Consider the following 134891-nt stretch of genomic DNA (forward strand, 5'->3'; position numbering starts at 1 on the left):
ATCAATCCTTTGCCGCCCGTACAATAAACAGAAATGTATTATTCTTGTCAAGTACAAAGGAGCCCATATTTCCCTGCAGCTGAGGAGCTGAACCAGCAAATCTTTTGGATTCAGCTCCATGGCGGGTACAGCTGCGACTGAAGTTGTTCCAGTTCAGTTCCCGTTCAGGCCAGTAATGGTTCATTAACCATTTGTTAACCCTGAACTCATTCCAGCTAGTTTAAGCTGGAAAACACAGCCTGTGGAAGTCACCGTGTGATTAGGACTGAGCTGTTTTCAGCCCATCACTTGTTTCCACAGCCTCTGTTCCCATCCCGGTTGGACACCAGAGCTTCTTGCCACCTCGGCAGAGCTGACACACAGGGCCAAAGGGCAGAAAAGCTAAATATTGCCCTGGGAGCACGTAGGAAACCTGCACCATGAGGGATGAGCAGTGGCATGGGGGGAACTGAGCCTCCTGGGCTATTCCTCCCTGAAACCAGCACCTGCACATGTGCTGTTCGAGACAGCGGCTCCTAAACCACCAGTAGCACCGGAGGATCATGTGTTCCCGTCCTCACTCTCAGAAATTAAAATGGTCCATACATTAAACAACCTTTAATGGCCCAAACCCCTGAATCTGGGGACAGCCAGGGCACATTTAGCAAGAAATCTCCTACAACAACAGGCTGAGGCCCCAGGAGGACATGAGGTCCTGTGTCAGCAGCTGCTCCTCAGCCATGTAGCAGCACATTGAGCTGCCATTTCTCCCTGCAGAAAAGCACGTGTAGGGTAGGGGTGTGAAAGGACCGGCCGTCCTGCTGCCCCCCCAGCACACGGCTATTCCCAGAGAGCACCTGGCACGTCTTTGTCCATGACAGCAGCTCCGAAAATAATGCCCCCGGACCTGCAGCAAGGCGAGTGGGGTGTTGGATCTCGGCAGCCGGTGCGCTGCCGGTTCGCATCCAGCTCGCTGCACGCTAGGACCGTTAGAAAACGAGATCTCGGTTATATTTATCATTGGCGGTACCGGTCCCCGCTATTTTTAGAGCAGCGTTGCAGCTGTGGCTCACTGAGGAACGAGGTGAGTTGGCCGGGGTCTGGTCTTTACTGAGCTTCACCCAAAATTGCTGAAGGCAAGGTGTCTCTTCCCCGACCCAAGCTGCCCATGGTCAGGCTGGTGAGCCCCAGGCTGCTGCCCCGTGGGGCAGTGGGTCCTGCCAGGGTCCCCGCCGGTGGGTGACAGAGACCCAGAGCCCCAGGGCCGCCTGGTGCTTCAGTATTTCTGAGCAGCCGTTTCCCAGGGGCTGCTGCTCCCACCGGTCCAAAACCCACAGCCAGTTCCCAGCCCAGCTGCGTGGGTGGCTGGCAGGCTGGGCCCGTGGGGCACCCCCACTCGGGACATCTCTGTCTCCGTGAGGCGGGGGACACGCTGGGGCTCCCGCCTGGGAGAGGGAGGCCATGTCCGTGGGGCCGGGGGGGAGAGGGGGGGCGCTTGTCTGTGGGGCTGGGACATGCCACGTCCGTGGGGTTGGGGTGGTGGTGGGGGAAGGGTGCCCGTGGGGCGGGGACATACCATGCCCGTGGGTGTGGCCGTGGGGTGGGACACGCCGCGCCCGTGGGGTCGGGGGGGGGCTGCGCCCGTGGGGCTGAGACACGCTGTGCCCATGGGGTGGGTGTGGCCGCCTCTGTGGGGCCGGGACACGTCGCGGCCGTGGGGCCGGGCCCAGGCCCGGTGCCCTGCTGGCGGGCCGGGGTCAGGTCAGAGGTTAAAGGTCAGCCTGGCAGAGGCGAAGGGTCGGGGCGGTGGCAGCCCCCCACCCCAGCCCTGAGCCAGGCCCCGCCCCCGCCGGCGGCGGCCAATGAAGAGCCGCTTCGCCTGGGCCCGCCCCTTCCCTGCTGTCATCACACACCCGCACGTGGAGGGGGCGGGGAGAGGGCGGGATCTCAGTCCGGGGCGTCACCACCTCTCCGCCCGCCCATTGGCCGCAAAGCCGCACCGCTCGCCTCGCCCCGCGCCCTGCCCCGCCCAGCGCACCAATCAGCGCCGGGGAGGCGGGCCCAGGGGGCGTGTCCCCGGCCGGCACCCGGAAGGAGCGGACGGAGCCGCGCAGCAGTCGGGGCTGCCGTGGTGGTGGTGGTGGTGTCGGCGGCGGAGGGGGCGCTGCTGGGTCCGGCGGGGCCGCGGTGGGTGAGGCCGGGCCGGGCCGGGGGGGACACGGGAGCAGAACCGGGCACCGGGGAGGGGGGGACACGGGACGGGGACGGGTCGGCTGTCCGGCGTCGGAGAGGTTAATGCACCCGGTCCCCGTCGCCCCCGTCTCACCCCCACCCGGTTCCAGAAGGTTCGGGAGGGGGCGCTGGGACTGGGGGCCTTGATCGGGGGGGGAGGAGGGCGGGGGGGGGGGCGACGGGGGACGAGCCAGAGCTGGGACGGGGGACCGGGGAAGAGGGGCCGCGGCCGGGGTGGGGGGAGCGGCGGCCGTGATCGGGTAGTACCGGGGTGGGGGGCTGCGAGCGGGATGGGGGGGCTGTGAGCCGGGGAGGGGCTGGAGCGGGGAGTGCTGGCACCGGCCGCGGGGGGGAGGCTGGGACCGGGGGGAGCTGCGGCGGGAGGTGCCGGGGCGGGGGTCAGCCTGCGGCAGGCGGCGGTGTGACCGTAGAGCGGCTTTGATGGGGAGGGGAGGTTGTGCAGGGACACTGTGCCCCCCCCCCCCCCCCACTCTTGCCGGGGGGTCGGTGCCCGGGGGTGTGTGTGGCCTCGGGGAGGGGGGGCTGCGGTGGGAAGGTCTGGCAGAGGCAGATCTGGACGGGGGCTGGGCGGTTGGCGGGGGGGGGGCACAGCGGGGCTGTGAGCAGGGCTGCTGCCCAGGAGGAGTGGGGCTGGGGCTGGGGCGGCGCAGGCTGCGCCTCGGGGGTGTCCATCCGTCCATCCCGACACCCCCCCCCCCCATCCCTGCGGGCAGCCCCCCGCCACGGCCCCCGGCAGCTCGGAGAGGCTGTGCTGCCCCTGGTCTCGCCCACCAAGGCCACGTCCTCTCCGCCATGACATGGCCAGGGACAGCCTGTCCACAGCTCTGCCGACAGGATGAGGCCTCCTCCTCCTCCTCCTCTTCCTCCTCCTCCTCCTCCTCCTCCCGGGCATCAGCTCAAACCCAGCCCCGGCCGGGACTCGGTGGCCGGTTCTCGTCCCCCCGGGGATAGCCCCCCTGTTCGAGGGGACCGGCGGTGGTGGGAGCGTGCCGGAGACCCGGAGCTGCCACCCCGCGTCGCGGCCACTCAACCCGCCGAGGTGGGGAGCGGGGGACGCGGCTCATCCAGCGCCCGCTTGGCCGGCACCTGCCCCGTGGGGCTGCGAAAACGGCGTGGGAGCGGGTGCGAACCCTCCGCGGCGAGAGGGCTGCTGCCCTCTGGTGACAGCCGCCACGGGTGGAAGGACCCGTCACGGGGTGGGGTGGGGGGGTGGGGTGGGGGAGACACGTTTACCGGCCCCAAATCAGCAGCTACAGAGCCGGTGGGGTTTTCAAGCGTTTTGCTGCGGCCGAGGCACCCCGCTTCTCCAGGAATCACGCAGGCGGTGCGCGGCGTACTCTTGGCAGTCCCGAGAAAGCTGCTGTGCGTCAGGGAAGGCGGAGGGGATGGCTGCGCCGTGGGAGCTGGGGCGGTGGGCTTGCTCGCAACCCGGCTGTGAACACGATCCATCGGGTGACGTGTAGCAGGGGCATAGACTTATCTCCGGGGTTTCCAGGCTCCTTTTAATTTTTAAGGAAGGAGCGTGGAGTTTGCGGCTGGTATGGTAGAGGAATGCTGTGCTGTGTCTTAGGGCATTTTAAAAGTCACTTCTACTCAGTGCCTTTTTAAAAAGCGTCACGCAAGCTGAGATCTGCTTACGGACCTGAATTGTGTCTGCTAGCCTTTAGCGAAGAGGGGCAGTTGGGACCTTGTGGAGAGTGGAGCAGGACTGAACCCTGCCGCAAACGAAAGTCTCGGCAAACTTGCTAACACATGCAGAAGGTGAACAAGGTCTGGCAGGTGAAACAGGAGAAAACTCCCAATGTGATAGTACTAGGGTTACTTTCGGCTGGTCTCTGTTTTAGAAGGGGGTTGAGGACTGGGAGAATTAAGTCATCCTGTAAAGCATCCTCACCGCCTTGTTTCGCAGCAGCAATTGGTATCGTGTGGGTCTTGGCGTGAGTGAGTGGCGGGGCCCTGGTAGGGACTACATGTCCCAGCATGCAGCTCCCTCCACGCAGCCCAGCCGCCCGTTTGGGCATCGCGGCAGGCTGGCATCTGCAGCCTCCTGGGCAGCCCTGCCTATGCTGAGAGCAGGGCGGCAGCGGTGGGAGCTGGGTGGGCAGGGAGGTTTGTACGGGGTTTGGGTCAGAGTGGGACTCTGCTGCCACGGTGTCTCTCGCAGGGGAGACAGCACCTGCCTTTGTCTCATCCGCAGCAGCTGCTCCCACAGCGTTTTGCTGGGTTCCTGCTAATTTTCGTGGGGCCCAAATGCATCCCTTCCTATGGACCCTGGGGTGGCCAGAGTGTGTGGGGACAGCGGAGCCCTCCTGTCACCCCAGCTGTAGAGCTGCGGTCCTTGGGGAGCTGGGCTTGTGGACCGAGGTTTGGCCCGCAGGTGGGGCAGCACTGGGGCCGTTTTACCTCTGCCACTCACCCGCCTTGTTTCTGCTCCCTGTGTGAGAGTTTCTTACCCACCGCCAGAAGGAAAGCTGGCGGGGCCACCCTGCACTAACTTTGGGAACCCTGCTATTCGAGGCACAGCTCGCTGAGAGGCTCCCCTGCTCCCTTGCCTTTGCAGCAAGCTGGGTAGAGCAGCTCTTGATGCTCTGTTCTTCACATCTGCCCTCTCCAGAAATGGACTTTAGGGAATAACAGATCATTTTATTTTTACTGATAGGGTTGCTGTTTCACTCCTGATGGCTTCCTCCGAGGCAGATGAAGCCTTCCAGCCAAACACTCTCCCTCTGCTGTCGTGCTGAGCTTTCCCAGCCCGTTCCCTTGGCAGTTTCAGGTCTTCTGAGCATGCGGAGCGGTAGGAGGAAAGGAAGTTCCCTCCCTGTGTTTGAGGGACCTCTGAGGGCAGGGAGGCATATCTGCATCCCTGGTCTTCCTCCCTGCTGTCTGCTGCCAGCTGCTTGCCCTGGCCCATTTCTGCATGGCCACCCTGAGTAGCAGAGGGCAGAGACGCCCCAACCTTCCCCGCTGCTTCTGGGTCTGAGGGTGGTTTGAGGGGATACTTACTGATCTGACTCTTGACAGTCAATGACTCTTGAATCTTCCTGAGGCCTTTACCTGCCGTTACTGCTCTGGGCCTGCCCATGCTTGTCCCCTTCTACATTCTGTAGGCAGCATCGTGTGGTGTGTGGAAAGGCACAATGCCTGGGGGACAGGACGCTTCCTGGATGCAGAATAAGAAAACGTGTCGTTTGTAGGTATGCAACCACAGATGTGAAAGAAAAAGTGAAGCCGTAGTGGTTAGAAAAGTGGTGTCCTCAGCACACTGTCAATGGAGCTGTAATCAAATTATCGGAGGCTTCCATGGCTGGAGGAATTAATGAGTCGGGTTTGAAGCAGGACAGGTGTGAAGGGCAATACGGGAGAGAAATCCCGAAAGGAGACATTTGTAAGTGAACAGATGGCTTCTGGAGGGTGTTGTTTCAGGTTATTTGGCAGTGAGAATCTTCCGTGGGAGGGTTTTGCCTGATGCTTCTCCACCTCTCATCAGTCCCAGGGACCCCCTTCCTCCATCAGGTTGTGTGGGCCCCTGTGTCCTGGTAACCCCACTGCGTGTTTCTGATGCTTCCTTCTGTCTGCAGTGCCTGGCAGCTCCGCTCCCTGGAGCCTGTTTTCTGACCAGCTCTCTTCCTTTGTTTTTCCATTTTGCTTCTGCTCGTGAGTAAGTGAGCCAGGTGAATGTAAGCTCTAGAGAACCTGATCCCACAAAGTTTGAGGTTTGCTTTAAAATTTATATTCTTTGACTGGGAGGTGTCTTTGCAAATCTTCATCCTCCCTTTGCTAGTCTCTATCACAGTCTCCCTTGCTTGGCCTCGTGAACGCACAGCTGCCAATTAACATGTTTTTCCCCTGTTTCTGTCAGTGTCTTCAGCTTGAATGAAGAGCAGCTGAGCTCACATGCTCTGCATTTCAGAGAGCTTTTTCAGGACTGACTGGTGGTTTGCAGTCATACTCGCCTATGTTGTGGCCTGACGACCCCCCAGCTAAGCAGCGAGAGGGTAGAACAATACTTGGATGCGAAGCCTCCAAAGGAGTCCTGTGTGCTGCAAAAAGTGCAGTTAGTGATTCAGCTGGAAGTGGTTTTTAGTAACGAATCCATGTCCTGGGCCAGGGCCGATGTCAACCCTGTGATTCTTGTTGGAAGAGAACAAAGATGCAAAGTCCTTTATGCAAGAGCTGAGGTGATAATCCAGATCTCCTGGCCTCAGTCCATTTGGGGTAATTGCATTCTTCCTGGGGAGAGTTTTCAACCCATCCCTGTCAGATACACTGCCATCGCTTCCTGTGCTGCAGCAGTATGTGGGTGGCAGTACTTCAGCCATGTCCAAAGCAATTCTTGTCACTGCTCAGGCTTAGAGCCTTTCAAGCTTTCTCTGAAAGGTAGTGTGGTAGAGCAGGGAATTGGTGGAGGGTTTTAAGTATGTGTGTATTTACATATACACATGCTACATTTACTGGCGCTTGTTCTGCTTGTATGAAAAATATACCAAAACCATAGCCCTGGTGACTAGCTGGTACAGCTTCCAGCTGGGACTTCTCCTGGGACGCTGGTGCAGGTTGAACTGCTAGCTCTGTAGGTGCAGGTGACATTAAGCACAAACTTTCTGGGTGCCTTCCCGACTTTTTCAAGGGCCGGTGCACCAGTGAGCTAACATGGGGGTGCCTTCCCACATCACTGTGTAAAGGCTGTGCTTCTGGGGGACTGGCAGTGTGGCTGCCTGCAGTACTCTGCTCGCTGGTGCTGCAGCTCTGGTGGGAGCTGGGTTGTGCTGTGGGTTGGTACTGTAGGGTGATCACCCCTGTAGGAGGGCAGGCTGGGGAGTGGGGACTGCCCCTAAGCAGCTTTTGTTTGTTGTGCCTGTGGCCAGGGGAGTGTCAGACCTGGTTTTGGGGAGCCTGATGTTGTCCTGGTTTTCAGGACCTGCTGGGCACAAGCACCTAGTCCCCACACAGCATGATCCCCAGTAGTCTGTGATTACAGCAGTGGGAGCCCGGGGAGGAGTCTTAAACAACGTCTTTGTGACGGTGTTGGCAGGCCTCTCGGAGATTTCTATTAAGTTGTCGTTTTCCCCCTTCACTGTAGCCTGGGAAACGCTGCGGCTGTGGATTTGGCTTGGTCTCTTTGGGTTGTTGGGAGCAGTGTCTCTCCAGCAGTGGAGTTTCGCCCTCCCTGCCCTGGCTCTGTGTCCCCATGGGGTGGTTTAGCGGGTGGCCTGTGGGGACCACAGCCAGAGTCTGTTCTTGCAGATAAACCATATGCCAGCGCACCCACTCGAGTACTGGCAAAGCCTGTGTGGTGGAGCAACGTACAGCTGCCCAGGTGGAGAAGAACAAAGCCAAGGGGACAGAAAGGACTTTACTTCCCACTGATAATCTGGGGAAGGGGGACAGTGGCAGTGACCTTAGCAGCCCTCTCTGGGGAACCAACAAAACACCCACCCAGAGTGATGTAGGGAACTGGGGTAACAACTGGAACCCTGGGAGTGAGTCAGGGCTGCAGCTGGAGGGGCAGCCTCGGCACTGGTAAAAGATACGGTGGGATCTTCAAGGTGCTGGGGTGCTCGGGGTCTCTCGCTTCTGTGCACAGGCCACTAACGTGTTTGGCTTCAATGAGCAATTACTGCCTGCCCAGCGTTGGGAAGGTCTTCTTGCATGGGTAGGGTATTTCCCAGCTGACCTGAACGTGTGTCTGTGCGCTTGTCTTTCCAGGTGACACAAGACAGCCGGACCAACCAAGAAACCACAAGACCACACCACAAGACCTGACTGCTAAGAACTCCCTTTCCTGTCTGCTTCAGCCCTACACCAAGGTTAGCACCTGTTCAATCATCACCAGTTTCTTTTCCTTCACCAGGGTTGTGTGAAGAAGCAGGGGAACCCCACGCTCTCCTCCCCTTGGCCTGTAGGGACAGCTCTGTAGAGTAGGTGTCACCCAGGTGAGGTGCTCCCATCACCAGTCTTGCTGGGTGCTCCTGCCTCCCACCTGGCTGACAGTGTGGTGAGGGGAGCCTGGATGTGTGTGACTGGTGCTGTTAAGACGGTTGAACCCTGCACACAGTTGTCAGGAGCTCAAGGGCACTGTGTTTTAAACCCTTGGGAACTTGCAGTCTGTGCTGCTTTCTGCACTCGTCCTTCTATGTAGCAGCAATATTGAACGGGAGCATTTCCCAGCTGCTGGTCTCCACTGCTTGCTGTCCTTCACCTCGACAAACAGAGCTGAGACTTCACCCAGAGCTCGTGGCAGATGTGATCCTGCTTTCTATCAGAACCAGTTGAGCTCTGCCTGCATTTTCCCAGGATTTTGTAGCTCGAAGAGTCCCTTGGCCATGGTGTATGAGGCTTAGGGTGACAGTGAGGTGTTTCAGGAGGACTGGTAGTCTTTATATTGCCACTGTCAAGAAATATGAAGGTCAGGCCTTTGCTGCTCAGAGGTAGCCAGGCCGGAGCAGGCTGAGACTGCTGTGGGCTTCCCGCCCTGTCCCTGTGGCTGGATGCTTGTGTGCCTGCCTGGGATCCAGCAGTGCCTGCCCCACCTGCACAGTGTGCTCTCACTGGGAAGGGAGCCCTCGTCGGCACTGTGCCTCCAGGCGGGTAGGCTGAGCACTCCTCTCACCCCAGAGCTCAGGTACGATTTGGCCAGGAGACATTATGTGGGGAAGCTGCTGTTTAGGACACATGGCTGCTCAGGCTGTGTGGCTCTTCTCTGAAGTGCCTGTGTGCTCAGTTTGGCTGGGATAGAGTTAATTTTCTTCACAGTAGCTAGTACAGGGCTATGTTTTGGATTTGTGCTGGGAACAGTGTTGATAATGATGAGATGTTTTCATTACTGCTTAGCAGTGCTTATCTAGCCTCAAGGCCTTCTCTGCTTCTCACACCACCCCACCAGCAAGTAGGCTTTCCTTCCCCCTTGTTTGCTGCCAAATAGCTTGATACCTCCAGGGACAGCAAATCTCCCGTATATGTGTAATGCAGCACCTTCTCCCATTACTTGGTCACAGCATGAACCTCTTCTCTCTGGTTTGCACATTGCCTAACCCAGGTGGTATCAGTGAACTTATATTCGGGCTGAATTAACCACATTAGTTCAGTTTAGTGCAGCTGGCAGTAACCTGGAAGCTGGTACAGCTTGCAGACCCTTGGACAGACTTGCAGTGCCTCTGTTGGGAATGGGATGGAATGCTTTGCTGGCAAACTCAAAGACTGGCAACAGTGGAGGTTATATCTTCAACAGAAAGTGGTTAGCCTAACATCCTTCAGCCCACTCTTAGCATGTGTGGGCTGCCATTGCCCCTTGGTCTGACCAGCTGATCTAGGAGTAGGTCTTCCTTCCACTGGAAACCCCAAGAAAATGCTGCCTCTCCTTCAGAGATGGGGCCCTGGGTTTCTCGTCAGTATTGGCACTGGAGTTATGCAAGGAATCCCCTTTTTGCCCTACCATCTCTGTTGCAAGTAGGTCGAGCATTCAAAGATCCTGTTCATGGGAGTGTTGGGACAGCTGGATCCTTGTTCGGTTCTCGCTGCTCCCAAGAATGGAGCAGAGGATCATCTGCTGAGGCTAATTTTAGGTCTCTGAACGTTGCTGATGTCCCTCTGAGCTCCTGTTTGTGTGCGATCCTGCGGCTCCCTGCTAAGAGCTATGTGGGAGTCCTGTATCCTCATGTGCGAAGGTTTTGCTGGGGCATAGCGTCCCAGGGATTAGGAAGAACTTTGAATTCCTCACTTACCTAAAGTGTCTAAGCCATATCAGATGTATACGTGACCCCCTTTTTTAGCCCTAGTACCAAGCACCCTTTGGACCTTGCTTTGTGGGTGCCCACGCATTGTGTGGTGGGAAGCAGGCTGCAGCTTTCCAGCCTCTTCCTGCCAAAAATGCAGCATCCTTCCTGTTCACAGCAGTCCATTCCTGTTGTCTCGGATGGGCACATGCAGTGCAGAAAACAGTCTTCCGTGAAACCTCTGGGTGTGGGAATACTCAAAAGTCCTCAGCCAAGTGAGATGGGAGCGCAGCTCTGGCCCTCTCTGTACGGCTGGATGGCTGCTTGGCATCTGCCACCACCATCCTCCAGCCAAGCGCAGCACAGGGTGAGGCCTCCTGGCCTCTCCCTTGTTTGTACAACCAAGACTTTTGGCTTCTCTGCACTTTTTGGTTTCCACCTGCTCAGGTGATTTTTCAGCAGCGCTGAGCTTAGCGCTGAGCTTTGCTAAGTTTCATGTTGAGGCAAGACGTGGCTCTGCAGTTTTGGCCCATCTTTATTTTTAGCCTAAGACATGGTTGATGGTATCAGAAGGAAGCTGCGTGGTCTCCTGAGCTCCCTGACTCATCCTGGATCAGGACTGAGGCTTTGCTAGCTTCTGCTATAACCCTCAAGTGATGTAACCAGTTGTGGTGGGCCGTACTAGATCTGGGGAAGGGCAGAATGTGGAGGGAAGCGGAGCTTTTAGAAGTTCTTTTTTATCCATTCTGTTAAGTCATTAAATTCATTGATTGAAAGATATTGGTAGGTATCATACCTGAGTGTGGTTCAGCAGGGTCCTTTGTCTTCCCCTTGCATCTTGTGCCCATGTGGGAAAGGTGAAAGGGAGAGGAGCTGTACTTACACACTGGGTTGGGTAACTATTTAGCAGCACATAGCAACAGTAGACAACAGTTTTTAGGACAGGAAGCAAAGCAGGATCCTGTCTCCAGCTCAAGCCACAGTGAGGTTTGGTGAAGCAGAACAGACTTGCCTGAAGTGGAAATGGGCTAGGACTGAAGAACAGAGACTTAGGAGATGCCTGCCTGCCAGCCTGCAGCAAGAAGAGTCTGGGACCTCCATTTCCATCAAACCTGGTGCTGCCAGAAGGCAGAAAGAGCTCATAGGGCTTTCTGACCTGTAGGCAGCTGTGTTGTGGTGGTCTGGTCTGGGCAGGGGCTGTGTGTCACAGCCACGGAGCAGGCAGCGATGTTGAAGCATCCCTGCCTGCCACAGCTCGACAGGGAGTGCAGCTAGAGGGGCCTCTACACCCCAAGTCTGGCTGCCCAGCTCTCCTGTGTCGCATCTCGGGACTGGGTACAGTGGGGTGTGATGCCCCCGGGTCCAGAGTAGGCACCTTGCCCGTGAAGCAGGTGGGGATGATGGCTTGTGGGGGTGGGTTTCCACCTCTGCCCCCTTTCCTTCCTTGGGGTGATGAACAGCCTTTTAGGAGCATGTGGAGGCTCTTGGGTGTTGTGCAGCAGGTTTTATGTGTGGGGCAGCGGGGAGGGGATGCAAGGCTTGGGGGAGCAGAGACAAAGGAGGGAGGCAGGAGGGCATGCTTGGGGGGATTGCTATGGCAACTCACCGCTGGCAGCATCGCTGCATCGCTCTTTCTGCAGCGCGTGACAGAGGAGCAGCCGGGGCAAATGCGCAACCTGCCACAGCCCTCGATGCAGCCCCGTCCCAGCCGTGCCATGGGCTCAGCACCGCTGGGCTCCTGTGTGACAATCTGGCATCTGGAGCCATTGTCCCCAGGCAGCAGCCTCAGGGTGGGTGGCCAGGGGTGTTTTGTCCTTCTCCTCTCTTTCACCCCTTGCTGGGGAATGGGCAGGCAGCTCCTGTTTGCAGACTTGTTCTATTTGAAGCCTTGAGTTGCAGAGCAGGCCCAGCCAGAAAGAAACCAGTCTCCTGAGCCCTCTCACTGTACCACGGAGGAAAGCAAGTCATTCTGCTGCCCTTGCTTATCCTCAGTTAATCAATGCAAGTGGCTCCAGTCATGCCTGCATCTTCCCAGGATGCCTGGCCCTGTACCGTGCTGTCCACCTCGCACAGCCAGTTTGTCTTGCTCCGGGGTATCTGTACTCTGATGGAGAGCAGATGCTTTAGTGACCCTTCTGATACGGTCTGAGACCATCCCCTGGACAGGTAAAGGAGAGGTTAAACATTTCTGAAGCTGCCTTTGGGCAGACCCCTTGCCAGATGCTGGTGGAGAGCTGGCTCCTGTTGCTGAAGGAAGCAGGGAACATGGTGCCGCTCGCTGTGCAGAGAGAACAGGTCAGGAAGCCGGCTCCAGCCTGGCCATAATGTGAGCATGACTGAGACCTGACCTGTCATCCACGATGTGCCTAAAGCCATGGATGCGAGCCAGGGGGGAAGGGACCAGCTGGCAGCAAGCACAGTTTGCCCGTCTCAACATGGATGGCTGTGTGAGCTGTAAACCTCTCTCATTACACCTCTCAAAGGTCAGTGCTCGCAGTGAGCTACAATGCCCTGCCCACAGCTCCGTGCCCAGCCCAGAACAAGAGGGGAAGGAACCTGTGCCACCTACAGAGGATGCTCTGAAGCCAGACGTGTGGAGTTGCCATTGGGTGGCACACACTGCTGTAGTGCCTGTGGCCAGAGTTTGTCTGGGACTAGGATGCTCACGCAAAAGTGGAGGGGAAAGGATGCCTGTCTGTGAGCTGCCCAATTGGTCCTGCGCTTGCAAATGTCATGATCCTTGCCTGAGCTGTGACCCCTCCATCCAGCTCTGAACCAGGGTACAAAGCCTCAGAAATTCCTCTGAAAACCGTTTCACCATTTCTGATCTGCCATAGCATCCATCTCTGATTTAGGGTGATTATAAGATCTGTATAGACTGTCCAGTGCTACAGTTCCAGTCACCTTAAAAATCCCAAATAGGCTACACTTTTTTTGTAAAATGTTCCCTGGACTCCAGACTCTACTGTTCCCGAGGGAGAGCAAACAAGGAGGTGGAAGCTGGAACATGGAGCCTCTGGAAAAGCCACCTGCAGCAGACAGCAGTGTGCTTCCTCCCTCCTGCTTCCCGACAGGTTCCTTCCCTTTTCAGAAGGTAACAGCTTACTCTGCACTCGCAGCTGGAGCTGCCTTTCCCTGGAGGAAGCTGGGACACTGGTACTTGACACTGAAGGCAATTTCACATCAGTAGCTCGAGCACTGCTCTTCATGTATGTGACCTTCAGCACTTGGTATGAGAATTGGTGTTACAGTATGTTATGGGTACAGATGATGGCGGAGCATGGTCAGGATCCCTTGAGCCAAACCATAGTTCCCTTTGACCCCACTTTCACAGCCTCTTATTTCTCATCTTTCCTCTGGACTGAGGCCCCAAGATGTGCTATGAAATATGATGGAGTGGATGCAGAGCCTAGCCGTTAAGGCTATGGGTTATGTGTGTGTGTTGGGGTATGAATTGCTGGTTTCTAGGGCAGAGGGTGTTTTCTATTTTGCCGTTTGTACAGCACCTCGCATGCTGAGATCCTTGCCCAAGACTCAAGCTCCTGGGCGCTGTGATCTGCTGAGTTATAACTGTCATCTTTGAAGTGCTGCTCCCTCTTTTTCTGTCTTGCCTGTTCACACTACACATTTTTAAGCACAACACAAAGGATCGGAAAAGCCCAAAGGCTGTGGGGTCACATACTCTGCTCCCGATTTGGGGAGGAGTTAACACAGGCAGTGCTGGAATAAGCATTTAGAGAGAGGCAGCCAAGAGAGATTTCCTCCTGGCTGAGCTGCGGCGCTGAAGTTTGGAAAGTACTGTGTGGGTTACGTGCTGCTGCACTTTGCTGCTGCCATCGCCTTAGGCAAGTCTGGGACATGCATACCTGCTAGTAGTCAGATGGAGGCACCATCCTAAGCAGTGTCACTCTGAAAAAATGGCCAGTGTCCTTTTGGACACCAGAAGAAACCTTAACGCTGCTGTGGCCGAAAAAGCGCTGGGGATTTCAGCAGAGAGATTATGGATCATTGGGACCAAGAAGAAGCTTTGACTCGGTGGGTGCTTCTACCTGCATTCCCTAAATTGTGCGAAAATAGTTGAGCCGAGCAGTGCTGTATAGATTGCCCTGTCTGGAAGATGCATAAAGAATAGCTTGCAAGAGCCAACTCTTTGCTAAACTCAGACCGGGGGGAAAATGCCTGGACTCTGTGCACTGGGGCTTTCTCACTGCCAGTCAGCAGTGCTGTAGCTGTGTAGAGAGAGTATAGTGCAGACAGGTTAGCACAGTCACTCGAGTCCTTTCTGTACCAGTGTTTGTGTTACTGATGAGATTAGCATAGCTGGGCCAGTGGTGGACAAAGAGGGTAATTCTCAAGGTCCTCTCTGCTGTGGCTGCCAGCAAAATAAAGCAGTTATGGCATCAAGAAGCAGGTCTGAGCTTTGCTTTCAATTCATCTTCTAGGAGCAGCAACAGATGAAAATATGAGCAGGTTTTGAGGAACTAGAATATTCTCAGGCTTTTTTTCTGGGTGTGGTCTGCTGACCCCTCTCCTGGGCTCACAGTCTGGGATCTTGAGGTATTTGCAATGATTTGCCCTGGCCATGTGACAAATCTGGATAGACAGAACACAAAAATCGGTGGCATCAATCTGCCACCCTTAAAGTGCTCCTCTTGCTGCTGTGCCTGTTCCCTGTAACCAAAAGGCTGTTTCATGGCTTAGGTTTGTTGAGGAAACAGACTTGGAGCTCCTCTCTTTCTCCTGTGGAGCTATCTCCCTGGCAGCTCAGTAGGAATGATTTATTATAGATTACAGCTCTGTTTAATTCTGTTTCCCTACAATATCATACTGTTAGAGTAACTGAGCAAAACGCAGTGGTGTTTCCGGAGGAAGGCTGCTATCGGAGGCCACCCCTGTAGCAGAGGCTGGAAGCAAGGAGCAACAGTTTACCAGGAAATGCCTGTGTTCATGTGCTGGTTGCTTTTGAGAAGGGAAAGGCATCTCGCCCTTGAAAGCCTCCTCACTACATGGCTCCAAACGTTGCTGATGGAGCTGCACCAGTGTGAGCCGTAGCAAGAATGCTACCCTCCAGAACCTGGGAAAGGTCTAATCAAAGTGGTGGTCTGGAAAGAAAAGTCAAGTTCCGTCCTTAAGGGAACCTCCAAGTAGGTTTTTTGGAGTGTTTCTTGGTTTGGGGGTTTTTTTTGTTGGTGATGTCAGTTTGGTTTGAGCTTTTTTTTGCTACTGAAAAGGTATTGCTTGTGCAAATCCTTGTAAGGAAAGAGCAGGGATTTTCCTTTGGAGTGAGCCTGCCTGAAACTCGATATGTCTCAGATGTGTGTTAACAGAGAATTGAAAAGATTGTGCCATAAAGTGATAGGAGATAATGAGTTTAATCTACTGTTATACTGTCCTGGGAGATAGAGTGGGGGCAAGGGTATTGGCAATAATGTTGTATTTTGCATGACAACAACAGCAAATACCACCTGAACAGGCTTACTGAGGAGGGATGAAAGGGTCTGTTTTCAAAGAGTCCCTAGGAAGGTGGAGTGAGGCAACCAAGAGACAGGAGCCTAGGGAAAGATGCCAGGAGATTTGCAGATGAGCAGTGCATAGCAGCTGTGCATTTTCCCCAGCTTGAGCTCTGCTTTCCCATTCGGTGGCCCAGCTGAACTGGACAACGCAGGGCTCTTAACCTCATTGTGACCATGAGAAAAGCAGTAAAGAAACCATAACTTTAATAACATTAGTGAGACGTCTGACCTGAAGCCTGAGTGAACAAATCTTTAGCTTTAGCTTCTCTGCCTGCAAGGTGGATAGATGGGTGGTGATTTGCCATCACACCGGATACAGGGATTTTAAAAGATGCTGGTGTGGGTGAACACTGTTATGGGCCTGGTCCTGGGAAGTTTAACTAGTAAGGAGGCCCTCAAAAGGGTTTTTGGAGGTGTGTGGTAAAAACAGAGAGGCTGAGGTCAGTAACTGGAATCTTATCAGCTCCTAGAGCTGGACCAGAAAATCCAAGTCTTTACTTAGACACAAATCTTTTAAAGAATGCAACGACCTGCTCTCAAGGAAGCATCCAGTCCCCTACCAGCCATTTGGATGCCAGGCCACTCTTCTGTTTTATAATGCTCTATCTGGGTCTTTAATTAATTTTTTTTATTTTTTTTTATTCCTATGTGGCACTACCTTTCTTTTCTGGGTCATGCTAAGTTACATGTATCTGGTGCAGAGCCCTGCATGTCCCTGCCCGCTCTGGTGCCAGAGAGCGCGTGGGTCATTCCACAGGGCCAGATGTAACCTAGCAGAGCTGGGTACAGTCTATATGGCCAGCAGCAAAGTGGGGCCAACTTCTGCTTCGAAAAAAGTAGGAACGGAGGAGGCTCGTAATTCAGATAGCTGCTTAGTATAGGACATGTGGGTATCTTTATCTCTCCCCATCGCTGAGGTTTTCGGAGGCATCACTACCACCCTTGCCCTACTTCCCATGCTGTGCCCAGTGCTGCGGTCTGCCCACCCACTCTCCCTCCGCAGGGTAGGGACAGCACGCCGTGACTCAGTTTCCCAGTGGCCTGGGGAGCAGGGAAGGGTGGAGTGGGTCCGGAAAGGGGCAGAGGGGAAGTTACAGCAGCTGGTAGGAAATGGCGTGTTGGGGTGCTGCAAGGTGGCCCTACCCCATCCTGTCTGCAGAGGTGGTGTTTTGGGGTGCAGCGGTGCAAGCCTGCTCTGTCTGCTGTGGAGCTGGTGTTTCAGGGTGCTGCAGGGAAGCTCTGTTCCATCCCAGCTGCAGAGCCGGCATTTTTAGGTGCCGCAAAGCAGCCCTTGCTCCATACTGCCTTCTCCTGTGCCAGGGATCATGCTAGGGCAGGGGGGGCTGGCTGCACCTTCCATCCCCTCTTCATTACCATGTGCAGGGCAGGGCATATGATTATGGACAATCCCGTGGCACTGCCTCCTACAACGTGTGATTTATGAGCTGCTGCTCAGGATATGGGTCTGAGCTTATCTCAGATAAGGCAAGAGTCGGGAGTGCTGTCACTGCGCTCTTGCCTACGTGCAGGCTGCAGAGGTAACGACGTGGCGTCCCTCGCTGTGCACCTGGGCATGGAGCAATGGCTGTACCTGGGGGCAGGAGCAGAGGAGTCCTTGCAGGAGTGACAAGAGGAGTGCCCGGTCCCACCTGCTTCCTTCCTCACCCCTATTCCTTCCTTGCGGCCCTACATCTGCCTGCATGCAGCGTGTTTTGTAATAAACCTGCTGAACTGAGGGCAGGCAGAGCACAACCAGGAGACTATAAAGTCCAGCCTATGTCCCGTGTCGCTGCAGCAGTGTGGGGTGCAGGGTCCCCACGTGCACGTCTTGGTAGTAGATTGTACTGATGAGGAGGATGCATCAGATACATCTCCCCCCTCCTGCCCCATTGTGTGTATCTGATGCGTCCTGCAAGCCACCAGCAGGTTGTCAGCACAGCTCTTTTGTAGGTGGAGGGTAGGTCCAGCTTCCCATGGAAGCTGCAACCTGCCTTGCTTCTGTGAAGCACTCTTTATTTGAGGTAGTGCCCTAAGGGTTAAGCCACGGTTGTGGGATAGGGTTTGTAGCAGGAACAAAGAGGGCTTTTAAGGTCTGTGTTGGGCTAGGAATAGAGGGAATGGATTGAGCCTTTCCCAGTGTGTTGAATTACAAAGGTCATGGAGACCCTTTTGCTGGGAGGCAGCAGCGGTTGAGGTCCCTGCTGGAAGTGGGGCAGAGAGAAAAGAAATTGTGAAAGTCAGTGAGAGCAACTTCATGGGGAGCTTTAAGACCAGAGTGAAAACTGGAGCTGTATACTGAGATGAATGAGTGTTGAACACAAGGCTGGGAGCCAGGAGGCCAGGACTGTAGGCTTTGTGCAGGCCTTCTGCCCTGGGATTTTTGGGTGGTTTGGTTTTGTTTCAACGCCCCACCCCGCATGGCATTTGCATCCCCCCCCCATCCCCCCAGCACCTAAATTTGCAATGTCACTGGTGTAGCTAGCACTTGGGCCTCTCCAACCTGCTGTGAGTCTGTGAAGGCTGCAGAGGGTAAAAGGCAGTGCCTGCAAGGGAGAGTCTCTCCAAAATGCAGAAGAGGAGACAGTCCCGGGCGCCTGCAGGCATATTTTGCCTTGACAGAAGAGGGAAGTTGGCTTTTCAGTGCCTGCCCAAGCTAAAACTGGATTTTTCATGTGTAGATAAGCAGGAAGGCCCTAATCTAGCTGCTTTCTTAGCCCCTCTGCTTAACGTCATCTGCTCAGGGTGCCCTGTGGAGTACAGCACCAGAGGGTCCAGCAAAAGAAGCTAGGGAAGGGACGGATGGCAGAAACCTCTGTTTCCCTTCCCACAGCAAGGTGGAAACAGGACACAGCTAGTTTCCATCTTGAGCTTTGGATGGTGTGAGCCAACTGGCCAGCCCACCCAGGACGTGTATGGAGGGCTGCAGGATGTGCTGAGTCAACAAGAGCATCCCCTTGGTGAGGGCGGGGGGCTGATCAGGGCTGCTGAGACAATAGGGGTTTGCAGCTTGCAGGAAGGGTGAGCGCCAGCTGGGAACCACACGGTGGGCTTTCCAATTTTAGCAAACTTGGATTTGTGTTACTGACCAGAAAAGGCGGTCCTTCAAACTTTCAGGCTGGGTTAGCAGGCACTTGGCTGTTCAGCTTCATCCCCTGGCACAGGCGTGCTCCCCCATCTAAGCTTTCACTTAAAGAAATTCCACATCTGGTCTTTATGTTCAATGAGATGACCTTGGATGTGATTTTTGGAACAAAAGGCTGATGCTTCATTGGGCTCAGTCTAGGAGATGAAAGCTAGTCCCAGGGAATACTCCATGAGGGTCACTGCAGCCACCACTTAAGTTAGGGAGGCTGCTCTACTTTTATCAAGCACCATGAAGGGAGAACTGTACGGAATAGAATGCTGCTGTCAGAAGAGGAACCCAGAAATAGAATGTTTGGTTCGGGGCTCTCGGAAACCATAATGACTTCTGTTCACCTTGGTAGCTGCCCTGTTCTGAGTCATGCTCTGTGTGTCTGTCCCTGTAACCAGGAACCATTTCAGCAAAAGCGTCAACTTTGTATACATCTTGCTGCTTAGAGTGGACATTGAGAAAGCCTGAACTTCTCCATCTGTTGTTGCCCCAAATCTTCTCTTCTCATCCTGTCCTCTGGCATCACCTGTGCTGTAGAAGTATGCTACTACCATAAAGGTAGGTGAATAAAGTGGCTCCTCTCTGTTGACAGTTCCTAATTTGCTGACCTGAAATGTGCTATTTGAAGGCAGCAAGGTCTTGTCACTGTACTCTGGAGGGATGCTCTGCTACTCTTCTTAGCCACCTGGGCTGCAGAAGGGGAACACAAGGCAGTTGCAAGGGATCCCCTTGCTGTGGAAGAGACGTCAGAAGCAAGAGCAGCTTAGCTGTCTCTCCTCTGCTCTTCCCCTCAGCCTGGCTGGAGGGTGTGTGTTGCAGATGGGGTATTACTGCTCCATTAGTCACAAATGGGGGGCTGCCAGGAAATTGTCATGGTCTGGCTCAAATTGGAGCAATCCCTGGCTGCCCTAACTGGGTGTAGGGCACATCCCTCAGCTTCCCCTTTGCGCAGGGGCCAGCCTTGTCTAGGAGCTCACATAGGTTATTGGTGCTCTCTCAGGGGCTCCCAGATCTTGTAGGGAAGCCCATCCTTTCAGTGGTGACAGGCTGATTTAAGCATATGCGTTTAAATTGCTGGGTCTGTCCTACTGATAGCTGCTGCGTTTCATTCAGGTGCTTGTCCAGTGTTGTGATCTTGGTGACACCATGACCATGGTGTTGGCCCTGCCTTTGGCCTTGCTGATGACACACAGTGAGCACTATGGATCTCCACCCCTCCCACCCTAGAAGGGACCCCAGGGACAGGAGCATCCTGATGAGAGGTGGGGTGGTGTACAGGGGAAGCTGCTGGAGCCTGTGGGACCCCGTGTGACAAAAACTTGGTTTCTTTGCCCTGAGAAGGGCTCTGTGCATACATGGTGAGGATCAAGAATGCAAAAATCTGTGGAGAACCAGCAGTTCTGACATACAGTGCTGAGCTTTGACAGAAAATTATTCTTTGTCCCTGTTAATACGTGACATCCCAGCCCAAAACATTGTCCCTCCTTCCCTGGCCAAAGGATGGTTTAGTTTGTCCTTAATTCCTGGGTGTCAGGGCTTCCAGACGTGGTTGGGGCTGTGTGACCCTGCTGGAGTGATACTTGACTAACTTGTCCTATTGCAGCACCAGCAAGGCTTGTCCTGAGTAACCTGTGTATGGCTGTAGGCAAAATGTTGCAGCTGGCCAAGCACTCCTGGGTGGAAGGGACCAGAGCCCCTTGTCAGCGTGACTCTGACCCATGGAATGTGGAGAAGAAAGGGCAAGAGAATAGCCTGTGTCTGGTCCCAGTAATTTTCTCCTGTACTCAATGGGAAATGGATCCTCCAGCTACGACAGGCAGAGGCGCAGGTCTGTGACCGGGTGTGCTGCACAGACCGGCATCCTCCGCACGCGCCGGCGCTCTTGTGTGCTCTTTGACACAGATGGATGTGCTCTGGTACACAGAGCTGCTTGCCAGCTGGGACGTGTGTGCTGCAGCTCTCGCTGGGCTCCAGCACAGCTGCGTTGTTGCGGTCTTCCTCTTGTCACCTCTGTCTGCTCTGGTCCTCTCCGAGAAGGAGGCCGAGGTCAGCTGGAGAGCCCTTGGAAGGGGTGATGCTAGGGGAAGGGTGAAGGGAAAGGATGTGGGGCAAAGCCTGGTTTAGCTTCAGCCCCTAGCATTAGGGGAATTGCTAGTCGGAGAAGCAGCCTGCAGAGGACATGTATATGTAGCATCATGCGTGTGGCTTGTACTGTCCAGATTCAGGAACTGGCCAAGCCTGTGGGCCCTGATGCTGAGTGACCGTAGCCGTGCTTAGAAGAAGTCCCTTCCCGGCTCCCAGGAAGCTCTCCACCCCAGAGAGTCAAACTGGGAAGAGGCACAGCCTTGGGGGGGTATGTTTGGCTGTACCCAAAAGCAGGTTAGTTGGCAGGCGGCTCGCCTGTGGATCTGAGCTGCTGCAGCGCCGGCTAACCCTCCCACAGCCAGCTGTGGGGGTCAGGCTGCTGGAGGGCTGATAAAGTGAACATATTTGTCTGGAAGGTAGCCTTGGAGCCTGGAGGAGGCCTTCCCCCAGCATCGCTCCTTATCTCGGCCGTGCTGGCACACAGCAACACTCCCTGTCTGCCTTTCTGCCTCATCTCCCCACCATGGACTTGAGCCAGCGGTGTCATTCTGCCCCTCCTGGCGCTGGGTGCTGTGGGAGGCGAGGGCTCTAGCAAAGCCCGGCCAGGCTCCCTGCCTGGTTTGCTGCCTTGCAGAGTTTGTGGCATTGCCCTGACGGCTGTGGCCGGGTTGCACACACACCCCCTCGCGCGCACACGCGCGTGCGTGCACGCGACTGTGGCAGAAATGGGTGAGTCAGGCAGGAGGAGGGGGTGAATCACAGGGGAATGAGTCAGCGGGAAGCAGAGGGCAGGTGCTCACTGAGGTCTGAGCTTTGAGGCAACCCAAGGGCCTGGCAGCCCATGCCGGGTCCCCTGGGCGATGGGCTGAGGGTGCCGGAGGAGAGCTGGGAAAGCCACGGGGCTTAGCAGGTGGAGGCGGTGCCTGTGGCTTGGGAATGGGCCGGGATCCAGCTCGGCCACATGCTGAACCCATTCTCTGCCCACATCTCCTCCAGCCGTGGCTGTGTTGCTCTCCCGGGGCAGCCTGGGGCATCATTGGTGCTGAGGCTTTCCCAGGAGGGACCAAAGATGAGCACTGCAAGGCAGCAGTGCGGTGGCCAGGTATCCCAGCCTCCAGTGCGTGGGGTGGACCTTTGTCCCCTGCAGGCAGTGGGGTGTCCAGGTGGCTCTGGGCAAGCTGAGCAGGTCTCTGTCCTGGTTGGATCCTGCCCAGTAACCTTCCCATCCACTCAGAGAGCAGGGAGAGGATGGAAGAATGAATGATCCCTGCTGGAGCAGAGAGTGATAAACAGATAGCTCTGGACTGAGTGAACACAGCGTAGGGAGAGAGCTGGGATTAGGACTGCAGATCTAGGGGGAGGGTTGGTCATTGGCTCCAAAATACCTTACATGACCTGGGCTCTGCTGCAGACTCTGGGAGGGTGTTTGAGGGGTTGTGGATGGCTGCTTCCCTCATCCAGAGTTTGACTCGTGATGGTCCTGCTCATCACTCCTGAGAACAGGTCCCTCATGGGGATGATGGAGGTAGGCTTGCTAACGGTGGCACAGCGGTGAAGCCAAAGCTCTCTGTATTTAGGGCCAAACTTCTCAGAGCAGGTACTTGGGATAACCTAGGTGTGTTGCAGCAGGCACTGGTATTGCTGCTAACCAGAGCACTGATCAAATACTTGAACAAAACCAGCCCCCACTGGTCTCAGTGTTGAGGTGAGTCTCTTTTTTTTTTTTTTTCAGCACCCCCAAGGTGTGCAGGTGTCTGCTACTCAGTGCTGGCTGCAGGTGCCTCCTGTCCTCCCCTTGGCTGGGCAGGATGGAGACTAACAGGCTCCAGCAGTCTCTAGGGATGCGCTGGAGCTCTGGCCCTGCTGTGGGACTTCTGGTGTGCTGCAGCAGGCAGAGGCTGAGAACGGTGGGTTTGTGCAGCCTGGGAAAGGGAAAGGCAGTGAAGGGGGCTCTCACCACTGCCGGCAGCTGTGCATTTGGAGAGAAACCGGAGCTGAGCTCTCCTGGGAAGTGCCCAGGGGCAGGGTGAGAGTCAATAGCACACAAGGGAGATTCCAATTAGATATTAGGAAAAATATTTCCCCACAAGGGCAGTTAGACTCTGGAGCAGGGCCCAGAGAAGGGAGGCAGTCTTTACATTTGGAGACTTTCAGCCCTCAGCAGGGGCAGTAAGCAACCTGCTTGAGCTTGGCCCTGCTGTCAGCAGGATTGGACCAAAACCCCCTGAGGTCCCTTCCCACCATTGTTGTTCCCCAGTTCTGCAGTTCTTGGCGCGCTTGGCAATGTAGTGTCTCATGGCCTGTTGGACTGACTGGCTTGGAGGCAAATGGAGGGCTCAGGGGGTGGTTCTGTCCATCCCCTTCTCCTGGCTTGGTTCGTCTCATCCATATGGTATTAGCAGTGTCAGGGGATGGAGGCACTGTCTTAGCAGCATTGCCCAGCTCATTGCTTTGCCCCACCTATCTTAGCCATTTCTCCAGAGGTTCGCGCTATTCCCTCCCTGCATGAGCACAAAAAGCCAGTTGGCAGTAAAGCACGGAGCGATAAACCATCCACCCTGCTCTGCTGGCAGTGCAGAGCTGTGATCTGTAAGGGGGTGCTGGCATTGCTGGGAGACTGGGGAGGATGCTGGCCCCCAAACCTCTGGCTGGAAGGGCTCCCAGGTTTATCTTATCCGTGGTGCCTGTCCCAGAGACAGTGGCGATTGTGGGGGAAGTCACCAGTAGCCTTTTTAAAGGCTCCAGCTGCCTGACCATCCTGAGCAGATAGGGAGCAGATGGAGGCTGAGATGAGCCCAAAGGACTGTCTGGAAAGAATTACTTGCTCCCAGTATTTTCTGTTTCTTTGCCAGCCTTTTATTCTCATGGCTGCTCTTTTCCTGAGCCTGTCCTTCTGCAAGGCTGGCTGCTGGCAGCCTTATCAGCCTTGTCTTCAGAAACAACTTCGCTCTGCGATTTATTGTGTCTCCGAGCTTTGACCCTGGTGCCTGATGCTGCAGAAGCCTGTGTCTGGTATGTAAGTGCTCGAAGGATGTTTAGGGTTTGCCCTATCCCATCTGCAAGAATGGTGAACCAGAGCAAAGGGGACTGCATGTAGCCATGGTGCCTGGGCAGAGCTGACTCATCTGGCAGAGGCTGGAAGGATGTCCAGGCTCCCCAAATGCTTCTGTGTGGGTTTTCAAGGTCTAGGACACTCCCATGAGCGGTCTAGCACATTCCCATTAGTTAGTCCCCAGATCCCTTCTCAAGTTGCTCCTCTCAGCCTTTCTCTTGGGCTCGTTGATGCTGTGCTGCCATCTCACTCAGAGCCCTGTGTGCTTTCCCTTCCCTGGTAGTCAATTCATTACTCAGTACTGCTCTAGGCACTCTTGCATTACTTGGATATCCCTGTTACAACACCTGCGTGCATCAAGAGCAGCAGGGTCCGGTGGTCTGAACCAAGAGGGCCCTGGAGTCCATTTCCAGCTACACAGGTAAATCACTGCATGGCCAGGGACGAGCTGGTTCCTGCTAGTCTGTGGAGAGCTCTTGGGTCTCTTGTGGGCTCTGTCTCCATAGGAGGGTCAGGTCTGGGGAGACATCTGTGTTCCCAGCAGCACGGCTGCCACCAAGGTTGAAGGTGTTTTGGACCCAGTTGCTGGTTTCTGGGGTCTCTGAGCTTTGTGTGTTCCTACAGAAGCAATGCAGCAAAACGCGGCTGCAACAGTGGCAGCAAGGCAGAGTTTGCATGGGGGCCTTCACATCTTTTAGGGGCTGATGTTGGGGCTCGTGTCCTGTGCAGGTGGGTTGTCTGGGGATGCAGCTGTGTCCTGAGCCCGACCCTGTTCACTATCGTGTCTATGAAGACGGGGGATGCCGATATGCCGGTGCCCCAGTGCCATGTAGTCCCTGCAGGCTGAACCTGCCAGATAGCCCTGAGAGCAAGTCCTGTCTGGCCTTCGCCTGACATGAAGCACCAGCTGAGCCTTGGCTTCCTCCATGCAACATGCAGGTGCCAGGTGGATTCCCCCTTTCATCCCAAGGGCTTCCCTGGCCACATACATTGCTCAGAGCCCTGGCAGCCCTGCAGAAGCCGGGGCCCCATGGAGGGTGTGGTGGATGCACCAGGCAGAGGGCTCTGCTGTTGGTGGGACCCCACAAGTGGTTCACGGTGTGTGGACCAGGTGGTTTGCCAGTTTCATGGGGTAAATAAGAGCTAGACTGTGTCTCACACTGCCCTGCATAGGATATGCCTGCAGTCAGACATGCCAGTCCCTCCTACCCTCTCATTTCCCTTCAAAGAGGCTTGTGCACTTGTGTGTTTGCTTCCATTACAGGCAATAGTGTGTTTAGGTGACAGCTGTGACACCCTTTTCCTAGTGCCAGCAGGGTGTTTCTCTTTCACCTTCAGTCCCACAGGAAGGAGACACTTTCCTTTTCTGTGACAAGGCACGGGGCGTTGACTTCATGCTGGAAATCCTCCTTCCCTGCAGTAGCCCTGGATGTGTCCAGCTCTTTACAATCAAAGGTGGACAAAGCCCTCACCCTTATGGCCCAAATTCCCACCCAGCCTGTGTCACTGCTCTGGCCTGTGCTGGACTTGACACTTTCTAAATCGCTGCTGGAAAAGGGTGAGTTGGGTGGGTATGCACAGCTGTGTGTGTGGTATCTCCTCCCCTCGTGCCATGTTAGCACAAGGAGTGGAAAAGATGCTGAATGTCCCCACAGCTGCTGCAGCCTTATCTGCAGGCTGCAGCTTGGTAACGCCGAGCTGGAGACCCGAGTGCCTGTGCCCAAGCACCTCCCTTGAAGGGCTCTTACGGTAAAAGGAAGTGTATCACAAAAGGGGTTGCAGTGGGGACAGGCAGTTCCCACAGGGTAAACGCTGCCTACACAATCCTTGCTGCCCTCCCCACCGCAGGCTCTTCACCTGCTCCCGCTACCACGCATCGCTTTGATGCCTGTGTAGTGAGCTGCTCGGGGTAATACATCACCCCTGGGACCTTCTCTGCTGCTCTGCAGTGGCCTGGTGACCATTCGGGGAGGTAGGAAAAGGTGATGTTGCTGTGGCTCTCCCAGATGGGTGTTGGGGACTCGTCAGTGGGCTATGTGCAAGGAGGCTCAGGCTGGCAGGGCTGTAGATGTGTGGCAGCTGGGGATGGGGCGAGACTGGGGTAAGTTATGGTACGAGCTGCAGATATCATGAGGCAACAGAGCACAGCTAAAGAGCTGGGGACATTGGGGATATTCAGGGGTGTGCATGTAAACAGGGCAGCATCTGATGGTGAAGGAGGATGGGACTGGGGTGGGAGTGAAGAGGAGCGCACTTATGGGGATGCAGGGCTTTGGCTGCTATGTGAAGGGTGTGGGGAAGGCGAAGAATTGTGCATCCAGGATCAGGAAGTGTGGATGGCTACAGGGCATCAGGGTGCAGAAGGAGCTGGCTTGGTAAGGAGGGAAGGTGGGGCTGTGGATGGCTGTGGCTGTATGCGGGAGTGGCTGGAGGGAGAAGAGAGGAGACAGCAGAGGTGGGAGCAAAAGGGGTCTAGTCACTCACTGATTGCCGTGCTGCCTTATCCCAGCTCACAAGGCATCACCCCGCCGGGGCTCCCTGTCAGGAGCCCATGTTTCTGTACCCTGCTTGTAGTGATGGAGAGCAGGTTGGGCTGTTTACACCACACGGTTAGATCACGCTTCCCAAGGCACGTGGCCTGGGACAGGGAGCTGACGGGATGGGAGTCACCAGTAGGTGATTGTCTTTCCATTGGGGTTGAGTTAAATGGGTCAGGATAGGGTTCCCAGGGCTTCTGATGCAGACACCAACCCTACGGCATCATTCTTCCTCTTGGGACATCAGATAAAAAGCATCGTTAATGCTAACATTTGAGCATCACTTAGAATGGTGAGGGTCTAGTCCTGCTTGGACCTGGGGGATGCCTTACTTGGACAAATGTCCTTATTGAACTTGAAACATGGCAGTGCATCAGCACCCTGGTCATGTCCAGAGACCCCAGAAGTCCTGCAAGCGCAGAGCAGAAGTGGTCCCTGCCTTCTCTTTGCCTATTTGCCTTCTCGTGGCCATGCTGTGACCAGCTGCACATGCACCTGACTTTGTAATCACCAACGGTGGAAAATTTTCCATTGGTTGCAGTTGGCACTGAGGTCTGGAGTGGAGCAGCCAGTCTACATGGTCATCCAGTGGCCAAGGTCCCTGTCCATCGGGCCACCGCCCCTGGAGAGGGACGGGAGGACTGGAAGGGAGCTGGCTGACATGTGTCCATGCCTGGGTGGCCAGGGGCTTGCTTTCGCCGTGGGCACTTTCTTTGTTGCCCCGGGGTGACTGCCAAGGCCACTGTGTCGCTGCAAGGCCAACGCTGCTGGGCTCTGCAGATTGCCCTGGCAGCAAAGCTTGCAGGCGCAGTGCCGGCTGTGCCTTCCCCCCGGGAGCGGTGGTGTGCGGCAGCTACCCCGAGGTGGAAAGACGCAGCTTTTTATGAAGCAGAGCCAGCCCAGAGGAATTTTCCTCTTGTGGCCAGCTGTTGTCCTGGGCCTGGCTTGTGTCCTCCAGCACTTCCCAGCCGGCACTGCCTTGGGGAAGGGAGCGGGAGCTGGCCCACCCTCCGGACTCCCTGTGCTGGGCAACCGGGTGCCACCTCGGGCTTGTGGGGGTGAGTAGCCGCGGTGGAGCCCAGCAGCATCCTGCTGCCTCTGCAGGGATCCTCTTGGGCAGCGGAGAGTTTTCCCCACCCCCAGCTCTGCCGCTGCCTCTTTGTTTTCTGGCAGAAGCCTCCGTGCCTTTTCATTGCCGTTGAGGCGCTGAGCAGGAGCCTACATGTGCCGTGTGTGCGTCTCGCCGGGAACGTGATGTGGGCTGGCAAGCCTGCCGGGCCGGGCGTCTCCCTCGCCGGGCTGCGGAGGCCAGCGGGCAGCTTCGGGGGTCTCCTTTCCGTGGGCCGTTCCTCCGGTCGAGCAAGGCTTCGAGGCCGCTGGTTTCCTCCGCGAAACCCTCTTTTGTGTTGGCAGCGTTTCTGCACCTTGCCACAAGTGGAGTAAGTTGGATGGGAATGGGCCGGTCCTCAGCTCGGCTCCGCTGGGGCCTCGGTCTCTCCGCTGCGGTCCTCCCTCGCCCTCGCTCCCGCTGAGAAGGCACCTGAGATTAGAGCAGCGCCAGGGTCTGCGGAGCCGGATACAGCGGTGGCTGAGGATTGCTTGTGCTGCGCCTGCCTCTCCGTGTATTTGATCTCTCGACTTCCAGCGGGGACTGAATTCCTGTGCTGGATTCTGGGCTCGGCTCTTGTGAAAGGATCCAATTATTTCAGAGCTTTGAGCATCTCCATTTGCTGCCCATATTTGCGGCACCCGGGTCTGCGCTGGCTGGAATTCCAAGTGATTAACGTGGCTGTGACATCCCTCCTAGGGGTGTTATCTTTGCTTGCTGTCCCCCACCGCCCCCCTCTTCCTCCTCCGGCAGCGAGCAAGACAGGCAGGCAGAGACAAAGGTCTGTCCTCAACCTGGGCTGTCCTCCCCGTGAGCGGCTGCTGCATGGGATTTCCCTGCCCTGCCTGCTGCAGGTTTCCTGGGCTCCCGGTCGAGCGCTGGAGCTGGGTGGCCGTGGGCTGTATCACTGAGGTTTGAGCCTGCTGGTGCTGGGTGGGCAGGGGGTGCTGCCGGCTTTGGAGAGCTGCCCGATTGTCCTGCTGGATTTTAAGCTGCTTTTCATTCTTTGACTGTGCTTTCCTGGGAAGAGGGGCAGCCGTGCATGGAGGGGAGGCTGGCGGGGAGGAGGGGGGGTGGGTTGGACGTGGGGGAAAGCCGTACACAGGTGGCTGTTGCATAGTAGGATCTGCCTGCAGACCCTGCAAGCCCCCCTTCCCAGCTGCAGGCTATTGTCAGCATCGCTGCCTGCACGCAAAGCAGCCGGGCAAGGTGTGCGGAGGTGATCCATGCCAAGACACGAGGCGTCAGAGGGAGCAGGGGTAAGCCCCCGGGGCCCGGAGCTCTGCTCCAGCTCCCGGAGCTGCCGGGAGAGGTTTCATTGTGTTATCCTGGGTTGGCCAAGCGGAAAGGCTTGGTCCCTCTGGCACCTGTGCGAGGGGTCTGGGGAGGCAGCGCTCATTGCTGGGCAGACCTCAGCCCCTCAGGAGCCTGCTGCAGCCTGGAGCCCCAGCAAGGCACCCTGCAGAGAGGGCTGCTCTGCCCCCAGGGGCTTCTGTACCCTGTCAGTGTCCCCTCCCGCGGAATGGGAGGAAGGGCAGCAGCAGCACCTCACGAACACTGGTGCTGCGGGGCAGAGGGAGGTGTCGGAGCTGTCTCTGGTGGTTTCTAGGAGCTCGCACTCCTAACGTGGGTACTGCCCCTTTCCCCATGCTTCCCCTCCGGGCTCGGGCTTCCTCCCCGTTATCAGCATAGGGGCCAGCACTGAGTGAGGCTCTGCAGCTGCATAAATCTGGCACAGCAGGAGGCCTCCTGAGGACCCCCAAAAGCAGCACTTGCCCCTGCAGTGGGGCAAGGATGCTCCCTCCCTCTGCATCCTCCCTCCCACCTTCTCCCTTGTTTCCATCAAGCGTAAGCTCCTTCCTCCCCAACTTGAACCCCAGAGGAGTGCCAGAGCCACGTCCACGCTGTTCGTCTTTTGCCCTTCGTGCACACTTTGTTCCTCTAGCATCCCTCTAACCAGCTTCTCTCCAGGATTGCCACCTCTCCTATGGACGGTGCTGGAGGTGGTCCCCAGCCTCGTGTCTGTCTCTCTCCTGACGGTGATATGCATGATCTGTCAGGCTGTGGAGAAACCCTTCTCTCGTGGCAGCATTGCTGCTAGTGCTGCCGTCCTTCGGGGTTGTGATGGAAACTTTCTGCCTGCTAGCGCTTTTTAAGCTCTACTCTTAGCCTGTGCCAGGGAGCTTCTGGGTTTGTACTTGCACTGGTTAGATTTCCTTCCTTCTCCTTGGGTTCAGATAGGACTGATGGAGCTGCTACCTTTTCTCCAGGCAGTCTGTTTCCAGTAGTTTCTGTTGCCTCTTGTGCTCTGCTCCTACTGAGGATGATTATTTGCCCACTTGTAACGACAGCCCCTCTCCTTTCTGGCTGTGTGGTTCCTGCTTCACCCCCAGTGAGGCTGCGAAGGTCTCCTTAGCCCTTCCCAGGAGAGGAAGCGGGGGGGGGGGGGGGGGGGGGGAGGGGGGAAGGCAGGAAAAGCTACTTTGTGGTTGGTTTGGGTTTTTTTTTGTGGTCTAAATGGTGCAAGGACCTGTCTCAGCCCTGCCAGTCCCCGGCCATGGTGCTCTGCCCCAGGCAGTGCTCAGACCAAAGCTGCTTGTGCACCAGCCATGTGCCCCCTTGACTGGCTGGCAGTGCTGCTCTGGGAAGCTGCGTGGATGCCCACTGGGTGAGCGTGGCCCCTTTGGGCACAGCTCTTGCTCTCTTCATTGCACTAGTGCTGTGCTGCCAATATTACCTTTCCAAGGGCTCTGTCGGTCCTGCCCCATGGCAAATGCCCCCCTGGCTGGCAGAGCTATCCCCACACCCATCCATCATGCTTTCTGGCTGGTATAGTACGGTTAAAACAGCAACAAATCCTTTTGCAAGCTGCAGCCCAGCATGTGGTACAGCTGCTGCATCACCTAGCTAGGGACCCTTCCTCACCTGCCATCCTGCTCTGTTGCTACCAGACTGACACCATGGCCTGCTAATCCTGGGTCCTCCCTGGTTGTGCTAATAGCAATGAAACTAGCAGGTAAGCCAAGTCCCCAACCCGCCCCCCCCAGGCCTGGCTGTGTCATCCTGCATCAGGGTCTAGTGGCTCGGTGTCCTCGGGGAATATAGTGACTCTGCCCCAGCACCTGGGATGCACTCCCTCCCTGCAGGTCCTTTGGCACTGGGTATTTCTTGGCTGTTGAAGCGTAGCGCCCTTCCCCAGGCCTCGCCAGGCTGGAGGAAGAGAGGAAAGCTGTGCCTGGCATAGCTCCAGACACAGGTGCTGGGAGACCTGGCAAAAACACAGGGCTCCTCCTGTCCTCTGAGCGTTGAGGGGACCTGGGAGCTTGGAAGGAGCAGGGCAGAGAGCAGGAGGAGCTCTGGCTGGGCTTCCCCCAACAGGCAAAGCCCTTTAAGTCCTGTCTTGGAGTTGGAGCACCAGCACAGGCTGAAACACTGGCAAAATCACCATCACTTGGGTTTAGGAAGGGCGGAACCCTTGGCTTGGGCACATGGAGCCCCATGTGCTGCATTGAGGGGGTGATACCTGTGCTGCTTAGCTGAGCTGGTGAGGACCTGGACCTGACTCTGTCCCATCTGGGTAGCCAGAAGTAGGGCTCTGGAGATGCCTGGCTCAAGGGGAGGAGAAGGGATAGGTGACCAGGTGCTGTGTCCCCATCCCTGCTTAAGGTGCAGGAGTCCCTGGTTCCTGTGTTGCTCTCTTGCTCTGTACGGGGGTGGTGGGCTCCTGCTGGGTGCTGTAAGAGGCTGAGATCTGCTGCGAGCTGTCTGGGTTCTGAGTTGGGAGGAGCTGCCCTGGGAGCAGCCAAGGGAAACCCCAAGGCTAGGTGAAGGGGGGTAGGAATCTCCCCTGGACACAGTGCCTTGTATCTCGAGGAGAGTGAGGAGCAGTGCTGTGCTCCATCTGGTCCCCATCCCAGGCTGATGGGCAGTCCTCCAGGGGAATGTACAAGGAGATCCCGAGGTGTACTTGGAGACACTTTTGGCGTGGGCTAGGGAATCCTGGCATTTCCCAGCATGATGCTTCAAGTGACAGTATCTGGACCAGCAAGACATGGTGCAGCCCCTTGTGCTAGGTGCGTGTGCTACTAGCTAGTGCTGGAATCAACTGGTTACTGGTGTTGAGGTCATGGCCAGGATGGATTTGTGGTGTCAGCATGTCAACCTCTCCTGATGGACCCATTCTCCTGAAAGGCAGCTGCTGTGGGGGAGCAAAGGGCTGTGAGGGACATGGGAAGGAGAAAGAAAGGATGCAGGTGAAACTGTGTATTTGTCCCAGCATGGACACGCGCAGGAAGGATGTGGCTTTCTCCCTGCTGCACCATGCTCACTCTTGCTGCTGGTTGCTGATTTTGCTTCCCAGTGGTTGACTGTCCCACGCAAGTCATGGTACAAATATCCCCTGGGGATGGAGGAGAGAAGCAGCAACCTTCCAGGCAGGCAGGGCACACCATGTTACTACCACCACCTCAGCATACACCCACAGCTGTGGGCATTAACTTGCTTTTCTACCTGGCTTGGTGCAGGCCCCGTGTGGGGTGCCAGGAGGAGCTGAACTTTACAAAGAGCTTTTGCTGAAGTTTTGGACCAGAGGTTTGTTATGCTATGGTGTTGATTTGCTCTGCAGCAAGTGCTCCTCGGCAGCTGGTGTTCTGGCTGGTCACTGGAGGTGCCATTCCCCAGCACTGCTGACAGTGGCTTTTGGACTGGCCATGACTGCCTGCTAATTACAAATCCTATTGGAAATGTAATGAATGAATGAATGCCCGTTTGCTGGGGCAGGCAAAGTCAGGCAGTGAGCACAGCGAATGACCTGCTGAAGCTGCCTTTCCACCTGCAAGGTGATGGGATGCAGAACTTGCCAGACCGGGGTGCCAGAAAGGGAGCGCACTTGGGTGTTCGGTGCCTCTGAGCATCTCTTCGGCAATTTTGTTCATCTGCCTGGCCCTGCTCTTTCCAGATTCAGAACAGTGCTTGTGGGTGGGATGCCCAGTGGGACAGACGGCAGTTTCCCTGCAGACTGCTGCTGCAGTAAGCCCCCAGCCGAGCGCTGCATGGGGAGGACATGAGGCCAGCAGCTAGCTGGAGGGCCAGAGGTTGCTGCTGATCAGCAGTGTCTTGAAAAGCAAGGCATGAAATGGTTGCCAGAAAGAAATAGGGATCTGTTCATATGCACAGGGTTTCATATAGGAAGGCATGCAAAAGGGATGTAAAATACCAGCCAGGTATGAGAGTTCACAGCTTAGCTTAAAGTACTTGTGGTTTAAATGCAAATCAAGGTGGTAGCACTGCCTGAGGTGGCCAAGATGTATGTGATGACTGGGTTTGGGAGGTGTCCTGGTTTCTGCTAGGATAGAGTTAATTTCCTTCCTAGTAGCTGGTACAGTGCTGTGTTTTGGATTTAGGATGAGAATGATGTTGAGAACACACTGATGTTTTAGATGTTGCTAAGTAGTGTTTATCCTAAGTTAAGGATTTTTCAGTTTCCCATGCTCTGCCAGCAAGCCGGTGTACAAGAAGCTGGGAGGGAGCATGGCCAGGACTGCTAACCCAGACTAGCCAAAGGTGTATTACATACCATAGAATGTCATGCTTGCTATATAAACTGGGGGGAGTTGACCAAGAGGGGTAGATCGCTGCTCGGGCATCAGTCAGCGGGTGGTGAGCAATTGCACGGTGCATCACTTGTCTTTTCTTGGGTTTAATTTCTCTCTCTTTTTGTTGTATTCCTTTTCATTAGTATTATTATAGTTTTTATTGTTTTTTTAAAATTATACTTTTATTTTAGTTATTAAACTGTTCTTATCTCAACCCACGAGTTTTACTTCTTCCCCAATTCTTGTCCCCATCCCACTGGGAGTGGGGAAGAGTAAGCAAGCGGCTGCGTGGTGCTTAGTTGCTGGCTGGGGTTAAACCATGACAGGAGGTTGGGAGAGATTGAGCCTCAATGCTGCCTTCTCTGCCTGTATGACCCCACAGGCAGGCAGTACCTTCCTGCTGTTCTCCTGAAAAGCATCTGAATCACTCCAGCCCTGCATCTCCCGCTTTCCTTCCCCCTCAGAGCTACTGTGGAAACTGAAGAACTGGAGAGAATGGTGCAGAGGTTCAGAGGCACACTGTGATGGTGGGACCCATTCCACGGCAGCCACGTCGCTTCTAGGGGATGCCTGGCTGGGAGGTGTTTTCAGCTATTTTTGCCGACGACTGCACGCTGCAGGACAGGGAAGTTAATCTGGAGCAAAGCAAAGTTCTGCTGCAGAGTGGTGAGTGTGGGGAGCAGCCAGGACAGGCTGCAGCATGGCGTGTTACACGGAGGGGTTGAGGTTGGCAGGGACATCTGGAGGTCATCTGGTTCAGCCCCTCTGCTCAAGCAGGGCTACCTTGAGCCATTGCCCAGGACCATGTCCAGACAGCTTTTGAATATCTCCAAGGATGGACACTCCACAACTTCCCTGGGCAATGTGTGCCAGTGCTTAGTCACCCTCACAGTAAAACAAGTATTTCCTGGTGTTCAGAGGGAACCTCCTGTGTTCCAGTTTGTGCCCATTGCCTCTTGTCCTGTCACTGGAAAGAGCCTGGCTCCATCTTCTTTACATCCTCCCTTAAGGTATTTATATACATCAATAAGATGGCCCTGAGCCTTCTCAAGGCTGAACAGTCCCAGCTTTCCCAGCCTGTTCTCTCATAGGGGAGATGCTCAGGTCCCTTAATTGTTAGTGGCCCCTTGCTGTACTCGGGTGCGGCCTCACCAGCGCTGAGAGAGGAAAGAAACCTCCCTCAACCTGCTGGCTATACTGTGCCTAATGCAGCCCAGGATACCTTTGTGGCAAGGGCCCATTGCTGGTTCATGTTCAACTTGGGTGTCCACCAGGATCCCAGTGTCTTTTCTGCCAAGCTGCTTTCCAGCTGGTCAAACCCCAGCATGTGCTGGTGCATGATTATACCTTTCATCACTCCTTTTAAACAAAATCCCTGGGCTTAACCACCCTGGCCTGCTGCTTTCCCATCCCTATCAAGGCAGGGTCAAAATACCACATGCAGCCTGATTCTCCAGATAGCCTTGACCCGCATGGAGAACCAATTCCCCTATTCCTCACCTGCCTCTAAGCCTTTGTTCCACAGGAGCCTGCAGAGCTGCGGGGACAGGCAAAAGGCAGAGCTGCCAGGCACAGGCAGTTTTTCAGGCTCTGAAGCTCCTCAGCCTGCAGGTGACTTTTCCTGCATCTCTTCAGCTCTTGCAGCCATTTCAGTATTTATCATGCCAGAAAAACTCATGGCCAGGATTCTCACAGGTCTCAAATTGGGCTGAAAATCCAAAGTGAGGCACCATGCAGAATGGAGGAGGTCAGGCCCTCAGGGCAGGCAGGAGTAGGTAGATGGTGCAGGAGCCTGTGGTGGGCTCTGCAGCCCGTGGTACCACCCAGCTGATAACTGAGGTGGTGGAGGTCCCCTGTCCAAGCTGGCAGAGATAACTGTGATGTCGGGGACAGGAACCTGACCTAACGTGGGGCTGGCAGCGTAGAGCACCAGCCTTGCCTTGTTCAGTGCATGTCGCTGGGCCAGGTCTACTTGGTGAGCACTGGGAGATCTTGTTGCTGTTGCCCAAAGGGGTGATTACAGGCCTGAGCCCCTGGGACTGGTCTGACCTGCCTGACTCCTGAACTCCAGAACAGCACAAGCATGTCAAGTCCCTGGCAGAGGGTAGGCCCCCTTCTCCCCACTTGTCCAGACTTGTCCCCAGTAGTCTCCAGCCTGGCTGGAGACTCCTCTCTGTGCCCAGGCCAGGAAGGAAGTGCTGATCCTGCAGGTGGGTGATGCCGGAGGGTTCCCTGGAGAGCTACACCAGTCTGGTTCCTCTTCCCATCCCTGAAGAGTGAGGTCCAAGTGGGGCTGTACGAGGAGCTGCCTGCGTCCCAGCAGGTCCCCTGCGACCAAAATCCCGGACGAGGACAGGGATACCGGGCTGATCTCCATCCTCCTGCTCTCTTTCCAGATGCTGTGCTGCAGTGCACCCTGTAGTAGAGGGCTCACCCAAACGTCCTGAACAAGGCAGGAGACCAGCTCCCACCCCCTGTTCTTGCACCCTGACCTGTGGCACTTTACAGCCCCCCTCCTGCTGCAGCTGCATGGGCTGTTCTGACTCCGGCTCTGCTCGGAGTCCAGGCAAATAAGGCTTCATGCGGCACATCCACACAGAGACGTCCCTGCCCCCGGAGCACAGCACGGACCCCAGCCTGTCCCGGCCCAGTGGAGAGGCACCCTTGGAGCCTTCCTCGCAGTGCTGCACCCACCGCAGCATCCTCATGGGCTACAATGAGACAGAGATCACGCGCCAGAAGGTTTACCAGGTCTCCATCTTCTCCCATCTCTCCAGCTCCTCTGAGAACATGGAGCAGCAGGCAGGCAGCCGGCCAGCTGTCAAGAGGGCTTACCCTGAGCAGCGAACTCCAGAAGCAGGGCGAGATCCCAAACGAACTCACTGGGGTAGTGGGGTGGTGGATGGCAAGCACGATGGGAGCCCTGGGCAGGCTTCCTTGGATGATGATGATGACACCTTTGAGGATGGTCTGCTGGTGGAGGAGCTATCCCTGAGCGGCTCTGCCCAGCACTTCTCCCACAGTGGGCTGCGGGTGGTGGAACACCGGTGTGAGGGCAGCCCTAGACAGACCCCCAAGGCCAGCAAAGAAGACAAGGTGCAGGATGTCTCCTCCTCCTCCCGGCCCCAGCACATTGCTTGCAGTACTTTGCACATGAGAGATAGTTGCTCTGTCTCATCGGGGGATCAGCCCATACACTATGGGGAGCAGGCAAGTGGCTACAACTTACTACCCTTTGATTTGCACAATATTGCACAAACAGCCCAGCTGGGCTCTGGTGGGAAGAGAGAGAAGCCAGGAAGCAGCCCAGCTCATAGCAGCTGGTCTAGCAGAGAAGAGGAATGGCCAGTGGTGGCCAACAGGTGCAAGAATTCCCCAACTCTGCAGACAGCGCTCAGCTCTGCGCCCAGCAACCTGAGCTTACCAGGAAAGACGCCCTGCAGGAGCAGCCAGCTCAGCAGCAGCAGCTGCACAGCCAAAAAGAAGCTGCTGTCCACTGGCGAGGTTGTGGCTGCCTCCTGCTCTGAGGATAAGAGTCTGTCCCCACTGGCAAAGAAGAAGAGGGTCCTGCCTTGCCATCCAGTGCCCACGACCTGCCGCAGCACTGATGCCAAAGGGGCCCCTTTCTGGAATCACCTGCTTCCTGCAGCCAAGGTGAGCATCGCTGGTGGGGGGAGGCAGGGAAGGGCCTGGGGACACCCAGAGCTTAGGGCTGTCCCTGTGGGCAATGTGGTCCACTGTGGCAGCATGCCCTGTCCTGTCCCAGGGCCACAGCACTGGTGTGAGCAGGGCAGCAGCTGACAGCCAGCCCTGGGGGACATGGTCTGTAGGTTGTCACCAGCTCTTGACACCTTGTAGTCACTGGATCCTCTGCTTGCAACCATCTCTTTAGCCTGGAGAGCCTTGCTGGGACAGGACATGACCTCCCCATGACAGCAAGAGTTGGACAAACGGTGTGGGGCCACACTCGGTGTCTGACAGCTTCATGTTAAGCTAGACTTACCAGCAGGCTTGGGAAGAGCAGCTGGCCTCTGCCTGCCAGACAAGGAGGAAGGCAGAGTTGTGGGATGTCTCGGGTCCCTGGCCGTGAGAGCCATCAGGGCAAGGGTTCGGTGGCAGGGAGCAGGACTGGACGTGCTCTGGCCAAGGAGCGGGAGCGCCAGTGCTGTGTGCAGAGATGCCACTGGCTTTTCTGCAGTTCTGGGGTGCCCGTGGCATATCCCCCAGGGTGCGACAAGCTCTCAGAAGTGGGATAGACTCTGGAGGTTTGCAACCACCCTGGCAGCTCAGGAGCTGCCTGCATTTCCTCCTTCCCTCCTGACCAGCTCCCTGCCTTCACCGTGTCCTGCTAGCTAAGGCTGCAGCAGGCTCATGCCAGAGCTGGCACGCTCCTCTCTCCCTCGGGCATCGCATAGTGCAGGGACCAACGGCAGAGCTACTCCAGCTTCTTGCTGCTTGGAGCCAGGACACACCGTCCATGGGGCACAGCTCCATCCCTGCCTGCATGCCTTTTTTTGGTGACTGTCCCCTGGCCCGGCTGCCCCCAGCACTGCCCTTGCAGAGTGAAGCCCTCCAGCAGCTTCCCTGGGTTTTCCTGCCTGGTCATGCCAGCCAGCTCCATCATCCCTTTGTGTTGTGCTGCCCTTTGTGTGGCTTCCAGAAGGGAAAACCCCTGAAAAGGGGACATCTTTTAAAGGAGGCTGCAGTGTGGCTCTGGCTTTAACCTCCTACCCTACAGCTGTAGGAGCCTGGCTGTGGGCAGGGGTGGGCAGCACACCCCTCTGCCTGGCAGCACTACTGAAAACTTTGCATGAATCGCCAGGGGACGGGACTTTTCCCAGCCTGGTCAGGGAGCTTCATTGTATGTGTTACCATTCCCTGGAAGGTGCAATGGGGTGTTGGTGCATGGCTCTCTCTGGGGGTGTCTTGTCACTGGGGGTGGTCCTAAGACCTGCTTTGCAAGGTGGGAGTCGTGTGCTGCACCTCAGCTTGGGTAGCAACAGCTTCATCCCCAGCAGGGCCATTTTGGGGTTTGGGCAGCCCCACGTCCCCACCAGACACCCCAGCCCTCGTACTGCTCAGCTGGCTGCCCCTGCAGAGGCTACCTACAGCTCCCAATGGATGGGAGCCTGTCCAGTCTGCTGGGACTCTCGTAGGGCTGTGGGGCAGGGCAAGGGGCGATGGCACCTCCCAGGGGTGTGCAGTCCCCGGTTGCTGTCCTAACATGGTTCTTGATTTCATGTCCCCTCCAGAGCTCTGTGGATTGTGGTGCGATCAGGAAGAGGCTGAAGAGCGGGCTGTGCCTCACATTGTGAGTGTTCTGGCAGCCGTGTAGGATGGACATGGGGGCTTAGGGTCCCCAGCCACTCCAGCACCCTGCTGGGTTGGGTCTAATCCTATTCCCTGCCCTGCCCCAGACATCTCCCTTCCACAAGACCCCAGGCTGCAGGGTGGTGGGGGGTTTCTTCTGCCCCTAGAGGGTAGGAAAGTGGGTTTAACCTCCACCAAAGAAAGGGTTGGGGCGACCTGGAGAGGGATCCACATTCCCAGGGACACAGGCAGCCCGGGGCTGGATGCTCTCCAGTCCGACACCAATCTTGTCTCCTCTCTCAAAGGGAACACCTCCGCAACAGCCTCCAGAGGGGCACCAGGTTGTCTGCAGCACCCTGGACCACCACTGTCAGCCATGCTTTGCTGGGCAACTTTGAGGTAACACCGACCATCTGCCAGGGAGGGAGGTGGGTCCCAGGGGCTCCAGGCTGGGCTGGTGAGAGGTGTGAGAGGCTGAACCTGATGGAAGCCCTGGTGTGTGGCTGGGCTGATTGTCCTGAAGGGCCTGGTGTACAGTAGCCATGTGGCACAGCCACCATCCACTGGCAGGATGGCTCAGCCAGCAGATCCTTGGGTGATGCACCAGGACCCTGGACCCTGCTGAGCTGGCTGCTGTGGAGCTGAGCTGAGGAGCTCTCACTGCTTCTGTGTTAGATGGCTTGTTTTAGCCCACCAGTTCAGGATGGGTCTGTCTCAGAGCGAGCAGCCAGGGCTCCTCATGGATGGTCTCCGGACAAGCAGACATGTGGTTGCAGTGGAGATGGGGGTGATGTCACCTGCAGCTTCGAGGCAAGGGACTGGGCTGGCGTTTGAAGGTCCCTAACGCTTCCCTCCTCTCTCAGGAATCCATCCTGAAAGGCCGCTTTGCACCATCGGGGAGGATTGAGGGGTTCACGGCAGAGATCGGTGCCAGTGGCTCCTACTGCCCCCAGCACGCCACCCTGCCTGTTGACGTCACCTACTTTGACATCTCCGAACATAGCGCACCCTCGCCTTTCCTGGTGCGTGGACAAGGGAGGGCTGGGACTGTGGGGGAGGTGAGTGGGGGCTGTACCCAGGTGCCCCTCTCTGGAGAGCGTGGCTCAAGCAACCACCTACCTGAGCAGACCACTAGCTGTGCCAGGAACAGTATTTAACCCAAAAAGCAAAGAGGGAGAGAAGAGGAAACCCTTGCAGGCATATAAACAGGCAGGCTGCTGCCCAGCCGTCTCATGGCTGTTGCTTTGCCATCACGTCTGTGTTGCTGCTTGTTCTTCCCCTGGTCTGGAGAAGGACTGAGCTGGGCGTCTTCTTGCCGCCTTGTGCCAGGCGTTCCTGGCGAGGAGGGCTCTCAGCCCCATGCTGGGTCACAGCTGGGCTCTCCGTGGGCTTTCTCCCTCTCACGTGCTGTTTCTTTTGCCCCAGGGAGTGATTGACTTGGAGGCCTTGGGAAAGAAGGGTTATAATGTCCCCAAAGCTGGAACCATCCAAGTGGTGAGTCATTCCCTGGCCTCCAGTAGCACCATGGGGAGGGGGCCAGGTGGGCTCCAGTTGCCCCCCAGGGTGGATACGCTCCATTATGTTGTTTGGCAGGGTAGCAGCCAGAAAGCTTGTGCAGAGGGGGTACATGGCCACCAAGACAGCACAGCGGAGGGTGGCACAGGGTCCGCAGGGTGCTAGCAGGGAGACAAGGTGGTGGGAGATGCAGGGAAGGAAGAGATTGGTGAGGAGAGATGGGGTCTCGGCAGGAGAGCATGTATTGCACATGGGGCAATGCGATGGGATCACAGGATTGGAGGTGAGTGGAAAGGACTGGCCTGTGGGCCTCAAGCTAAGCCGTCTGGGGCTGGTGTGGGGCTTTCTGGACCCTTGGCCCTGCTGGCGCTGCCCCCAGATGCCCAAGCCATGCCCTACAGATCCATTCCTGTGCTTTTCCCAATCTCACCCCCTACTCCTCTGCCCCCAGACCTTATTTAACCCCAACAAGACTGTGGTGAAGATGTTCTTGGTGACATACGACTTCCAGGACATGCCAGCCAACCACATGACCTTCTTACGCCATCGTATCTTTCTGGTGCCTGTGGGGGAGGAGAAATGGGCAACCATGGCCCCCAGCAACCCACCAGGCACTGGCCGACCCCGCAGGGTCCTCTGCTACCTGATGCACCTAAGGTAGGTCATGCTGGGAGGGATGGACACCTGCCCCAGGGTCACCCCTGGGCTCCTCTCCCATGTGTCCCTGCCATTGCCAAGCCTGCAGGCCAGAGTGAGGAGTGATAGCAGCCTGACCCCCTCACCCTGGGGAGGAGTGGGGACCAGGTGCTTCTTTGGGGAGGTCAGAGCTCCCACCCTGCCCAAGGGCAGCGTTCTCTGTCTCTCTGAAGGCAACTGGAGCGTGGCCACCTTGACCAGGGGCTAAAATAGGGGAGGGGTTTGTGCGCTCCCCCCCCCCCCCCCCCCCCCCCCCCGCCAAGGCTGTCCTGCCCACACCTGGGAGCCTGAGGTCCCTCTGCCCTGCTCTTGTCTCCACTCAGGTTTCACAGCTCCAAGTCAGGGAAGATCTACCTTCACAATGACATCCGGCTGCTTTTCTCTCGCAAGTCAATTGAGGTTGACTCGGGGATCCCCTATGAACTGAAATCCTTCACAGAGATGCCAAGAAACCCCCGTTACTCGCCCTGGGCCTGACCACCTCCATCCCCCAGGGCCACCGTGCAGCCTCCAGCCCAGCACATTGTGGAGAGATGAGTAAAGGGCCAGCAAGCAAGTACCACATTTAAGTATTGTCCTCCCCACGTGCCCCTGCCCTCCTGAACAGCACCATTACCGTCCCTGTGCCCTGCAGCAGGGCTGGGGTCGCCAAGGGGGCTTCACCAGGAGGGGAAGGGCCTGGGGATGAGCCCTAGCCCTCCAGGGACATGTCCAAGCGTTCTGCCATTGCTGCTTGCAGCTTGGAGACTTGGCTGTTGCTGGTGGGGGAGGGGCAAGAGTTGGGCCTGGGGCTCCCGGTGAGGCTGCCCATTGCTGATCCCAGGGTTGGGAGCAGAAAGTGCAGAAGAATTTGTATTTATTCGTATTTATTGTTGCTGGGAGCACAGAGGAGCGGAGGTGCTGTGCTGTTTTTTCCCCCATGCTGCCGGTTCCAGATGAGGCCCGGGGCTGTGCGGGGCTGCCCGCATTGGGGCAAGGCTGTGGGGACCACAAGGGTAACTGGGGCTGGGGCCGCCTTAGCCTCGGGAGAGAGGGTGGCCTACATGTGATCCAGTGTGGTCTGGTGCTGGTGGATGGGCAGGAGCCCTAGTTTTGTCCCTGGGAAATGGAGAAGCAGCAGAGGATGTGGAATGGGAGCGGGGCTGGACCTTCATGAGTGGGCTCGAGGGTGATCTGGAGGAGTGCCTATCCCTGCTGTAGCCTTGAGAGCTACGGGCCAAGGCCAGGGTGGGTCAGAGAGGTGAGGGGCAGGAGGCAAGGGAAAAATGAGCTTGCTTGACCCTTGTCTGCATCACCCCTATGATCTGGAGTCTCCGCTAGGCTCCTAGTGCCAGGTTGAGCTCTGGGAAGCTCCAGCCCCTCTGCTGAAAGTGGAGGAAGAGAGGGACGGGTCTCCACAAGGCCATACACCAGCCTACATGGGACAGTGAGCCCGGGGGGGCCAGGGTGCCCTCGGGGCTGGCTGTGACTTGGACCGAAGCCCACCCCGTTGTTCACGTTGTTGCTCTCTGCCCGGTGGCAGACCCGGGGTGCAGGGATCGTCGCGACTGGCCTCTGGGCACAGCGGGCGAGGGGACCGAGGTTCTGCTCTCCCCTGTCCGGGGGCTGCCGAGAGGCTCCGGCCCTGCTGGCCTGGCGGAGGCGGGGGACGGGACGGACACAGGGCATAACTCACTCCCACCGGCCCTGAGCCTACTTCACCCCACCGGGTCCCTGAGGTTGGCCACAGGTCCCGCACGTCGTGGCCCTGCGGGGACGGGGAGGTTGTATCGGTACTTTTCTTGCTTGTTTCTAATTTAATAAACGCCTCTTTGGAGCTTCACACCAGACCGTGCCGCTTCCCGGGGGAGGGGGGTGGGGGTGGGGGCGGAACCAGGGGCAGCGGCTGTCGCGGCGGGACGGACCGCTCCGGGCGGGACACCCGGAAGGGGCGGGGCACCCGGAAGGGGCAAGGTCTTCCGGGAGGCTTTCCGGGGCGGCGGGGAAGCGGTGGAGCGATGCTGGCGCGGGCGGGGCTGCGGGCCGGGCCCGGCCTCGGCCTGCTGCAGGTGGGACCGGGGGAGGTCTCGGAGGGCCGGCGGGGTGGTGAGGGGGCCTCGGGGTTCCGGGGTAGGGGGTTGCTGAGGAAGGCGGGGGAGGGGGATCTGGGCTGGGGGAGCCCGGTGCGGGAGGGGTCCGGGCTGAGGGGAGCGGGGCTGAGGGTGCTGGTGTTGGGGCTCTGGGGAACTGCTGGGGTTGTGGGGGCTCGGCTGGGCGGAACTGGGCAGGGATAAGGGGGTAGCGAGGCGCGGGGGGGAGGGGGGCGGTTCAGAGGGGGACTAGGGGTGAATGGGCATGGGGGGGACTGAGGGGAGGTTAGTGGGGGAGTGGTGTTGGGGGACCGGGGGAAACCGGGTGTCGGGAGCGGTGAGGTGAGCTGGTGGGGCTGGGGGGGGAAGGGTTGTGAGAGAAATGGACGTGGGGGGCTGTGGAGGCCTGAGGGGTGGGTTGTGTCGCGCGGCGGGGGGGAGGGGGGGGGTCAGTGAGGAGGCTGGTCGAGCTGAGCATGGGAGGTGGTGAGGAGAGCTGTGGGAGTCAGGGGCCTGTGGGGGAGAAGGGTGAGAGAGTGCCCGGGGGAAACAGGTCCTTGGGGGGGGGGGCTCAGGAGGTGGCCTTAGCTGGGGAGGGACAGGCTGCTGAAGGGGGGGGGTGTGGGACTGAGGTGAGGGAGAGGGGTGGGAGGAAGGAGTTTCAGCCAGGTTACAGGGGGCTGAGTGCGGCAGAAGAGACCCCCCCACACCTTCCTTTCCCTGATGGTGTCAGGCAGGCTTTATTCCTCCCCCACAGTGGAGACATGAGGGAATGAGAGACATGGAGAAAGCTGCAGCATGGGGGTGAGCCCCCCTACGCCTGCGGGGAAGGCCCTGACACTCATGCTGATCCTGGGGCCCAGGACTCATCCCTGTGGGGACAGCCTGTGTTCCCTCACAGCCTGGGCTTGTTTGGGGCCTCAGAGCTGTTTCTTGCCCTGGTCTATAGGGGCTGTGAGCAGCAATCCCAGATGGGAGAGCAGGGGTGGTGCTGGGTTCCCAGGTGCCGGCAGCTGGTCTCCTTCCTGTTCCTTTTCTTTTCTCCAGCGCTCCCAGCAGCTGAAGCATGCAGCGTGTGTGGCCCAGCCGCCGCGCCGCTTGACCTCTGGCCTGCCTGTGAATATCGGGGTGCTCTTTGTGCCGCAGCAGGAGGCTTGGGTGGTGGAGAGGATGGGCAAGTTCCACCGAATCCTTGAACCTGTAAGGAGCTGCTTTTCTCCCCTTCTGGATTCAGCAGGTTCCTAAAGCTGTAGTGAAGCACATCCTTTGCGTGAGGATTTGGGGGTGGGGTGGGGTGGGGTGTGCTTATTCTTCCAGGTTGAAATCCTTTAGACGGCCTGTAGACTAATTTCCCTTGGTGGATTGCTAAAAGCACTGAGAAACCTAAATTCTCCCCATGTGTAAAGCCTGTTTGCTCTGCCTGCAGCATCTGCAGCATGCAGCATACTTGGGCTTTGTTTGCACAGCTCTCGCTAGTCTGACTGAGCTCTCTGGGGGGAAAACTTCAGATTAGAGGGCTCAGCCATCTAATCCAGCCCTTTTCCCAGGGTTTGAACTTCCTCATCCCTCTGCTGGATCGGATTCGTTATGTGCAGAGTCTCAAAGAAATTGTCATTAATGTCCCAGAGCAGTCAGCTGTCACCCTCGGTAAGGAATAGCTTCCATGTCCTGTCCCGTTTCTTCTGCTGCGTCTGGGGTGAGCAAGGGAGAGCACGGGGAGGAGTGGACATGTCCCAGGCTCCTGTGCTCAGCCCTGGTCCTGGGGACATGGGCTTGGCCATAGTCCTGGTGCTGTGCACAGGGGCACCCCAAGATGTCCTGTCTGCCCTCGGGGATGCGGCTGCACCTTCTTGCTGGGTTGAATGCACCTGGGCAGGAATCCCTTATTCAGATGTTTTCCTGTGTTGAACCACAAATAATCTCTGTGTTTCTGTAAAAAAGACTTCAGATCAGGTTAGCGGACAGCTCGGTTACAATTCTGGCGTTAAGCTTTTTGGTTTTGTTTTCCCCCACCCTCGAATCTTTGTTTATGAAGATAACTACAGCATGAAATGTCTTTATCTGGAAACCTGAGGCTTCTTATGTATTAAAACATTAAAATGTAGTGTTTTCTAGGGAATGTCAAGGTCCTTTTTACAAAGCCTTTTAGATAAGGAGATCTGTTTCAGTCAGTCCCTCTTCCGTGCCATGCTGCTGACACCAGAAAGGAAAGGGATGACCTTGCCCAGTTCTGCTAGTTCTGTCGGGGGAGAGGGCGTTGCCATATTTTGTCTTTGCTGCTTCAGTAAACAGGACATGTTGTTTTCTCCTGGCAGATAATGTCACCCTTCAGATTGATGGTGTGCTCTATCTGCGGGTTATGGATCCCTACAAGGTACCGTCCCTGCTGCACCAACACTTGGCCTGAGTCAAACCTTCAGACTCCAGCATGGTCTGTGTCTGCTGTGCTGCTCAGCTGGCCACCTTGGCACCCCCTCGGGCACCGCTCCTCTGGTTCTACTGGCTCCCTTCTCCCCACAGTGTGTGCTTCAGCCCCTCCCCAGCTTGCTGCGCCCTGTGAGGCGGGTGGGCTGAGCACCCCGATCCCTCCTGAGGCTCTGGGATTCCTGCTTTTCTTTGGCAGGGGTGTCTGTGCAGGTTTCTCATCTTAGTGCCTGTTTGCCTGTCCTGCCTCATTGAGGGTCCCTCTCGGTACTGCCACCGACTCTGTTGTTTTGCTTCTGCTCTCCAGGCCAGCTACGGGGTAGAAGATCCTGAGTATGCAGTGACCCAGCTGGCCCAGACCACCATGAGATCTGAACTTGGCAAACTCTCCCTCGACAGAGTCTTCCGGGTGAGCTGGGGAGGTGGATGATGGAGCTGCCAGTGTCGCTCGAAATGCCAAGGCAGTCTGCACAGCCAGGCTGATAACGCTTAACAGCAAAACACCCTTTGCTCTGAGGGCTTCTGGCTTCTGTTTCAGTTGACCTATCAGTGAAACCTTGGAGATGGGTCTTGTTTTGGTGTTGGTTTCTTTTTTAATGGGAGCTATTTTTTTACCCTGCCCTGGGTTAGCTGGAAAGGGTGATGGGTGGCATGTGCCCAGACCCAGCTGGTCCAGCTGCATTTCTGTTGAGTAGGTGACTCTTTGCTCAGGCCCACCGATGAATGTCCTGGCTAACTTGGTTTGTGGGGGGGCTGTAACCCTCATGCTGGGTTTGCTGGGCAGAAACAGGAACTGTTGGCATTCCTGGATGATCTTTGTATCCAGATGTACACCAGATGTTTGTATCCCAGCAGTTTCAGTTTGGGGCACTGCCTTCCCTAGGAGACGGTGACCCCTTCAAGAGATATGGGTAGCACTTGATCCTGCCTTACGCCTGTGGAAATGGATTTTCCTGGCTGACGTGGCCCATGAGGGGGAGTGTTTGTTTCCCTCCTGACCCCTGTCTCATGCTAAGTGCCTCTTCTTTTCTCTCTGCCATTTTTTTTGTGCCTCCCAGGAGCGGGAGTCCCTCAACGCCAGCATTGTGGATGCCATCAACCAGGCTTCAGACTGCTGGGGCATCCGATGCCTGCGCTATGAGATTAAGGACATCCACGTTCCCCCACGTGTGAAGGAATCCATGCAGATGCAGGTTTGGTTCTCTGGGAGGGTGGTCAGGGACAAGAGGGAAGTCTCCCATGCCACACCATTGTTATCTGTCCAGAGCTGGCAGCACTGGCCCCTCCTGTGGTGAGGGAAGCCCGTTGGTACTTGGTCTGCAAACGTACAACTATTGAATAAATAACTCCCGTCCTTATTTTGGTGGTGGTGGCCGCTGCCTGGTACGCAGAAGCCCAGCCAGCTCCCTTTAAAATCCCTATGGGGCTCTGTAGGAAGCAAATCCTGGAGCTGAAGGTCTCCCCTTGAGAAAAGCTGGGTGCCAGGTCTCCAGGCTGGAAGGGAAGGAGGGTGAAACGGCTGCCTAGTTAGGTGTGGGCTGGGCTACAGAGGCTGTGCAGCATGAGGAGCAGAACCAACCCTCACCGGGGATCATGCGATGTTTTATAGCTGTGTGCTCATACTTTGCTAAGCCACTCTTGCCCAAGCGGGACTTAGGAGTGTGTCCTCACTACGCTTGCCCCTCAGATGGGATTCCCCAGTGTGCCCGTGGCAGGCTGGCGTCTGACCTGTGTTTGCAGGTGGAGGCAGAGCGACGGAAGCGGGCGACGGTGCTGGAGTCGGAGGGGACGCGGGAATCGGCTATCAATGTGGCTGAGGGACAGAAGCAGGCCCAGATCCTGGCATCAGAAGCTGAGAAGGCTGAACAAATCAACAAAGCTGCTGGTAGTGCCTTGGGCTAGAACATGTGGGGCCTGGGAGCGATGCTCCCAGGGAGCAGACTGCATCATTGTCTGTGGGCCAGGCTTCCTCAGCCACGCTGATCCTTCCCTGCCAGGGCCCTCGGGCTGAGCACCAGCTCATGTTGCTGCCCCGCAGCCCAGAGCAGCAGGAGGTGTGTGGCAGGAGTATTGTTGTGCTGCTGTTGGGGAAGAGGGGGTTTGCATGCATGAAATCATCTTGATTCTCTCCTTGCAAGCACTTTGTTGCAGTTCTGACGTGCATTCTGCTGTGGTTCATTGCAGGAGAAGCCAATGCCATGCTGGTCAAGGCCAGGGCCAAGGCGGAGGCTATTCAGCTCCTGGCAGCTGCTCTGGCACAGCAGGTGAGAGATGGCTCCTCGGGGCAGCCACAGCTTTGGTGCTGGCACTGGGGGAGGCAAAATCAGGGCCAGGATGGCACCCGTCTTTCTTGTGGATACTCCCTGGCATCTTCAGCAGCAGCGAGCGAGGAGTTCTGCTGTTTTGGGGGCCTCTACCAGCCGGGGCGGGCTGGGGACAGGGGCACGGATGAAGCTCTTGGTGGTACGCTGAGCATCGTCTGTCTCTTCCCCAGCACGGCAGCGCCGCTGCCTCTCTCTCTGTGGCAGAGCAGTACGTGAGCGCCTTCTCCAAGCTTGCGAAAGAGTCCAACACCCTCCTGCTGCCCGCCAACACCGGCGACATCACCAACATGGTCGCGCAGGTCAGTGTGGTCAGCGGGACCCCGTCTCTTGCCCTGGGGGAGGTGAAGGTGGCAGCCTGGCGGGGCCCTGGCCCTCTTCCCTCCTCCTTCTCCTCCTCCCCCCATTGCTCTCTCATTCCCTCCAGGCTCTGGGCATCTACACCACGCTGACCAAGCCGCAAGCCACAAAGACCGAGGACGACATGCCCCCAGCCCATGAAGACCCCCAGCTGCCCATCGCGGAGGTGCTTAAGGCAGAACAGGCCAGCTCCAGCTAGCGGGGACGGGAGGATCCCGCACACTCACCTGGGGTCTGCCGGGCTGTCAGCAGTCCTGTCCTGCTACCCTCCCTGGTCAGACGCTCTTCTTCCCTTGGTCCTTATTTTGTATTTGGATTTAAATCATGTAATAAATGGTACTGGTGCTGCTGGAGCATGTCCCCCGGTGCTCAGGAGCCTGACCCATGACCCCACCGCCTGCCACCAAAGGCAGACCATCCCTCCTAAGCAGGCTTCTGCCAGGAGCTCCCACAGACGTGCAGTGATCCCCAAGAGGGGCTGATGGGGGGGGACCCCTCTCTTTGGGGGGGCGGAGTACCCCTCTCTGGGACGTGAGCTCCCGTCGTCGTCCCCTCGCTCTCCCGGTAGCTGCCCCTGTGGTGTGCGGTTGTGCCTTCTCTATAGCGCGCACGGCAGGGAGGGAACGTCTCTGGCGATTAATTCATTGCGGGGGGGAGGTGGTGGTTGGGTGGGTGGGCGGCGGTGCTCGGGGGTCCCCCCACGCCGAGGCAAGTGAGGACCCCCCGGGCAGCTCCCGGCCGCTAGGGGGCGGTGCCGCCGCCAGCCGTTGGCCGTGACGCCGCTCTCGGGCCGTCGATGCCACGCGAGGCTCTTCCGGGCGGGGGACGGGAGGGCGGCGGTGGGCGCCGGGCCGCGGTGGCCGCAGGTACGATGGGGGGGGAAGGAATGTGGGGGGGCCGTCGGGGGGACTGGGGGTGTCAGGGGGGACCGAGAGGGGCTGGGGGAGGGCGTGAGAAGGTCGGGTGGCGGCTGGGGGGGGGGGGGTGTGGCCGCTGGGTGGGGGGTGGCCGCTGGGAGTGAGGGCCTGTGAGGGAAGCCGAGGGGCTGGCGGGGGGGGATGACAGGTCGTGTCTGGGGAGTGCGAGTTGGGGGGGGGGGGTGTTCGGGTGTCAGGTGGCGGCCCGGGGGTCGGGGTGCTGCCTGGTTTTGGGGGGGGGAGGGGATGCCAGGGAGAGGCCTGGAAGTCGAGGCGGGGGGGCGTGCCGCAGGGCGGTGGGGTACAGGGAGGTGCGGGGCGGTTAGGGCGCAGGGGCTGGGACCGGTGGGTGTGAGGGGTGTCGGGGCGCAGGGTAGCGGCCAGGGGTGGGTGCTGGCCCGGGTAGAGCTGCAGGGGGCTGAGCTTGCTTGTCCTTACCCCTAGGATGCAGCGGTGGCCAGTGCTGCTCTTCCTGGCCTGGGTCTGCTTTCTCTTTTTTGCTGGTATCGGCCTTTTCATGAGCGGCTTCCTGCTCACCCGGATCGAGCTCGCCAGCAGCAGTTCCTGCTCAGACCCGCTCGTGCCACCACCCTGGGAGAGGCAGAGCCTCCCACCAGGCTCCTGTTGGGCACCCCAGCGCTTTGCCAAGGCTGTGCTTGTCATCATTGATGCTCTCAGTTTTGAGTTTGCCCGCTTTAACCCAGCCAAGGCCAGCCCGCTGCCCTATGAGAACAAGCTGAGTTTCCTGCATCGTCTCGCAACCTCCCAACCCCGCCATGCCCGCCTCTACCGCTTCCGAGCCGATCCCCCCACAGCCACCATGCAGCGCATCAAGGGCCTCACCACCGGCTCGCTGCCCACTTTCATCGACGTGGGCAGCAACTTCGCCACCTATGCGATCCAAGAGGACAACCTGCTGGCACAGCTGGTGCAGAATGGTAGGTGGGCAGTGGCGGTGTCCTGCTGGGACAGGGCACATGCAAGCCTGTGGTCAGCGCTCACGTGGGACCTTTATTCCCCTCTCCCTGGGAAGGTAACTGCTTACAACACCTCCGCCCCGTCAGCTAATTCTTTTGCCCTACTCAAATGACAGTTGTCTCAGACAGAGCTGTCAGGCAGGCAGGGTTTCCCCATTATGTACTAGGAGTAAGAAGTAGCTGGGACCATGGCTTCATCTTCATCATCACCTTCAAAGACGATGAGAAAGTAGGTGAAAAGTGGCTGTACTGACGGTGAATGTCACAAGGTCACTGCCAGGAACGGCGCTACAAAGCCAAGGGCAGTCAGTCGTGTCGTGTTGTGTTTGCGTTCAGCTGAGACGCGTGACGAGGGAGGAGCTGGTGCCAGGTGTGCTGTGGGGTGTCACTCAGGCAGCAAGCGTGCCTGGCTAGCTGCCTGCTGCTATTTGGCAGTCACCCCGTCACATTTTCTGTGTAGCTTGGTGCCGCCGTGGCGTGCTTAGTGCAGCTGTAAAGGGCCTGTAACGGTGGGATGATGGAATAGAGAGAAAGGGACAGGACTCAGTCTTCTGTTACCTAGAGAGATTTCCTTCCAAGGCTCAGAATGGCACAAATACCAGTGTCTGGAATGAGGTGATGCTCCCCTGTGTGCAAGTAAGGTGGGCAAACACAGTAAATCGTCCAAGGTGAAAAACAGTGGCGACTCCACGCCAGAGGAAATGGTTCCTGCTCCCAGGCTGGAGAGGCTTTGTGGAAACACGGAGGGTGTGCTGGTGGCAGGCAGGACAAGCAGAGTGAGGGCAGCAGGAAACATCAGTGCTTTTGCCTTCTCTTTTCTGCCTATGAAACCCACCACCGATGTGTTTCAAGTCAGAGCCCAGAGCCCAGGACCCACAGCTTCTACTCAGCCCTTGTCAGCAGCCATCTACTGCCTTGTGTTTTACAGTGGGGTCATGGGCGTTGGGTGAGGGTTTGTCTGCTTTGCACTGCACCTTTTTAAGTGCTGCTGTAGTATGGATGGGTACCTGCATGCTTCCTGGCCCTTTCAACCCATGGGTCTTTCTGCAGCAGTGACGTGTCAGAGGTCAACGATGAGTTGCAGGTGGGTTTGGTGTGGGGGGCACTTGTAGCCTTAGAAACAGGGCTGGTCACTCCCTGTATTCAAACTCATTTCCAGCCAGATAGTAATTTTAATTTTAGGTAGGTTTTGAGTGTGGTTTGGAGAGGACCCAGTGCTCCAGACCCTGACCTGGATCTGCCCAGGCTCTTTGAGCTAGTGAGGGTAACAGCATGACTTGCGTGGGCTCCCTGCTCTCATTAATTCCTTTCTTGCTGCCTCAGGAAGGAGAGTGGTCTTCATGGGTGATGACACTTGGGAAGGACTCTTCCCAAAGAAGTTTTTCCGCTCGTATTTCTTCCCTTCTTTTAACGTGAAGGACCTTCACACTGTGGATGATGGGATCCTGCAGCATCTCTATCCGACTGGTAAGCAGCTCTTCCCCCAGGGCCTGGGTAACCCTTTACTCATGCGGGGGTCCTGCTGCAAGTTTGGGGTAGGACTGAAGAGTTTTTTCTGTTACTGAGTGGCACTGGACAGTCACACACTGCGGCCCAGGGATTACAGTGGATTTTTGTAGCTGGATTTCCACAGATAAGCCATTTTTGGGGCCCGTAAAATGTTTCTGTAAGTACCTTTCCTCCATTTGGGAGAGAGTGCAGCTTGATGGGATGAGGCTAGACTTCTACATCTGTCCTAGAAATACACTGCCAGGAAGGAGCAGCTTAACATTGACACATAGCTGCCCGGGCAGGCACACAGTGCTCTGGGAAAAACACAACAGTGCAGCTACCTGCCGGGAGGCTGGGGCACAGCACTGCTCTCAGCAGAGCATCGGTGGCTTCTAGTCTTGGGAAGAAGGTGAAGTGTGAGATTGGTTTGTGAATTTTAGGTGATTTCAGACTCTTCCCTGAGGTCCTGGGACTGAGGAAAATGCTGTTGGCTTTATCTGTGTATGAATCTAAGTGAATCAAGGGTGCAGTGGCCTTTCATGGGGAAGTCCTTGTGCCTTGTGGGAGAGCTGCAGTTCATCATTTAACTCCAAATATGTTGGTTGTCATGTGTCAAGCCGAGGGGAGAGGCCAGGATAACTTTCTAGCAAGGCACAGCGTCAGTGTGCCAGGCCTGTGTCTTGAGAGGGATGCAGAGGGTCACGTTGATGAGTCTGACGTGAAATACCTCCAGGGAGGGACTGGAGTTCTGGATTCTCCTTTTCTTAAGCATCTCCTTGGTTTAGCTCAGTTTGCGGCAGTTTGAGTTAAGGGTATTTCACAGTGGTGTGGGTGACACTGGGCCATTCCTCTCCTGAGGGGTGGTGAACAAAACCTATGGGTACTGGGCTGCTTCCCAGGTGTGAAGCTCCCCGTGGCATTGCACCCAGACACCCGCAAACAAAGAGTGTGCCTCTGTTAAAAACTGCATCTATCTACTTGAGAGCTGGGAGTGACAATGGAAGGAGGGGAAGAAACAGCAGTTTCCATAGGCAACCAGAAGGCTCTGGCAGGAGGATCCAGCCATAGAGCCCATGCCTGAATCCCAGGCTAGTGTATGGTAAGGCTGCTCTTGTTCTGCAGTGGACAGTGGTGAATGGGACGTGCTGATTGCTCACTTCCTCGGCGTGGACCACTGTGGGCACAAACATGGACCTGACCACCCTGAAATGGCTAAGAAGCTCACCCAGATGAATGAGATGCTCAGGTGATTAGTGTGGCGGTGGGGGGTTGCCAGCTGGCCTCTTCCTTCAGCCAGGCTTGGTGGGGCCTTCCCAGGGAGTTTGCAGATGCGGAGGGCAACAGGGGATGCTTACTGTGCCTGTTAACATGGAGAGCAGCTTTGGCTAGCAGCAGCTGAAACCCCCGCTGTGGGGCAGTATCGGTTGCATAGACACATGTTCATGAGAGGTTTGGTTTCAGAGGTAAGGCTGTCTTCAGTTCTTGAAGCCTTGGTTCTCAACCAAACCATCAGGTGGTGGTATAGCTGAGCCTCACTCTTTCCATCTTTAAAATGGAGACTATCACACTGAGGTTTGGCTATTGTTTGAGAAGCACTGGGAAGACCCTGGCTAGGGAATGCTGCGTTTACTGCACAGGCCTGTGAGTTGCACCTTTGTGTCAGAGGGCAGAATGGGATCCAGGAATCCTGATCACACAGCCCTGCATCAGCCCAAAATGCTGCGGCTTTTGATTCTTAGGACTGCTTTAAATTTTGCTGCTAGAAGGAGTGGGTAACTTGTCCTGCTGCATCTGAGAGTGCACTATATATTGTGTCATCCCTACTGCCTCTTTTTTCCTTAAAAGTAGGAGATTGCTTGCACAACATAATGCAATTTACAATACTCAAATAGAAGCAGCCTAAAATTTGTTCCTCTTGGGAAACTTTCTTCTGAATTGCATTTTGTCAAGATGCCTGAAGGCACTGAGGAGCCAGCCACCGTTCACTGGGGACCTAAGCAAGCTCAGTCCACTCTCTCTCAGGGCTCTGAATTTTCTTTGGTGTTAAAGAATCCATTGCCCTGGTACCTGGCTCAGTTGTTACAGCTCTGCGTCAGCATGTAGTTTTGCTCATATCCTTTTGTGGGCTTTACCTCTGTGGTGCAGTCAAGCTTGGTGGGGACAGGTACACTCCCACCTGGGCTATTTGAGCCCCTGCCCAGATAGGATTTGACCCTCCTTATCCTGGTGACAGGTCCTTGGTGGATCACCTGGGGAATGACACCCTCCTTCTGGTGGCTGGGGACCACGGCATGACAGAGACTGGAGACCATGGCGGCGACAGCGAGAAGGAAGTGAATGCGGCACTGTTTGTGTACAGCAAAACACCCCTGTTTGGCACTAGCCCTCCAGAGGTGAGAAGAAGCTGATCCTTAGCTGTCACTACCTGAGGTGGCATCTGGGTTGAAAACTGCATCCTGGCATTACAGAGAGCAACGGTTCGATTGGGATTGTTTAGATTGAGAGGGGTAGGGAGTCTCATCTTTCCCGAGAGAACAGTGGAAAGGCTGACACAGGATGCAGGTGACTGAAGTGTTTGGGACCCATGTTCAGGCCCCTCCAGCTGTGAGGGGTGTTTGCATGGGGCCAAGTGAGCTGTTAGACAGCTGGGGCCATACCCAAGGACCTGCAGGTCCCAGCAGGCATCCTCCCCTCCACAGGGTACTTAGGGAGGGCAGAGCTGTGCCTCTGCCTTCCCCTGTGTTTTCCCACACCTGGCTTCCCCCGGTTCCCCTCTGAATAGGGATGTCTTCCCCATCGTCCTCTAACCCGAGTAAAAAGCTGTGTTGCTGTGTTCTTTCCAAATTTCTGATTCCTCCCTTGCCTCTTCAGGAGCCTGAGGCTGTTCCCCAGGTGAACCTGGTACCCACTGTGGCCCTGCTGCTGGGTGTGCCCATCCCCTACAGTAACATCGGGGAGGTGATGGCTGAGCTGTTCTCCGGGGATGGCGACGCTGTGTCTACAGCCTTGCAGCAGCTTTCAGTCTATCACATCAATGCCAAACAGGTACGGCCCACAGTGGGCCTCCCCATTGAACTAGAGAAGAGAAGGAATGTCTTTCTAAGCACAGACCTCTTTTGTTTGGTGGAGGTGGGGTGGGGACATGACATTATCTTCGTGGGGAGCTTACATTGAAGAGTTACCTCCTTGCAGTGTTTGCTCCAGTAAAGGGTGGCACCATTTTTCCCAAAAGAGAAAAGAGAGATACCTGTTTAGTGCTTGGTGGTGAGTGCTGTGGTGTGGAAAATACTGGCTGGTAAGGTGGCATTTGCTTCAGGGTGAGGGTTGGTCCCAGATGGTTAGAGGTGGATTTGGTAACTGGGGAGGCTGGTTCCTCAAGGCTGAAGACGACTAGGGGCAAGTCTCATTAATGGAGATTCAGGAGTACAAATGGATGTTTTGATGCTGCTTCAGTTCTGGAGGAGAAACAGCCTTAGCTAAAAAAGCTATTCTAGATCAGTGGCAGAAGGAAAACAGTAATGAAGGACTAAATAAAAGAAATGCCATCTAACAGGTGACAGTAAAGTGGGATAGAGAAGGAAGAGTTTACACCAAGGGCAACAAAATACAGAACCCCAAGAGCTGAATGGCAAAACTTGAATGAGAGTGACTATACCAGGTATAAAAGAAGCCCAGGCAATGGAATGGGCCATGTGCCAGGGCAAGCCAGAGCCTCTATGGAGGACATGAGAGCCGTCTGTTGTGGCTCTGGGCATGCTACAGAGCCAGATTTGCCACACACGCTGCCAGGCACGTGTCTGAGCTGCGTGTCAGCCTGCCTTTGAGGGACCTCTGGACTGCTAGGAGCGCAAGAATATCTCTTCCAGCCCCCAGCCAGCAACTCTTTGTGCCAGGTGGACACCACTGGTGCAAGTCAATGAGGAGCTGGAGAGGATATGATTGCTGATGGGAAGACAGAAATGTTCAGCCTCTCTGCTGTGTATTTATAGAGCAGCACAGTGCTTTGTCATTTAAAGGTGATAATGTACGTTACTGTCCATTAGTCACTGAAGATATCGATCATCATCTATTAAGAATTAGCGTTATCCACTCCTGCCTGTTTAAATATTTGCACTCCTTTGTCTGAGGGGGTTGCTGTCTTGATCACATTGGTGTTGAAGAAGCTTTTGCATACCGGGGAGGTCACGCAGGCCTGTGAGAGAGCTGCTGCATCTGTTTGTCATTCATGGGCAGTGGCAGACTGATTCTGCCTGTGCTCTGAGGCAACTGGAAGGCATGTGAAGATACTCATGTGTTTCAGGGCTTGAGCAGATCTACACTGCTGAGCAACTGGATGTTTGTACAGGTGCCCTGCCCTGGTAATGCCCTTGTAAGACTTTTTTTATGACTTTGGGATCATAGCTGCCTCTGTGTCTGTCCTCTTGAAGTAGGAAGCAGAATGAGCTCTCCTTAGCCCATGGTACAGTGTGTTAACATGCCTGTATTGAAGAAGAGGGAGCAGTTTGATTTGACCCACTATAAGCTCTTTAATTTGATGTCTATTCTCAGACAAACAACGTAGAAGTCGACGTTGGGTGCAGATTAATAGCTAGTAGTGACTCGAACTTCTGGGGGATGTTTGCCTTATTGTTACCAAAGGCTCTGTATAAAAGCCCTTAGTGGTGGACAGCATTACCAGAGGTGCACCTGCAGGTGAAGAACTGAGAGGAGTCAGAGTGGCTGTGGGGATGTATACATCACTTGAGAGGGATGTCACTTTGGTAGAGGGATTGTGCTTCCTGCTGTTCACATCCTGGATTTGGCTGACTAGCCCTGGGCGATGTGACTGGGGACAGGTCTGTCCTGGCAGGGGTTGGCAGATTGGGGCTGTTTCCGTTCTGAAGGGGCTGTGTGAGGCACTGAAACCTGGTCCTAGTGGTCCCAGTGCCACTGTCTAACCCTGTGTCCCTTCTGTAGGTGGACCGGTTCCTGCACTCCTACTCGCTGGTGGCTCAGGACCTGCCAGCAGAGCAGCTCCAGCGCCTACAGGAGCTCGTCTCCGGTGCCATGGAGGAGCACACTCAGCTCTTGGCCCAGGTGCAGGGGGAGACGCTGGTGCCTCCAGAGCTGGAGTCCAGGCTCGGAAGCCTCATCAGTCGCTTCCAGCTCTACCTGCGAGAGGCACGGGCTGTGTGCACCCAGTCCTGGGCACGCTTCAATCCCCTGCGTATGGTGGGGGGCTGCACCCTTATTGCTGTTTCCTGCTTGCTCTGCTATGTGGCCTCAGAGCTGGCCGCATCATCAGGCTCTTTCTATCGTAGCTGCCTCCTGTACCCGCTGCTATGGGGCCTCGTGGTGGCTGTTCTGCTTGGACTGGCCCATGCATTCACCCAGGAGGGGCTGGATCTCCTCCTGGTGTTGTCATGGGCAGCTGCTGCTTCTCAGCTGGGTTTTTTCTGGCACTGGTGGGGCCAGTATCCCAAGCGAGCCCATTTGGTGGGCAGTCAGCCACCCTTGGCCACCATTAGCCTGAGGCAGAGGCTGCGAGCGTGGCTGAGGCTGGCATTCCCCATGGGCATCCTGCTCTTCCGCTGCGGAGCTATGTTCTCTGATAGCTTTGTGGTGGCTGAGGCCCGGGTAGCCCCATTCCTGCTGGCCTCACTGGTGATGTTGCTAGTAGGGAAGCTCCACTGGGATGGTCGTCTGACTGTGCCAGAAGGCCCCAAGCAGCAGCTCCTTGGCTTTTCTTCTTATCGGAGAGAGATCTGGTACTTGCTGTGTCTCGTGGCCATGCTCCTGGTCTGCGTGCGCCTCTCCGGTTTCTTCCATCAGTGCCGCGAAGAAATCCCTCAGTGCCGGCCCTCTCTTTTCCTCTCCCCCCTTGCCAGCCTGAGAAACACACGGGCCAAGAACCTCTTCTACCTCCTGTGCGTGGCCTTGCTGGCTGGTCTGGTCTATGCAGTGCGGAGCTGGCTGCGACACTACGGCAACCTGAACAGCTCGGATCCCCTCGTGCTCTTTGTGCGCTGGTGTTTCCCACTGGTGGTCCTCTGCATTGCCTGCTACTGGGCTGTTGCCTCCAGTGCTGACGACTCTCTTGGCAAGCTGCAGGAGCTGGTGCAGGTGGCAGTTGTTGCCTTTCCATGGGCTGTCTATGGACTAGCATCTGTGGGGCTGCTGCTCCTGCTGTGCAATCCCATGACAGTGTTTGCAAAGGACACACGGGAGTCAGCAGGATCCATCGTCACTCCTTACCTGGGGGTTCCCAGCTCTGAAGTCGACTTCCTCCACGTCATCCCTCAGATCTACAAGAGGATGCAGGAGTCTCAGAAGAGCCGCCTGGAGCGGGGCAGCTGCAAGGCCATTGTCGCAGCGTATGGGCTGGGCAGCGTGTACTCAGCAGCTCTGGTCATAGCACTCACCCTGCTGGGCTTCCTCTTGATGCTTCTGCACAGTGAGCGGTTGAGTCTTGCCTTCCTTCTCCTCTTCCTGGAGGCCTTTGTGCTGCTGCACATCCACACCCGTGCCAAAGGCCTTGCTGGAGATGCTGGTGAGTCAGGCTCAGTAGAACATCCTCTGGATGTGCAACCTGGGCCTTACGTGCAGTGACCTTGTCTTATTTCCAGTGGGAGAGGCAGGGTCCAGTCTCTGCTCTTGGGGAATGGCAGTGCACTGATCCTCAGGGGATCCGCCTAGCTTTTTTAGAGCTGCTTAAATCCTCTAGTAGAAGAGAGATGTGTGCAGCAGGGACATAACATGGGAGGAGGCGGAGTCCCTTGTGTCAGGGGAGGGGGCTCTACACCCATCCCTTCTTCCCAGGGTGCAAGCAGCCACCAAACCCCATTGCTGCTGACAGAGTCCAGTAGCAGGACAAGCAGCAGAGGGAATGCTTGGCCCCTCGCTGTATCTGTGGTGGGAGCCTGCCTGGCTAGTGTCTCTCAAAAGAGAGAGCATGGAAAGAGAACCTGGAAGAAAAGTCAGTAGGGTTTTTTTTGCCGACGAACTGTCTTGTTCCTTGATGCTGATCTCTCTCTCTCTCTCTTTTTAAATATTTTTTTATCTCTCAGAGCCTTTTTCGGTGCCCTGGTATGCAGTCATCTCCTGGCTCCTTGCTGCTTCCCAGTTCTTCTATTCCACAGGCCACCAGCCCATTTTCCCAGCCATCCACTGGAATGCAGCCTTTGTGGGCTTCCACCTCGACCACAGCACAAACCTCCTGCCTGCTGTCCTGGTGGGCGCCAACACGTTTGCCTCCCATATCCTTTTTGCAGGTAATTTCAGTTTCTTCTTGGGCTGTTGAGCCTGAGCAGGCACGGCTCACCGCTTTGCCTTGTCTGGAGGTTTGCAGGCTGAGCACGAGGTGTTGAAGGCTCCAGCACCAGCTGAACAGCAACATCCTTGCTGTCCCCTTCTGGGGCCACAGAGCTGCCCGTGGCCTGCAGCCTCCATGCAGTTGCGCCTGAACAGCAAACTGGAACTGGGGTATATGCTGCCTGCACGTCCAGGGCATGATGGTGGAGCCTAGACTGCTCCTCACCTCCTGGGCTCCAGTAACTTCATGTGCCTTTGTCCTTGAGGTAGTCGGCTGCCCTCTGCTCCTGCTTTGGCCCTTTGTGTGTGAGATGCCCAGCTCGCAGAGGAAGAAGCCCAAGAAGGAGCCCCAGGAGGAGCTGCAGGAGGTGGAGGAGCACATGATGGAGATGAGACTGCGGGAGTCCCCAGAGAAGTTCTCCACTGCTCTGCTGCAGCTGGGGCTGAAGTACCTCTTTGTCCTTGGGACACAGGTATGGACAGAGGCAGGATGGCTGTGAGGAAGGCTGTCTAAGAGGAAATTGGTGTGTTGTGCAAACCGTGGGGCACGGCAATGAGAGAAAGTGGACAGACAGGCCCAGGGGTGCTATGTCTGGTTGCAGGTGGAAGATCAGCTGCACAGGTCCTGTTCTCAGCTGTGCCTTTTGCTCTGTGCTTTGGGATGGGCTCCAGCACGGAAGCCACGGTATGGATTAGGCTGCTTTTTGTACCCATCTGCCCAGAGTGGGAGTGTCTGTTCAGAAACTGCAGGGTTGTAATCCTGCTCCCCTTCTTCCCAACAATGCCTATCTATTTTGCACCAGCTCTGTTTTTTATCTGATCCTGTGCTGTGGTGATACAGGGAGCTAAACACCAGAAATTTAATCCCACGAATGAAGTTAATAGCTTTCTGGGGTTTAGCCCTGCAAATCATTCTCCTGTGTGGTCAGACCAGAGACAGTGCAAGGCAGGGGGCACACCCTGCAGCAGGAGAGCAGGAGTGCCCCTTTCAGTGAAATATTAGGTCAGGTTAGCCACAGTGTGAGTCCTCCTCTGTGCTGTCCCAGTCTGGCCCCAGGAGGGCCTGCGTGCACCCCAAGCTGCTTGTGTTTCCTGACTTGAGGACACAATGGAAGGGAGTCCTTTTTTGGGATGCTTGCTTTTTCCTGTTGTGCGCTGTACCAACCTCTCAGATGTGTGCAGTTTAGTACCAACTTCAGAGGTGAACCTAGTGCCCAGGAGGTCTCTCCAGAGTCACTTGTAACTTGTTTTTCCTGATCTCCCCCACAGCTTCTGGCCTGTGTTTGTGCAGCTATGATCCTCAGGAGGCACCTCATGGTCTGGAAGGTCTTTGCCCCAAAGTAAGTCCCAGAAGTTGCTCTGATGCTGGGTTAGGGCTCATCCCTGACATCTTAACTTGAGTTCATAGGCAGTAATGCTGGAAGAGACCCTGTGATCGATCTTCTGGCTTCTTACCTAGCAGAGGCTGTAGGACTGTCCTTAACTAATTCCTGCTTCAAGTTCAGAAGCTGGACTTGAGCTAGAACCTAGAAATTTGTCCTTATCTTGATTTCTAAGGACACACAGAGTCCACCTGCAAGCTAAGGATATTCAGGGCAGAGAGCCAAAGGTAAGGATACCAGACCAGAAGTGGTAAACCCAGAAATGCTAAACTAGCAAACCTTTGGGCTAGTAGGAGTGTGATGTGGCCTTGGCCTCTGAAAGATTCAAAATCCAACCTGGGTGTTGTCCTGAGCAGCCTCTAAACCAGAGGTGTGCTTGGCTTCCAGGTTGCAGGCAGCAACTGCTGGGGAGTGCATGTAATTCAGGTTTTAGGATCTGGGGTGCTACCAGCCTCTCACTGTCAGGAAAATCAGTCTGCTGGGAGTGAGAGTAGCAGCCTGTCTTTGCAGGCATGCTGGCTGTGATATCCTTACCATGTCTGTTGTGCCCGCAGGTTCCTCTTTGAGTCACTGGGCTTCATGGTGAGCAGCATCTGCCTGCTGCTGGGGATCTCCCTGGTGATGCGTGTGGACTGTGCCGTCAGCACCTGGTTCAGCCAGCTTCAGCTCAGGTAGCACTGGAGATGTGGGGAACCCGACCTGCTCATCGGCCGAGGCTGTGGTTGTCTCCTTGCCTCCCTCGGGCCAGGAAGGGTACATGAGCCACCAGCAACGAGTGCCTGCTGACAGCAGTCAGGGATTATCCCCAGCTCCTTGCCTCAGCGCTGCACAAAAGTACTGGAGCGAACTGTTCTCCACCATAGTGGTGGTGTTTCTCAGCAGTGGAGGTCAGAGCTCTCTCTGGGCATTTGTTGGCAGCAGGAGGACTCTGCTGCAGGAGCCCAAGAAGCAAGAGTCCTGAAGTGCACCTCTGGAGAAACACCAACCGGGGGTCTTGCTGCTACTTTCCTGACAACTGTCCCCATTGTGCAGCTGGTCAGCTTCAGTGGCCAGCAAGGTGTCACCTTGCTTGTGCAGAGACAGTGACTCACAGGGAGGAACCTGCTGAGGAGGGGAGAGGAGGCTGCGAGGAGAGGGAAAGTCCTGCAGCCACCACTTCTCTTTGCATGCTCAGTTTTCACGCCGGAATCAAAGTGCACATGGTTACACATGCAGATGGTTCCTGGGGTCTTGGTGGCAGCTGCTCCTCTGTAAAGTGAGTTGGTTGCTCTGTAGTGAGGCCTCTCCTGCCCTACACTCACTCCCATTTTTCTGGTCTTCCTTAGCCCCACAAAGGGCAGTGGGGAGCACTCTGGGCTGCCTCGTACAGCCTGAGCAAGCTTGGCTTGTTGCGGGGATGGCAGCAGGGAGAATTCTGTCCATGACCAAGAAACTCTCCACTCGTGCTCTTGGCCTGTCAGTATACCTGTGGGCTGGGCTGTAGCAGCTGGGGCTCTCAATCTCTTCCTAAGCGTGTGGTGCTGGATGCCAGCTATTGATTGTGAACAGTTGAGATGCAGCAGGATGCAGTGACAGAACATTGGTTCACCCCCATATTGGGTCTGGTCAAGAGGAAAGGGGAATCTGGAGTAGCTGTCCCAACTGTAAGAGTGGCCTTGGTGTGAGGTCCAGTGCCTAGGAACAGCTGTTTGAAAGCCCTGAGCGGGTGACAACTCTTCTGGGAGGTGGCTTAACTCACTGATCTCTGGGTATGTGCTGGGGGTTATGTCACCCTGAAGGGATCCGATGCACTGCAGCCAATGGCATCTGTGATGGCATATTTGGTGCTTAACTCCTTCTTGACCTTGGTGTTCTGTGTGGGACTTTATGCTACAAGTGAGCTACCCCAAACCCACCCTTGACTGCTCACAGTCAAGAGACATATTTCTTTACGGGTAGAGGAAGAAGACAGTGACTATGGTGCCTGGCCACATCCCAGCTAAGTTCCCCCTGCAGTTTCGATGGGAGCTGGGATTCCTTACTGCCTTGAACCACTGTGGTATTACTTGGTGCTATGAAACCTTTTGTCTCTTTCCCCTCTGGAAAGCGCTGAGGACAGCTTGCCTGGGATTCCTGTACTGATTTTTGATCTGATACCATTTTTTTTTTTAACTCATGCACCATGACTGCCCCTATTAAGAATTCCTCACTGCAGACTGCTAGTGTAACTCCAGGCTCTTCCTATCCTCTGCCCTGGAGAGTCCCAGGGAAAGCATCTCATCACCTCTCTCATGTTTTCAATTCTTGCTGTTATGCCCAAGTGCTCAGTCACTGTGGAAAACGGCTCTTGAGGGCAGGATTAGTTCTATATTTTACCCCTGCAAAATGCTTGCTCAGGTGTTAGAGTGCAATTCCAGGAAAGCTTAAACTGCTCTAATTTTGGATTTCCATTGTCTGGCCTCTTTCTGACCTGCTGGCTGTGCTCTCCCACCTTGGCCTCTCATCTCTCCTGCCCTATGGGCCTATCCTGCTTATTTTCGCCCAACACAACCAGAGACTGGTTTGTAGCTGGCATGACTCCTGGGCTGCCTCGCCACCTGGATGTATGCACACCAGTGCTAGTGCAAGGTAAGGGGTAGCAGCATGCAGCAGGGGAAGCTGGAGTGGGCAGGAATGTGTCATCCCACAATTTGATGGGCTTATGCAGTCCCACCCTTAAAAATAGGTTATTTGCTCTATACCATGACTCCTTGGTGGCCATGTTGTTGTCCCACAGATGGGGTTCATTTACCTGGTGTGCAAGCCAGTAACACAGAGTCAAGGTATTTTCAAATTAATTTCATTGATGCGTATGAATGGTTGTCTGTCTCAAGACAGCACACCCTTGTCTCAAAAATTCTGACATTTATACACTTAACTACAGATTCATTGCTATTTTCCTTCAGGCTTGGTTCTTTCTTCTTTGCCCCTTGCAAATTAGTGCACAGACTGTCTTTTTTCTTCATTGTCTTCTTTTGAGTAGGTGGTAATTATTTGAGTAAGTGGTCAGTGAGTTGGTGGTCACGATCTCTCCATGTAGGAATTACCTTTTACCTACTTCTTCTGTAATCTTTGCAGTTCCAAGTGGTTCTTCAAGGTTTAGTGACCAGACCACAATCTGTAACCTTTTTGGACATAAACATAAAACCCCATTATCTAGTAGGTAGTTCTTAAGCCCTAAATCATGTCTAGTTATTGTTTCCCTATTTTAAATATTAACAGATGGGGGCTGTACACAGGACTTCAGCATTTCCCTGGTTATTTAAATCATATCATACATATTAATGGATAACAATGTGGTTCTTGGTGCTGAGGGGGCCATGCTGATGGGTGAGGGGTGCACCAGTGTGGATAGGAGGAAGGGAATGGAAGTAGCAGCTACCCAGTGAATTTTCATTTAATGTGTGGTTAGTCAAGATAATATATGTTGCTAAACCCCAAGGCTGGAGCCCAAATAGGTCTTGTTGTAACCTTGTAACCTGGTTGGGAGCTTGCTGCCTGCATGTATTTGTGCTGGCAGAAATCCTTATGGTCACTAATGCTGTAGAACTGGCCCTTGACGTCCCCGCAGCTGCCACCCAGGCCCCTGGGCTTCCTTCTCTCCCATCTCTGGTACTAGTTCCTCTTTCAGTACTCACGACAATGCTGCTGAGCCTGTCCAGCCCATTGTTTGTGGTCGGACCGCTCAGCCGGCACTTGGGCATTCTCTCCTCATCCCTCCGTATCACCCCTCTGCCTTCCTGCTGGGGCTGTGGGCTCACGGCCCCTGGAGGCCAGGGCAGAGCAGCAGAGCTGCAGCGCCATGAAAACATGCACACTTACCTCACCGGAGACCAAACAAAACCTTGCGGTAACAAAGCTGCAAGTACATTCTTGTGACTGCGGAGATGCCAAGGAGTGCTAGCTGCTTAGCCAAGGCAGACTGGCCGCTGCACCAAAGAATTCAGATTCAAGAAGATGAGTTTTCCAAGGGATGAAGATGCTCTTGCTTTCTTTGATTGACTTTTTTAGTCTTTGCTGGCCTTCCCCAGCTGCCCTCAAGCTGATTGTTTGGCTGCTATTCTCCTGAGTGTGCCAGGGATGACGGAGTTAACGTTGGTCCAAGGCCTGGCCGACCTTGGAAGCAGGACGTGCTGCTGATGCCAGAGAAGACATGGCTGCGTTTGCTGATCAGTCATCCTCAGCCTGCTCAGCAGAGCGGTTTCCATCCCGCACTCCAGAAAGCTGCTGCGCTTTGGGCTTTTGCAAGTGTTGTGTGTGCGCTCCTTGGCAGGGCTCCTGCCCAGCGCCCTGTCCCTCTGGGCAGGGGAGAGCTCCACTGGGAAACTTCCCTGGCTCAGGCTGGAGGCAGGATGATGTGTCACCTGGAAAAGGGCAGCCGCCACCACTGTGAAAGGTTGTGGCTGTTGGGAGCGTCTCCCCGCTCTGATCTGTGGCGCTGGCCCCGCTCTGATCCAAGGGCTGCGGGGAGGTCAGGGCTCGATGTATCTCCGTTCCCACGCCTGTTTCTCCATCCTGTCTCTCTCTTTTCCCCTCAACGCTTCAGGCCGCTTATTTACGCCAAGGCATGGTCACGTTCTCGGCGTGTGTGTCTCCCCTTCCCCTCGGGGAAACAGGGCTGGGGAGCGCTGCCTTCTCCCCCAAGCTCTGACCTTACCCACCACATGGCTTGGAGCAAGATTGTTGTTTTATTTTTCATTGTTAACCTCTCTGTGCCTCAGTACCCCATTCGGGATAAAAAAAGGGGATGGACTCAGTTCTGGAAAGCAGTTTGGAAGCTTTGCATGCAGCATGGTGCTCCACTTCCCTGGGTATCTCTACATATCTGGCTGTTAATGCTTTTGTTCCCATTCAGCAGCTACACCAGGACGGTGGAAGTGATGCTTGAGGCTCTGCTAGGAACTAGAACCCTTTTTTCCTTCAGAAAAAAACCCACCAAAACCCAGATGCGTCGGCAGCACCCGTTCCTCCGACAGCTTCGCCTCCGGCCTGCCGCCGTCCTCGGCGCCGGTGCCCCTCGCCGCTGACCTGCCTCGCCGAGGGCTGCACCGCGCGGGAGGCAGCCGGAGAGGGGTCGCTTCGTTATTAAATGACTAATTAAGTAATTAATTGGGGGGGCGGGGGGTGGGGAGGGATTTGCTGTCCGAGGGTGGCGCGGGGCTCCACGCGGCTGTGAAACAGATGTCTGCAAATAAAAGGGTGCGATCCAAGGCGGGCGGTGGTCGTCTCCTCCTTCGCACCCCCCCCCCAGGCCAGCCCCGGCTCTCCCCGTCCCCATCCACACCCCAGCGGGGTTTTGTCCTAGCGCCGAGGTTTGGTCCTCGTCGGCCACCACCTTTCTGGCGGGACGGAGGCTGGCTCCGCCCCTTCTCTCCCGCCCGGTCGTTGCCTTGGCGACCGCGGCTTCCGCTCCATCCCGCCCGGCAGTCGGCGGGAAGAGAGCGGCGGCGGCCGCGGCCATGAAGCGGCGGCGCAGGGAGGCCGCGGAGCCGGGCTGCCTGCAGGCCTGGGCCGCCGAGAGCCAGACCCTGGCCAGGCGCTGGCGGGTGAGACGGATCCCCTCTGCCGTTCCCTGAGCCCCGGGGTTGGCCTTTCCGCCAGCGGTCCGTCTCCGGTGCCGGTTACCGTGAAGAACGCCGCCGCCCGGGGCTAGGCCGCAGCCTGCCCGTCGGCCGCGGGGCGGGAGGCGGACGGGGGGCGTGGGGGTGCCGCGTCCCGGGCCGGTGCCGTCGTGTCTCCTTCAGTGTCCCCCTTGCAGGCGGCCCGGTGCTCGGGCCCGGGGCCCGGCGGAGCGGCAGAGCGGGAGGTGCGACAGCAGCGAGACGGCTTCAGGGAGCTGCTGCGAAGGATATGGGGTGAGTAGCGGTCCGGCTAGCTGGGGCCGGCCTGCCCCGCGCCTTGCCTTCACTGTCCCTCCTGCTGCCGTCCCGGACCCGAGGCGTGTGGTCCTGGAAGCACCGGTCCCCGGGGAACTAGTGTTTACTGGGCTACCGCTCCAGTATCCCGGTGCTGGAAACAAACTTCTGAAGGTTGGGGGCGGGGAACGTCCTCCCCTGCCCGAAGCTGAACTGGACCTGCAAAGGAATTAAGACCCAGCTCCAACCTCTACCTAAATCTGCTGGGGCATGTGGGCAGAGTTTGGGGGTTTCTCGAAAAAACGAGGCAGCTTTTGTCCTGGGAAGCTGGGGAAGGGTCTCCCTGCCACAACCCCGGTGCAGAGGAAGACTGATGCGAGGCAGAGAAAGACAGCGTGGGAAACCTGTGCAAAAGGGTGGGTGTGTATTGGAAGAAGGTAGGCTATTGATGCTCTTTTGGGAGAGCTGAAAGGTCTCAGTCCTGGAGGACTGCAGCAGCTGGATAGCTAGGCAGTGGATGTCTAAAGCAGTGTCGGCACCTGGACAGATGACACCTACTGTCTCTCTAGGTACTGCAGTTCCCAAGCTGTTAAATCTCACCGCAACAAAAAAAAAAAAAAATACTTGCTGGGTCGCTTCTGTTGTCAAAAGCCAGGTGATGACACATTAGCGTGGATGGTTGTTGGGTTTTTCCTAGCCAGCTCAATTTCTTGTTGGGTTGGCTGTGGTCACAGGGCTGCCGGCTGCCCTCCCCACCCTTCCTCTGGAGCTTACCGTCCTCTACAACTCCTTGCTTTTTACTGTGGGAGCATCTGACTCTGTCATTGAAGGAGAAGCAGAAGGAATACGCCAGGGGCTCCTCAGGGGTAAGGAGATTTGTTCTCTGTATGGGGTCTCCTCGGAGCAAGGTGAGCGTTCTCTGTGCTTTGGAGATGTGCGGTGACTGGCCGGAGGTGTGGGGGGCCTGCGAACAGGGAAACCTAGCTCTGCTGGGAAGGGCAGGAGGTGGGGCAGCTTGCGGCCAGGGATGATGTGCAGCTGCCAGTCTGCCTGCTGCTGCCTGCAGGGATGGGCCAGAGGTTTTAGGGGAAATGAGGGTTTTCAAGGCATAAGGTGCCAAGTCTCTAGCAAAGTTTTAGTGACAGTAGAAAATGAGCGTTTTCTTTAATTAGGGTGTGCTGTCTTCAAAGAAAACTCACTGAAATAGGCTGTAGGTCAGAGGGGGATCAGCAGTGTTGGCACATGCTTGCCTGGGGGCAAATGACCTCAGGAGGACTCACAGAGCTGGAATTGTAGCTCTGAACCGTGTGTGGTCTCCTGAGTGTGCTGCTGTTAACTCCACTGTCCGAGAGCTTGGTTTCCATGCCGCCGAGGCTGGGCCAGCCCTGTAACCCCATTCCTTCCCCCACTATGAGGAGCCAGTGCTCGCTTGAGGCTTCCTCTCCCTCTTGGGAGGGTGTCTGTTACAGGGTACCAACTGTTGTCTCATGGCTGGAGTTTTTTCCTTTGTTTTTCTCAGTTCTGGAGGCCTGTGGGGCCGATGGGCAGGATCTTAGCACCGAGGAGCTGTGGCAGAAGGTCCTGCAGGAGGTAACTGCAGGAAAGCTGCAGGCACCTTTGCACCGACTGGGGGCCCTGCAAGCAGCGTGGTGGCTGGCAGCCAGCCGCCTGGGAAGCACCGCTGGCCTCTTCAGGCTCCTGAGCCATGCTGAGGTAACTGAATACAGGCAGATGCTATGCAGCTTCCAGTTACCTGCCTTGGAGTATCTGTGCAGATATAAATACCCATGGGTTTGCTAAAAGAAGTAGAGCCGGCATAAATGCCGTGCTTGTCATAAACCCCACTCCTTCAGATGCCGCAGCAACAGTTTGCAACCTGAACCCATCAGCACTGCCCAGTCAGCGTGAGTAATCCTCTCCCTGGTGTCCTAGCGTAGCCTAATGGCCCTGAGTGGGTTAACGAGTCCCAGAATGTCTCCTGCCTGTCGGGGCCCTGGCCCCCAAGGTGTGAGACAGGAGACTTGGGCAGGCTGGAAGGGGGCTGCAGGTGGACTTGCAGCCTCTGTAGGGAACAAGCTGCAAGCAGTGGGATGCGGAGGAACCTTCCCTGCTGATTGTAAGGCTGCTGAGTGGTTCCACCTTTTCAAATGCTCTCCAACAGCACTTGGATCTGCCTTGCCAGGAACCCCTTGAGGTGCACCTCACTCAGGTGGGGAGGTGCTGCCCTGGGCCAGGCAGGAATCACTGCAGAGAGGGAGCGGTAGGATATTGCTCCTCAGCACAGAGAGCACTGTCAAAGGGTTTGGTGGGACCTCTGTTTCCCTGTGGCCTGGGATCAGTCCCTCCTGCTTCCCTTCAGCATTCCCTGCCCTCTCTTCTCTGTGTTTCATAGGACTCAGGACGAGCTTGCTGCAGAGAGGGGGAGAACGAACTCCTCTCCCTGCTCAAGGCATGGCAAGTACCTGCTGAGGAGGCCTCCCTGCCCCTTGTACAGAGCACTGAGGACTTGAAAGAGATCCTCTGCACTGCAGCAGCCTTCCTGCAAGGTTTGTGTGGAGGAGGTACTCGTGCCAGCACAGCCTTCACTGCTCTCCTGTCCCAGGACCCCCTCTCCCTGCCATTATCCTGGTTTCTGCTCCCAAGCAAACCGGCCCTTGGGGTTTTCTGGGCTGTTCCTTTGGAAGAGGGCCTGGGCTGACGCTCTGGGTCTCAACTTTGCTGTTCAGTATCCAAAGAGCTTCTCTGCTTTTTCCCCAGCTAAGCCTTTCTCTGCACTGTCACAGGGTTCCTCTGCCTGTCCGTGGCTTTAGGTAGGCGTCTGGGTCCCGCAGTGATCTTGTATAAAGCGGAAGACTGGCAGGGGGATTATGAGGATTTTCCTTTCTTCTGTCTGTCTTCTGGCACTTGTCTTGTTGCAAGCACATTGTTCCCATTGGATTACAGTGCTGTGGGAGCCACGCAAAGCTGTTGTGCAGCTTTGTAGCCTGGTGTCACAGCAGGTGATTGATCTCATCTGACTGCTGTGTTCTGTCCCGCTCATGGTTTTTCCTCGCTCACTGTCTTGACAACCCCAGCAGCTCTGGGGGAAGCCAGCACTGCCTTGCTCAGCTCAGGCTGACACGGGGCCCTTCTGCAGGGAGGGAGGGCAGGAGCTCCTGCCCACAGACCTGTCAAAAGCCTCTAGGGTGACAATAGCACTTCCAGCAGGGAGGTGACAGATGAGAATATGATGTAGGCACGTGAGAGCAGCCTCAGAGGAAAACTTGAAATGGGGATTGAAGGAAAACCAAATACCATTCGTATACCAAACCAAATATTAATGAATCAATATCCCAAAACATCCTGCTGGGAACTGGCCCAAATGTGCTGGAAAAAGTCTTTCTGAGATTCTGTGTGTGCTTCCCCATCTGTACTGCTGTTGCTGTGGATGAATGTGCAGGTGGGCCTGCCCAGCACTTACCTCTACTCTTGTCCTCAGCCAAGGCAGGCGTCTTGGTATCTGGGCTTGGAAGCTGCTATTATTTCTGCTAGATGTTTCCATTGCGTGGCTTGTTCTCTTGCAACACCATCAGACCAAAGATGGCAGCTTGGCACCATGCTGCTGTGCATTGCTGGGTGTGGAGGAGATCTGGCAGGTCCCTGTGGCACCGGGAATAAAAGGGCATGTGCACTTGTTTGGCGACCAGGTGGGGCAGGAAGGGGAACTGCAGAGCTGAGGTGTTTGGTCTATCCTAGGGCTGCAGGAACTGGAGGCTGGGAACTTTGCTACTGCCCACTCCCTCTTTCAGGAGGCTGCGGGAGGATTCTGCTCCAAGAGGGTCCTGGCCCAGCTCTACACCTGCCTTGGCTGCTGTGCTCAGCAAATGGTAATGTTCGGGCCTCTCCCCTGTCAGCCGGGAGAGGGGAAATGCAGCCTAGAGTGGAGTGGGGAGGCTGAGGCTGATGTCCACACTGCCTCCGTGTGGTCCTGGGCTGCTACAGGAAGGTGAGGCCTTGGGGCCACAAGGGCAACTTCTGCTCATCCTCCTTGGACAGCTGCAAATCCAGGCAGAGATTTTGGCTGAGCGCAAAGGGTTGCTGCAGAGACAGAAGCTCAAAAACCAGCCAGAGGAGAGCTGCCTTTGGCTAAAGCACTGCCCTTGCTTAGTGGAGATTGCTGGGGAAGCAGAGCTGGGATCTGGATCCCACTGAGCAGTAAAGATGTCAGCAAGATGTCCTTGCAACATACACTTCTCCCCATCTAACTAGGGCAAGCCTCAGACAGCCCTTCAGCACCTGAAGCGGGCCCTCCAGGTAGACTTCCAGTGCCTTCCTGCCCTGTCCCATGCAGCAGCAGTGTACCGTGAGCTGGGGGAGACCAACGCGGAGCTGGAGGCTCTGGCTCTGCTCTACGAGGTTTGTCTGCTTCCTGTAGTTCTGGGTTGATTGTTGCCCAGCAGAGCCTGCACAGAGCTTCAGGCAGGCTCCTGCCTTCTGGGGGGCTGTTTGACCCTGGAGGGGTCCCCAAAGTAGACCACAGCCATCCAGCCACAGTGCTGCCTTCAGCAGTGGGCAGGAAGGAGCCTAGTGAGATCTGAAATTCCTGCTCAGGACCTGGAAGTTGGAGGTGGCAAGACCTTTGCGTCCCAGTTCATCTTCTTAGTGGCTTGGGAGAAGAGGTTACACTCCCGTCTCAGTATCAGTCTCTTAATGAAGTATGTAATAGTGAAGAGGCCTTTAAAAGGCAGATTGTGGCTGTAAGGGGATGTGCGTTAGTTGTAGCAACCTTGGTCTGCCTGGGAGGAGCAGGTCACAGCAGTAGACATGGAGTTAGCCCTTCAGCTGTTTGAAATCCAAACCACAGCTGTGGAGAGGGATCGCTCATTATGAATGGCCCAAGATCTGGTTTACCTAGGTCTGCAGCTGCAATGGGAGATGGTGTTCCAGGCAGCTCAGAGCACCTTGAACTAAAAACCTGAGGTGATCTGGGTGATCTTGCAAATCTCCTGATGCCGTGTGGAGATCAGAAGTCTGCCTGTCCCTGTGTGATCCTGGTTGCTCTTCCTGGAAGCGGCTATGCCGTAGCAAGAGAGAACCGTAGCTGTGCTTATGAAGTGCAGTGCTTCTGCTCATCTGGGTGCATCTCCAGATGCCAGAAGTGCCAAGTGATTGCAGCTGCTTGGGACGTAACCAGTGTTGTGTTGACCATGTTTTCTGTTCCTGTTTCACAGGCTCTGGGAAAAAAACTTCCGGCAGCTGCTTCCTCTAGTCCATATTTCCTAATCCGAACAGAGCTTCTTGTTGACACACCAATACTAGCTTCTCTCCTTCGTCATCGCCACCCCTCTGAAGTGAAGTACCTGCTGGCACAGCGGTGTCTCCAGTACGGGAGGTAACAGTGCCTCTGGTCTGCTTGCAACATGCTGCTTGTTTGGGCTCTGCAGTTTTCTCTGTGCTCCTGGAAATCGTCCAGTTCAGTACTGCTGTTGTAGGTCTACTCAAAGCATGGGCATCACGACCAGAGCCAATGTGGTGCAGGTAGAGCCTGTGGGCTCGCAATCCAGGTTCCACCTGGCTGCTGGCACTTCTTGGTGTCCCTCTGCTCCTTACACCATGTCCTGTCCCTGTTGCAGGGTGGCTGATGCAGTAGAACATTACCTGGATTTTCTGGCTCTGTTTCAGGAGGGGCTGCAGCAGCAGGTAGGTGTCCTGGTGAAGAGTTCCTTTGGTGACTTGGCAGATGAGGTTTGGATCCCCATCGCAAGGCCTGGGCCCAGGTGTCATCCCTGGACTCCAGGTTTCAGTGTCTAGTTTGAGATGTGAAGGAAATGAGGTGGGGGCTGGCATTTCTGACCTGTGGCATGTCTGCCTTTGGATTCACACCAGAGACCGCTTGCCACTGCTATTTGGAGAAACAGTTTCTGCTTCCCTGTGGGGAGCATCTATTGGCCTGGTTTTGGATGTCCTTCACTTCAAGAGTAGGGATTTGCCACCTTGACTCTGCTGAGCTGTTAGCGGTGCACAGATTCTATCTCCTTCGACAGTCTCCAGTGTCTGTGGGAGTGGGTCTGATCTTTGCTGGGCAGCAGCTCCAGGTTCCCAGTAAGCACGGGGTCATTAGTGAGGTGGGTACTGGTCTCTTCTATCAAGTAACTAGTGATAGGGTGAGAGGAAATGGCCTCAGGTTGTGCCAGGGGAGGTTTAGATTGGACATTAGGAAAAATTTCTTTACTGAAAAGGTTGTCAGGTATTGGAACAGGCTGCCCAGGGTAGTGGTGGTGTCACCATCCCTGGAGGTATTAAAAAAAAAAAAAATGTAGACAAGGGACTTCAGGACATGGTTTAGTGGGCATGGTGGTGTTGGGTTGATGGTTGGACTTGAAGATCTTAAAGGCCTTTTCCAACCTAAACGATTCTATCATTCTGCTTGGCTGGATGCTCTGCAGTTCTGCATCTGAGCACTGCCATCGCTTTTGCTCCCCAGGTGCCCCTAGATGATAGCTCCGCTCTGCCCAGGATCCCTGAGGTGTTCCTGGAAACGGCGTCTGCCTTGGAGCAGGCCGGGAGGCACCAGGATGCCATAACCGTGTGCGAGGAGGTCATCAGCCGGACAACTGACCTGATCCCACGGATGTTACGAGTGGAGGAGAGGCTGGAGCAGCCGGAGTGCCCATTGTCAGGGGCAGGGTTGGTGGGTGGACTCCTGCCCCAGAAGAAGGAGAGTCTGCACTACCTTGCCTGGAGAGCAGCTGGATACCTGCACCAGGGCTGGGCATGGGCCAAGCTGGGTGAAAGCAAGGAAGCCATAACGCAATTCAGCAGGTGATGAAGCTGTGCTGGGAGAAGGGGCCTCCCCAGCAGGCAGCAATGGCTGGTGGGCATTGGAGCAGGGTGCAGGGCAGTGTGGGGCCTGGCCTGACAACCTACAGCTGGCTTCCCAGCCCGGGAGTGGTACCAAGGCTCCTCTGTCCTCCCACCTGCAGGTGCCTCGGCGATCTCTTGCGAGTTCAGCTTTATAGATCTGGAGTTGAACCAACAGGTAAGATGCTGCACAGCTGGGACCTGTGTGGGACCTGGCTGGGTCAGGTTCTGCATGCTTGGCAGTGGTTGGTACAGGAGCAAGGTGCCAGGCCCAGCGTCACCTCTGGCAGGAGGCACTTGTCCCAGCGTGCTAAACTCTGCACTGCACTGGAGCCTCTGAAGGGACTGGCTGGTTTGTTTGGAGCAGGGTTTTGTCTCAGCTCTGCCTTCTTCCCTGCTGTCTAAGTGACAGTTAAATGGGCTGTGAACCAAGAAGCTTCTCCAATTCAGATTTCAGGGAAGAGATCTGTACCAGTTGTGCAGATGGGCAGCCAAAGGCTAGGCTGCTGCCATGGTCACTGTTCACCATAGCCATGTAATGTACCAAGCTCTTGGTGTTTGCTCTCACCCTCTGCTGCCTCCTGGCCTCTTCCAGCCTGGAGGAGAGGCTGAGCTCTGCCACCGGGGGTTCAGGGAGCTGGAAGATGAGCAGTCCAAGTAAATGTTTGGCCTATCCTGACTGCTAACGTGGCTCAGCCTGCCGGGACAAGGGAGGGAATGTCTGAAGGATGCTGTCTCCAGGTGCGTGTGTCTTTCTGTGGCAGAGAACCTCCTGCCAGAAGTGGAGGTGCTTCAGAAGATCAGGTTGCTCTCTCTCATCGGGCGAGGTATGCAGTTCCTGGACCTGGGGAGGCACAAGGAAGCCTTGTTGGATTTCGTGCATGCTTTGCAGATCTCGCCAGGTAAGAGGCTCATTTTTGTGAGGAACAGAGGGGATTTCCACAAATTTGTACTAGGCTGCTTTGCTGTCTTCAGCAGAAAGGTCTTATCCTTCAGACCACGCTTATTTGGATGTCAAGGACTACAGTAGGGCTACTAGCAAAGTTACATATTTGAGATGCTTCTCCATGGCCTGGTCAGCTCACTGCCCTGGAAAAGCAGACCAAAATTATTGTCAGAGGAGCATATTGGAACCCTGACCACAACCTGTGCCCTGAGATAGCTTGGAAATTTCTCTTCTTCCTGTGCAAACCCCAGTCAGCTTTCTCCCAGACAGGGTCTGCTTTCCCAGAACAGAGGAGCTGGAGTCTTGCTTCATCTCAGGAAGCAGCATGTCCAACGCCTGGCAGTCCAGAGGCTGAGTATGGAGGCCTGTCAGAGGAGAGGGGTGGTGAGCCATACGTGTCCTGAACACAGCCAAGGCATGGTGTTGTGGTTTAACCCCAGCCGGCAACTAAGCATCACACAGCTGCTCACTCGCCTTCCTCACAGTAGGATAGGGGAGAGAATTGGAAGTGTGAAAGTGACAAAACTCATTGGTTGAGATAAAGACAGTATAATAGATAAAGTAAAAGCCACGCACACAAGCAAAGCTAAACAAGGAATTCATTCACCACTTCCCATGGGTAGGCAGGTGTTCAGCCATCTCCAGGAAAGCAGGGCTCCATCACACATAATGCTTACTTGGGAAGACAAATGCAATCACTCCAAATGTCTCCCCCTTCCTTCTTCCCCCAGCTTTATATGCTAAGCATGACATCATATGATCTGGAGTACCCCTCTGGTCAGTCAGCTGTGTCCTCCCCCCAGCTTCTTGTGCCCCCCCCAGCCTGCTCACTGGTGGGGTGGGGTGAGGAGCAGAAAAGGCCTTGACACTGTGTAAACACTGTTTTGCAATAAGAAAAACATCTCAGCATTACCAATGCTGTTTTCAGCAGAAATCCAAAACACAGCTCAGTACTAGCTACTGTGAAGAAAATTACCTTTATCCTAGCCAAAAGCAGCAAACATGGCTAGTGCTGCTCCCAAGGGTGACCTCCCCTGTTTAGTGCTCCAGCTGTGCTGACGCGCTACAGGAGCATGAACTTTGCTAGGATCTGCCAAACCTGCTGGTCCCAGTCCTGACTGAGGCTCCCTCCCTTTGGAGGTGCAGACCTGCCTGCAAGAAAAACCCCAACCTCTGTCCAAACAGAGATGTGGCTGACTGTGCTGCAGGGCTGGTGCCATCTGCCTTGGCTGCCAGCCCCAGGGTTAATTAGAGCCTGTGACACAGCTGGGACGGTCTCCTCCCCATTACACCACCTCTCCTCATGCTCACCTCCCTCATCCGGCTTCTAAGCTTCTTTTGCAACACCCTGCAACCCACAGCAGTGCTGGGGAGGGACCTGCCCCTCCCCTGCTAAGGGCTGAATTCCTCTTGGTGTCTTGCAGGTGACCCAGCTGCTGCCTCCTACCTGGTGCAGGCCTTGTGGAAGCTGAATCGAAAGCAGGAGGCGGCTGCTCACTGGCAGAAGTTCTCCCAGAGCCCCCCTGAGGAGGATGGGCAGCAGGAAGGACGGGGAAGGTGTGTAGAGGGATAGGTAGGATCAAAGCTGGCCACACAAGGGAGCTCCAGCAGCGTAGACCGTGTTTCAAGCTGTGTGGACAGTTTAGCTCAGCTCCTGCTAGCCTGCACCCACAGCTCAGATGCATCTGAGGATCTTCCCCCCACGTCTTCTCTGAGACACCATGGGCTGTGGCTCTCCAGGGACTCCCCAGGACACAAAAAGAGCCAACACAGAGCCAAATGGGACGGCAGAGGCTGGGGGCAGAGCCAAGGGCTCTGCACAGCACACGGGAAGCGAACTTCCTAGTCAGACCAGGGCAAGAGAATGCTGCAGTCCTGGCTGCTGCAATGCTTCCTTCTCTTTCAGGTCCTTCCCTTTGTACCTGGTTTCGTGTCTGAAGCAGGCGATGTTCCCCCACAGTGATTCTCTTGCCAGAAGCATACAGGATTACCTTGCCACGACAGCTGGGACCCCTCAAGCTAACCCAGTCAGTCTCCCTGCACCGGGCTGGCACGAGGCCTTTAAGGACCCCCTCCAAGACTCAGAATTGCTCTTGGATAAAGCTGGATTCCCAAATGACTGAAACAGATCTCCTTTTCTAATAAAAGCCTCAGCTCTAAATAGTTTAAGTTTTTCTGTCTCCTTTTTCCAGAGCAAACCTGTGCAGTCACGGCCTTGACACTGCCTGGAGCTGCTGTGAGCCCACGGGCTGTGCCCTGGGTGTGTGGGAGAGCAAGGGCAGAGATACCATCATCCTCTGTGCCTCCAGGAATCTGGCAGCAGAGCCAGATGGTCTCCCAAAGTGAAGGTGTGCCAGATCACCTGTCCTACCCGTGCTTTGCATGCTGGCTGTTTACTCGGTCAGTGTAGTTTGGAGCCTGGAGAAGTGATTTTGGGTGAAGCACGCAGCTCCAAGGTCTGACGTCCACCGCGCTGCACTAGCCAGGGACAGCGGCAGGGTCAAGACCTGTGCCTGTGTGTCCCTGGGGGTCCGCGCCAACCGTGCGGCATGGCTCTGGGCCCCTCTACCGCAGGGAGCAGGGGTGAAGGGGCACCCGCTCCTGCCTGCTGTTTGGTGCAGCTAATTTTGGGTGAGGAAGGTCCCGCAGACACAAAAGCCGAGCCTTTAGCAAGCCTTGCCTTCCACGAGAGGGAACAAATGGCCGGGAGCTGCAAGACCAAGAGGCAAACGGGGCTGTGAATGCCGGAGGGGCACAGAGGGGCTTCGGGGGGGTTTGCCCCCCGGTTCCTTTGGGAAAATTACCTCTGCCGGTCCAATCCCCCCGGGGTGAGTGGGGCCAGGGCCACTTGTCTCCAGCCGAGTTTCTGGCCCCAAAGGAAACGCCACCCGGGTAGGGACGTGGGGATGCGAGCACCCACCCGGACTGGGAACCGGGGCTTGGAGGGTCGTCCAGTCCGGCCCTGCCAAAAAAATCAGCCAGGGAGAAGAAAATCCGCCAAAACCGTAAATAAATGCGGGAAAAGGGATGCGGGTGGCTTTGGGTGGAGGGGAAGGGCCGGGCCGCCGCACATACCCCTTCACCCGAAGGAAATGAGCCCTCCGGGGTGCTGCCCCGCACCCCCGCCCCGCCGGCTGAGACCCGCCGCGCTCAGCGCACCCGCCAGCCTCCCCGAGCGCCCGCCTCCCGCCCCTTCCGATTGGCTGCAAACCTGCCGCCCCTTTCCCTTTCCTCGGGCGCTAGCCAATCGCGAGGCGACACTAACGCGGAGGGCCGTCGGGGCGGGACTTCTCGCCCGGATTTTCCCATTGGTGGATTTTTGTGATCGGCTGCCCGACCAGCGTTGTCCGGTAGAAGAGCCACGGCAGGGGCGGCGCTGCGATTGGCTGACTAGTGCTGCGCTTGGCTCGTGACGATTGGGAAGGGAAAAGGAGAGGGGCGGGGCGGAGGAGCGAGAGCGCCCGTTCTCTCCCCCCACCCCGCCTCGTCCTCCCCGCTTCCGACCCTTCCATTGGCTGAGACGCTGGCCGGGCGGTATTCCGATTGGTCAGCGCACGCTGTTGCTAGGCAGGCGAGGAGGCGCGGGGCGGAGCTCTCCCTTCCGATGAGTCGGCTCTGAGGTTCAGTCAGCGCGAAGCGCCGCGACCCGCCGCCGCCAGCCTGCCCGAGACCCGCCGCCCGCCGCCGCCGCCCGCCCTGAGGAGCCGCCGCCGCCCGCCTCCCCTCGCCCCTTCCCCCCCCAGCGCCATGGCCTCAGGATCCGAGTAAGTGCGGGCCGCCCGCCGGCAGGCCGCGGCCTAGGCCCCGCCGCAGCGCCGCTGGGCCCGGCCGGGCCTAGCCCGCCCTACCCCGCCTCAGCGCGGCGCGGCCCGGGCCCGTCGGCGGGCCCGATCCGTCCCGCGATCCCGCTGTGTCATGCGGGCCCTGAGGAGGAGGAGGCGGCGGCGGCGGTGCCGGGAGGGGGATGGGCCGTGCACCGCCGCACCGCTCCTCTTACCCCCCCCCCCCCCCCCCCACACCTCCACCCCGGTCGGGCCGGGCCTCCCCGGGAAGTGTCGAGTCATGGGGGGGGGGGCGGGGGGAGGCGAGGACGGGCCGGGCCGGGCCTCCCGCTGGGCCCTGGCCGTTCCCCCGCCCGGGGCCGCCTTGCCTGCCTGCCGTGCCCCGGCAGGGCCCGGGCCGTCCCGCCTGGTCTAGGCCTCAGCCAGGGAGGGCTTTGTTTTCCAGGCCCCGGAGCGGCTGGCGGGGCAGCGAGGCGCGGGGCGGGGGGGGGGGGGGGGGGGGACGGACATGTCCCGGCCTCCTCCTCGCAGCGGCCCTTGGGCCGGGGCTAGCAAGTGACTTGGCATTAGCAGAGGCAGACATGTTGTGCCGGGCTGGCCTCTGTGGCAGCTGAGGCAATCGTCTATATTTTCGTCTCCGGTGTCTCGCCTCACTGTTTTCAGTTCAGGGCTAAGGATCGTGTTTCGCGCTCCTCAAAAATGAGTTGAGTAATAGTGGTCTCTCAGCTCCCAGCCCACGTGTGCAAGCCACTCCATTGCCCCTTGAGAGGCGTAAAAATAGAACCTAAAGAGAAATGTCCCAAATCCAGGAATACTTAATGGGACTTTTTGGCCTTTTCAGAGGCAGTTTTGGTCCCCTTAGCGTCCATTGTTTATGTTCTCCTTTCCTTTTGCAAGTCCTGAAATTTAGACCTGCTTGCTCCTACTGAGTCAGTTCCAGCAAGGTGTGCCAAGAATTCAGTGTCCGTGGTAGAGCTTGTCGTGGAAGTGGTGGTCTTGGAGGCATGTTTTGCAACTGAGGTGAACAGTGTCTTTAGAAATAAATTTCTACTTTAGCAAAGTTCTTCTCAGCCCGTGGGAATCAACAAAAGTTACTCTGCAACTGGAAAACAGTTACTCTTTGCCATTTTTGGGTCAGTGCTGCTGGCAGCCATCTTGCTGAACTGAGCCTTAGCACAGCAAGTAGCACTGCAAGAGGCAGGAGAGTGCGGTTTCTGAAGAGATTCTCATTTTCGTGTGCCTACCTGTCTGAAACAGTGTTTGAGAACTTGGCATATCAAGCACGAGTATGAACTCACCGCTTGGCTGTCACGTGCTGTTCCATTAAGTGGCTGCAGTCATCAGACACCTCACTCGTTTGCTTCAATGGATAATATGTGTTATGGATTATTATTTTTTTTTTAATACCTACCTGGGGAAGGCAGTTCAGTCTGTAACATGGATGTTCAGGGTGGTAAGAAACCACTGACAGGTTTTATCTTGGAAGCGAGTTCCTGTGAATATTGATAAAAAGGCACACCAGCTTACAGAATGCATGACTGTTTTCACTTTCGTTACTGCAGCTGGAATCATTTTGAGTCAGTGACATTTTCCTATATTTTTAGCACAGACTTGCAGGAAGTGACCTATTCCCTTAGTTTAATTGGAGTTTTGGAGGTTGGTAGTCATTTTCAGAAGAATCACAAACTGGTAATTAAGTTCTGCTCTTGCTTTTCATACCGTCCACCATAATGCATAGCCTCTGGGCATTATCACATGCTGAAGAGGGGAGATCTGACACAGAGAAAAGTGCTGAGGTGATTTAAGTTGTAAAAAGTACCCCCCCCCCCCCTCTTTCCCTGTGTCAAATGGGGCTGTTGGACTGCTTTATTGAGACAGAAAAGGGGGCTGAGGATGGGAACAGGGAACCCGTTATTGTTGGTCTTTAGGGCTAATACATATTTGCTTCAATTTTATTGATGTCTTGTGCTTTATATGCAAGTTTGCCATTAGCTATGCTGGGGATTGTGTCCTCACTTCTGGCCTCTGTCTGTGGCAGGCTTGATGCAGGCTTTGAATTTCCTTTTAATACCAAAACAGCTCTAAAGCTACGTTTTGTGTTCAGTTTATCTCTTTGTTGAGTCAGTGAAAGAAAGGAGTGAGAGGGAAAGTGTGTGAGGGAGTTGACAAAAGGGGTGAGTAGGGGTGATGATCTAGAGGATTTGCACCAGGCTCGTTCTGATGGGAAACTCATTGAGGAGCTTTAAAAATTACCTAGGTTAGCTGTCTGTCCTACCCTCCACTGAAGCTCACCAGCACGTGTAGGAAAGTTGGCAGGAGAGAACGCCAACCCATGGCTTAGGCTTTCCTTCTCTGATGCACAAACATCAGGGATTGTCTGAGTTTGGCTGAGGTGCACGGGTGTATTTTGCTCTTTCATTTCAGTTAGAGCATGAGGAGCCCCCAGGAGAGATGCAATGAGGGCAAATGGTGATAATAACAATATTCTAAATTGCTGATGAAAGATGGGTAGTGGTTGTCTCTCAAAGTCCTTACACTTGTCTGTAGGAGAAATAATATCACTCTCCTGTGTAGCTGATGTAATTTTAAAACACCTTTGTTTCTTTGTCTACTGAACTTATCAGGTCAGATAACTGAAGCTGATCCCAGACATTTAGATGCCTGTATGCTGTTTCTTGGAGACCTTTATTCCATTTTTAATGCCTCCAAGCTTTTTGATTGCTTTAAGTGCAGTAATGTACTGGCAACATTGATCCAGTCCTCGCTTCTTACTTAGGAAACTGTAGATTCAGTTCTTCAGTACCAAAACTTTTTCTCACATTCAGCAGAACAAAGTGGACCTCTTGCTCTGCTCTTCAGCACTGCTGTGTGTCAGGAGGTATTGGAACTTTCGAGATTTATACAGCTTTTGGTTTATGGACAGTTGCGGTCAAAAAGCTCCCACATGCTGCCCAGTTCCTTTTCCATTTATTTTTATCTTGTGTCCCAGACTGGTTTTTTTAGACTGCACGGCAGTCTCTGCATCCCAAGGGACAGCCGCTCAGTTTCAGTGACAGTTTATATAGCCAAAGTCTGGCAGCGGTTTCTTATCAGAAGGCCTTTGGATCCACATCTCATGTGTGGAGGGGTATGAGTTACATTCACACTTCCAATGGGTGTCATGGTTTAACCCCAGCCAGCAACTAAGCACCACGCAGCCACTCACTTGTTCCTTCCCCACCCAGTGGAATGGGAGAGAGAAAGGGAAGGAAGAAGGTAAAAGTTGTGCGTTGGGATAAGAACAGTTTAATAGAACAGAAAGGAAGAAACTAATAATGATAATAATAATAAAATGAGAATAACAATAAAAGGTTTGGAATATACAGAACAAGTGATGCACAATGCAGTTGCTCACCAGTCGCTTACCGATGCCCAGTTAGTCCCAGCTTCTTGTGCCCCTCCAGCCTTCTTGCTGGCTGGGCATGAGAAGCTGAAAAATCTTTGACTTTAGACTAAGCTCTGCTTTGCAGCAACAGAAAACATCAGTGTTATCAACATCCTTCTCATACTGAATCCAAAACATACCACTATACCAGCTACTAGGAAGAAAATTAACTCTATCCCAGCTGAAGCCAGGACAACTGGCTAAACAGTATTGTTTCTTGCTGGTGTCCCTTATCTCAAGTTTTATAATCTACCTGCTAAATTAATTTCTAGAGCTAATGCGGAAGCAAGGTCCTTAGGAGTAGGTTGTTGGTGTTACACGCTGTTTTAATCACAAGATCCTGTCTGGCCTGACAGTGTGTTGTTTCAGTTTTCTTGTTGCTCTCTGTCTTCCTGGAAATCCCAGAGTTTTTAGGACTCTACCAAGACCACGTTTTGGGTTGAAGATGGAATTCGTGAGGTCCTCCCAGGATGTATCCAGCGGCCTTTCTTGTGTCTTTTGGGGTTCAAAGAATGGATCTGTAACATCTCGCATCGAAAGGGATGGATGTTGATGTCTTGTCTCTTGCACTCTTTAATGAGGAGAGGAAAAAGGCGACTTGCCTAGTGCTGGCAGTCCGGGAAAGACGTGTTTTACAACTCCTTTTTTTGTTCACTTAAAATAATGTTGTCTTGTGATTTGCAACATGTTTCCTATGCTGCCAGGGCTTACATGAAGCTTGAAAACCTCTTGGAAACAAGCTGGCTGCCCTCATAGGCTTGCTTGGTATTGTTCCCCCTTTTACGTGTCAGAGAAAGTAGCCAATACCGCATAGCCTGTCTTGGAAAAATGTCTGTCTTGAGGGGCGGGGGCACCTGGGTAAGATCACACCGTACATCCCCTCTCTGATGGACTTTTAAAAATGCAGTGGGCATGCCAAGTGACGGACTGCTGCCACAGTCTGTGTTCGTGCTGTGTAGCTGCTTGCTTTGCCACTTCCACTCAAGGTTTGATTGCTGCTGGTTATTTTGTCCGTAAAAGAGCGAAATGGAGCCAAAGTGTACAGCCAACACTGTTGTCCACAAAGCTTCCTACTCTTTGCTGGTGCTTGCCCCTTGCTTAGGACAAAGGAGGACTTTCTTTTCTTTGTCAGAATCAAACCAAACTGCAAAGTTTTCTGTTCCGACCTTAGACACTGGCACATCTGAATACTTGGAGAAAGTAGTCAGGTGCCTACCAAGGGAAGTTACAACAGCCTGCTGCTATTGTGGCTGGCTAATGCACAACTTCCAAGACCTCCTTGGGGATCAGTTGGTTCGAATTCATATTTCTTTCATAGAGAGAATTTACTGTATTAGATTTTGAAGGGGAACACTTAATCTGCCTTTCTTCCATTTCCTTGGTGTTTGATTTGCTCCGTTTTGTCAAGGCAAGCGAAATTATCTGTCGTACTTCTTGCAGCACAGTGGGCTAAGAGCTGCAGTGACTCCTGTGAAGGTATTGTGGAAAGGTGCTTATATCCTAAAAAAAAAAAAAAAAAAAAGAAAGAAAAAAAAGAAAGAAAGAAAACACCATTTTTCATGAGCACTTGAATATTTCTACTGGCTTGCTAGGTTTAACTAATAAGCCTCGACAGGCTAACCTCTTAAAACTTCCTGTCAGGGGAGCTGCAGCATTGTCCTTTAATTCCCCTATTTATCTGGGATTTGACACCAAATAGACTTGAACTTTTGTTTCGGTGGCAGTGGTTACATGTGATTTCAGATGAGTCTGACTAATTCTTTTAGGCAAAGCATCTTGCAGTCAGCAACATCTCACTGACCACTTCTTTTCATAGATAGTTTCATAGCTGTTTCCATTTGAGGCTAATAAAGTAGTTATGTTTACTGATGGGAAACATTGTGCTTTGAACTTCTGCAACTAGTGCCTGGAAAAAACATTCTCTTTTGTCTTACAAACAAGTATAGCTTCTAAAAGACAAGACAACAAAGGAACCTGTAGAAAATGGAGAAGAAAGCAGGGGAGTGGCTGGAAAGGGGGGAGCAGTATCACTCAGACTTATAACTTCTGTTTTCTTCACCAGTTCTAAAGCGGATGACTTATCAACTGCTATTCTGAAGCAGAAGAACAGGCCGAATCGGTTAATTGTTGATGAAGCCATCAATGAAGACAACAGTGTTGTGTCACTGTCCCAGGTGCGTCATCTGTAAAAGCAAACCATTTAATCTGGTAATTTGCAAGCTGTTGCTGTGTATTAACTTGAAATGTAACTTTGCAACATGAATCTAAGTATTTGTGTTGGAAGCTGCAGCTGTTATGAGTGAGGGAGGGTTGTCTTGTTTCCTAACACTCTTCTATGTTAAAATGTATTTTGATTCTCAATTTTTTAGCATTCAGTTGAACTTGTGCCCCTAGTCTGGCTTCAGGATTAGCTCTTGACCAGCGTAGTGGGAGCCTCTGTCCTTGTGGATTTAATATATTGCTTCCAAGATGTAATTCTTCAAAGTCAAGTAACTCTCCTTCAAATACTTGAATTCTTGTTTTGTCAAAAGCTTGTTCTGATGGTATTACTGTTTACAGGCAAAAATGGATGAATTGCAACTCTTCAGAGGAGACACTGTCCTGCTAAAAGGAAAGAAGAGGAGGGAAGCGGTCTGCATTGTTCTGTCAGATGACACCTGCTCAGATGAGAAGATTCGCATGAATAGGGTTGTTCGCAACAACCTGAGGGTTCGTCTGGGTGATGTGATCAGGTGAGGACTTGTTTGCTAACTGTTGCGTATCCCTGGGTTGCCTAAATAACTTGTGTGCTGGCTCTGAATTGATTGAGTCAGTAGCAGAGGCAGGGTCTGCAGAAAGTATTCCTACATCTTCCAGAGGAGATCATGCAAGTGTTTTCAAGATCAGGGATCTCAGTTTATTTTTGCATGTGTTTCCGGCTGTATGCATATTCAGATTAATACTAAAAAATTATGCTAAAGATTCTTGAAGTCTCCTCAGGACTTTCATGAGCCCAGGTTCTGTCATTAAATTGAGTGGTTCATTTATCCCACTGTTGTCACAGTTGTCTTCCCAAATTTACAGTGTCAGGTGAACTCGCAAATTTTTCTTGTCTTAATTTTTAATGTCCACAGTGTTAACTGTGGAAGTCATTTAACAACACTGTAATTGATCTTGTAGTATTTGAGCTGTCCTATGGCAAACAGAAGTTAAAATTTGCTAGAAATGAGCAACGAAAACATAAAGCAGTCAAATAGCAAGATTAAAAATCCCCTAAGGATTTTTTCTTGTAAAAATAATTTTAAAATTAGGAATGCTTAAAAGGTGTTGCAGGGATTTTGTTGTGAGAAAGGAGTGGGAAAGCATTGAAGTATGCATCTCAGCTTCTGGGAGATAGGTTCCATTCTGTGATGGGAGTGGGGGAGGGAAGCATGTGAGCACTTCTTAAACATAAAAATGCTAGTTTGCAGGCCTAAGTGTGGGAGGGCTCATCCTCTTCCTGAGCATCCTCCTAATCTGGAATATCCTGCATGTTCTGGGAAGATTGGAGTCTCGTTTCTGACACTAGACTTTCTGAGGTGATATCTGGAATAATCTTCAAATGCAAAATGTGATTCATGCAAACTTTATAGAGGAGGGAAATGAGGCTGTTCCACCCGTCCCTCTACCACTAGAAAATGCAAGTTTTAAATGCCACTGTAGTTGGAACGGAACAGTGCTTTGTGTCAGTCTGTGGATTTACAATAAAGTTGAATCCTTACTTTAACCTGATGTGAGTTCACTGTTAAGAGTCATTTCTAGTGTGACAGTTCAGCCTGTACTCTCCCCTTCTCTTTTGGGACTGTGTAGTGGTTCTCAGCCTCCCAAATGCATTAGCAATTGTCTTCGCTGTGTTGCAAGGGTCAGAGAATTTTCACACCTCTTGCCCCCAGAATTTTTCTTGCTGATCTTTAACTGCTTATTATGTTACTTTCCGTGGCCTGGTTTCTGCCAAAATCCAGATTCATGTGCTAATCGCTTCCTGCTTGTGGTCTGTCAACTGTTTCCCTTCTGAGGCAGTCTGTCTTTACCCTTCTGCTGTGTCCTCTCTGTAAAGCATGTGGTGAAAGAATCTATTAAGAGTCTTGAGCAAAGTCATGTATGAAAAGTTGCATACTCAGCTGCAGTTCCACATAGGCTTTTCTTAGCTGGCAAAGCCTGTTTGAGCTTTCTGCCACAGCTTGATACTTGGAGCTATCACTACAGTAGGCTGTTCTCCTACACTGCAAAATAATAACTGTAGTGTTCATTTAAAAAGGGGGAAGGGGCCTTCAGACTTTAACCTAAATGTCAGCCTCTGCAAAGTGGGATTGACAGACACCTGGCTGCAAGCTGGTTACCACTGGTTGGTACCATGAGAGCCTTTGCTCAGAATCAGGGTTGTCAGCAACAGGGCCTCTGGTCTTTGTAGTAAGTTAGAGAGAGGAAGAAACAAAAAGCTTCCCCCAGCTCCCTTTCCCTTGCAGCTGCTTCAGCAGTAGCTCATTGTTGAAACTGAAGTTAGCTCCTGACTCTCACAGGTCTTTAGGCGGCATAAGTAGCTTGTGAATGTGTCTTGGGGATGGCGAGGGAGGCTACAGAAGAGCAGGGGGGTAGGAAGAAAGTATGAAATTTCCCAGTGGTCTTGGATAGGGCTGAGAGGAGTGAAGGAAAGTGAGTGTTGTGAAGACTGTTCTTGATGGGCATGATTTTTGCCTGGTCAGCACTGAAATGTTCTTATGCAGGTGGGATGTCTCACCAGGGCTTTGGAGGGTCCTTTCTGGCATTCGTACTGGCCTGGGAAGGGGCATCACTTCCTTTTCCAGACTTGGGTGTAACTCCAGCATGATGTGGCTAACTGGAGGTTTCTTCTGTTGCAGCATCCAGCCGTGCCCAGATGTGAAATATGGCAAACGTATCCATGTGCTGCCTATTGATGACACGGTAGAAGGGATCACGGGGAATCTGTTTGAGGTCTATCTCAAGCCATACTTCCTGGAAGCATACAGACCCATCAGGAAAGGTAATAGTGCCTGTTATTACAGTCCTGATGGCAGCAAGTGTGAGCTAGTCCTGAGACTGAATAAAGAGAATTTCTAGAAGCTTGCACAGACCTCTGCAAAGCATTAGACTGACCTGTGTAGATGATAGTTCTGTGGTTTTTTGCTACATGAGATGGGAGAGCATCAGAAAAGGTTCGGGTAGAACTCGGGAGAAAATATCATTAAATCACTTCGTGGAATTAGGGAGTTGCTTGCATATTAATCAATAGGTTGGGTATACCAGCTGTCACTCTGACTAAACTCACTTCTTTAAAATAATTTAATTAATGACTGAGAGAGTGCGTAGAAAACCAAGCACACTTTTGAAGTTGTGCTAGTAGCAATTCTGCTGGAACAAGTAGGTCCTAATACACTGTTGTGGTTTAACCCCAGCCAGCAACTAAGCACCACGCAGCTACTCACTCACTTCCCCGCCACCCAGTGGGATAGGGGAGAGAATCGGGGAAAAAAAAAGTAAAAGTCTTGGGTTGAGATAAGAACAGTTTAATAGAACGGAAAAGAAGAAACTAATAACGTTAATGATAACACTAATAAAATTACAATAGTAGTAATAAAAGGGTTGGAATATACAAGTGATGCACAATGCAATTGCTCAGCATCCACCAACTGATGCCCAGTTAGTCCCCGAGTGGTGATCCCCCCACCCCCACTCCCCCCAGTTTATATACTGGGCATGATGCCATAGGGTATGGAATATTCCTTTTGCCAGTTTGGGTCAGCTACCCTGGCTGTGTTCTCCTCCTAACTCCTTGTGATCCTCCAGCCTTCTCGCTGGCTGGACATGAGAAGCTGAAAAATCCTTGACTTAGTCTACATTACTTAGCAGCAACTGAAAATATCAGTATGTTATCAACATTCTTCTCATACCAAACTCAGAAACATTAGCACTATATCAGCTGCGTGGAAGACAGTTATCTCTATCCCAACTGAAACCAGGACATATACTGTAAACACAAGCTGAAGTTGTCCAGCTTCTGTAGCCCAGTTTAGTCTGGAGTCATAGTGCAGTATTATATATTATTCTGCTTTTGGAGACAACCAGTTATAACTAGTAGCAACTATAATAACTTCTAAATGAATTTTTATTAAGTTAGGGCTTTTTGCGTGTTTTAGAAATATTAAATTGAAACTGAATGGAAAAGAAATGTGATTCCTTGCCTTTGTGTTTTGTATTTAGGCAGAGTATTCTTTTCTATTGTTTGCTGGTTTTGCTTGCTGTTTGTTACTGGATGAAATTTGAGAACTTTAACTGCTGCAGATCTAAACGGTGCTCGGGTAGTCACAGAACATGGAGCTCTGGAGTTTAAAATGCAGAGCAGTGTTACAAATGCCAGCAGTGTACACCTGTGTAACCCACTTCCTTGTCCTCTGGGGCTGCTGGTAGTACAAGGGTTGACATTTTGCAGATGTCAGCTGCAGCAGGCTACTAAGTGTGGGATTTTACAGGTGACATCTTCCTGGTGCGTGGAGGGATGCGTGCAGTGGAATTCAAAGTGGTGGAGACAGATCCAAGTCCATACTGTATAGTGGCTCCAGACACAGTGATCCACTGTGAAGGAGAGCCCATCAAACGAGAGGTGAGCAGAATCCTCCCATGCAGTTCTACCGAAATCACCTCTGTCCAAAATCTGTTTGACAGTGCTTGAGAGCAGCAGTGTTTGGAGTTCCTGGTCTTGTGTATTGAATGTAATGGTTAGAAGCTCCAGTTTCAGGAGATGAGCTGCTGCTGAAGGTAGAGAAATACATTTCCAGTGTCCTTCCTTATATGCTGAGATAGCACCAGTGTGTAGGTTTGCTGATGAGATGCCATACTTCAGCAGCAGCTGGTTTTGCATCTGCTTCCAGATATCTTATGCTGGACTTGGATGCATTTTTAATTCCAAAGTTCCCTTGACTGATGGGAGGGAGAGCTTACAATGTTGCTAAGAAGGCAATTCGTGCTTTTTCAGTGAGAAATTTGAAACCCCCAAATGGTTGACTTAAAAAACAAACAAACAAAAAATAAAAAAACATAATTCCCCAGTCCCTTAAGATGTTTAGCCTTGAGTGTTCCAAGCTTCAGGCAGGCCGAGTGGCTTGTCTGTCAGGTCTTGGCCACCTTTGTATTACAGAGTAGGAAATCTCAGAGAAATGAGCTAAGGTGGCTGCATACTGCATAAAGTAAGTGCCTTTTTACTACCTGCAAATCAGGGTGAGGACTGGTTTGTACTTAGCTGCCTTCTGAAAAATTCACACCTATGTTGCACTTGTGAGACTGCATCTGGGCACTCCGTGAGTCCAGTTTGGGCTCTTCAGGACACAGCAGAGATGAATAGGAGCAAGTTGAACCAAGGCCACCAAAATGATGAGGAGCTGGAGGTCAGAATGAGTGAGGTGGTGCTAGAAGAGTGGGATGATGCAGCCTGGAGAGAAGGCAAAGGGTCAACTTACTGGCAACTGCCTGATGGGAGGGGGTGGATGACCAAGCTCTTCAGAGAGCTGTGCCCAGGGACAGGACTAGAGGCAATGGCATAAGCTGGATCAAGGGAAATTCCCAGTAGATGCTAGGAAAAAGGTTTCCCCCAACCCTGTTGCAGGACCCAGAGAGGGCAGGAATCTCCAAACCTGGAGACCTTCAGTGCTTGGTAGGGCTGAACTCTGAGTGACCTGCTTGAGGTAGCAGCTCCTGTTTGTGGGTCTTGGACTGAGCCCTTCTGAGATTCCAGGCTGTATTATTTTATTATTTTAGTGTGGCCTAATGTGTCATGGTTTAACCCCACCCAGCAACTAAGCACCATTCAGCTGCTCACTCACAGCCCCTCACCCGGTGGGATGGGGGAGAGAATTGGAAAGAAGAAGGTAAAACTCATAGGTTGAGATAAGAACAGCTTAATAGAACAGAAAGAAAGAAGCTAATAATAACAATAATAAAATGACAATAATAACAAAAGGATCGGAATATACAAAACAAGTGATGCACAATGCAATTGCTTACCACTCGCCCACCTATGCTGAGTTAGTCCCAGCTTCTTGTGGCTCTCGAGCCTTCTTGCTGGCTGGACATGAGAAGCTGAAAAATTCTTGACTTTAGAATAAGCACTACTTAACAACAACTGAAAACATCAGTGTGTTTCTCGTACTAAATCCAAGACATATAACACTGTACCAGCAATTAACTCTGTCCCAGCCAAAACCAGGACATAATGTAACAGATAACTAAGGCCAGTAGAGATTTGGACAGCCAAATGAATGGATGCTGTAGAGCTGTACTGGAAGAATTTGTTACAGTTGATCTTATCTGCATGTCTGGATCTTAACATCCTCTGTTTATTTGAGTCAATCCCAAAAGACAACCCTGTGTCTGAGAACTGTATGATTGCTAGAGTATGTCAAGGAGTTAGAGATATCACTTACAGTTTAAGGAATAAGTATATTTTGTACTGAGCTTCGCTGTCTATTGCTGTCTTTGTTAGCCACATCAGAGGGTCACAGAGCTTGTTTTGCACTAGAGTCTGTAGGGAACCTGGCAGAAGAGGCTGTTATTCAAGCAGGTGGGCTTCAGTGAGGTCTAGATTCATGCAGGCAATTCACTTCGTACATCTGGGAAGACAGAGCTGAGAAACAATCATAGAAGACACAAGGAAGTCTTGAAAGTGAGAATCTCAAGACAGCAAAGACGTGGCTACGAGCAAAAACCCGGATTCCTGGCTTCTGTAGACTGGGAGGGGTTGTTGAACCATTGTTTTCACTCCGATGTTTAATATATTTTCTTCCGGGTAGGATGAAGAGGAGTCACTGAATGAAGTGGGCTATGATGACATTGGTGGCTGCCGGAAGCAATTGGCCCAAATCAAAGAGATGGTGGAACTTCCCCTCCGACACCCTGCACTCTTCAAGGCCATAGGGGTGAAGGTAAGTCCCTGTGTGCACCAGGTGGATGAGTGGGCTTGCCCTTGCAGATGGCTCTTGATATCAGAGGTTTATGAGGCATTGGTGGGTGGAATAAGTAATTTGTGTTTGGGTTTGGGGTTGTTTTTTTTTAATGCTGGTGTTAGGAAAGTATTTCTTTACATGTTCTGGAAAGCATCTTGTAAAGCAGAGTGATGCTTTGAATCGGTGTTGTCAGTTACTGGCAAGGTTTTTGTTTGTGTGTCATGCAAAGTAGTAAGGGTGTTGATAGCAATGTTGGGAGGGCAGCTGTTGTATGAGTTTGCATCGCAATTTTGGACTGGTTTTACCAAATGCTTACAGTTTCACTGTGAAGCTACTCAGGCATTTAGATACTAGCTCACCACCTAACTCCCTTGCCTTTGTCCTCAGCCTCCACGTGGGATCCTGCTGTATGGTCCTCCTGGCACTGGTAAAACACTGATTGCCCGAGCGGTGGCCAACGAAACAGGGGCTTTCTTTTTCCTGATCAATGGTAAGTTTTGTGACTGTTTTGGCCCCAGATCTGCTGTGTGCTCATTCATCCATCTTATGGTAATGGTAGTATTATGGTAATAATAGGGCTCGTAGAGTCATGTTGTCTCCCTGACATCCTTCCTTACGTCTTTCAAGCGTGCCTCTGGGGACACTTGGGGGCCATTTGTGGGGAAGCATCTGTAGTGGCTCTTCCCGTAAGCTTGATTGTGTTGTAGCAGGGTGGTTGGAAGACAGCTTTGCGACGCAGGGACTTGGAGTCTGTCTGTCTGGGTGTTCATTTATGTTGGTGAGAGCAGAGCTAGGAGTGAAGTGCCAAGATGACTCTAAGTATATGGGTGCAGGACACCTGCTTCTGTTGCTCCCACCATGTTCCATTCAGAAAAGAAGCTGGTCTGCTGTGGATTTCTTTCCCTTCAAGTAAAGCACAAGACCTGTTTTGTTTCACATACCATTAATTGGGAGGAACTTTCCTGAAAGCTATAATGAGTACCTTGGGACTTAGCTACCAAGTGACAGAACCTTTTATTGATAACTCACACCTGTAGCAGTTGAGATGCTTACTGGTTTATGTCCAGTAAGGACTAAATTCTGAATTTTCCTCACTGCTTTTTTGTCCGATTTTTACAGTTGGTGCTGGAATAACTGAACATTTTTACTTAAGGAGTGTTGCTTTTCTTTTCTGATTTCAATCAGATAGACCAATGAAGGCAATAACAAAGGAGTATATAGCACAGCATAGCAGTGACCAGCAGTAGGGAAGTGACTTGCTTCATATCTCAAGATACCAAGTGTAAATGGGCTGGTTTTAACCAGATGTTGTCCTTGTCATATACTTCCTGACTTCTGTCACTGAATGCTAACGAGCCTGCCATTTCTTTAGACACTTGTACTTCTGTTGCATAATAAAAATAACGTTGTCAGAGTTAGTGATGCATTCTCTGTCTGCTGGTCCCAAGCCTGGAACTGCAGGCAGTGTTTTAGACAGAGCTGGTATGAACTGGTGAGTTACCTGTAATGAAAGACTCTTAGTACCTGCCTGCACCAGTGGCTCTGCAGCTGGTGTGCTTCAGTCAGCTAGCAGCTTTGCACTCCTGAGGGTCAGGTTTCTTTTTCTTGGATCTTCTAGAAGCATACTTTCTCTTCATTACCACTCCTATCAGCATGATGGAAAAATCAGACAGAATAAATCTGTAAGCCTGCACTAGTGTTCAGCGATTGTAGGGGATCTCAGGGGAATGCTGTCCTTTCTTCTGGGATTGTTGTGCTTACACATTTTAACTTTTTTTTATTTATTCTTTGAGAGGAGATGGGGTTTGGGGTTTTGATTTTTTTGGTTTTGTTTTGCTGGGGTTTTTTTAAACACATTTATAGGATCTTACAGAGGTAAATGTATACCTGTGTAAAGTAAGCTAAAGGCAGCATCAGTATCTTAGAGCTTTCCTTCCCTACCCTGATAATTCATCACCATATAATTTGATTGCTTCTCTTGCAAGCTAGGACTGGCATTAACAGTGTGTGGTGGCACATTACAGAGAAGCTCACCAAGTGTGAAATAGGGTAAGGAAAGAGGCAGCTAAAGGTAGCTCATTGACTAGCGCTGTATTCTGTTAGAGTAAACTGAAAACACCAGAATAATGATAGAAAGTAATTCTGCATGCTGTTCTTGCCTGTTCAGCTGCAAATTTAGTGAACTCAGTTGATAGTATTTGCTTTGGCTTGAAAAATAGATTGCTCCATGTGAACGTTGTACTAAAAAAATTCAGCTGCATGTCTTGGGGCTAGCTGCCTCTCTTCTGGGTACCACAGTGCTGCTGTTTTTCAGGTCCTGAGATCATGAGCAAGCTGGCTGGTGAGTCTGAGAGCAACCTGAGGAAAGCCTTTGAAGAAGCAGAGAAGAACGCTCCTGCCATCATCTTCATTGATGAACTGGATGCCATTGCTCCTAAGAGAGAGAAGGTAAAGAAAGCCTGTAGAAGGTAAAGTAGTGCGTCCTCTTTGGTAGAAACTGGCATGAATCTCTGCATTTGACTGCACAGTAGAGGAGTATTTAACTTAATGCCTGATTTCAGTGGTATTCTGAGAAGAATCAGATATTAGTTCATGATGTTTCTTAACAGCTCAGGGCTGTCATATCTGTCCGCTCTGGTGCAGTACTAGCTGCTGCACTCCTGTTGTAGAGCTTTTGGTCTAACTACTGCTTTCTCTCTCCATAGACACATGGAGAGGTGGAACGTCGCATTGTGTCTCAGCTGTTGACTCTTATGGACGGACTGAAACAGAGAGCACATGTGATTGTAATGGCAGCTACCAACAGACCTAACAGCATTGACCCAGCACTCAGGAGATTTGGTAACCAGGATTGCAGTCTCTTTTGTGTATCACATACTTTGTTACAGGCTGTGCTTCAGGGGCCTTGGAAGGATTGAGCAGAAATTGATACTAAACATCTTCTGTGTGTTACTTAAACTATTGACCTCTCTCCAGATGCTTGTTTGAAGTTCATATCTAGGCTTCCAGACTTCGGTATCATTTTCTGTGCTGTATTAGGTTAGAACTTGTGGAAGTAAAAAAATACTTCAACGTGGAAAAGTGTGCAAGCCTCTATTAGGTGAAGCTATTTCAGGACACACTGGAGGATTAAATGCTTAAGGGAATGTTCATGCCTTAGGTTGCAGAAGGCTCTGAATTGTCCGATTTATTTTTTTTTTTTTTTTTTTTTATTGATGAGAAGTCTGGTAGTTTCTGAGATCCAGGTTTTTGAAACTTTGCAGTGTGAATGAATGACTGGTTTATGACCAGTTGGTAAAATCTGTAATAGCAAATGAGTCAAGTGTGCAGGGGAAAACAGCCTCTTAAATGTGTAGCAAGCCCTTTGAATGCACAGCTATGGCTAGAGAAAAATGATAGGTGTATGTACCTTAGTTAATATAGCAGTAATACCTAGGTTTCCTGCCTCCCCAGATATGGGGGCAGTTCATGTTTTTCACCACTTTGGGTACTGCTGTGAAAGTTCTGAAAAATAAAGTCTCTCAGTATTTGTGGACTCTTCTGATGTAGACACAAAGGTAGAAATAAAGAAAAATGTCTTACGGTATGTTGGTTCAGAAAGCATATTTTCCTAAAAATGAGGCTTATAAGTTAGTAAACCAGCAATCTTTTGTGTCATATGATCTTGAACTCTAGTTAATCACTTTCTAGTAGTATCACTTTCCCTAAATGGCTAAAGCCTTTCCTCCTTCTCTGATCTGACTCTGCTACTGTGCTGACAGATGCTACAGAGAAACCCAAAGCTCTGGCATTCTCCGAAATTGTATGTGTTTGTGGCTTGTCATCAGGTTGTTCAGTCAGAGGAAAGCAGCAACTGCAGCTCCTCTAGTTCGCAGAATCAGCAGCTCAGCATATGTTTTGTACTCCCCAGGTCGTTTTGACAGAGAGGTAGATATTGGTATCCCAGATGCCACTGGGCGCCTGGAGATCCTGCAGATCCACACGAAAAATATGAAACTGGCTGATGATGTGGATCTGGAACAGGTGAGTAGTGTGCTATTAGGAAACCTTGTCTCTGCAGACAGATGTTCCCAATGCTCTGTTTTGTAGTGGAAGAGTTGTTAAGGCTTGATCGCATAAGTGTAGTTGCTCATTTAGGACAGCATGAAACTGGGTGAATGCATGATCTCTGGGCTTCCTTCTAACTAGTTTACCAGTGACCAAAAATCCTCACTCACTAGTTAAGAATGGCATGGCTAAGTGAAACCAATGTGTGTCAGTCCATCCTGGACGCGCCTTGCCACTGTCCTCTTGGGTTTGTTTGCTGTGGCATTCTCTTTAAAAGTAAAGCAAACGTGAAGCAGCTCACACAGAGATGGGTGAGCGTTGTGGTGACAGTGGACACCATGTGTAAACTGGATGGTTCCTGTAATCTCTGTCCTGGATGAAGAACTGCAGTCCTCAGGGTTGTCTTTCTGCACACCATTTGAATTCCAGTTGCAGCTTTCATCTCAAATAGGTGGAACAGCGGTGTCTTTGCCTGTTAAATATGTGATAGCACTTGTCTTGAATCTGCAGCAAAACAGCGATGTTGCTGTCCTCCAGAGCTTTGTTGCACTTCCCAGTGAGTGACCAGAGCATGCATTGCCCTTGCAGAGCACTTGCTCGTATCCCTGTGAGTCATAGTCAGTGCTCTGCTTTCAGGTGGCAAACGAGACCCATGGCCATGTTGGTGCTGACTTGGCTGCTCTTTGCTCAGAAGCTGCTCTTCAGGCTATCAGAAAGAAGATGGATCTCATAGACCTAGAAGATGAAACCATTGATGCTGAAGTGATGAACTCGCTGGCTGTGACCATGGATGACTTCAGGGTAATGCAGAAGTGCCCCTCTTTCTTTTGTGCGCAATGTGTATTTGCTTGTCTGAAGCAAGTGAACATGATGTGTTAGAATTCACATAATGCTGTTTCTTCTAACGGTAGTGGGCTCTGAGCCAGAGCAACCCTTCTGCTCTTCGGGAGACTGTGGTGGAGGTGCCACAAGTAACCTGGGAAGATATTGGTGGTCTAGAAGATGTAAAGAGAGAACTCCAGGAGCTTGTACAGGTAAGGGTTTCCAACACATTTTTGCCTAATCAGCTTGAAAAATAATTATAATAATAAAATCCAGAACTACTTTGGATTTCTGTTTGGGCTGTGAGCAGGGTAAATGGAGAGGTTTTTATGGAATTTGCTTGTAATGGACTAAAAATACCATGCTTAGTGAACTTCAAGAGGAAGGTACTGGGAAGCAGCATCAGGCTTTCCTTAGCTGAGTCTACAGTGTCATTTTGGGTGGGTGTTGTGCTGCATGCAGAAACAGCAGCAGTTCTGCTTCTCTTAAGTAGAAACTAGCAGTGGGACTACTGTTGAGAATCCTCTTACGTGGTGGCTCTATATGCCAGAATGTGGATGAAGATTCTCATACAGAGAGCGTCTGAAGGGCTTCCCATCAGCATTAGCAAGGGACAGGTGAGAAGGGATTGTGAAGCCTTCTATGAAGGGAAAGACTGGGACAAAAAGTCACGAAGTATCTGTGGAAACTCCTGGTGGCTGCATGGGAATGGTTTGTGTTTAATACTTTCCAGCTTTCAGTTGGCACTGTAGAAACATCTTGTCTGTGAACAGAAGAATCTAATTTTCAATCTAATTTTTTGATGTTGAAATCATCACCTATCTCTGACCTCATTGCTGAGGATAAATGCTCACCTTGGACAAATGGACACCTTGCCCATCTCTGGAGAGCAAAGTGAATAGGTTAGCTAATGAGCTGTTCCCTTTTGCTTCTGCAGGGCAGAGTGAAGTTGGGGTTAAGTGTGCTGGAAAACTACCTGAGCTGGTACTTAGTTGTTAGAGGTAAATAGGTTGTTTAAGGCAGCTTTTCAATTTAGCTGTGGTGCTTTTCCAACCAGTGTCCATTTAAAAAAATCCAGTGGCACCAAGCAGGCAGGATTTTGTGATAAACCCACCACAAATCTCAGGTAGTGTTTCTGGTGGGAGGAGAAACAAACTGACCTGTCAGGGATTGGACCAGATGATCTTTGAAGGTCCCTTCCCACCCAAAACATTCTGTGATTCTAAGGTACAAGCCTGTTCTGGCTAACCATGAGAGGTTTTTGTTTGTTTTGTTCTCCTTCAGTATCCTGTGGAGCACCCGGACAAGTTCCTCAAATTTGGTATGACCCCATCAAAAGGGGTTCTGTTCTATGGGCCACCTGGTTGTGGTAAGACGCTGCTGGCCAAAGCCATTGCCAATGAATGCCAGGCAAATTTCATTTCCATCAAGGGGCCAGAATTGCTCACCATGTGGTTTGGTGAGTCTGAAGCCAACGTGCGCGAGATCTTTGACAAGGTAAGTGTTTCTTCTTCTCCCTGAGCTATGTCTGTGCTCAGGTACCTCCAGAACTTTGTCTCCACTGCATCTGTCTTACTGGCCTGGTTCTTGGTTGTGTCTTCTGTGTTTTGCCCACTTGCACTGAGAGTGAGGGCTGCTTTCCTGATGTTAGGGAATTAGTCATCTTTAGCAACATAGCTATTTAAACTGTTTCGTCTGGCTGCAATTTGCATCTGTTGGTGCAGGATGATAAATGCCCCAAACGCCTTAGCAGTGAGACAAGTGTTAGGATGGCATGGACATCCTCCACAACCCTGAAAACTTACCTTGACACCTCATTAGCTGTCACCATCTACAGATTTTCAAAATACCCTATGGGTTCTTGTCCTGCAGTACACATGGCTTAGAAAGGAGCTCACTCTTACTGCTCAGTTGCCCCATCGGTAGGGTTGCCTCCTGTCCAAGAAGGTTATCTGCATGGATTATCCTGGGAATCATTGCTCTTGTGGTTCAGGGAAGGTGCTGATAGAACAAAGTTGGAAGGAGAGTGAGAGAGAAAAATTTAGGTTGAGAGGGAACCTTAGAGGCCATCTAGTCCAGCTGTTTGCCCAGAGCAGGGAGTTAACTTGGAAATTTTATCAGGGTGCTCAGTGCCTTGTGTTCTCAGTGCTTGCTAGGGATGGAGAATCCCCGACCTCTCTGGTCCTGTGTGCTAGTGTTTGAGTGCTCTCACTGTGAAGAATTGTTTTTTTACTTTTTTCTAACTGGAATTTTCTTCGCAGCTGTTTGTGCCTGTGGTCTCATCCTTTCACTGCACACCTCAAAGAAACGTCTGGCTCCCTTTTCCTTATAACTGCCCATTAGGCAGCTGAAGACAACGATTTGATTTCCCCCTTCCCCCCCTTGGATGTATCTTCCCTACTGACACTTGAGTGCCTAAGTAACCAATTGATGTCCCCAGGTCTTGCAGGGAGAGTTAGGCAAATCAGCTCCAGCTTTCCCTCTAGGCATTGGAGTTACTGCCTTTCTGCCTGGTTCACAATGCTCCTGGCTCTGGGGAAATTCAGCTTGTTTTTCAGGAGAATTTAACTGAGGGTTTGTGTGGCAGGAGGCTGTTCTAGAGCAGCTCCTCCAAGCTTTCCTTGCAGCAACAGTGCTCTGGTATGCTCTGAGTTGCTTTAATGGTAGGGCAGGCTTAGTGTGAAGTGAGCGTGCTCCTTGCCAGGAGCATATTAACATGGACTAATTGTTCCCGTTTGCTTTTTGTAGGCCCGCCAAGCAGCCCCCTGTGTGCTCTTCTTCGATGAGCTGGACTCGATCGCAAAGGCTCGAGGTGGCAATATTGGCGATGGTGGTGGTGCTGCAGACCGTGTCATCAACCAGATCCTGACAGAGATGGATGGCATGTCCACCAAGAAGAACGTCTTCATTATTGGTGCCACCAATAGGCCAGACATCATTGACCCAGCCATCTTGCGCCCTGGCCGCCTGGATCAGCTCATCTACATCCCCCTGCCTGACGAGAAGTCCCGGGTTGCTATTCTTAAGGCCAACCTGAGGAAGTCGCCAGTTGCCAAGGTAGGATCTGCACCCTGACTGCATCCAGCTTGGGTTTGCTGTGTGTTGCATGTGCTTCTCAAGCTGGGGACAGAGCAGAGGGCTGGTGGCTGCTCCATGAGGTACAGAGCTGGGAAACCTTCAGTCCCTGAAGGATGGAAATGAAGAGGTGGGGGGAGGCTTGAGCTCTGAGGCGAGGTATCAACGAAGCTAGGTGTCAAGAGTGTAAGTACAGCAGGTCTGTCTCACATAGTGGAGTTCTGCCCACAGTGTGGGAACAGGAAAGCCTGTTATGGCAAGATGGAAAAGATTCTTATACTCTGAAAGAAAAGTAAATGTAGAACACGGGGGTGGGAAATGGAAACTGAAGAGGAACTGTTGCAGTTAATTGTTGCTGAACTCAATCACAGGCAAGAGCTATGTCCCTTGCCTGGGGAGCAGGCAGTAATGCAATTGACAGTTAACCAGGGAAAAGCAGATGTCAAGTGAGAGCTCAAGCTCTTTTGTGCCGAGCTTACCTTTTTAGATTCTGTTGGGAAGGAAAGCTTCAAATGAGGTTGCAGTACTACACCCTCAGTTGAGGGGGAGGAGGAGATGGTTGGTTTGTCTTGGTCTGCCTGTGCCCCATCTCCATTTCCAGTCTAACATTGTTTTGTTTAACTCCTAATGCCAAGACCTGAGCAAATCATATCCTAAATCCACAGGTGCAGAGGCATTTACAGCTGCTTTGTGGGTTCTCGGTGGGTGTGTGGGAAGCATGGCCTGCCTTCTTGTGTGGTTAACTTCCCAAAAACAAGAACCTTAACAGCTAGCTGATCTTCCAAAAATTGACCAGAGTTAAGGCAGCACTTTGATACCATGGGATCTGAGAACACCTCTCTGTCACCTGACGATGTAAGGTGTTAAGGAGAGGTGTCTCTTGCTTCTTTTTTTTTCACTAGGATGTCGACCTGGATTTCCTAGCTAAGATGACCAATGGCTTTTCGGGGGCTGACCTGACAGAAATTTGCCAGCGTGCCTGCAAACTGGCCATCCGTGAGTCCATCGAGAGTGAGATCAGGCGAGAACGCGAGAGGCAAACCAACCCTTCCGCCATGGTGAGTGGGGCACTCTGAGCTTTCCCTGCTCACGTGTGTGAGGTGTGATGTCTTCTTCTCTGTAACCCTCGGGTGGGGATGAGTGGGGTCTTGCACTCTGTGCGGAGCTGGAGCACTTTGTTCTTGTCCTGTGGGAGGTTGAGGCCCTCCTGTGGTGCCTCGTGGTCAGCGTTGCTCAGAAGGCCCCTGCTGCAGCCCTGACTCACGGTCTGCTGCAGCATCCCTCTCCAGCCACTGCCTTAGCAGGTGTTGGAGCACCTTGGCCTGGAGAGAGGCTGTGGGCAGCTGTCGGGCCGCAGAACTCGGACACGCAGTTCACCTAGGCCCTCTGTCCCACTGCAGGAAGTGGAGGAGGACGACCCCGTTCCTGAGATACGCAGGGATCACTTTGAGGAAGCCATGCGCTTTGCTCGCCGGTCTGTCAGTGACAATGACATCAGGAAATATGAGATGTTTGCACAGACTCTACAGCAGAGCCGTGGCTTTGGCAGCTTCAGGTAACCATGGGGGAGTGGCGGGAGGGCAGCACGGCTCAGCCAGCTGCAGAGCAGAGCACCGAGGCAGCTTTCTGCTGGATTCTGGGTAACAAACCCTTCTTCCACTGCGCTTTCACATTCTCCCCAGCGTGTACAGCAGCCAGTGTACAATGCGGCAGGTGTAGGCTGTGCTGCGGGTTGGTTGTAGCTACTCTGTTAGTGCTCCTGAAGTCCATCAACCCTTCTTCCTTTAACACAAGCGACAGCTGGCAGCCGTGTGAGCCTTTTGCGTGACCTGCCCTAAGGCTTCACCCTATTTTTCCAGCCTGCCCTACTTGGCGCTGGAGTGTTGGCATGGAGGGGAGGGGATGGTGCTGAGCTGTGAGGAGGTTTTTGAACAGCATCTCTTCTCTCCCCTTCTGCACCACTGTACACAGGTTCCCGTCTGGTAACCAGGGCGGTGCCGGTCCGAGCCAAGGCACAGGAGGCGGTAGTGGGGGCAACGTGTACAGTGAAGACAATGACGATGATCTCTACGGTTAACTGGCTGTCCTCAGTGGACCAAACTCCAAATCAGGCCACGTTGTACAAGGAAAAATCCAATGTTCAATGGACTCTTGGCTTCTTCATTCCTCAGTCAGAACAGTGTAGCTGCACGTCAGACTTTGTACAGGGAATGTTTTCTGCAAACACAAATCCAGACTGTTGTTCAGGTGGGAGGCAGACAGTGAATTAACAAGGAGGGGAACTGACTTAATTTCTGAGAAATTTCTGTTCTAGTTTATGTGGCAGAATCAGCAGCTTTAGCAAAGGGTACAACGCTAGCCTGTATAAAAAAAAAAAAAAACAAAACACAAAAATAATAAAAAAAAATTAATAAAAATCCTCCAAAACTCTAGCCAGGCCCCAGCAGTTCCTTTTTGTGGTGCTGGCACTGTCTCTTAAATGTGTGTCTCTGGTGCTGTCCGAGCACTCCTCGCTCTGCTGGAATCCATCTGTACGTGGGCTTCCCTGCTGCCTGCGGGGTTGCTCTTCATTCTTAACACCTCTTAGCTCACATTAAGGGAAGAAATCGGTTTGGCAGTGTCTCTCCCCAGCCCTGGCTTGGCAGGAAGCACCGAGTAAGAGATCCTGGCAGTGGGTATCTGGTGTTGCTTCTCCGGTGCTGGCCATGAGCCGTCGGCTCTCCTGCTGTTTTGGCTCCTCTGCAGCAAAGGACTTCTCCAGCAATCCCCGTCTCATCCGCCCTGGCTGAAGGCAGGCAGAAGGGGCCACTTGGGCTGTCTCTGGGCTTTGTGGTACAGCGTGACACTGCTGTGGTTAGGGAAGAGGGGAGCTTCAGCACAACACTTCTTGTATCCCCTTGCGTTTCTGATGACAGTCTGGGATCTCTGGTGCCAGTTGGCCCCATGCTGTTCCCCACACTCAGTAGTCGGGTTCTGATTGTGGATCTTCCTTTCCACTTCTACCTTGCTGCCTTGCTCCTTGGTTTATTTTCCCTTCTCTGAACTGAAAAATGTGCTATTGCTGTACTTTTTTGTGTGTTATGCAAGAGAAGCCCTGGGTCTGCTCCCATCACCCACACAGGAGTGGGGTGGGAGGCTGGATGCGTCCCAGCCCTGAGCCCAAGGGGGGAGCCTGTTTGTGGCTGTAGGACATATGGAGCGCCTGCGTGCTCTTGGCTTTTAGGGGGCTGCAGGAACTGAGGGTTTCTGCAGAGAGGGTTAAATGCAGGTGGTGTGGCAGAAGGTTGCCCTAGGCTTTTGGGGATGGAGAGGACAACCTTCCCCCCACCCCACAGAGTTGTGAGGGGCCTTGGGCCATGGGCGTTTCTGCCCTAAAGCCTGGCAGATCTTGGAGGGCTCCATCAAACCAGCTCACTTTAAGGAGAGAGGTACAAGGACAGGACTATCCGCGAGAGGGGGCTTGTGCGTAGCAATGGGGAGAAACACGCTGAAATTGGGAACACTGTGTTTAAATAGCACAACCTCCTGCTGGGGTAGGAGGCCACGTAGGCCCCCAGGGAGGGTGGGCAGCTCAGGTGCTCTGTCCTACTTCAGAGCACTCTGCCAGCACCGCTCCTGCCCTGTCCTCATGCTACCTCTGTTAGAGAAAACGCCGCTGCTCGCTCCTGCAGGGACGCTGGGTGTCACCTCCTCCCCTGCCCCACACCAGCCCTTTTTTTGGGTCAACTAGCAGCTGGAAGCTTTTACTCCAGGGCTGCTTCCCTGCCTGTGCTTCTCCCCACTGCTCTTTAGGGATGCAGATGCTGGTTTTGCCGTCGTGTCCCACTGCTTCACCAGTGCAAGCCGGGAGAGAGGGAGCTCCAGCCGGGGGGTGGGAGCCAGGAACCAGCCCCTTTCAGCCACCTGGGAAGGGGGAAAGGGCTGCCCTGTACCCCTGTACACCTGCCAGGAGCCCCCCAGGACTCTCCCAAAGCCTTCCTCGGCTCTGGCAGGGGGTGGGTTTCTTCTTGCCGCTTTGGGACCATCAGCACCCAGCGAGTGCTCAGGCAAGTTCCATCCTGGCATCTCTGCCTGCGGTGGAGGCCGGGGTGAACAGGGCATGGGGTGGTGGCATGCATGTCCCAGCTCCCGGCAGCCCGAGTCTTCTCTGCTGCCTCTCCTAATTGCAAATGCTAATTAAATCCAGCAGAGGGGCTGGAAAAACCTCATCTTTCTTCCCTGCCGCCTGTGGCACATGGTGGGGACAGCACCCACGGGAGCTCTGGGAGCGTCTGCCCCCACCCTGGAGCAGTGTAAACCTGCTGGGGGACTGAGGGTGTCCCCCAAATCAGCACCTGCAGCAGCCGGGGAGCTTGGCTGGGCCTCCCCACCCCCATGAACCCCCCAGCGGGCTCAGGAGAGCAGTTGATGCTGGGGACTGGCTTGGCCCCAGCCCCTGCCCCTTTTTAGGGGCCGCCTCCCCCATGAACCCCCAGCAGAGACCCCCTGGTAGCTGCAGGGGCAAGAGCCTTCCCGCGGCACTCTCCTCCCCTGCCCAGCTCCTTGCTGGGGGGACTAGGCAGCCCCCAAAATTGCTGGGGGAGGAAGGGGCTGTTGGCTGAGTCTTGCCCTTCATGGTGTGGGATTAGTGAGGGGCTCAGCTGAGGGCAGCCCTTTCGTTGCCACCATGCTCGGCATCTCCCTGTGCCCCCTGGGGTTCCCTGTGTCGCCCCAGAACCACGTCGTCTTCATTGTCGTGTCCCCCCATCCCCCGTCCCCCTCCCCAGCCCTACAGCCGGTCCCCACTGGGACCATGCGACCTCTTCGGGGCTGCATCCCAGCCACGGTGGGTGCAGGATGGGGGACCTCATCCCCGGCCAAGGTGTTGGGGTGAGAGGCGGGTCCCTGACCCGAGGGATTGGGGCCCTCCTGCAGCACCCCAAAACCCTGCGAGCACGGCAAGCGCTCTTGCCAGCAGAGGGCAGGCAGCAGCCGCGCTCGGCGGGTCCCCCGTCCCACTCCGGACCTGGCACAGCCGCGCTGTGGGCATCCCTGCCCCGTAGGCATCCCTGGCCCCAAGGACATCCCCTCCACATGGCTATGACTGCCCCAAGGGCATCCCCCCGCCACAGGCCTGCCTCCTCCACGGGTATCCCCTGCTCCGTGGATGTGCCCTCCCTATTGACATCCACTGCCCCACGGGCATCCCTTCCCCATAAAGTGTTCCTGCTCCAAGGGCTTCCCCTCCCCACGGCCATCCCCCGCCCCGAGGGCATCCTCGGCAGCACTGTCAGCCCGCATGGCCGTTGTGGGGCTGTGCTGGCTCTGCCTCCCCCCAGTCTCCCCAGCCCTTTATCTGCTCCCAGCCCTGTGTGGGCTGCAGGGTTGGGTTTTTGTGGGGTGATTTCATGGGCCTGAGCTGTCACCTGGGAGGGGGCAATGAGCCATAGCCCCCATTTGGGGTTCAGTAGCCTCTGCCCAATCCCCTCCCGAGGCACAACACCCATGGGTTTTGTGCTCATCGCTTGTCCTTGCGTCCCGCTCCTGCTGGGAGCTTATGGGCAAGGTTTTCCAGGTGTTAGCAGGACTTTCCCTGGGTGTAACTTGTGCTGCTGCCTCTGGCCCTGCCCCAGGACGCCTCCGAGAAGAGCTGGGCACTGCTGTCTCTCCATTCCCCACCGCCCCCCCCCCCCCTCCCCCCGGGCAGCCAGCAAGGAGCCCCCTTCGCCAGCCCGTTCCCAGCTGCACACCCCACTGCCTGTGTCAGCCACATCCCAGGATCCCCAAGAGGATGCAGAGCCCCTGACCAGTTCCCCCTGCTCCTGACCCCTAGGCAATGTGGTTAGCACAACTAACGCCATTTTACAAAGTGAGCAGCCATTCTCGGTGATCGAGCGGGTCACGTATATGTTCCTGTCCCCTCATTATCAGGCCCTGAAGGTCCTGTCCACCAATTAGACAAAACAAACAGATTTCTTCTTTATCTCCCTGTCAGCCTCAAAGTTCCTGCACACCAGGCCGGTTACTCCCTTCTTTATCAGTTCTGAAGGTCCCAGGCACCCGGCCAGCCTGGTGGTGGGGACGACCCTGGCACAGACACCCCCCCCCCGGTCCCCGCTGCCTGCGTGCACCTCCCACCGCAAAATGCTCCCAGGAAGTATATTTTTTAAAATACTTTATTTCTTCATTTCTCTCAATACTGACATTACAAAAAAAAAAAAAAAAAAAAATTTACAAAAAAACCCACTATAAAACATTCAGGTCTCATTGAAACCGAGAAAAACAAAGCAGCTTGCATCTGCGCGCTGGCCTGTCTTCTCGTTCACGGTGTCCACCAGGTTTCTCTACGTCGAACTCCACAGGGACCAGTGGAGGGAACTGGTGGTGTCCCCTCACCGGCCAAACCAGGCAATTAATTAAGCAGCGTCTAACGGGTCTTCTCACCCCGTATTATACACTGTACAGCTGTACACCCAGCCCCTACAGACGCCCTGCGCTCGCCCCTCCGCCCCAAAGGACCCCCTGTTTCAAGTCAGTGATTTGCCTTTAAAAAAAATGATTCCCGGGGCAGGGGGAATATTTTGGCAGGGGTTTTCTCCGTGGTGCTGCAGTGGAAGAGGAGCCGTACAAAGCCAGGTCGAACGCGCCTTCTGCTCCGTAGGAGCCCTTTCCCGGGAAAATAAACTGGCATGAGGCAGAGTGGGCCGAGAAAGGTAAGAAATATAAAAATTCTCCTGATGGAAATCCAAAGGTTTTAAAAAAATACAGCATTTGAAAATGAAGCCACTAAGCAGATTGCCTCATGCGCCTCCCAGCTCCACCCTGACGCCTAGAAATACCTCCTGAATGAATCGTCCCTGTAGAAAAATATATACATGCGCCTTTCTCTTCTTATCAAAATCCCCAATGTTGACCTCAAAGGCTAGTGAAACCCACAGCTCTGCTCACGCTTGGCTCTGCTTTGCACCCTGACTTGTGCTACACACCACCTCACCCCTGCCCCAGGGGTTTGATGTTTGTGCAGCTGAACTATCCCCCAAAAAGAAAAGTCAGGGTGCACCACGCCAGGAATCCCAAAACGGGCAGAGAAAAAACCCTTATGGAGTTTATCACCTAATGAGCTCTATATATACGTATTTAAAAAAAAAGCAGCAATGCAAACTCAACATATCTGAACAAGAAAGCTCCACCCTGGGCTTTCCCCCTCCTCCTGCTGGCTGGGGCTCTGCGGGCAGCGGGTGCAGGCAGCTGCTGCCCACGGGCACCGGGGTCAGCAGGAGGCTGGACGGGACCATCCCCACGTGCTCCATTGTTTGGCACGGTTGTAGGCTTGGCACAGGAGAGCAGACCACGGTTGGACTCGGTACCATGGTCCCAGGTGAGAAACAGTCCGGCTACAGGGCGGGGGGCCACCGCGGGCGGGAGCGATCGGCACCGCGGTACAGCCAGGACCCCAAACAGCAGCAAGTATCAAAGAAGGGAAGAGAAAAACTAACAGCGGGGATGCCAGATCCTGCAGAGTCCTATTTACATTGCGCCGGACCCTGACAAGTCCAGCCTCTCATGGGAGAAGTGGCCTGAAAAGCAGGTGACATAAAAAAACCCACAACGTGACGTACCTCCCCGGGTAAAGGGCCCATGCCACTTGCATGTGTGAGGTGGAAAAGCTGGACCTCTGGGGGAAAAAAAAAAAAGGTTTGGCAGCCGAGGGAGCCATGATGGGCAGGAGCCTCCCCGCTGCTGGAGTAGAAAACAGGCCAAGAGGGATGGATGGGGAGAGGGATGGATGGGGGAGGGTGGGGGGAGTGGGTGAGTTTTGGGGGCAAGTGGTGCGAGGGGTTGGTTTTTTTGCATTTGAAAGTAAGTGCTGTAGCACCCTCTGCTTTGTGCAGGCTGGATGCTGCAGCACGTGCATTTGGAGTATTGCTGCTTGGAGGAGAGTCCCCGGGCTCTAGGAGCACGGGAGGTGCTGCTTGAGGATCTGTCTCGTCTGGGGAGCTATTCTGTCCGGGAAGCGGATTTTGAACTCCACGATCAAGTCTCCTCGCTGGCTGGGGGCCTTTGGGAAGGGCAGCCCCTCCCCGCGTAGTCTCTTCACTGTCCCCGGCTTGATGATGTCGTTGCAGGGAAGCGGGATCACCCGCCCATCGATGGTGGGAATGTTCACGGTGCAGCCGCACAAGGCCTGCAGGGAGAAGAAGAGACATGCCGTCAGATGGGACTGATGATACCCCAAAGCATCCTCACAGCCACATTCCATCCCCCCACCAGCTTCTCCCTGGGTTAAACCACCCAGCTCCGTTTGGATGATGCCCAAGAGCATCAGATGATGCTCACCAGTGCAAGCCCAGGTCTCTGCTGGTGCCAGCCCAGCCTCACCACCATGAACTGGGCTGCAGGAGCCGTGCAGAAGAGGGGTGCCCCAGAAGAGGGGTGCCCCAGGCGAGGGCTGCCCCAGCCTCATGGGGGGGAAGGACCCCCCTCCTCACCTCCTGGGCTCCCCAGGAGGCACCACCAGCAAGTGCCTGGCCACTCGCAGCAACAGGACAGGCTAAATTTAGCCCCCTCCCAGCCTCGCTGCCCAGCCTCGCACAGCCGAAAATCCAGCTGAGATCATCGGATGCCGACACAGTTCATCAGCTGTCACCCTCTGGAGCCCTGCAGCTCTGCTCAGTGCTGGGGGTTATCTATAGCACAGCCCATGTTCCGTCCCGTCCCCCCCACCCAACAGCCCCCAAAAGGTTACGCTGGCATGGGATTGTGGTGCGGCCACAACGCAGCACCGAGCTTTCCTAGAAGCTGTGGTCCCGGAGGGGCTGGTCCCAGTTGCCAGTCCCCATTACAAATCCAAGAGCCGGTTTCGCGGGTGCCACCCTGTTGTACCCCAGCCCCTGGCAGCAGCCGGGGTGGTGGGTGCCGCGGCAGCCGCAAGCCGGCCTGCATTAGCAAGCCACGTGACACGGGAATGCAGCAAGAAAATCCTTGTGTCAAATAACTCAGACAGCTCTGGCGTACACGTGGGCAGGATCGTCTCCAGGCTTTCGGCAAGGGCTGAGGGAAAGAATTGCGGAGCGATGCTTCTGGAAGAGGTGTGGGGGGGTTGCCGTGGTACAGCCTCAAGCATCCCAGTGGGGGGTTGGTGTAGGTTTGCCCCTTCGAGCTGGGTCCTGGGGGTCCCAGCCCTACCAAAACACACTGCAAAGGGAGGGGAGGAGGATGCAATTGCTGTTTTTGGGGTAGATGGGGGGATCTTTTGCATTCTCCTCCCCAGGAAAAATGTCTGGTGGCAGAGCAGCAACAGGCACCAGGCAGGAGAAACATCTCTTCTTCTCATGCTGGCCACTGGCTCAGGGCTGATGGCTGCAGCTTCTGCAGCTGAGCCAGGGCTTTGCACCGGGGAGATTGCTGGGGAACCCATACTGGAGCTGGCTGGGGCACTCCAGTGAGTGGAAAACAGGGGCCATCTTGCAGAGCTCATCTGCATGGTTTCTCCTCCTGGGAAGAGTGTCCTCCAGGGATGAGCTTTTCTGGCTGCAGGAGGATGCCCGTCACCAGCTCCATGCAAGCAGTGGGTGCTTGGCTGGATCTCCAGCAGGTGGGGGGGGAACCAAAGGACAATCTCTCCCCATCAATGCATTTCTTCACCATGCTCACCCAAGGATGCCAGAGCCCTCCTGCTTGCTGGTGCCCGCTGCCATGTGCCATGGAGGGCTGCACAGGTCCGTGTGTGCCAGGGTAAGGACATCTCCAGCCACAAAATGGGAAGGAGAACAGGATGGGGCACGTGGACAGGGCAAGCAGAGGGATGCAAGCGGGAGCCGGTGGTAACAGCGAAGGCAGATGGGAACTTAATGTTTCCTTCCTAGAGCCAAGATACAAGAATCCGAGGCGATCGCTCCTCCACCGTATGTCCCTGTTTTTCATTCTTCTTGCTCAACTTCGCAGGCATTTGGGAAGCCGGTTGCTGAAGTAACACCAATAATGGCGGGAGCTGCCCCGCATCCTAGAAAGAGGCTCAGTTTATCCCTGGGGATTAAATCACCCTGGGTTTGATAGCTGAGCGCTGTGCTGCGAGAGCAGAGCTTTATCTAGGTCACCGTTGGGTCCTCCTCCGCTCACAGCGAAGCCACCGGGAGGGACGTCACCACGGGTCATGTCTCAGCCGGGTGCTGATGCTTCGAGGAAGGTGACGCCAGGTAAAGGATGAAACATGGGCGGCTGCCGAGGGCAGGCGTTAGGCAGGCAGCCGAGCGGGGACAAGGCCCTGCCGGCAGCGCTGCCTAAAGGTCTGCCTCCTCGGAGAGGCAGCTGCCGGCGGAGCGGTGTCACTCCTCCCTCCCTCAGCCTCCCACCGCGACGCGCGCCTGTAATTTTAGGAAGGGACACTTCCCCGCAGCCCACAAGTCCCTGGGGAAGCCCTCGTACACTTCTGGCTTCTGCAGCAGTCGGGTGGCAACAAACCCGCACCGCGCTGGCCGGGGGGACGTGGCACCCAGAGGGACTTGAGGGCTGGGAAGGCATTGACTCCCTGGGTTGCTCTCCAGAGGGGGTCTTGTGGGATGGAGGATGAGGAGGAGGAAGATGCTTTCATGAGTGCCCCCAGCCCGAGCACCAGGTGGTTTGCTGTCCATTGCAGAAGGGTGCTAGTGAGGTGTCTCCAGCATGGCCATGAGTGGGGTCATGGAACCCACTTGCCTGCCTGCTCTGCCTGCTGGCACTACGCTGTGCTGCTCTTGTGGCAGTGGAAAAGACTAAAGATCAGACTAAAAAAGTCAGACTCACAAGGCAGAAGGGTGCAAGGAGAGTGCCCAGGGCTATGGACGGAGGCTCAGGTGATGGAGAGGTTGTACTCCCATCACATACTGAGGTGGTGGCAGATGGAGTTGGGGACCTCCTGGCATCTGCTTGTGTTCCAGAGCACTTAAGGTACTTCTTCTCATGGAAGATAAAAGCTGCAGAGTATCACCCTGCCCTGGCAAGCAGCAGCCTGGGGATGGCAGCCAGGCTGGCAGCTCCCTGAGGATGCCCAGCTCGCCGGGTTTGCGATGGGGGAGGACAGAGACCTGAAATTCCAGCTCAGAGAGACAAGGAATTTGCCTGGACCAGCATTTTTCCACTTTGTGATTGGATCGTGCAAACCAAACGCCAGCACGGGTGCCTTGCTCACAGAGCTCATGGGAACCCAGCACCAGCACTTCTGGTGCAATAGCATGTGGAGCCGGAGCAGGTTTCTCCACTTGCTGCTAGTAAGGGCAACTCCAGGCAAAAGCCCCTCCTAACTGAGCAGTGCATGAACCTGGGCTAACGTGGTCTGGACATCAGAACAGCCAGCTTGGGGTTAATTTTACAGATAGAGGAATGCACAGAAGGAAACATCTGAGATATGGCACGCATGGCTCCATAAATAAGGTAGTCTCTCCCAAGTATTTCTGAAGTGGCTAGGGGAGCCAGCCACCGCAGGAATAAACCTCTGCACTTCGCACTGTGAAGGAAATTCAACTGACTCTGCAGGTTAACTTGAGCTGAGTTTGCTCCAGGAGCACCCAGCTCTGCCTGACCCATGTGGCTGCTCCTTGCCCCCAGTACACCCAGTCACAGCCCTAGCTGGATACAGAGCCATTGCAAAGCTCTCCCGACTCGCTGGCACTCTAACGAGCTCACATTTTCCTACCTGAGCTCTGGCCCATTGAGCTTATTTCTATTAAATGCATTTGAGAACATAAATCTGCCTTCAGGAAAAAAAAAAAAAATCAGCTCATTAATAAGACAGACAGCGTCTACAGTCTGAAGGGAACGGCAAATGGCAGCTGCCAAAAACGTCAATGTTAAATGCAGCTGCCAGTTGGGATTTATTAAAAGGTAGTTATACAGCAGCAACAGCGAACAGCACATCTTGTACTGAGGTAATCTCCCCTTCCTCTCCCACTTTCGCATAGCTTGCTGGCTCTGATACATCCAGCCCTGCTGTGACCTCCAGGACTGGCAGCCTTTATGTGTTGGGTTTTGCTCACTGCCTGAATATTTCGTTTTTGTTTTTTTAGCCAGAACCAAGGAAAACAGCTAAAGCATTGCTCAGGGAGGGCAAGGTACCACCTCTATCCTCGTGACCCTGCTCTCTGTCCATGGGGAGAGGCACCCAGCGCTATCGTAAACAGCAACTAAGCCGCAGCAGGCTCAGCTACAAGAACAAGCAGGGACCAGACTCATGCCAGCCAACTTGGGTTCTCCCTTGTTCCTATGGAGGACCTGGGCTCTCTTCCACATGTGAATACCCTACGCTAAAATAGAAGGACAAGACATATGAGGAAGGGAGAAAATGGATAAATACCACCTGTATTGACTCAAGAAGCAAGGTTCAGCAGGGACCACGGCACCTGTGTCCTACACCCAGCATGGAGGTTGAGCACCTCCAAAACCAAGCACAGTTGGCCTCTGCAGCTCCTCTCTGGAGCTTGTGTTGTCTCCTCTCTTTGCTTGTGTTTCTCGCAACCTACCTGGTCCTTCCCCATCAGCGCAGGAGAAGGACTGACTCCCATCTTGGCCCCGCGTGCCACGACCCAGCGCCACCTCCCACCCTGTGGGATTTCCCATCCACACCCACCTCTTTAAGACTGATGTTTGCTGTGTAGACCACATTCGTCCCATCCCTCTTGAAGTGTGAGTGAGGCTTGTCCTTGAGGATGAAGACGATGTCAGCAGGGATATTGTCTGGGGTGGCATCTCCTTCTTTGGGGAATGTGATTTTGGTTCCCTCCTTCCATCCCCGTTTGATGACAATGTTTAGGATCTTGTCCTCAGTCCGCATGGTCCGGCCATCAGCGTTGAGCCTTCTGCGTGTGATCTTCATCCTCTTGGTGGAACCATGGTAGATCTCTTCCAGGGACACTTGGAGCTCATGGATGATGGGTGGGTCTTGGACCTTCCTCCGTGTGTGCAGGGACTCTTGGTGCCGCCGGTGAACCCCATTAATGCCATTGAAGCCAAACCGGCCAAAGGCACTGAAAGGGTCGTCATCATCATCGATATCCATGTCTTCCTGGTCAAAGCCATTGAACATCCGGGAGCGGCTGCTAGCAAAGAAGATGTCGAAAGGGTTGGAGCCTCCAAAGAAGGATGCGAAGGTGGCATGGGGGTCTCCATGGAAGGTGTAGTGGAAAGTGTTCCCTGAGCCACCTGAAGAGCCACCTCCAGTTTTGAGACCTGGAAGAGAAGGGGAAGACAAGACATGAACACTCTCTGCTGGCAGATGCCATACAAGGACTGCACTTCCCCGGTGGGAGCGTGGTCTCTGCTGGCCCTGGGCAGCCCTTCCAGCAACTCCTGGGGGTGCAGGTCACCCCTTCCAGCCCAGCCACCTGTGAAGAGCATGGGCCAGGAAGGCACCACCTCAACCCATGACATACAGTCCTGCCTCGACACCCAGCAAGCTCCAGATCTGTTCAGGTTTTGTCCCTGCTATCCCTACTGAAGTGCTTCTTTGGTTCTCTCCATCCAATTCACAGCCTTTTCATTTGAAATGTTTCCTGACCAGCCCATTCTCCATTTTTCCCCACGGGCAGGCTCCCTTCTGCCCAAATGGTCTGCCTCTTGGGCTGCACTGACGGCCGCAGTTCAGGAGCATGCTGTCCTGCAGGTGAGAACAGGCTTTAAGCTCAGCAAGTGACCATGACTTTGGGTGGCAGAGCAGGTGGAGGTCAGCAGACTCCAGTTCCGCACACAGCTCCCTGCATACGGACTGTACAAAATGCCAGGTAAGCTCAAGGTTTGGATCTTTTGGCAACCATTCCCAGGGGAAGCTCCCCTGCCCTGTCCTAGGCTGAGCCTTACATCACTGCAACTCCCCCAAAGTCCCAAACAGCCAAGGCACACGACAAGTTCCCCCCCACAAAGAGGTGGCACATGCTCTGCAAGGCTATTTTTGACCAGGAGGGGCAGGAAGGGTTAAGCCAAGCCTAGCTCAAGGACTATTTTCAGGGCACACTGTTGACTATTTCTGACAGGCTGTCTCTTGTGCCAGCCCCCCGCAGTGAGAGATAGGAGGGGGACAAGAACAGAGTGTGCAAGTTTGGGGGTCTTTCCTGATTGATGAAGTTAATATTCTAGGTGGGTCGGGAGGCTTTCGCTTCGCTTTGCCCACTGCAGATTGTGGGACCCAGAAGCCCTTAAAATGCTGATCCCCAGGACACAATGCTCCAAAAAAATGGCATCTGATGGGAAATGAAAAGTGGGGGGGCCACAGACCAGTCACTGGTCTGACACTGATGGGCAAGGAGGGGGAATGTTCTTCCCTCCCTCCTTAACTCACTCTTATTTTAGGTGCCTTCAAGCGACGGGGATTTCGCCAAATCCCTGGCGAGTCCCCATCCCTAACAGACTGTACAGCCAGAGGTTTCACCTTTAATCCCGTGACGCCAGCCCGAGCAGGGTCCGATTTCAGTGTCGCCTCCAGGGAAAGACTGGTTTCCTACTTGAGACAGTCTTTTCTCTTTTTACAGGGTGGCAAATCACTGTGCCTGGTGCATCCATCATAGCCCTGACATAACTAATGGGTCGAGAATTAACCCACCGCTGATTAATTCTGCTGGTGGCTCATTAGGGAATGCACCTGCCCGCTGGCCCCATGAGAGGGGCTGCCTCTTTCACCCAGCAGCCTGTTCCTGCCAGACCTCCTGCTCTTTTAAGCACCCAAGTCCTGGGCTGATTAATGCAGATGCTATTCGGTGCTCTCCTCGAATGGGGTTGCGCTCTTCCATCTTCGACTAATAAGGCCGCCTGCGGTGGAGCCGCTCTCCTCCTCCTCCATGCCAACCACCAGACAACAGCAGCCGCTTGGTTTCAAAACAAGGACCTATTACTTAAATTGGGAAAAGCTTTGAATCCTGTAGGTCAGCCTGTACCGGGGAGGACAGTGGGACCAGTGCCCAAATGCAGGGGGAAATGCAGGCAAAACCAACACTTCCTCACAGGGAAATTTAGGTCAATTAAAGGGTTGCTAATGAATTACCCCAGGTATGACCCAGGAAGCGAGTTCCTTCCACTTCCATCGTCTCAGCCAGCTGCAGGGGTTTGGGGGCAGAGGGCAGGGAAAGCCCAGCCATCCCAGGAAGCAGGGTGGTGGGTCGGAAAAGCTGAGCAGTCCGGGGAGAAGGGGGATGAGAGGCTATTTCTGGCACCCACAGAACTCTCACTCTCCCCAATTCTGCAGCTACCAGCTCTGTTTCAGGGGCAGGCACAAATCACAGGAACATCTCTGTAGGAAAACACTCCCTCACCTATAAAAACTAAGTTTGGACCCCACACCCCTGCCTCTGAGCAAGCAGTGCTCATCCCCTTACCTTCCTCCCCGTACTGGTCGTAAACGGCTCGTTTCTTGGGGTCGCTCAGGACGTCGTAAGCCTCCGCAATCTCCTTGAACTTCTCCTCGGCGTTGGGGTCTTTATTCTTATCGGGGTGATACTTCAGGGCCATTTTCCGATAGGCTTTCTTGATTTCATCCTCATTGGCGCCGGTCTGGATGCCCAAAATCTTGTAATAGTCCTTCCCCATGACGGCGACGCTGCCGGGAGCCGAGTACTTATTCCTGAAAGCAGAAAGACAGCTCTCCGTAAGGCAAGTATCACGCTGGGGCAGCTGGGGACAGGACCGGCACGCACTTATCGCGGAGCCTATGCTCCCCACGTCCCACCGGCCAGCAGCACCAGAGCTGGCTCAAGTCCACGCTTCCCACCAGAGGTCAGAGTCCCAGTGCCAGGATGCAGCCCGGCTCCTGTTTTACCCCCCCAAGCCCCACGGCGGGGATGGGGAGACTCATCTCTGAGGCTGACAACAAGAAGGAGAGCCCAAGACGGGGCACAGCGTTATTATAGGGGCCACACCACCACTAACGTCAGGCCAGGACCGTGTCTCTGTCCCGTCCCATCCCCTCCCTGCTGAGCCAGGAGGACTGAGCTATATATGTCTAAATGTAGCTGCTGGCCTGTGTCTGTCCCCGCATGGTTGTCTCCCAGCTGGGGACCTGGGACCCGAGTCAGGGAAATAACAGCAGGTTTTTGGAGGCTGAAAGCAGCGGCAGAGACCGTGCTGCCGCCTTCACCTTAAAGGAACTTCAAACATTTTGTTCCTGAAAGCAATTGGCATTCAGCTGGAGATAAGCGCCTCCGGCTGTCAGAGCCGTAATTTGTATTTAGCGAAGAGAGAGAACGAAGCCGTTAGACAGAAACATCTTGTGATGGTGGGAGGGCTTTTTTATTTTTTTGTTTAAAAAAAAAAAAAAAAGCCCACTTTCTAGCCTGACTTGCACTCCCTGAGAGCCTTCAACTACATCTTGCAGTAAGCCAGAAACCCAGGGCTCACTGCCTCCATCATGCGGGGGCCGAGGCCGGGGCCATGCCTTACTAAGGCATGGAAAACTGGGTGGCCATAATTCATGCCCCAGTCACGCCGCTGGAATTGCAGAAACCCAGGGAGCAGCCAGAGGAGATGGCAAGGCAGCTCCTCTGGGCAGAGGCTAAACAAGCCCCACACTCCTCCAAGGAAACCTGCCGCTGCTTCTCAACCTTCAGTTATCCGACAGCAAACTCTCAACACTCCCCCACCTCTCACGCCACAGCTCAGGGCTTGCTGCTGGCCCTGCTCTTCTCCAGGTGTTGCCCCAGCAGACCTGCTGCTCTCTGCTAAGCCCTCCTGCTCACGTCCTGCTCCCTGCTACGGTCCAGGTTTCACCCCGTCCTTGCTCCAAACCTCCCTGGGCAGCCCCAGCCCATCGTGCCCCTCCAGCAGACAGATTTCAGCATGGGCTGTGAGCTTTGGCCCTTTCCTTCACCATCGTACAAGTTACCAGCTGCTCTCCCCTGTCCTTACTCTATCCATAAGCTCCCAGTAGAGGTGACAGAGGGATGCCCCAACCACAGCAGCTCAGATGAGGGTGGCTGAGCCCCCCCAGGGCTGCATGCCCGCGGCGCTGCACCGAGCCTCCAGCATCCATCCCAAGCATCCAAAGCTTACCTTGGGTCACACCTCGGGCAATAACCCCTCTACAGCTGGGTAGCTGCTACAGGGGCTTAGGAATTGGCCCCACACTTGGCCACCTCAATCCAAACCACCAACTTCTGCTCTTTTTTGCCCCAGCCATGGAGCAGGTACTTTGCTGTAGGTGGGGAGGGGGGCTAAGGCACCCAAGACACAGACCTCTGAAGGACACGGTAGAGGGGAGATAGGGGCACCTGTGGATGCGTGCGGCAGCCTCGGGGTGGGCACAAAAGAGGTGGGAGAAGGTCCCTGGGGGCGTAAAGAGCATCCGACAGCGTCTCCCGCGGCAGCTCCTGGATGCCAGCACGTTTCCGTACCAGCTCCTGCGCGCAGAGCTGCCGGCGGCACCCAACCCAGCCCACGCAGGCGCTGGGGGATGCTCTGCCCCCTGCCCGCCTCCGCCTCCCCATCTGCCCTCCCCGCGGGACCCGGGGGCTGTGGGAGACCTGGGGTGAGCAACAGGCAGGGGGGCTGAGAGGTAACCTGCCAATCCCCCCCTGCCAAATGTCACCCCAACGCCTTCCCCACCCCACAGCAGCCTCTGGCGTGGGGCAGGGGCTCCCTGCGACCAGCACCAGGACCTGGACCAGGATTTGGCCTGCCTGGCTGATGCCAACCCTCCCGCAGCGAGGGCAAGCCAGGCAGCGCTGAAGACAACCCTGTCGCACCCAAACTTGAGAGACACGGAGGTGGCAAACCTTCAATTTCCCCCCACCGGGGGACCACAGCGCCTGGCTCCGACCCCGCGCAGCCCAAACCGACGGCACTACCAGAACCCCCTCACGCAGCCGAAACCCCACGGCGCTTCTCACAACAATACATCCCATCCCGGCAAAACGCTGTCACCCCCTGCAAGATCTCTGGTCTTGACCGCCGAAGGGGCCTTTGGCCGCCGTGGGGATGCCCGCCAAGGATGCTCTCCTGGCTGGGGACCCCTTTGTCTGGCTGTGATTGGGGAGGGGGGAATATCTCTGCCGAAACGCATCCCCGTGCCGCGGTTTACCGTGCCGGTGAGGACCAGCTGCCGGCGGGTGACCTGGTGGGTTAAGGCACACTCCGGAGGCGATGCTCACATGCGAGATGATGGTAAAACACGACTCTGTCCCCGCAGAGCCTCCCTCCTTCCCTCCCACCTCCTGGGGATCAGCTGCGCCTTGCCACCGATCCTCTCCCCCTTCTGCTCAGTCATCCTCTCCTGCCTTCCCATTTAACCCCCTCGGGAGCGGGGGGGGGGGGGAAGGCGCTGCAGGGCGGGTTTCAGGCGGGCAAAAGCCATTCCTGTATTGCCCTCCCAAACCAGACAAGCCTCCGGACAAGCCACGGCCACCCAGTCTTGGAGAAAACCACAAGCATCCCCCAGCCAGCCCAGCCTCCATCCTCCTCTTGCCACCACACCAAAAAAAAAAAAAAAAAAATTAAATCTTTGTTCCAGCCCTGCACATGACATCAGCCCGTGTAACCGCTGGATGAGCGCGCCAGCTGAATAGCGATCGTTTGACATAATCTCTCCGCTCGGCAGTCATCTAAGGGAACAAACCCACCCCGGCAGCAGCACCAGGGAGTTTTTTTGTTTTTTTTCCATCTCGGGGTGCAAGGTCACCGCGGGACGCTGGGGACAGGCACCGATGGTTTAACGAGGACACAAGGTCGAGAGGTGGAAACCCACTTACCGAAACTTTACGAACACATTCAGAGTCCAAGCCGTCATTTTTAAAGGCTCTAGTTTTATTTTAAACATCGCGGTTGTCCACAGGCGCCGGCAGGTGCCGTGTGCCCGGCTGGGAGGCACCGAAGGGTGGCAGGGGGACGGCCGAGAGGAAGGTGCTGGCTTGTGCCGGGGATGCTGATGCCGCCGAGGGATGATGCTCTGGTGGCAAGCCTCTCCCTCCAGCTCCTCCGGCACACCGAAAAGGCAGCTCCTCGCCAGCCCGGTGGCTGTTGGCTCTGACCTCCGCTCCCAGGACAGCTCTGAAAGGGCTTCGGCAGTGGGCGAGCGAGCGTCGACGCGGTGCTGGCGTGGAGCTGCCGTCCTTTGTGTGCTTCCCAGCCGCGCACGGGGGGACCCTTCAATGGAGTCGCTTGCTGAGGCGTAATTTTCCTTTTAATTGGTTTCTTGACGCTTTCTCGCTAAGCCAACGGATTAAGACACTTCTGCCGTCAGCTCCAGCATCCTCCCTCCCAGCTGCCGCAAGGCACCCAGCCGCCCCACTGCCGTCACGTCCCCCACGCAGCCCCCGCCGAGGAGCAGGGAGTGCAGCCAGGAGCCCCCCAGTGTCCCCAGAACCGACTTCGCTGACGCCCAGGGCTGTGCACCCACCGGGCGAATCGGGGAGGGAGAAAAGTAGGGCGGCGGTGATGTGGGAAAAAAAAAAAAAAAAGTCACGTTAACCAATTTGCACCTCCCCAGCTTTCCCCTTTGGATGCGCGGGGGTCCCTGTATCCCCCTCACTGGGTGCCGGCACTGGTCCCCCCGGCAGAAGGGGTCCGGGGCTCCCCCACCGCAGCGGGGCACCAGGATGGTGCCTCCTCCGAGCCCAGCGGCGCAAAACCTACTTCTGAGAAGTCACCTTCAGGTGCGCCAAGGAAATCCAATGCCACTGTGTCCCCCCCTCCGCAGTCCATCACCGTCACTCACGGGCCACGGAGAGCATCCTCTCCGGATGCCCCACACCGAAATCAAGCAGCTGTACCGGGACATCACCGGGCGGCTCCTGCATCCCACCCTCGCGAGCGAAAATGCCGGGCAGGTGATAGCCCACAGCCTGCTGTGTCCCCAGCGTTTGGGGGTCCGGTGGCTCACCGGGCACCCAGTGCTGGGGTGGCCGAGCTGGGGCTTGCCAGGGTGGGTGCCAGGGTGGGTGCGTACCTCTCGGCGCGGCTCCAGAAGAGCAGGATGGCCGGCATGGCAGCGTGTCCCGGGTTCGGTCAGGGAGCCGGAGGGGATCTTGGTGTGCCGGGGCAGGCAGAGCCACCCGTGCCCGTGACGGCTGGCAGCCGCAGGCAACCAGGCAGCAATGTCATGACTACCCGCAATGAATCATCCCCTCCCCGGGCCCCCACACGCACCGCCCGCCTCCCCCTCCCCACCGACAGCCCCACTGGGGTGCGGGCACCTGCGTGGGGATGGGGTTAACCCTCCCCTCGCTGCCTCTGCCGGCACGGCCCCCGCTGCCAGGCTGCTGCCTCCTGCCTGGGGACGGGTCAAGACCCCCTCAATGTCTCCCCAGACGGGGTCCCCCATTTCTGCGCCCACGGGGTGCTGCCTCCTACGTGGGGATGGGGTCGAGTCTCCCCCCGTCCCCGCAGCGACTCCCCACATAGGATCCCCTCTTACCAGCCCCACTGGGGTGCTCACAGTGGTGTGGGGATGGGGTCAAACCCCCCTTGCTGCCCCCCCCCCCCCCCCGTGTAGGGTCCCCCTTTTCCAGCTCCACGGGGGTGCTCACATTGACACGGGGATGGGGTTAAATTCCCACCACCACCACCCCGCGCCCCCTGCCTGGCCCCACTGGGGGCTAAGACCTGTGTGGGGATGGGGTTAAACCCCACCCCCACCCCCACAGGCGGTGCCCCATTTAGGGGTGCCCCATTTACGGGCTCGGTGAGCAGCTGTCACCTGCATGGGGAGGGGTTCTCACTCCCCCACCCCCCTCCTACCGCTGTGCCCCATAGCACGGCCCCACGGGGGTGCTGGCCCCCGCCTGGGGTGACCCCTCGTCATCTCTCCAGCCCCCCGGGGACCCCACTGCCTGCCCCCAGGGGGAAGCGGTTTAACCCTTTCCTCCCCACGGCCAGCTCTCCCGGGGGACACAGTCACCTCGACTGGGGACAAGGGGTTAACCCCGTCCTTGCTGGCCCCTCCAATCCCATTATTGTTACCTGGGCAGGGGTTATGCATTACCTCACCACCCAGTTCAGCCCCACTGGGATACACTGGTGCCTCCAACGGGGGTGTGGGGGTTAACCCCTTCCTAGCCACACTACACAGTTCCAACAGGGCACATTATTCCCTCCAAAGCGGGAGGGGATAGAAGGGTTAAGACTCACCTCACTGCCCTCTCCAGCCCTATAGGGCTGTAGGACAGCCCCATGGGGCGAGTTTAACCCCTTCCTCCCAGCCCCACTTGGATGCACTGTTATTGTTATGGGGCAGGGGGATTAACCCCTTTCTCCCAGCCCCTTCAGACCCACGGGGACACGCTGTCACTAGGTAGGGCAGAGCAGTTAACCCTGCCCCACAGCCCCAGCAGGAAACCCTGTCACCCCACGGTGGCAGAGGCACCAACCCCTTTCTCCCCTGCCTTCAGCCCCATAGGGACACACTGTCAACTGTGGGTGCAATGGGGCTAGCCTCCATTCCCCAGCCACACAGGGGCAAAGGGGCTAACCTCCCCTTCCCAGCCCCACAGCGATACCCTGTCACCCCATGGGCAGAGGGGCCGACGCCATCAGCCCCAAAAAGACACCCTGTCACTTCATAAGACAGAGGTTTAACCCCCCATCGGGTCAGCCTGTCACCCCGTGGGTGCAGAGGGGCAAGCCTCCTTTCCTAGACCCACAGTGAAACTCTGTCATGCCATGGGGCTGAGGGACTGATCCCCACAGTGACACCTTGTCATCCCATGGGGCAGGGGGTCTGACTGCCCCAGTCCCACAGGGACACCCTGTCACCACACAGGGCAGGGGGTCTGACCCCCCAGCCCCATAGGGACACCCTGTCACCCCACAGGGCAGGGGGTCTGACCCCCCAGCCCCATAGGGACACCCTGTCACCCCACAGGGCAGGGGGTCTGACCCCCCAGCCCCATAGGGACACCCTGTCACCCCACAGGGCAGGGGGTCTGACCCCCCCAGCCCCACAGCAACACCCTGTCACCTCACAGGGCAGGGGGTCTGACCCCCCTCAGCCCCACAGTGACACCCTGTCACCCCACAGGGCAGAGAGACTGACCCTCCAGCGACACCCTGTCACCCTACGGGGCAGGGGGGTCTGACACCCCCCCCCCCCCAGTCCCCCAGCACTATCCTGTCACCCCACGGGGCAGAGAGACTGACCCCCCAGCCCCAGAGTGACACCCTGTCACCCCACGGGGCAGAGGGAATGCTCCAGAGCCGACACCCTGTCACCCCACGGGGCAGGGGGTCTGACCCCACCGTGACACCCTGTCACCCCACGGGGCAGGGGGACTGACACCCCCCCCCCCCCCAGCCCCACAGCGACACCCTGTCACCGCAGGGGGCGGAGGGGCCGCGCCCCCGTCCCCACCGGGACGCCGGTGCCGGTGCCGGCACCGTGGGGGTCTGTGGGACGGGACGGCGGACTGGGGCAGCGCAGTGGGGCAGGCCGGCCATCCTCCTCCTCGCCATCCTCCTCCTCCTCCTCCTCCTCCTCCTCCTCCTCCGCCGCCGCCGCCGCCGCCGCCGCCGCCGCCGCCCCCGGCACTCACCGCTCGCGCTGTCCTGGGGCGCCGCGCGCTCGCTGAGCCACCCCCGCCCCCCCCGGCCACCACGTCAGGGGGGAGTCCCGCCCGCGCGCGCCCCGCCCCGTTGGGCCGGGAAGGCTGTCCGTCGCCTCACCTCGCCGCGCTCATTGGCTCTCCCTGAGAAGGAGGCGGGGCGAGGAGGGCGGGGTGGAAGGCGAAGCCTCGCCTTCCACCCCTCCCGCCTCGCCCCTCCTCCCTACCGCCGCCTCCCATTGGCCAGTTTAAGCCGGCACCGCCCCTCCAGCGCGCTCTCATTGGTCAGTCCTTCGTTCGGAGCGGCGGGATCCTCGCGGGAATCTTCTGGAAGGCTGTGACGTCAGCGGGGCGCCGCTCATCCAACCTCCCCCCTCCCCCCCCTCCAGGGGTCCGGGCGGGGGGGGGGCTCTGAGGGGGAGAGCGCCCCCCCCCCCCCCCCACCGGACACCGCTGTCCCCGGGGGGCAACACCTGGCGTGACGTGGGTCTTGGGGGGGGGGTGGGGGGTGAGGTCTCCCCTGAGGGGTGACCGGCCTTACGGTCACCCCGGAGGCCGGGTGTGAGGCGGGAGGCCTGGGGGGCCGCGTTTAAAGCCGACCCCCCCCCCCCGACCGGCTCACCCCGGGACACCTCACAGCCCTGCGGCCGCCCCGGCTGGGCCCAGCGCTGCCGGCACCGTCCATCAGCGAAACGCCGTCCCTTTTCCGAGGGGGGAGCACCTTTGGGGGTCTCGACCTGCGTGTCCTCGCCAGTCACGCCGGCCGGGGTTAGGCCGGGGAGCGAGGCGGCTCCCGGCCGGGGGAGCTGGGATTTTGTCCTAGGAAACGCGCCCGTCCCAAAGAAAAAGCCCATCTCTTTCCCCCGTGGAGTTGGGGGAGAGATGGTCAGCGCAGAGCGAGGATCCCCTCCGGGGCAGCGTCCTACCTGTGGACCTGACCCGAGACGGAGGGGGGAAGCAGCTGGTCCCGCGGGCGCTGCGGCTCATGGGTGATGTGAGCGGTTGAGGCTGTCAGCGTGACGTTCGTGTCACGATTAGAGGGTGCTTTTGTAACCTCTGTACGCTTCCCCTTACTGAGGAGGTGTTTGAATGGGGCGTTTTGGAGTAACTTCTAGGCTCGGGGCTTGTCCGTCCCCTGTGGTTTGGTCACCGCGTCCGTCTCCCCGTCCTTTACGGGGATGGGGCTGGGGTCCCTGGCTCTCTGGGGCAGGGTGTGAGCAGCCACCCGGGCTCCTCCCTTCTCCCCGTGAACTGTTCACGGAGCCCCTCCGAGCTGGGGGAGTCGGGAGTTTTCACTGTGCTCCCCGCACAGCAGCTGAGTCATCGTGATATTAAACCAGCACTCGCTGTCACCCGTCCATTTCACTGTCAACGTGTTCGACCGACTGCGTAACCCCAGATGGGGGGGGGGGGGGGGGCTCGTGCCGCTTGTCCCGCGCCAGGCCGATGCCCTGGCTTTGCAAATGCTTTTTGTTTCGGCCTTTCATCGCCGGGGGCATTGGAGGCCCTGGGTTGGGGGAGCTGGCGCTGGCCTTCCCGGTGCTCACAAATGATCTGCTTGGTGTGCAGCTTGCCTGGGGACAAACAAGGGCTTTGGTCCAGCGGCTGGATGCGGCCCCTCTGCCGCCAAAAGCTAGGCAGGAGCGGGGTCAGGGCAGACCACAGCCTTCTTCCCAGGGTGCAGCGGGTGTCTTAACCAAAACTTCTCCTCCTTCACAGCCCGTCTGCCTGCCAGCACGTCCGCACCCTTTTAAAGACACGCCGGGAAAGTGCAGGGAGGGGTGTCAGGAATAATTAAAGGTACGAAACCGTTTCCATAGAAGGAACAATTACATAAACTGGCTGTCTTCCGTCTGGGGGAAGAGATGACTGAGGGAGGCATGACGGGGAATAATAAAATCCTGTGCGGCGGTGGGAAGGTGAGCCTGGAAGGGTTGCTCGAGTTCCCTTCCCATAACAGGGCATATCCTGTGGGAAGAGGCAGTGGACCCTTGGGGCACGAGTGTGTTTGGTGAAGCAGTTTGGGATTAACCTGTGGAAGTGGCGGCCTTGGGTAGAGGGATGGAGGGAAGATGTGAGAAACTTGTCCAGGGTCAAAAGGCAATTAAGCAAATTCCTGAAAAGAGAAGTCCACTGAGGGCTGGTGAGCCCAGCAATGGTGCTTCTAGTGCGGGAAATTCCCACGCTGCAGGAGTGAGGAGCACGGTGTGTTCCCCTGGAGCTTCAGCTCTTCCCGAGGCTTTGGCTTTGGGTCCTTGTCCCAGAGAGAATAGGGAGGTGGGGAACCACAGCCCAGGCTGTTTTTCTGTTTAAGCATCATTACATGGTGTCTGAAGGTCGGGGCAGTGGATGAGGCCACCAAGCTCTGCAACCTCCTACCCAAGTGCCAGCTGCAAAGCAACGTTCCTGGCAGGTGCTGTACCACTGCGAAGGAGACCTTTCCCCTGTCACTGCCACCACCTCCTCCGAGCTGGATCTGGATCTCCCCACGGCCAAGCAGACAGGGCGGGAGCAAGGGTGTGATCCTGCACTCAGGAGAGTGCTGGCTCATTGCTGCGGTGCTCCCCACCGGCCTGCTCAGACTCCCCCACTCAGCGCAGCACGGGGAAGTCTCCGGCGACTGTGGCTGGGTGAGCTGGGGAGATGCATCTGAGGACACTGGGCTTGGCAGCAGCGGGGTTTGTACTCTGTTCTCCACGGCGAGAGCAGCACCCACGCGTTCGATGCTGTCTCTCCTTCCTGCCTGTTCCCATCCTTGGAGATGCTGCCCGCCTTTTCCAGCACCCTGAGCTGCGGGATGAGGAAATGGCTGCAAGGAAAAATCCATGCCCAGGGTTTTTTGTTGGATTAATGTCCTGTTCCCTGCCTGCGGTCTGAGATTGATGCATCTCTGAGCAGATGCTGGTGGGTCACCTTCTGTGTCAGGCCTGGGTCTTCGTTCCCGCTGAAACTGCTGTCTGTGCAGGCGAGCTGTGTCCTGAGGACATGGGGACCTCCTTCCTTGGGGCTTATCCAGCTCCTGGCCTGTTCCCTGAGGAAACCACCAAACCAGAGTGGCTGTCACCAGCTCCCAGTCACCCTGACTTTGTTGCTAGCCCCAGCATGCAGTGGGCTTGTGCCTGCCTGGCTCTGAGCATGGGATAATCCAGCTGGCAATGGTCCCCAGGAGGTCTTGTGCTCCAAGCTGGGTCAGCCACAGCATCAGAGTGGGCAGCTCAAGGGTTTATTCAGGCTGGGCTTGAAAGCCCCCAAGGACGGTGAAAGCACTGGAAGAGCTTGTTCCAGCAGCATCTCCCACATCCCGGTGACGCTGTATCTCACCAGAGCCAGCCTGGCCTTCAAGGGCATGCAGGAGGAAGGGGGTGGAAGCTGCTTCTAGCCATAATGATATTGTTCGGTTTGTCCTCCCCGGTTGGGGCTGTGGATGCTGGCCGCTGCCTCCCCCCCTGCTAGCATGCTGCCTGTGGCAGCCGAGCCGTCCGCTCCGCTCGGCGCTCCGCACCTGCGGGGGTGGCATAATGAGCCGTGTCCTTGTCTCAACCTGCCGCTTCCTCTCCCGGCAGCGTCTGTGCTGCCAGCTGGGTTATTTTTTCTTTCTTTTTTTTTTTTTTCCCTTTTCTTTTCCCCTTCCTGCCTCTATTCTCGAGTGGTTCCCAGCCGGTGCTGGCACACAGCCCTTGCTGGAGACCTCCTCCTGGGCTGACCTTTGCAAACTCCCTCAGATGAGCGTGCCAGGCTTCTCCTGCCACCCACGTCGGGTGTGCGGGAGAGATGCGAGCAGCTCTGCATGGCAGTGGGCAGCAGCATGTGGGAGGACTCGGTTGTCTCCAGACCCCTGCTGCCCCCACCGGTGCTCAGGCTATGCTGGAGTGGCCAAAACCTGAGGGCAAGAGTGAGCTGGAGGAAAGGGCAGTGTGGGGGATGCTGCAGTACTTTTTTGGGGCAGAGCCTGGGAAGAGCAAGGCTCTACCAGACAGATCCTGCCTTTGGACACCTTGGTTTGGCCTAACCTACCCTGCTGGCTCCTACTCTGAAATGCCAATGCACAGGTCTAAACTGGACATGCAGGGTGAGTGGGCTGTGAAAGCCCCTCGTGGGAGCTGTCTTTGCAAAGCCTCTGTCCAAGCAGGTGAAAGAGGAGAGGTGGTGTCCACACCCTGACTTGCAGGTGCTGGAGTGTGGTGAGTTTGTCCCAGGTTGCTGTGGGAATCCGCAGGCACGGAATTCGAATCTGGAGTGTCTGGACTCTGGTCGAGAAGCTGTCGGTGAGGCAGGGGGATGGTAGCTGAGAGCCTGCAGCACCCCTGCAGTCCCTGGCATCCTCCTTACTACCCACCTGTGACCTCACATGTCCCCCAGTAAGGGAGGCCAGCCGTGCTGGGGAGCCTGAATAGCATCGCTTGCCCCTGGGGACCCATCTGCACGTGGAGGACATGAGCTGAAGTTTGGCTTGGCTTTTTTTCAGCTTCCAGCATTTGCTCTGCTTTCCTCAGCAAAGGCGTCCTGTAGCACCTGGTAGTTTCTCCTGGGGATGGCTCTCTCCAAGTTACGTTTTAACCAAGTTATTTCTAGTCTGCATTTGGGTGCCAAGCACACTGAGCTTTTCTAGTCTCTCCAGCCACCCCATCATCTGGGGAATTTTGACCTTGAAACACATCCCAAGTCCCTGCTTTCCAGGGCAGGGGTATCCACAGGTGTTCCCAGCAGGGATGCTGGCTCTGAAGGTCACCGTCTGGAGGCAGGCCCTGCTGCATCTTTTGGGAGTGTGTCCATCTGATGCTTTTCCTCTAACAGATCTGCCTGGCATCTAATCTTTAATGTGCCAAATGAGCTGACAGCAGCAAGATGCGAGGGGTTCATCAGGGCACAAAGTGGTACCCAGTTGACTGCTGTAGGAAGCTTAATACCTCTGTGGTGCTACCAAATCTGTCACCTAAAAAAAAAAAAAAAAAAAAAAAAAAAGACCTCAGGGGTTGTTTTCTGAAAGAACAGGCTGGCTTGCCTTTATTCTGGTCTTGCCTTTTCTCCATTACCTCCCAAACCTCCTTCTCTGTGACTGTCCTGGCCCGATGGCAGGTGGTGCTCAGAGGGATGCAGGCGATGTTATGCTGGGGGCAGAAGACTCCACTGGTGCTGCAGTGGTGCCAGGTGGCTTCCCTCCCTACCTGTAGCCCATAACTACTAATCTCTCTGACTTTGTTGCTTTCTGAGCACCCTATCTCCTTGGTCCAGTGGGGTTATGGATGGTGGGTGGGATGGCTGTACAGAAGGAGAAGGGAAGGGAGAAATATTTCCAAGCACCCCATCCAGAGTGCTGGAGGATGCTGAGGTGCCTCAGTCTCATCTTTGCAAGCAAATGCAGACGTGGGGGTGCCTGGCCCTGGGCATCTTAGCCCAGTCTCATGGGACTCTGTGGTTGCCAGCCCTTGGCTCAGCCATATGGCACTGTGCCAGTCCTGTGGTGGCTCTGTGGATCTCCAAGTCGCTGCCTGCTGCTGGCAGGGAACAGCCTTGCCTGGAGTTTTTCATTAGGAGCCTGAGACACCAGCCAGTGTTGAGGTTGAACTGGGAGGGGATGCGGTGGTGAGTGAGCTGGGGCTGCTGGCAAGGGCTGGCTGAGCACTGGGTGCCCTGGCTGGAAGCCGGAGCAAGAATGCTTTTCCTCTCTGCCCGTTTCTCGCTCAGAAGCAGAGTATGGGAAGATGGGGCAGGGGGTGGTGGTGGCGTATGAAGTGGCCAGTGGTTAACAGTGTGTTATGGGTCACCATCTGCAAGTCAAGCAGCTTTCTGATGTGTCTCTGGCCCAGAGGGCAGTCCTTGGAGGTTTCTGTTTAATCTGCTCTCCCGCGGTGCCCATCACAGTGGTATCTGGGCACATTCATCCTCTCCTGCCTGACAGAGAGGTCTGTAGTGGCTGCTCTGTGCATGGGTTTTTGCTGGAAGCATTGCCCTGCTCGCTGGGGAAAGGAGATTGGTCTTGCCCAGGCGGCCTCGAAGGCACCCACTAACCTGCTGTTCTCCTCCCATGCTTGCTCAGGATGAAATGGGGCTCCTGCTCATCACCTGCATCACTTGGGTCTGGTGGCAGCGCTTGGGCCCGGGGCTCTGCTTGCCACATCTCCCTCTGTAACACTGACTTGAGAGGATGCCCCGAGAGCAGAGCGAGCCCCCTGCTCTCCTCTCAACCCAGACCAATGGACAGAGCAGGGGGTTTGGCTATTCCCCAGCACCCACCAACGCTTTCCAGCAGCCCTGTGAGCCGGGACTCCAGACAGGCCAGATCTCTGGGGATGCGAAGGTATCTGAAAGCCCTGCACAGCTGGCCAGCTGTGGGGCCATATCTGGAGCCTTGGGGCTCTGATTCCCAAAGCCACGTCCCGTTGCCCATGGTGAGGATTGCAGAGAGGATTTAGCCTGCCACGCAGTGCCCAGAGCTGCTGCAAGGCACCAAGATAATGCCGATTGGGGTTGTCTGTGGCAGGACCATCGCAAAGCAAATACATCTGAGCCTGGTCAGGGGTGGTAGTGGGTTAAGTTGAAAGCAAGACTTTGCAAACCCCATCATCCAATTTGCTGGAAGAGATCGAGCAAAGGGGGAAAAGTTACAGTGATGCTTAATTAGGGAGCAAAGGAGGAAAGCAGCAGCATCTCCATGTGAGAAGGGGCTGGAAGAATTAATGCTGAAGAAAATACAGCCCAAAACTGATTCCCTGCTTTACTTCAACCTTCAGTAAGGACAGAGGCATTGAATGTACAGCCCGAAGCAGGGTGAGGAGTGGGAGGGAGGCGGGGAGGAGAAATTGCTGCTGCTGGAGGGGAACAAAACCAGAGTGTTCAACGTGCTGGACTTGGGGAAGAGGGGCTGAGCTGCACTCTGGGTCCTGGGATCGCTGCCACACGCTGTGACGGTGGTGGGGCTGCTGTTCAACAAACCACCGTCTTTAAAGCATCGCTCAGGCTGGAGCGGTATTGAATGATCTGTGTTCGTGAAGGACCAAAAGCCATCTGGGCAGATAGGAGCCCGTGTCTGATCTCAAGCTCTAGGTAAGGTTGAGGAAAAATAAGAATATTCAAAGTCAAATGGGAAGAGCAGCCATTGAGGGGTGGGTAGGGACAGGGCGGCAGGCTCTGGGCTGCCGGCACTGATGCTTTTTGCTTCCTCGAGGCGTGTGGTCCGGTGCCTGCATCCCTGGGTCACGCCGATGTGAGCAGTGGTCCCCACTGCGATAAACCCTCCCTGTCCAACGCAGACATTGGCGTGTGTCTGCAGCAGCGATTAGAGGAGGGACCTGAGCCCATCCTGCAGGTCCTGGGGTACCTGTAGGTACATCAGCGTTTCCCTCCTGTACAACGGGAGGGAGAATAGGACTGGGGACATGTCGTGACAGCTGACCATTCTGGATGCCAGGACCTGTGACCTGCCTGCCGGGTCGGGAAAGGGGCCCTGGCCAGGGTGTGATGCCACGCTCCCGGGTGCTGCACACACCGTGCCGGCTGCTGCCACTGCACCGCGGCTTGGTGCTGCTGGGAGGCTGCCAGGTGAGGGGGTGGGGGGTGGAGATGGGATGTTTTCTCGGGCACCTCCCGGGGCTTAAAAAAAGAAGTTATTCTAGGAAAAGAAATGAACTGAATCCGTGCCATCTCCCTGCTCGGTGCGGTGGCATGTCCCACACTGGGCTGGAGTTACGTAAGGACGTGCCGGCAGAGCGGGGTCACGTTGGGGCACAGGCAGGCTGCAGGCATCGCTCTGACCCGCTGCTGCCTGGCCATGTGTGCCCTATGTGCGCCGAACCCCCAAACGGGGTCTGCAGAGCCGTGCACTGCGGAGCATGCCAACATGTGCGTTGGGCACATGTTGCATCTGCCTGGGGTTGCACGCAGGTGTGTGCTGCGAGCCTGTGCATCCCAGGGGAGCGTTTGCCGGGTGATAACCCCAAGCCAGACCTTCCAGCTTAGGAATGGAAGTTTCTGTCTGCGCACATCCCAACATGGTTGTGTTGCTGGGCATTCATGCACATATGTGTCCCCCACGCCATGCATGTGCCGTGTCCTGCACAGCCCCTGCCAGGTCCTGCTCAAGCTTTTGGGGATGGAGTGACCCGTCTGGCCAAGGTGAGGGGTTTTTGCTACAGCAGCAGCCCCTGGAGAAGCATGTCCTCCAAGCTGTGGGGGCAAACGCAGCTGGGAGTGTTTCTGTGTGTGCTAAGGGGCCATCTTCCCACCTGAGAGTCTCTGGATTTGGGACCAAAAAGTGGCAGGGGGGCTTTTCCCCCTCAGGGAACGTGGGTCACCCCACCATACCATGAAGGGGGTCGCACGCAAAATTCGCTCCAACCAGGGTTCCCCACCTGCAGACCTGGGGTTCGTGTGGAGGGACACACACAGTTGCAGGGTGTGCTTGCATTTCGGAGCGGGTGGTGAAGAAGGTGGCTGGGGGGGGGGGATTCCTGGAGGGTGTAGGGGTGGGCGCACGTGTCTGCCGCACATGGATCACTGTGCGTATGGTTGCATGTACGGGCAGAGCTTCCGGAGAAGGTGAATGAATGAGGCAATTCACTATTTCAGCACTGGCTCTGGCGAGGCTTTTCCTTTAGAGGCAGGCGTGCGCCGGCGCGTGGGCTCCTGCCTGCGTATGCGCGTGGGCTCCTGCCTGCGTGTGCAGGTGGGCGTCGAGGGGGCTTCGGGAGATGTTTGCCACGTCAGGGAATTCACTCCGGGGGCTGGTGTGCGCCCCCGCCGTGCTCGCTGCCTTGTCTGCTTGGCGCAGCGTTGTGTAACTTCCGATGCCCCCACCGGATCTCCTTCCCCGGCAGAGATGGATGCTCCAGCTGCCCTCCCTGCCCGCTGCTGGGGAGACATCCCCCCCACCCAAATGGGGTGAGGAGGGCAGCTGTAATATCCCTCCCTACCCGGGGATGCCAGTGCCTTTCCTCCCCACCGCAGAGAGGGCTGGCCCCGAGCAGCAGGCCTGCTCCGGCAGGCAGAGGAACTGGCTGCAGGAAAAAGCCCTTGGCAGCCAAAAACCAGAGGAACCGTTTTCCTGGGTCCCACAGATTTATGCCCCTCAAACGAGGTGTTTGCTCTGGGAGAGGTAAGGGGGGTATGGGTCTCCCCCCACATGGGACCCACAAAGGACACCCGTGTGCTGCTGTGGCTCGCTGGATGCCAGGACCTGCGAGACCTAGGCTGAGACCCAGCAACTCACCTCATGCAATGCCAGGCAAAGGGGAGAGAAGGAGGCGAGGCTGGCGGGGCCCATCGTGCCCGGCACCCACAGCCCATTGCAGGTAGCCAGGGGAGACGGGGCAGTTTTGCTGCTCCGGGAAGCAGAGAGACAGCCAGGGCAAGGGGGGGATCTGCCTGACATTTTTGTCTCCACTGGCAGCCGCGTTGCCATGCCGGTAGTGCCGTTTCCATGCCAGTACAGCTGTTTCCATGCCGGTACTGCCGTTGCCAGGCTACGCCGAGGGTGTTGGAAGAGGATGCCAGGTTGCTCTGAGGATTAGATGACGGGAGATGAAGCCGGGGTGATGCTGTAGCCTCTGAATCCCGCCTCGCTACCAGCCCAGGGACCTGCCAGCTCGGTGGGGGCCAGGCAGTGTCAGAGGTGCTGCTGCCCATAGGAGCTGGTGTGATGGGTGGAGGTCCCCAGGGCTGGGTCCTGGCGGGTCACTGGCCTTGCAGCGCTCCCCTGGCATTGCTCGGTATTCCCCCGGCATTGCTCGGTGCTCAGGGGGCTGGGGAGATGACCTGACAGCAGCCTGGTATGTCCGTGGTGGTGTTTTAGCAACCAGATTTATAAAGTCATCAAATAAAGAAGCCAGGATTATTTGACAAGCCCTGTTGAACACACGGGCCTGAAATCATGCTGGGTTATAGCCCCTTCCTTGATTTCCTTTCCTGCACCATCCTGGACTGTGGTCCTGCTCTTGTAGCCTATAGATGTTCAACGGACAGGGCTCATACACTGCCTTATTCCCACTCCCTGACCATAACACTCACATTTCAATTCTGCACTGTTAGAAGTGAGCCAGAGACCCTTGAGGCACTCCTGGCTGCAAGTTTTAGGGGCTTTCTGGGTTAGAAATTCTGCTTCCCTTGCAAACATCCTTCTGGGCTGGAAGGTCTGGAGGGCACACAGGTTCCTTGGCTCCGCTTCTCATGCACAGAGCAGGCTGCAGGCTCCCACAGCTTCACGTGCGAGCTGGGTTGGGATGTTTGTGCCCCAGTTATGCTGCAAAAATCTTTGCAGAGCTGGGAGAAGAGTTGCAACTTGCAGGTCAACAAGGCAAGTGTGGCCCAGCTGAAGTATCAGAAAGAGTTGCCAGCTCTGTGTGCTTGACTTGCTCACGGTGAGTCCAGGAGTTAGATTTGGTACCTGTTGGCTGTGGGAACGGCTTACGTGGTGGGGTCCCTACCTTCCTGGGAGAAAGGATTGGACCCAGAGGATGCTGAGCCCCTGGATCTCAGCATCCCCTCCTCCTGCCTGTGATTTTTGTTGTACGCCAGGTGCTTACACGAGAACACTGCTGTGCCGGGCCGAGGCCCAGGAGAAATGCCACATAGCGGGGTCATTTTTCTACCTTCCTCTCCCTGCCATTAAAAATTCATTAAGAATTCATGGGCACCGGGGTGAATTTTTGTAAGGCCAGAGCCTGTCTGTCCCCCAGCAGCCAGCCCTGTGCAGCATGGTGCAGCCCGTCCACAGGCATGGGGCTTGCCCCAGCGTGGGAGCGGCATGGCCCTGAGACCAGAAGAAATGGGTCCTGCACATAGCCCACTGTCCAGCTGCCATGGGAAGGCAGGGAAGGGCTGTGCATGCCTTGGAGCCTGCCCTGTGCAGACAGTTGCTGGGTGTTTTCCCACGCATGGGAGATGCTGGCTGTCCTGCAGGGCCAATGACAGGTCTATGAGCCAGCGCCTGGCTGTGGGCTTGGGGCCAGGGCAGGACACCCCCTTGGCCAGAAGTATTTTCTCCCCAGAAATGAGCCGGCAGCTCCCAGTCCCCCAGCTCTTGCGCTTCTTCTCCCCAGCCCGGTACCTGGTGTCCCTCCGGCGGAGAGGGGGAGCGCTGCCAGAGCATCCCACCCAGCCTCCACCTTCCCTCCACCCATCTCCTTCCAGCCCCCCTCCCTCCACCCCCGCGCTCCAGCCTAAATAATTCCTCCTCTGCCTGGCGGTGTGCAGACTGCTCTCCTGTCCTTCCCTTAGTCATCGCTCAGCAGAGTGAGACAGATATAGTTGCGTGCGGCTCCTCGCAGATCAGTCACTCCAGCCCCCGGATCATTCGCTGCTGGGTCGCAGGGTGCCCTGTGCTGAACATGAGGTGCCTCCCCCTTTTACTACCCCCATTGTTGCTGCCAGAGCCCCCAACCCCCTGCATGGGGAGCGAGTGGCCCTGTCAATGCTGCGTGGATTGGCAGATGACCCAGACGGGGCTCCGTGTCCCCGGCCGGCTGTGGGCTGGGTGCCTCTGCCTGTGCCAAGCACAGTGCTGGCTTTCTGGGGTGGCTTGGATCCAGATCCCTGCTTTCCAGGTACTCTGGCTGCCTTCCTCCTTCCCTGGCCAGCCAGGGTATGCCTTGGCCCCATGGGGCTCCCAGATTAGTTCTGGTCTGATGCCTTGTTACTGCGTCCCCATGGTGTGCATTGACACGGGAATAGGGGGTGAGAGGGGACTGTGTGTACTGGCTTTCAGGTCCAGGGGTGTATCCTGGACAAAGAGGGGATGCTGGGGTCCGCAGGGACATGCATGGTACTGTACAGCTGTGCTACCCAGAGGGAACATCAGCATCTGCTCCAGTGCCAGCTGCGGATCTTGGATCTGCACAGCCACAATGGGAAAGCAAGTCCTGCCCTTCTCCATACCCCAAACCATTTCCCTCCCCACCTTATTCGGTAGCTGATGGCCCCTGACACATCAGCCCTGGTGCTGGATAGTGGCTGCTTTGGGGCCAGCGGGGTGCAGACTTCTACGGGGAGAGGAACAATGGGACATGGGAGCCCAGGGCTGGGGCCACCGTCCCTGGTGCCACCTCCTGGTCCCACTGCAAGGTCAGGGCGATAGGCACAGGGAGATATGGAGGGAAGCACCCAGAACTTGTGGTAATGCGTTGCTCCTGCATGGCCTTGCACGGAGGCAGGAGAGGACCTGGACACCCTGACCGGCTGCTGCGTGGGTTGCCAGGATGAGTCACAGCAGAGCTGCTGCAGGGAGCAAGATGCTCACCGTGCCCAGCAGCACACCATGCCCTTCCTTGTCCTGGGGCCACCTCTGCACCCCTTGTACCACGCAGGCACCCTATATCCCCACATGCAGCCGTGCTGCAGGGAGGAAAGCGGGAGTGAGCGTGTCGGGAACAGGAGGCGGCGTCTGGCAGCCCCGCACTGTGTCGAGGCCACCGAGCCAGCAATGTGGGGGTAGCAGGAGCCGGCGGCACAGCCTGCCATTGGGAAGCCATGCACAGCCCCCTGCGTGGGCTCCCGTGGGTGGCCCAGGCCATGCGAATCCTCCCAGAAGAGGAGCACACCACCTCCATGTTGGAGTGCCCGTGGGCTTGTGTCCTGTCAAGGCAGCTCATCCTGCTGCTCCTGGCAGTGTGCTAGGGGAGATGCTGGGGACGGGACCCCATTTCCCTGCTCAGGTCCCGTGTGGCTCCCTCTGGGCTGCCCTGTGGACCCAAGAGCATGTGGCCGGTCCCAGCAGGTGCTGGTGAGCATCGCTGTCCCTACCCCTGTCACCACCCCAAGTGTGTGGCTGCATTTCCATTGTTTGAGCAACCTTCGAGCCCTGCAGCAGTGCCAGGTGTGGACAGACCCTGCGGCTGTTCCGGGGGGTGCAGTGGCTCTGTGCAGAGGAGGGGGTGCCCAGGACTCCTGCCAGGGGACACGGAGAGGAGGGAGCTCTGGCTTCCAGTGCATCTCGTGGGGGAGAGGTGCTAGACCCGAGGGAGCCCTGGGCCAGTCCCTCTTCTCCAAGGCCTAGGGTCTCCCAGCTCTTTGGTGCTGCAGAGGATGGAGCCCACCCCAGGCTGCAGGAGCCTGGGGCTGCCTGGGTCAAGCTCTGGCTCCTGACATGGGGTGCATGGCCCACCACTCACCTGCTGTGGGCACAGATAACCACGGAGGAGGAGGGTGCTATGGGTCAGAGATTGGTGTCGGAGCCAGGTTTGGGTCAGGAGGAGAAGGGGGTCACAAACCACCCTACAAAATGATTTCTGGGGACTGAACTGAATGCCTGCATCCCTCCTGCCGGCGTGCTCTGACGGCTGTGCAACTGGCGGCTGGGCATGAGGATGGAGGCATGGCTGGCACAGTGATGCCAGTCCCTCCGCTCCATCGGGACGGCCTGGTGGCATGCTTTTGTCCCCCGCCGGCCACACCGTCCTCTGCCCCCATCCCCGTTGCAGCGGGCAGGAATGGCTGTGCAGTGTGCAGGTCCGAAAGTGGCACCGCCTGCTCCTGGAGCGGTGCAGGGGTGACACCCTGTGGCCATGTCTCTGCTGGGGACACACACACATTTCTTATGGACCCTTGCCCCCCTCCCCAGCCCTGTCACCTCCCAGTCTGTCCGGAGGTCTCCCCAGAGGGCCCTGGTCCCTCTAGGGACCCTGGCTTGGGGTGTGGAGGGGGTCATTTCTGGGTGGTCCAACCTCCTCGTCCCAGTTCTGCACCCCAAATCCCCTTGGCTTCTCTCCCTCTTCCCCCTGCTCACATCTGGGGGGATGTTGCTAAACAGGGACACTTGTCCCTGCTCTGCATGGTCACTCCTGCTCTGGCCTGGGAGGGGAGGCACGGTTGGGGCCACCAGGGTGGCACTGCCTCCGGGGGCTGTGGCTGTCACCGTCACACACTGCCCAGAGAACCCCATTTTCCTTTTGGTGGTCCCTGGCTGGTCTGATGGCAGTGATGGGATGGGGCTCTGACACCTTGCCTCAGCGATGGCCGGGTACCAGGGCTCATGGTGACACTGTCTCAGCCCAGTGGGTCACCCCTGTCTGCCCCGTGTCAGCACAGCTCCCCGGGGGCACACGTACCCCGAGGGTCAGCTGGCTCTGGAATGGGGCAACAGCACAGTCACCTTCTGTCTGGGACACACCAGACCTGATGGCACCTGGCCAAGCCCTGGGGAGCCCCGGGGACAGGCAGAGGTGCCCAGGCTTGGAGGAGGGTGCTCATCCTGCACCTTGAGGTGCAAAGCCAAGCACTCATCTGACCTACAAGCAGAGGGGTTTTTTTTGGGGGGTGGGTGGCAGCCCTGTGCAATGGCCGTGCGCCCCAGCAGAGGGTGCAGCCTCCCCGCAGAGCAGGGCACTGCTCCCCCCCCCCCCCCCCCCGCCCCCGCCCCGAGCCGGAGTCCCCCAGGGGACAGCGGGGACACCCTGAGCCGAGCAGGACGGGCAGCCCGAGGTGCTTCAGTCCCCTTGCAGATGGTAAGACCACCTGCGTGAAGGGTGGCCGGTGGTCTGACCGCTGGCTGCTGCAAAACTTAGTGCGTGAGCCGGAGCTGCCCCCCCAGGACCCCATGACCCTGCTCCTGGCACCAGACTGGGTGATGCTGGGCTGGAGCCCTGGGGCTGGGAACCCCCCACTGGGGAGCAGCCCCACGGGGAGCACAGCACCCACTGCGTGGCACCCGGTGGTGGGTGGTGGACCTGGGACAACAGATGTGTGGGCTACACAGACACTGTCACTTCAGCATGAATTTACCCACTCTGGGATTTCCTTTCTTGTGGGGTCTGGGGTGGGGCGGGCTGGACAGCCGGTTCCTGCCCCAGCCTTAAATCCCACATGAGCATCCTGATCCTTTTGTTTGGGGCCTCTGAGACTTTTGGTGGCAAGGTTTGCACCATTGTTGCACCAGCACTTGATCAGAAGTTTGCACCAGCAGTCAGGAGTAGGTTTGCATCAGCATTCGTGGAGGATTCAG

At 55.3% G+C, this 134891-nt stretch overlaps 6 protein-coding genes across 23 annotated transcripts; 5 read left to right on the forward strand and 1 right to left on the reverse strand.

Annotated features, from left to right (window-relative positions):
* Window positions 1-2084: 2084 nt before the first annotated feature.
* On the forward strand, window positions 2085-42293 carry ATOSB (atos homolog B). 5 transcript variants are annotated; one of them, XM_049795926.1, is made up of 11 exons: window positions 2085-2166; window positions 7939-8039; window positions 18989-19148; window positions 33431-33632; window positions 35363-36620; window positions 38219-38277; window positions 38582-38675; window positions 39140-39298; window positions 39702-39770; window positions 40243-40448; window positions 40811-42293. In XM_049795926.1, the coding sequence occupies exons 5-11, from the start codon at window positions 35547-35549 to the stop codon at window positions 40962-40964; spliced, it is 1815 nt and encodes a 604-aa protein (XP_049651883.1). In that variant the 5' UTR covers window positions 2085-2166; window positions 7939-8039; window positions 18989-19148; window positions 33431-33632; window positions 35363-35546; the 3' UTR covers window positions 40965-42293. The 5 variants fall into 5 exon arrangements, with proteins under 5 accessions (XP_049651883.1, XP_049651886.1, XP_049651887.1 ...); XM_049795927.1 differs by having other exon boundaries at window positions 2086-2170; XM_049795928.1 differs by lacking the exon at window positions 2085-2166 and adding an exon at window positions 6433-6447.
* A 135-nt stretch (window positions 42294-42428) lies between these two features.
* STOML2 (stomatin like 2) lies at window positions 42429-48014 on the forward strand. Of its 4 annotated transcripts, XM_049795910.1 has the most exons (11): window positions 42457-42535; window positions 43290-43360; window positions 43604-43756; window positions 44104-44203; window positions 44872-44930; window positions 45288-45389; window positions 46039-46173; window positions 46721-46865; window positions 47165-47244; window positions 47475-47603; window positions 47729-48014. In XM_049795910.1, the coding sequence occupies exons 2-11, from the start codon at window positions 43355-43357 to the stop codon at window positions 47858-47860; spliced, it is 1041 nt and encodes a 346-aa protein (XP_049651867.1). In that variant the 5' UTR covers window positions 42457-42535; window positions 43290-43354; the 3' UTR covers window positions 47861-48014. The 4 variants fall into 4 exon arrangements, with proteins under 4 accessions (XP_049651865.1, XP_049651867.1, XP_049651866.1 ...); XM_049795908.1 differs by lacking the exon at window positions 43290-43360 and having other exon boundaries at window positions 42429-42535; XM_049795909.1 differs by lacking the exon at window positions 42457-42535 and having other exon boundaries at window positions 43195-43360.
* A 428-nt stretch (window positions 48015-48442) lies between these two features.
* Window positions 48443-64853, forward strand: PIGO (phosphatidylinositol glycan anchor biosynthesis class O). 5 transcript variants are annotated; one of them, XR_007505068.1, is made up of 12 exons: window positions 48443-48527; window positions 49023-49516; window positions 50879-51022; window positions 52169-52292; window positions 53280-53439; window positions 53918-54091; window positions 56003-57575; window positions 58093-58296; window positions 58607-58809; window positions 59606-59676; window positions 60273-60973; window positions 64592-64853. XR_007505068.1 is itself a non-coding variant. In XM_049794960.1 (11 exons), the coding sequence occupies exons 2-11, from the start codon at window positions 49024-49026 to the stop codon at window positions 60391-60393; spliced, it is 3267 nt and encodes a 1088-aa protein (XP_049650917.1). In that variant the 5' UTR covers window positions 48443-48527; window position 49023; the 3' UTR covers window positions 60394-64853. The 5 variants fall into 5 exon arrangements, 4 of the variants coding, with proteins under 4 accessions (XP_049650917.1, XP_049650918.1, XP_049650919.1 ...); XM_049794960.1 differs by having other exon boundaries at window positions 60273-64853; XM_049794961.1 differs by lacking the exons at window positions 59606-59676; window positions 60273-60973; window positions 64592-64853 and adding an exon at window positions 58366-58507 and having other exon boundaries at window positions 58607-58783.
* FANCG (FA complementation group G) lies at window positions 64854-75541 on the forward strand. Of its 6 annotated transcripts, none has more exons than XM_049794965.1 (14): window positions 64854-64935; window positions 65495-65591; window positions 66326-66457; window positions 67111-67304; window positions 67984-68137; window positions 69327-69457; window positions 69840-69986; window positions 70802-70962; window positions 71204-71270; window positions 72055-72392; window positions 72554-72609; window positions 73196-73333; window positions 74802-74934; window positions 75284-75541. In XM_049794965.1, the coding sequence occupies exons 1-14, from the start codon at window positions 64918-64920 to the stop codon at window positions 75498-75500; spliced, it is 1983 nt and encodes a 660-aa protein (XP_049650922.1). In that variant the 5' UTR covers window positions 64854-64917; the 3' UTR covers window positions 75501-75541. The 6 variants fall into 6 exon arrangements, with proteins under 6 accessions (XP_049650922.1, XP_049650921.1, XP_049650924.1 ...); XM_049794964.1 differs by lacking the exon at window positions 64854-64935 and adding an exon at window positions 65196-65282; XM_049794967.1 differs by lacking the exons at window positions 64854-64935; window positions 69840-69986 and adding an exon at window positions 65196-65282.
* A 1501-nt stretch (window positions 75542-77042) lies between these two features.
* Window positions 77043-99931, forward strand: VCP (valosin containing protein). Its single transcript, XM_049794484.1, has 17 exons — window positions 77043-77141; window positions 82646-82757; window positions 83143-83315; window positions 85461-85603; window positions 87090-87220; window positions 89403-89534; window positions 89943-90045; window positions 91870-92003; window positions 92261-92396; window positions 93466-93578; window positions 94239-94403; window positions 94514-94636; window positions 95709-95921; window positions 97173-97481; window positions 98402-98557; window positions 98900-99054; window positions 99471-99931. Exons 1-17 carry the CDS (start codon window positions 77125-77127, stop codon window positions 99574-99576), a joined length of 2421 nt encoding a protein of 806 aa, XP_049650441.1. The 5' UTR covers window positions 77043-77124; the 3' UTR covers window positions 99577-99931.
* Window positions 99932-103683: 3752 nt separating this feature from the next.
* DNAJB5 (DnaJ heat shock protein family (Hsp40) member B5) lies at window positions 103684-120046 on the reverse strand. 2 transcript variants are annotated; one of them, XM_049794494.1, is made up of 4 exons: window positions 119954-120046; window positions 112814-113058; window positions 110080-110678; window positions 103684-105663 (listed from the first exon to the last, which is right to left on the reverse strand). In XM_049794494.1, the coding sequence occupies exons 2-4, from the start codon at window positions 113022-113024 to the stop codon at window positions 105430-105432; spliced, it is 1044 nt and encodes a 347-aa protein (XP_049650451.1). In that variant the 5' UTR covers window positions 113025-113058; window positions 119954-120046; the 3' UTR covers window positions 103684-105429. The 2 variants fall into 2 exon arrangements, with proteins under 2 accessions (XP_049650451.1, XP_049650450.1); XM_049794493.1 differs by lacking the exon at window positions 119954-120046 and adding an exon at window positions 117373-117861.
* Between the last annotated feature and the right edge of the window lie 14845 nt (window positions 120047-134891).

Source organism: Accipiter gentilis, chromosome Z, assembly GCF_929443795.1.
Source record: "Accipiter gentilis chromosome Z, bAccGen1.1, whole genome shotgun sequence".
Taxonomy (NCBI): Eukaryota; Metazoa; Chordata; class Aves; order Accipitriformes; family Accipitridae; genus Astur; species Astur gentilis.

Bases quoted from the DNA above. Each gene is read 5' to 3' on its own strand.
- ATOSB (XM_049795926.1), top strand. From the start codon at position 35,547: ATGCGGCACATCCACACAGAGACGTCCCTGCCCCCGGAGCACAGCACG. The intron at 36,621-38,218 runs GTGAGCATCGCT...TGTCCCCTCCAG, and splicing joins ACCTGCTTCCTGCAGCCAAG to AGCTCTGTGGATTGTGGTGC. The intron at 39,771-40,242 runs GTGAGTCATTCC...CTCTGCCCCCAG, and splicing joins AAGCTGGAACCATCCAAGTG to ACCTTATTTAACCCCAACAA.
- STOML2 (XM_049795907.1), top strand. From the start codon at position 43,400: ATGCTGATCCTGGGGCCCAGGACTCATCCCTGTGGGGACAGCCTGTGT. The intron at 43,757-44,103 runs GTAAGGAGCTGC...CCCTTTTCCCAG, and splicing joins TCCACCGAATCCTTGAACCT to GGTTTGAACTTCCTCATCCC. The intron at 44,931-45,287 runs GTACCGTCCCTG...TCTGCTCTCCAG, and splicing joins GGGTTATGGATCCCTACAAG to GCCAGCTACGGGGTAGAAGA.
- PIGO (XM_049794960.1), top strand. From the start codon at position 49,024: ATGCAGCGGTGGCCAGTGCTGCTCTTCCTGGCCTGGGTCTGCTTTCTC. The intron at 51,023-52,168 runs GTAAGCAGCTCT...CTTGTTCTGCAG, and splicing joins GCAGCATCTCTATCCGACTG to TGGACAGTGGTGAATGGGAC. The intron at 58,297-58,606 runs GTAATTTCAGTT...TCCTTGAGGTAG, and splicing joins CTCCCATATCCTTTTTGCAG to TCGGCTGCCCTCTGCTCCTG.
- FANCG (XM_049794964.1), top strand. From the start codon at position 65,196: ATGAAGCGGCGGCGCAGGGAGGCCGCGGAGCCGGGCTGCCTGCAGGCC. The intron at 65,283-65,494 runs GTGAGACGGATC...TCCCCCTTGCAG, and splicing joins CCCTGGCCAGGCGCTGGCGG to GCGGCCCGGTGCTCGGGCCC. The intron at 69,987-70,801 runs GTTTGTCTGCTT...CCTGTTTCACAG, and splicing joins CTCTGGCTCTGCTCTACGAG to GCTCTGGGAAAAAAACTTCC.
- VCP (XM_049794484.1), top strand. The intron at 92,397-93,465 runs GTAACCAGGATT...TGTACTCCCCAG, and splicing joins CCCAGCACTCAGGAGATTTG to GTCGTTTTGACAGAGAGGTA. The intron at 98,558-98,899 runs GTGAGTGGGGCA...GTCCCACTGCAG, and splicing joins AAACCAACCCTTCCGCCATG to GAAGTGGAGGAGGACGACCC.
- DNAJB5 (XM_049794493.1), bottom strand. From the start codon at position 117,410: ATGCCGGCCATCCTGCTCTTCTGGAGCCGCGCCGAGAG. The intron at 113,059-117,372 runs GTACGCACCCAC...TTCTGCTTTCAG, and splicing joins TTCTGGAGCCGCGCCGAGAG to GAATAAGTACTCGGCTCCCG. The intron at 110,679-112,813 runs GTAAGGGGATGA...CTTCTCTTCCAG, and splicing joins CGACCAGTACGGGGAGGAAG to GTCTCAAAACTGGAGGTGGC.